This window comes from Bos grunniens, chromosome 11 (assembly GCF_055505025.1).
Source record: "Bos grunniens cultivar Pamir isolate PY7600 chromosome 11, Bosgru_T2T1.0, whole genome shotgun sequence".
Lineage (NCBI taxonomy): Eukaryota > Metazoa > Chordata > Mammalia > Artiodactyla > Bovidae > Bos > Bos grunniens.
Genome location: NC_141175.1, coordinates 61,040,094 through 61,183,588, shown reverse-complemented (window position 1 = coordinate 61,183,588; position 143,495 = coordinate 61,040,094). Strand labels below are relative to the sequence as shown.

Below are 143,495 nucleotides of genomic sequence, written 5' to 3'. Positions count from 1 at the left end.
CCTGCCGATGCAGGAGACAGGAGTTCGATCCCTGGGTCAGGAAGACTCCCTGGAGTAGGAAATGGCAACCCACTCCAGTATTCTTGCCTGGAAAATCCCATGGACAAAGGAGCCTGGTGGGCTGTGGTCTGTGGGGTTGCAAGAGAGTCGGAAATGACTTAAGCAACTGAGCACATATGTATATGTTTAACTGATTCACTTTGCTGTACTTGAAAGTAACACAACACTATAAATCAAATATACTCTAATAAAAATTAAAAAACAAAAAGAAGTAACCCTTCCAAGCTGCCCCAAATACCCGGCCTGACCAGAGATACACCGGCCTTGACTCAGCCCATGTGTTATATCCTTGTTGTGTTGACTCATCTCTGTTTAATACTATAAAGTCCCCTTTTCCTATGACAGGAGGAGCCTGGGGCTGGTTACTTTCAGTTTATGCAAATTGGGCAGGAGGGATGACAGGTTTGTGTGCCTATGGTCTGGGAGGGCAAACAGAGGCCAACACAGAGATGGGACTTGATCCAAGCTGTGCCTAAGGGAAAGGCCCAGACTTGCAGATGAGTGACTCTCCTGCTTGTCTGTTCCAGAAATGTGAGCCAGGGGACTTCCCAGGTGGTCCAGTGGTTAGGACTCTGCACTTCCACTGCAGGGAGCCTGGGTTCCATCCCTGGTTGGGGAAGATACTGCAAGTCAAGTGGCCAAAAAAAAAAAATGTGAGCTAGATCCTCAAGTTGTTGTTATTCAGTCACTAAGTCATGTCGAACTCTTGAAAACTACGTGGACTGCAGCCTCAAAACTGGGACTTATTTCCACAGCTGAGGGCAAAGCCCCTCATCTCTGGGAAGAGAAGGGCTCTCCTCCTGGTATCATAGCTTTCCCTTTGCTTCTGCCCGCCCCCATCCCTGCATGGGAGTGGTTGGGAAGGCTAGGAAGGGGAGTGGAGGTGTACTGCCCAGCCACGGGGTACGTGTATCCTATTAAGGGAGAGACAGGATGTGCATATGCCTACTTGAACACAGAGAATTGACAAACATAGGCAGCTTAACCCATGCCAGTGAGTTTTCCAAGTCAGAACTACCAGGAGGATGGAAGTAGGGACCCAAGCAGGGACCTAGTAGGGACCATGGATGTTGGGGCATCCATGGAGGGGCTGTACTGGCTAAAGGAAAATTTAAGGAAAACCACTGGTATTTGTCAAAGCTATGGTTTTTCCAGTAGTCATGTATGGATGTGAGAGCTGGACCATAAGGAAGGCTGAGTGCTATGGTGCTGGAGAAGACCCTTGAGAGTCCCTTGGACTGCAAGGAGATCAAACCAGTCAATCCTAAAGGAAATCAACCCTGAATATTCATTGAAAGGACAGATGCTTAAGTTCCAATACTTTGGCCACCTGATGCGAAGAGCCAACTCATTGGAAAAGACCCTGGTTCTGGGAAAGATTGAGGGGAGGAGAAGAAGGGGATGACAGAGGATGAGACAGTTGGAATGGCAACACTGACTCAGTGGGCATGAATTTGGCCAGACTCTGGCAGAAAGTGAAAGACAGGAAAGCCTGGTGTGCTGTAGTCCATGGGGTTGCAAAGAGTCAGACATGACTGACTGACTCACAACAAGGTCAGACAGGAAGGCTTGTTCATCAATAGGAAAGTGAAGGCTTGTCATTTGGTCTTTTAAAAATTTATTATTTATCTAGGCTGTGCTGGGTCTTTGCTGCTTTGCTTGGGCTTTTCTGTATTTGTGGCGAGCTGGGGCTACTCTTTGTTGGGGTGCACGTCTTCTCACTGCTGTGGATTCTCTCACTGCAGAGCATGGGTTCTAGTAGTTGTGGCACGTGGACTTGGTTGCCTAGTGGCAAGTGGAGTCATCCCAGACCAGGGATCAAACCCATGTCCTCTGCATTGGCAGGTGGATTTGCAACCACTGGACTGTCAGGGAAATCCTGGTCTTTTTTTTTTTTTTTTCCAATGCTGCTAAGATAGGAATTTCAACAGTGGAGACACAAGCAATAAATATTTTCTTGACTTGACTGATATGGATATTACTAGGGCTAGTTTTATAGCTAGTCTTGAGCCTTAGGAAACAGAAGAATTACTTGGTTATTTTCATTACAAAAAACAGATTTTCTGAAGTGGCAGAAAAAAAGGATGTTAGTATTGGATGGGGCCTTGGGGATCCAATCCCGGTAGATGAGGAAGGCATCTGAGATGGCATGGTCTGCCTGGAAATACTTATCTGGGGACAGAAGAAGCCTGGCTCCAAACTCACCACCACCACCAGCTGTATTACCTCAGTTTGCAGGATGCTTTCCTGCCTAAGTCTTTCATGTGACTTGTCTCATTTCTTGCTTCTAATGTGAACAGGGCTATAGTTATCATGAACACATCTTCTGTGTGACAAATGGGGGTGCCAGTGGCATGCATCCTGGGGACCCAAGAGCTGGAGGCTGTTGCTACAAAAACTGAAACAGAAAGAAACTCACATGAAAGTGGCTGCCTCATCACAGAACCAGTCCCCATCAGGGTCCGGTGATGTCTTTTTTCTGTGACCACATCCACCCACCTCTGCTGGGTCTTCAGTGGGTGAATCAGGATCACCTTGGAGACCTCCTTCGTGCCCACAGCCCACCCCACCCTTCAGATCATCAAATGTTACTTCCACATAACCTTCTCTCTCCTTCCCAGATGGGAAAACTGAGGCACCCCAGACAAATCACCATGCTTTCCCAAACTAGGTAGAAGTTCACTTCTGTAAGCACAACTTTGCACTAAAAAAAAAAAAAAAAAAAGAAACAGCAGTATTGCATTTCAAATTAATTCACAAGCATTGATTGCTTTTACAAAGTGAACTTTCAGTACAACTTAAGGAGTGAACTCAAAATGAGAATGAGGATGGTCAGGGAGTCTGGAAAAGCTGTATTAAAAAAAGAGTGGTTACCAGTCACTCCATATTTATTATTTCTCTTTATCCTCATACTATCCTTTATCCTCATACTATCATTAAGCGTCATTAAACACTTTGACCCTCCCTCCTTAGAAGGTATAAACGAGGCTTAGAGAAGTTAAGTAAATGGCCCAAGTTTCAGTAAATAGGAAATAGTAGAGACAGGACATGAACCAGAGTCTCACATCTTCAAAACTTCTGCACTTTCTCAAACTTTGACTTCTGGTTTTCTGAGCAGCCACTGAAACACAGAAACACAAAAGCATAAGTAAAAAACACCACCAGCAAAAAAGCACACAAAAAGGAAAAACCTCAAACAAAACCTTGGTCTCAGGAATCTTTTGACTTTCTATCGAGTACACTGACTCTGAAGCTCTGGAAAATAATCAGTAAAGGATCACATAAAAATAGACATAAAAATTCATTTTATTGAGCAGTGTCATCTGATAAAAATTTAATTGTAAGCTGCAAATGTGAGCCTCATAGGGAATTAAATTTTTTGTAGAACCTGCATTTAAAAGAAAGAGATAAGATTAATTTTTGTGTATTTTATTTAACCCAGTAGATCCAAAATATTGTCATTTGAACACATAATTAATATAATAACAATCAGTGAGATATTTTATGTCCTTTACTTAATAATAAAAGAATGTAAACTATGTCATCTGTGACATTCAGGGTGTGTTTTATACTTTAGATGCTCAAGAGCCATGTATGGTGAGTGTATAGTGCAGGTCTATAAGTAAAGAGAAGGAAAAAATTCCTGGAAGGATGGTCATTGGGTATCAAGGCCATGGTTATTTCTTAAGGGCTTGAAATTTACCCTGGCATGGGGTGTTGAAAATATCAGCAAGAAGTAAGATAAGAGAATGGTTGTTATGCCTAAATTATATATAACAACCACTCTCTCATCTTACTATTGAAATTATATACAAGCCTCTGTCCTCATCTTTTGAAGTAAAAGGCTGATTGAAGAGCTAATGATTGGGAAATGTGAAGATGCAGAAACTGTGAGGCTGGGAAACTGGTAACAATTTATACTATAAGTCTGCTATATAGCAGAATCACCGAACTCACGATTATCTGCAAGATACTGGTACAGGCCTGATACACTTTCCTGAACTGTTTCTTATAAGAGGCAGACCCTCCATTAGATGAAAACTACTGACCACAAGAACACTGACCCCAGACTGGTTGGAACCAGAAGGCTGTTGTTGCTGACTCCCAATTACCTCACCACCAGCCAATCAGAAGAATATCCACAAGCTGGCTACGCCCTGCTCCTTGAATCATAACACTCCTCATGACCCCTTCCAGGGTGGATCACAGCAGTTTTGAGGACAGCAGTCTGCTGGGGCCCCCTTTGCCTGGCAAAGCAATGAAGCTATTTCTATTTCACCCAAAACTTTGTCTCCAAGATTTAATTTGGCACTGGTGTATGGAAGCTGAATTTCAGCAATGTTATTATTATTTTTGATTTAAGAAAGTTAAACATTTCACACACGGAATAGGAATGAGATGAAGGGAGCAGATTCGAAGTGAAGAACCGCTGGGTTCACGTTCAAGCTTCGTTCCCCACCAGCAATTCTGGGAAGGTTGTTTAATCGCCTTGAACTCAGTTGCCTTGTTTGCAAAAGGGGATCCCACGACCTGCCTTGTGGAGATCTCAATTGAGAGAATGTGGCAATGATCACGGAGCCAATTTCTGCGGCTCACTTCCTTCTTTTTATAGTAACTTCCCTGCCTTCCGTGCAAAGTCCAGAAATAGAAGTCAGCCTGAATCCCATTACTAAGAACTCGGCTTTGGGCCATTTCCCAGGAAGTGAACACACGTCAATTGGTCATAGACTCAGGGGAGCACAAATAGAATTTTCCTCCTTGTTTTTTGGTAACTCCCCTGCATCTCTGAGGGCTTCGCTAGTGGCTCAGTTGGTAAGGAATCTGCCTGCAATGCAGGAGGCCTGGGTTCAATCCCTAGGTAGGGAAGATCCTCTAGAGAAGAGAATGGCTACCTACTCCAGCATTCTTGCCTTGAGAATTCCATGGACAGAGGAGCCTGTTGGGCTACAGTCCATGCGGTCACAAAGAATTGGGTACTACTTAGCGACTAACTGGAGAAGGCAATGGCAATCCACTCCAGTACTCTTGCCTGGAAAATCCCATGGATGGAGGAGCCTGGTAGGCTGCAGTCCATGGGGTCGCTAAGAGTCGGACCTGACTGAGCGACTTCACTTTCACTTTTCACTTTCATGCATTAGAGAAGGAAATGGCAACCCACTCCAGTGTTCTTGCCTGGAGAATCCCAGGGACAGGGGAGCCTGGTGGGCTGCTGTCTCTGGGGTCGCACAGAGTCGGACAGGACTGAAGTGACTTAGCAGCAGCAGCAGCAGCAGCAGCAGCAGGAAAGCAACTAACACTTTCAATGTATCTCTGATGAAATACCTAATTTTGTTGTTGTTGTTTCTTTCAGGCAAACTCAGGCAATTCAAATTTTCCGTAGTCATTTCAGCTTATTTGATTTTATTTTTTTAATTGAAGGACTTTAAGATATCCTCAGGTCTGCTTTTTAAAAAGTATTTATTTATTTCTGGTTGTGCTGGGTCTTCGTTGCTGCCTGCAGGTTTTCTCTAGTTGCAGCGAGCAGGGATTACTCTAGTTGTGGTAAATGGGCTTCTCATTGCGGTGGCTTCTTTTGTGGAGCATGGGCTCTATGGTAACTGGGCTTCAGTAGTTGTAGCACACGGGCTCAATGGTTGTGGCCCATGGGCTTAGATGTTCCTCGATATATGGAATCTCCCCTGATCAGGGATCAAACACACATCCCCTGCATTGGCAGGTGGATTCTTATCCACTGAGACACCAGAGAGGTCCTTCAAAGTCATTTTAGGTTTAAACTCAGCCAGCTCAGGATTTCACCCCACCCTCTCTTTCTCGCCTGGAGGCACCCAGGTTGTGAAGAGGTCTTCGCCCTGTGCAGCTTCCAGGGGGCTGTGGGGGACAGGTCTGTGTCTGGCCGCATCTGCTCTCTGTGTGTGCGTGCTGGCACTCAGTCGTGTTAGACTCTTGGGGACCTTGTGGACTGTAGCCCGCCAGGCTCCTCTGTCCTAGTGATTCTCCAGGCAAGAATACTGGAGTGGGTTTCCATGCCCTCTTCCAGGAGATCTTCCCGACCCAGGGGTCAAACCATGGCTCTTGCATTTCCTGCATTGGTAGGCAGGTACTTAACCAGTAGTGCCACCTGGGAAGCCCCATCTAGTCTCTAGTCATTGGTTTTGTCTCCCATGGTTCCTGCTGTAGGGTGCTTTGTGTGTTTCTTTTCCCAATCACCAGTTTCAGGCCCGCAGACCTCTCTCACTGCTGAGATACGGAGTAAAGGCAGCTTCTGGAAGATATTCTTCTGAACTTTCCTGGAAACTGCAAGGCTGTATAATGGTTTCTGTTTAGCGTTTTCTTGCTACCACTTTGGTCATTTCTAGCTTCTGTAAGGCTTGCAGCTTTCTTGGGCTCCATTGCTGCTGCTGCTAAGTTGCTTCAGTCGTGTCCGACTCTGTGCGACCCCATAGACGGCGGCCCATCAGGCTCCCCTGTCCCTGGGATTTTCCAGGCAAGAACACTGGAGTGGGTTGCCATTTCCTTCTCCTTAGATGTCTAGATAGGTCATGGGGTTGATCATCCACTCATCATCTGGCTCAGCCTGGAGAAGGGGGCTCTCTCTGGACTACCCCACCACCCCCAAGTCTGGCCCGGTGGGAAGGTTGTCTGACTCTTCGACATAGAGTGGGTGTAGGTTTGGGTCAGACAAATCTCATGTGGAATCAAGGTTACTATTGGAAATCTCATAGAAAGTTGTCTCATTGATACTGTCACCTGGCTCTCCTTAAGTCCATAAACCAGTTTTTTCTGGGGTAGTTTTGGAAGGCAGGTCAGGAATAATGTGGCTCAGACAGTAAAATGTGGCTCTGCCTGCATTTCAAAAGACCTGGGTTCAATCAGTGGAAAAGGGAATAACAACCCACTCAAGCATTCCTGCCTGGAGAATTCCATGGACAGAGGAGCCTGGTGAGCTATATAGTCCATGGGGTTGCAGAGTCAGACACAACTGATCCACTTTCATTTAACAAGTGGAGGGGGTTGTATAAAACAGATGAGAAAAGACAGAAGAAATTGTGAAGTGGGTGAAAGTATGTGACAATCCTTAGCTAAATTTTCAAATTCTACCTTGCCACCAAGGCACCCTCTTCCCAGATTTGGGCTCATTGCCATCCTACCATCTGTTTCTCTCCATAGAGAGAAAAGCCAGCAGGAAGCAATGAGAGAGAGAATTCCTCCACATTATACAGCAGTTGAACGGTGTGCTGCGTGTTGTCTGGGTTCCAGGCTGATTTAAGAAGAGGGCGTTTGCAGGCAAAGCCAAGCTGGGCTCAGCTGAGCCATAAACCACTGCTTTGCTGGAGAAGTGTCTGCCTTCAGCACCTTGTATCAGGAAACATTTTTTAAAACGAGTTTGCCACAGTTTTCTTCTTAAGTCTATATAATGTTTTGATCATTAGATAGGCATGTTATGGAGGTTTTAACAAACAGATTCTATGCTTCCAAGGAATGTGTGGGTCAGAAAGACCCAGTCACTTCTTTGTGAGGAGCAGCGCATCAGTCTACATCCACCCAAGCTGCACCACCCCCGCCCCCGCGCCGCAAGGAACTCGCTCTCTCTCCCCACCTAGTGGTCATGTACCCACAGTTCAGGGGAAGTGCCTCGGAGCTTGCCAGTCTAGGATCTGTTACAGATTTTTTTAGCAAAGCTAAACTCGGTAGAGAAATAGGGAGGAAAACAAAAACAAAAAAAACACCCCCTCACCACCAAAGTGTTTTAAGAGAAAATTGGCATTTGTTTTTCAGCTCTGTCTATTCATTGCTTCTTAAATAGGGCTATCTGTATCTGACACTGTTCTAAAATTAGATTTTTAGATGCGCTGAGTCTTAGGGCACTAAAAATGGCTGGGGCTCTGCTGGTGGCTCAGTTGGTAAAGAATCCGCCTGCGATGCAGGAGATGCAGGCTCCATTCCTGAAGATTCCCTGGAGAAGGAAACGGCTGCCCACTCCAGTATTCTTGCCTGGGAAATTTCATGGACAGAGGACCCTGGCAGGCCACAGTTCATGGGGTAGAGAAGAGTCCAGCATGACTGAGCACTCACACACACATACATGATGCTTGATATAAACTTTGTTATGATTCGTATTTTTGGAAGTAAAGTGCAGAATTTTTTGAGGTCTGGGCTGTAGCATTCTGGAATGTTCAGAGAACCATTCCTGGTGGTACCAGGAGGGGCTAAGCCATGGACCTGGCGGAGAGCACTGACAGGTGAATCTGTGAATCCTGTCTGTGCCAAGTGACCCCTGAGGATGTGGAAGCAGAGACACAGCTCTTTCTAGACCCAAGAAGACATTATTAGTAACAATGACATAAATATTTAACACTTGAAATCAGTATCTACAGCACTGTTTCCACTGAAACTGAGCAATATTTTCCATAATTAGGACTTTGCTAAGTGACATTTGTTTGGCTTTGTGTGGCGTCAAACTGAGCAACAGATGGTGGAGAATGTCTTCCTTCTGAGCCCCCTCTTGGGACCTGGGTCATTCCGACTGATGGAATCAGAAAGCTTGGACTTGAATCTCATCTGCCTCTGGTGTTTCCTGGACAAATCCCATAAGCTGCATCTTCTTCTAAGTTGTTTTTAGCACAGACTTTGTAGAAGAAAAAGTCGATGTCCTGGTTTATGCCTCCTCACTCCCAAATGCACTGATCTGAAGTACTTACTTTGGTTGACATCTTTGACATCTTTTGCATTTATACATACATACATACATACTTTTTTTTTTTTTTGCCTAAATGAGGTCACACTTGGTTATATTATTTTCTTTTAAAAATCAACCTTACTAAAATTATAATTTACATACAATAAAAGTTCATTTTTAAAAGATTTTTTTGATGTGGGCCATTTTTAGAGTCTTCCAGGTGGCGTTAGTGGTAAAGAACCTGCCTGCCATACAGGAGATGTAAGAGACATTGGTTCAATCCCTGGGTTGGGAAGGTTCCCTGGAGGAGGAAATGGCAACCTACTCCAGTATTGCCTGGAGAATCCCATAGACAGAAGAGCCTGGAGGTTGCAAAGAGCTGGACACCACAGAAGTGACTTAGCACACATTGAATTTGTTACAATATTGTTTCTGTTTTATGTTCTGGTTTTTCTGTTGCCAGGTATGTGGGATCTTAGCTCCCTGACCAGTGATTGAACCCTTACCCCCTGCACTGGAAGGCAAAGTCTTAACCAGGGAACCACCAGGGAAGCCCCTAAAAATCCATTTATAAATGTACACCTTGATGAGTTTTGACAAATAAAAAGACTTGTGAAATGAATACCTCAACCAAATCATAGAGTATGTGCCTCACCTCCTAAAGTTCCCTTAGGCCTGTTTGCAGCCAGCCTCCCACCCCCACCCCCCACTCCACCGGGGCAATGACTTATCTACTTTCTATCATTGTAACTTCAATTGGCCCCCTCTCTAATTTCATTCTTCCCTGGTGGCTCAGCTGGTAAAGAATCTGCCTGCAGTGTGGGAGGCCTGGGTTTGATCCCTGGGCTGGGAAGATCCCCTGGAGAAGGGAACAGCTACCCACTCCAGTATTCTGGCCTGGAGAATTCCATGGACTGTATAGTCCACAGGGTCACAAAGAGCTGGACATGATAGAGTGACTTTCACTCACTAATTTCATATGAATGGAATTCTACATGGTATTGTCCTTTGTGGCTGGCTTCTTTGCACAGCCTAATGTTTTCTGAGATTTTCCCAGGTTTTGGTGTTTGTCAACAGTTAGTTCCTTTCTACTGTTGAGTAGTTTCCATTGTAAGGATATACCATAATTTGCATATTCATTTGACTCCTGACGGATGTTTGATTTTTTACCATTTTTGACAATTGTACATAAAGCTATTATGAACATCCACTTACAGGTCTTTGTGGGGACTTACGTTTTCATTTCTCTTGTTTAAGTAGCTAGGACTGGAATGGCTGGGTCACATGGTAAGCATATGCTTAGCACTTTGTAAGAAGCTGCCAGAGTTATTTATAACGCTGATACCATTTTTTTTTCCCGCTCCGGGAATTTGTGAATGTTTCAGTTACTCACATCTTTGCCAAATCTGTTTTATTTAATATTTAGACTATATACAGAGGCATCTCATTGTGTTCTAAATTTTTTTTCCTGATGACTAACAGTGTTGAGTATTTGTTCTTATACATTTGGACCATTCACATATCTTATTTTGTAGATGGCTTTTGTTCAAATCTTTTGCCCATTAACAAAAAATTTGGTGGTTTGTCTTACTATGTTGGAAGAGTTGAGATAATGGGAAATATTTATACTGCACTCTGCCTCCAATTCCTAGTACAGAGCTCCTAAAACCTTTGTACATTCCTAAGTAATAAGATAAGATTTAAGATTTCAAAAAAATAAAGAGCATCTTTTTGTTCTATTGAGGCGACTCTGGAAGGGGCTTTCCAATGAGGACTGGCCACCAGAAAGACCAAACCATAATTAGAGGCTATGAATTTCAGTTCCACCCCCATCCTCCAGAGAGGGGAGAGAAGCTGGAAATGGAATTAGAAATTGATCGTGTCCATGTAAGGAAGCAGCCATAAAATACCAACAGTACAGCATTCAGGGAGCTTCCTGGTGTGTGAACACGCCTACCCCAGGAGGGTGATGCACTCCAACTCCATGGGAATGGAAGCTCCTGAACTCGGGACCCTCCCAGACCTCACCCTATGTATCTCTTTATCTGGCTGCTTATCTGTATCCTTTATCACATATTTAATTTTTTTTTAACTTTTACATTGGATTAGAGCTGATTAACCATGTGGTGATAGTTTCATATGAACAGTGAAGGGACTCAGCCATGCATATACATGTGTCCATTCTCCCCTAAAATCCCCTCCCATCCAGGTTGCCACATAACACTGAGCAGAGTTTCCTGTGTTATACAGTAAGACCTTGTTAATTATCCATTTAAAATATAGCAGTGTGTACATGTTCATCCCAAACTCCCTAACTATTCTTTCTCTCCATCCTTCTCCCTGGCAACCTTAAGTTTGTTCTCTAAGTCTGTTTCTGTTTTGTAATTAAGCTCATTAGTATCATTTCTTTTTAGATTCCACATATAAGGGATATCATATGTGTGTGACATATGACACACACTGTGTGACTTAACTTCACTCAGTTGACAATCTCCAGGTATGATATCCGGTAATAAGCTCGTAAATGTAAGTATGCTTTTGAATTGTGGTGCTGGAGAAGACTCTTGAGAGTCCCTTGGACTGTAAGGAGAACAAACTATTCAATCCTAAAGAAAATCAACCTGAATATTCACTGGAAGGACTGATATCATAGCTGAAACTCCACTACTTTGGCCACCTGATGTGAAGAGCCGACTCATTGGAAAAGACCCTGATGCTGCAAAGATTGAAGGCAAAAGGAGAAGTGGGCAGCAGAGGATGAGATGGGTAGATAGCATCACCAACTCAATGGACATGAGTTTGAGCAAACTCCGGGAGACAGTGAAGGACAGAGGAGCCTGGAGTGCTGCAGTCCATGGAGTTGCAAAGAGTTGGACATGACTTAGTGAATGAACAACAACAACAACAACAACAAATGTGTTTCCCTGAGTTCTGTGAGCCACTCTAACAAATTAATCAAACCAAATCCAAGGAGGTGGTCTTGGGAACCACTGATTTATAGCCAGGCTGAACAGAAGTGGTGGGTGAGGAGGGACCTACAACTTGTGATTGGTGTCTGAAGTGTAGTGGGAGCATCTTGTAGGACTGAGCTCTTAACCTGTGGAGTCTCATGCTATCTTGGGGAGATAGTGTTAGAATTGAATTGAATTGTGGTACACCTAGCATGTGTGGCAGAGAATTGCTTGGTGGATGTGTGTGTGTTAATAACCCTCTGCCATTGTAACTGGATCTTAGAATCTTTACAGAAAACTTCCATATTTAGCTTTACTTCTTTATCATTTTGTATACAATCCCTTTGTCAGATATAACAATATCCATCTTGCCTCCTCAGAGGTCAGATAAGATATTGAGCAGGAAGTGCTTTGCAAGTGGGGGTGGATAATTCTATGTCATTCATTAAAGGCATAAAGGTCCTTCCTGTTGTGGTCACAGAAGCTGCCTGTTCCTCCCTGCCTTTTACAACCAGCATAGTGGAACCATCTGGGCTATCTGTGTCGGCTGCCATGAGTCAATAAGAGGGCTTTTTGTTTGTCTTTTCTCACCACGTCATTGCAATTTGTGACACACAGCCAACCACAACATGTGTTTTCGGTTGTGACATTGGCCTGGGACGCCAAGAGGCATTGTGATGTGGGTTTCCATGATTTTGCAACAGTGGTGTCTCTCTGGTCTTATTACTACAGCTTCTGTTAACACACATTCATGGAAATGAAATGCCTGGCAAAATACCTTGAAGATATTCCCCCCTTCTTCATGACCCTGACTTCTCATAAGTATAATGGTTTTTTGGTTTCCTTATCTTAAAAGCATTTTAAGGCTCATTGAGAAAATATGGAAACAACACAGTGGGGAAAAAACATTTCCGTTACTTTCAAGTCCTCTTTGTTTTCTCACATAGGGTGTAATTTCTGGGCTTTTTAAAAGTTCTTTTCTGTCCTGATTTGCATGATTGTAAACTCTGGACCTGGAAGTATTTGGATTTGGCTTGTAAATCTTCAGAGAGAAGACTGCAGAGTTGGGGGGGCGGTCCCCAACACCTTCCGGATACGTTAATTCCTACAGAGTTGTCCTTGCAATCACAATGGAGAATCACTGAAGACATTTCACACAGTCAAACACAAGGAGTGGGGTTGCCCCAGGATGCTACTGACCAGGGCTCTTGGCCTCCTTAATCAATAGATATTGACTAGAAGCCAGACAAGAAATTCAGGCAAGTCTTTACTGAGGCCCCTGCTTCAACAGCGGGCAGTGAAAACAGGTTTCCTTGCTGAGTTGCTCCCTGAGAAGGGTGGGCTGGTTCCTTACCTGGGGTGAAGGTAGGGGTGTGTCCAGAGGTAAGACCAAAGGGTGACTTCAGTGCTTTGCCTGCCCCTGAGGAGGTGTTGTGTGCAGGGGGCATATGCAGGGCCCTGTTTTTCTCCTGGCTGTTCAAAAGTGGGGCAGCAGACACAGGTTTGATCCCTCTGTTGGCAAGATCCCCTGGAAGAGGGCATGGCAACTCACTCTAGTATTCTTGTCTGGAGAATCCCATGGACAGGGAAGCCTGGAGGGCTACAGTCCATGGGGGTTGCAAAATAGTTGGACACAACTTAGTGACTATACAACAACAGTAGTTGATTTACAATATTATGCTCATTTATACTGTATGGCAAAGTGATGAGTTATATGTATATGTATTCTTTTTCATATTTTTTCCATTATGATTTATACCAGGATATTGAATATAGTTCCCTGTGCTATAGGACTTTGTTTATCCCTCCTATGTCATCCTTGGCTTCTGCCTTCTGGCTTATCTCCCAGTTCAGCCCTTCTCTGCCCAAATGTGGCTTTCACACTGTGTGAAAGAGAGCATTATAAAAGGAAAATTTGAAGGAATTCCCTCTTGCTTAAGGACCCCAAACCCAAGGGCATTGTGTGGCATCTGTGCTCAGCTTGTTCTGTGCAAGTTATGTGACCTCATCTCCAGCCAACCTGATGCCAAGGTCCAGCCACACAGAAGGGCTGGCCATGCCCAGAGCAGAACAGCTTCTTCTGTGCCCCTGGACCTTGCCTTTGCCACTTTCTCTGCTGAAAATGCCCTTCTCTCCTGTTCCCCTTGCCTGGCACTTCCTGTACTGTGAGCATCCTGGGAGCAAAGGCAATCGTGGACCAATTCCTAGTGTACCTTCAGTACCCAGTTTAGCACCTGAAGGAAAAAAAGAAAGTGAAAGCGTTAGTCGCTCAGTCGTGTATGACCCTTTGCAACTCCATGGACTGTAGCCACCAGGCTCCTCTGTCCATGGGATTTTCCAGGCAGGAATACTGGAGTGGGTTGCCATGCCCTCCTCCAGGGGATCTTCCCGAACCAGGGATCAATCCCATGTCTCTTATGTCTCCCACATTGGCAGGCGGGTTCTACATCACTAGCGTCACTATATATGATGATGTTACCTTAAATTTTCATTTTCTCTCCACAAATGAAAAGCTAGGAGTTTCCCCCATGTTCTCAAAGTTTATTCTGATGACCTATATACTCAGCCACCCCTCACTGCACTATGTCAGTCTGTGTCATCTGTCCCCATACCCGTCACCCCCTCTCACAAGGTCTCTTCAGTGACAAGAAGGCAGTCAGAGTCTGAGACAGCTCTGAGCCTCTGGGACCCTGTCGGGGAGAGGGTGTGATCAGGGCTTCATGGGGTCAATAGGACTTCAGTGTGTGGTCTTGGGTAAGGGACCTCACGTTTCTGAAATGTGCTTGCAAAGAGTTGGACACGACTTAGTGGCTAAAAACAATGATGACAGTACTCCTGAACAGATCTACCAGGGAACAGGAGGAGGTAAATCTGCTAAAAGTTACTGCTTTTTACAGATTTTATGAAATCTAAGAGATGGATGAAGTAAACAAGGCAGGGTTCAATAGTAATGTGTGGGGAAATTATCTGACTTCAATTAACAAGTCTTTCACCCCTTTATACAATGGTATTGAAAACTATTAAAAATATAAACCTAATTAAAAAAATCAAACATCTGAACTGAGTACCTTTATTAGATATTTACTTCTAGATTGAAAAATATATATCGTAGGTAAATATTAACCTCTGAATCTATACTCATCATTAAGAGTAAACCAAAAATACTAAAATATGAAATGAAGACATAAATATATTGCTACAAGTTTATTATAGTCTCAAAAAGAAAAGAATATTCATAGACTATTGTGAAGGAAGGAAATGGATCAACATACAGTTTACTTCCAGTGTTAACTCAATAATAGATTTTTATAATAGGTTTGTATTTTAGAAAGTACCTATGTTTTCATAATTACTAAAAACACTCCAATAAAACACAGTTTTTTAAAAAAGGAAGTTCCTTGAGGATGCTTTGCATGTCATCACTGAAGAAAAGAGGACAGAGAAGAGGTGGAGGGAGGTGTCAGTGGCATCCGGGAGTGCATTGGAAGGACAGATGAAAGAAGAACATATTTCTCTGAAATGTGGGTGCCCCAGCAATCACTCCTGAATATTCATTGGAAGGACCGATGCAATACTTTGGCCACCTGATGCGAAGAGCCGACTCATTAGAAAAGACCCTGATGCTGGGAAAGATTGAAGGCGGGAGGAGAAGGGGATGACAGAGGATGAGATATGGGTGGCATTACTGACTCAATGGACATAAATTTGAGCAAGCTCTGGGAGATGGTGAAGGACAGGGAAGCCCGGTGTGCTACAGTCCATAGGGTCACAAAGAGTCAGACACAACTGAGCTACTGAACAACAACAACACCTGCCTGAACACCATGAGGATGGGGACTTTCCTGCACCTCCCAGCTTGTCTTCCCAACCTGTGTCTCGTCTTTCCTTCCATTTACAACTCTTTCCTGCATCACTGTTGTCAGACTAGGTGGGCACCCATACAGTTTATCTCAAGCACTGTGAAATGTGTTGAATGGATGTACCATGATCCTTGGCAATGTGATACTACCCACAGGAATTCCTTTACACCTTTGGTATGAAAGATGGCAGGCAATGAATGATGAACTAATAACCTCAGATGCCATCAATGACTAGCTGGAGAGATGCTGCATTTGCATATAGGCTTCCAAACTGATTACTCAAAGTGAGGATCACGCCTGGTCCCTCCAGAGTATAAGACAACAGTGCTCCAGGGGCCCAAAACAGAGCCACAGACTTCGGGGATCCCTGACCCAGGTAAGTGGTCCCTTTGTTGTTTATTCGCTCAGTCATGCTCAAGTCTTTGCGACCTCGTGGACTGTAGCCCGCTGGGCTCCTTTGTCCATGGGATTTCCCAGGCAAGAATACTGGAGTGGGTTGCCATTTCCTTCTCTAGGGGATCTTCCCAACCCAGGGACTGAACCTGTATCTCCTGCATTGGCAGGCGGATTCTTTACCACCAAGCCTCTAGGAAGCCCACGTGGTCCTTACCCCTGGCTTGAGGAACCACCTGATACAGATGGAGGAGCCCAGCAGCAACTGGTGTCTGCCTTGCTATTTCCCTAACAGAAGCCCGCCCCTCCATGGAGTTCCTGAATTTCTAAATATTCTGTCTGAGACCTGCCCAGACCACCTTGCTTTCAGCCCCCAAAGCAGCTGGGAGCCTTTTAGGAGGGCTACCAATAAGCAGACATTGCTCCAGGGCCCGGCAATCCCTGAGCTTAGGAAACCTGCAAACTCTGATAATGCCAGCCTCTTCTCTGAAGGCTGAGAAGACTCATTCCAGAGTCTGGAAAGTGCTGGTCTTCAGAAAGATATTTTGGAACCCAATATTTTGAGCGATCTGAGCTGGAGAGATGACTGTCAATGGCTGAATGCACTGCCTCTTTAGGAAGCTCTGTGGAAGCCACCTGCATTTATCTTGATATAGGTGGCAAATTCCATAAACAGCTCACAGGGACATCCCTAGGTCCTCCAGCCTGTGGGCATCCTTCGGGTCACTAGCAGCATCTTCATGTATTTGGATACCTACATTTTTATCTTTTGTTCTGATGTCCTCCTGTGAATGCCAATTTTTCTGCCTTCTCAAGTGCCACCAATCCTCTGTGTCCCTTGATTTGTCCCTCAAACTGCAAAGGCAGGTGTGCTTTGTGAATTCAGGGGATGCAAACAATGAACTACTGAGGATCAAATAGTAGATATCTGTGCCCTTAAAGAACCATCAGTTCTCCGCAACCCCCAGAACTGCCCGGTGGTCATCCTCTCCTTTGCTCACTGTCCTACTGACAAGCCCTGGAGCTCTTCCTAGTCATTTTTACTTATTATAAAACCATCTAGGTTCTCTTTGTCTTTTTCCTAAGCCTTTTTCCAAGGATTGGGTTTTCACACAAAACTTCCATCTCTGCAACCTTAAAAGTGGTGTCAGCCTTGACATGTCACCTACCTTCAGTTTTTTCGTCTGTAAATTGGGAATAAACAATTCTTGCCCCACTTCCCTCACTGTGTTGCCCTGAACTCATGTTGGGGAATGGGCTTTGTGAATCGGGTGAGAGGTGATATGTACCACTGGAAAGTATTTGAAAGCTTCTCTCCTCCAAGCTTGTCCTGTGAGGGGATTCTGAGTCAGCCCTGCCCCAAGACATCAGGAGTTGAGCTCCTTGGGATCTCTGGAGGCTCTGTTTTCCATGACAAGAGGCTGCAAAGAAATGGCCTTTCTTTGCTGACTAGACTCTACCAGGGAGTTGGCAAAGTTTTTCTCTGAAGATTGGGACAGTAAACAGTAGAGGCTTTCTTTGACTCTCTTTCAATGACTTATCTCTGCTGTTGCAGTCAGAGAACAGCCATAGACAACACGTAAACACAGACATGATTGTGTTCCAATAAAACTTTATTTAAAACCAGGTGGTAGGACAGATTTGGCCTGTGGGCTGTCTTTCTCCAGTCCCAGGATTAGAAAAATATACTCCCAACTTTTTATTTTGTATTGGGGTATAGCTTATTAACAAACAATGATGTCATAGTTTCAGGTGAACAGCGAAGGGACTGAGCCATACACACACATGCATCCATTATCCCCCAAACTCCCCTCCCATCCAAGTTGCCCCATGAGCAGAATTCTCTGTGCTGTATAGTAGGTCCTTATTGGTTATCCATTTGAAATATAACAGTGTGTACATGTCTATCCCAGACTCCCTAACTATCACTTCTTTCCATCCTTCCCTCTCCGCAACCGCAAGTTCATTCTCTAACTAAGTCTGTGAGTCTCTTTCTGCTTTGTAAATAGCTTCATTTGTATCATTTCTCTTTAGATTCCATATATAAGTGATGTCATATGATACTGCTCCTTGTCTGTCTGACTTAACTTCACTCAGTATGACAATCTCTAGATCCATCCATGTTGTTGTAAATGGCATTATTTCATTCTTTCTAGTGAGTGGACAATATTTCATTGTATATACACACCATATCTTCTTTATCCATTCCTCTGTTGATGGACATTTAGGTTGCTTCCATGTCCTCATTACCGTACACTTATTCAGTGAACGTTGGGGTGCATGTATCCTTTTGGATCATGTTTTTATCTGGATATACACCCAGTAGTGGGATTTGGGGTCATGTGGTAGCTCTATTTTTAGTTTTGAAAGGAACCTCCATACTGTAGAACAATATAGTTTGAATTTTCTGTTTCATTTTGCTAAAATGTTGTCAAGATCATAAAAATGATATATTTCAAAAACATCGCTTTGGAGGGCAAACATCAAAGAAGGATGGCCCAGGCCTGGGAGGACCTCCTGGATGCCACAAACGTTTCCAGGCAGAGAGCAAGGCCTGCAGCCTGATGGACACTTAAGGGCATTCAGCAAGGTCTTCTGGGGTCAGAAGATGCCATTACTAGTTTTCTTCCTGTCCACTCAGGTCCTGCCCTTCATCCCAGCCTCCTGTTGAGTCATTTCCTCACACTGAAAATGTCCGTTTTGGAGGAGAACCCAGGTATGAAAATGGACTGTGAAGACTGGGAAAGAGATGAACCTCAGTGCTCCTCAGAAGGTAAGATTCTTATTTAAAAAATCCACACCAGGGCCAAAGTGTAACTCCTAAAGAGGGACCTTATGAGGTGCTGGGCCCAGACCCAGCTTCTCCCTGTTGACCTTGCCTGGTATGTGAGTTTTGAGAACTTCCTTGGAAAACGAATTAGACAAGAGAAATCCTTGAAGGGGGAATGAGGCTTTGCCCCATATGTCCAGGTGCACCAGATGGTAGCTAAATCTTCACCCAAAGATTTGGGGTGCAAAGTCCTGATTCAACACTTGGATTTTTTTTTTTTTAATTATTTATTTTTGGCTGTACTGGGTCTTCATTACTGCATGGGCTTTTCTCTAGCTGCAGTGAGCAGGGGCTACTCTGTAGTTGTGGTGCATGGTCTTCTCATTGCAGTGGCTTCTCGTTGCACAGCACAGGCTCTAGGGCTCTTGGGCTTCAGTAGTTGCAGCACTTGGTCTCGGTAGTTGTGGTACATGGGCTTAGTTGCTCTGCAGCATGGGGGATCGTCCCAGCCTAGTGATTGAACCCATGTCTCCCATACTGGTGGGCAGGGCTGTCAGGGAAGCCCCACCACCTGAATGGTTTTGAATCCTCCAAAGACATCTTTTTCCTCCCCACCGGCCCAGGCAGAGGAGAAACCCATGTGATGGAAGGGGTTCTCTGAGTCTGGGCTGGAAAACGGACCCTAGCTCAGGGCTTCTGAGTACCTGCTGGAGGAAGGCACTTGGATAGCGGCTCCACAGGAACAAGAAGGGGAGGCTTTTGACCCAAATGACTGTCTAATGCACAGACCGTGGACGGAGAGGTCTGTAACACACCAGAAACCAAATCCTGGAGTTTTCAACCCACACACAGTATTCAGAGTTGCAAAACGAAGAATCAGGATGTTGGTCTGGTGGATGTGGACCTGCTAACAGTGACAACAGAGCAGTTTGGCACCAGCCCTGCTCCTGTGACACGGGTGATGTGGAGGCCACCCTGCCCATTCTGTCCCCAAGACAGTGAGGAGCAGACACTGGAAGGCACAGACACCAGATACCATAGTCTCCGAATGCCAGGGAGCTTCAGACTGTGACCTCGAGACCACATCCTGGCTCTGCCTCTGTCTGTTGCTGCACAAGAGGTGAAGGCATGCCTCCTGTTCCCCACACAGAACTGGAGAGGCTTCTGTCTGAGCCACTTCTCCCCACAGCCTTCCCCTCCCACTTCTCGGAAGCCTAGACTGTTAGAGCTGGAGGGACAGATAGGAGGATGATGGTCAAAGTGGAGGGAGGCAGAGCTGTCTCAGATGGCAGAGGAGCAGCAAAGCAAAGATGGGGTAACACCTTCACACCAGAGCACAGGGTTCGGTTTTTCGTCTTCTGGAGAAGGAAATGGCAGCCCACTCCAGTATTCTTGCCTACAGAATCCTGTGGATGGAGGAACCAGGTGGGCTGCTGTCTATAGGGTCGCCCAGAGTAGGACACGACTGAAGCGACTTAGCAGCAGCAGCAGCAGTTCTATGTGTTCTCAGTGTGCAAGAGTTGTATGGTTTATGACCAGACACTTTATTCAGGAATTTCTCAAATGATGTTTCATGAAAGAAAATCCTCCAGATGATTCTCAGAGTAATGTGGGCAAGTTATATTATCTCCACTGGAAGAATGCAGTGCATGTGTTTCTAATAAGTATGGACTCTAGGAAGTTCTGCACTCAGAAACTATCTCCTTTTTTAAAAAATTGTTTATTTTTGACTGGGCTGGGTCTTCGTTGCTGCGTGCAGGTTTTCTCCAGTTGCAGCAAGCAGGGGCTACTCTTCGTTGCAGTGTGTGGGGTTCTCACTGCGGTGCCTTCTCTTGTTGCAGAGCACGGGCCTTAGAGCATATGGGCTTCAGTAGTTGTGGTGCAAGTGCTTAGCTGCTCTGGACATGGAATCTTCCTGGACCAGGGATCGAATCCATGTCCCCTGCCGTGGCAGGCAGATTCTTATCCACAGCACCACACCAGAAGCCCCCCCACCGCTGAAACTAATCTTCACCTCTACCATTTTGGACCAAGGAAGCTATTTATAATGTCATCACTATTTCTCTGCTTCAGTGTTTCTCAAAACACATGCAAAAGAAGTAAGACAGTCAATGGCCCCTGATGGTCCTGAAAATTTCAATTGTCTGTGCTAACCTCCCTGTCTCTGATCCCAGACTCAGTCAGAGATGCCTTGGAGCCAGGCCCCAGCCTCACCTCCTTGAGTGCTGCCCATGCAGGTAAGGCCCCTGGGTGAACTGATGAGTGTGGTAAATGGTGAGGGTGTGGATGGAGGATGAGCTGCTGGGCTCTCAGGGGAGTGGGAGAATCAGAGACTGGGGGCACCTCAGGTGCTGGGATGGAGCTGAGGCTTTATTTTCGTAGAAGCAAGTCTCAGGAGGGCTGATAACATGTATGGTGTTGATGTATGGCAGAAACCAAGACAATATTGTAAAGCAATTATTTTCCATTAAAAATAAATAAATTTACAAAAAAAAGAAAGATGAGCCCAAGTTGGTTTCTGAGGTGCAGGTAATATGCAGCAGCTGAAGGGCACAAGAGAAGAAAGGTTTTGAGCCTGGTAGTCCCTCTGATCATGGCCAGGAGCCTGGAAACTCTGAAGTCCTTTCTCACTGTGTTTATGAAAATCAGAGACATGGCCAGCAGGGGGCACCCTGGAACCCACACCCCTGAAGGCCATGGTGCCTCGGCTAAGCTAAAACCCTTCTCACAAGCTACCCTGTGAACCTCCCATAACCCCATGAGGAAATGGTTAACATCACCAATTCCATGGGCAGAAACTGAGGAACAGTGGCAGGTTACCTGTGCCAGGTGACACAAACAGAAGTGACACGTGCTGGAATCTAAAGGTTCTACATGACCTTCCCAGGTGGCACTAGTGGTAAAGAATCTGAGTGCCAGTGCAGGAGACACAGATTCGATCCCTGGGTTGGGAAGATCCCCTGGAGGAGGGCATGGCAACTCCAGTATTCTTGCCTGGGAAATCCTATGGAGAGAGGAGCCTGGTGGGTGACAGTCCATGCAGTCGCAAAGAGTCTGACACTACTAAGTGACTTTCATTTCACTTTTCAGTTTTTTCATAATGTGAGAAACACAAGTTAAGAGGATTCTACCCAAGCTTTGGTGTGAGATGATGGGGGCCCAAGCGAGGGTATGATAGGAGGGAAACAGAAGGAAAAGAAGACTAAATTTAGGAAATACTAAAAAGGTTCGAAAAAATAAAGCCCAGTATTAATGCTAGGAATGCAACTTATATAGTATGTCTGGGTCTCACCCTGGACCAGTTGAATCAGAATCTCAGGGGGCTGGGGCTCGGACATCTATGGTCTTAAAAGATCACCCACCAGGTGATTTCTGCTGTATAGCCAAGACTGAGAACACTGCCTTAGACAGTGACACTCAAAGCCTGGTCCTCAGACCATTAGCATTAACAGCCCTGAAAGGCTGAGTCTGTAGGTTTGGTTAACATTTGACACATTGCAAGGCTGAGAGTTAATCTAGTTTAATGATTCTGAATCAACATGCACCCAAACCATGAACTCAGAATGTCCAGGGCCCAGAAATGCTGCCTAGGACATTCTAACCTGAGCAGAGCTGAGAAGCACAGATCTCATCTGCCCCTACACCACTACAGAGCCCCTTAGGGTCTTGCCTGGGCCAGTCATTTTTTTGATCAAATGTCCATGATTTGGGGGGCTCTAGGCCAGGGCTGAGGATGGTGGGTGAATCAGGCAGGGGAATTGCTCCCAGGGGGCTTACAATGATGCAGGGAAATGGGCAAGGACACCAATACCTATGCTTCAGGAATGGGTACAAAGAGCTGTGTGGTCCAGAGAGGAAGTGGGCCCCACAGAGGGGCTTAGGAGGGCTTCCTGGAGGAGGTGGCAGGAGAGCCAGCAGGAGCCCTCCCCACTCACGGGCAGAAGGAGACCAGAAGGACATTCCAAGCTGAGACCAGTCAGGGGCCTCGTGCTGACTGCAGAGGATGAGAACGAGACTTCAGATTTCATTTCTGGTTATAATTGCCTAGGGTGGATAATTATATTACACGGTCACCTGGTTTGGTGGCTACTGTGTTATCAACCTGGACATTTCACAGCCACCTGTCACTGATGGTTGCTGGCCCACGTGTGGGCTCCTGCCCTTAATCCTACAAGGGAAAGCTGGGCCACCTGCTCTGTCCAAGGCCCAGTAGGGAAGACTCCTTGTGTGGCTGCACCTCTAGGCAGGAATGGCCCAAATGTGTCTCTAAGGAGCCAGGCCCTGGGAAGTCCCCTGGTATTCTTGTGTCAGGTCCTGACTGTTCAGGGAGGTTCCTCCAAGGCCAGGCACAAACCCTTAGCTTCTTGTGGGAACCCGGCAATGCCAGCTCAATCTTGTATGAAGCTGTGCTCCTGGGCGCTTCCTACTTCCATATCTCACCTCCTGCTCTGCCACTGTCCGTGCATCGACTAGTAGGGGTTTGTCCCAGCCCAGGCAGTGCTGGTGGTGTGATGCCCACAGTGAGAGGATGCAGGAAAGAGGATTAAGAAGAGTAATGATTCACTAGTACTGAGTGATTTCTGAAGCTGATACCTGGCTAACTCTTATTCATCTCATTAAGCATTTTAATTCTCTCAAGACCCCAGGTAGGCACTGTTACTACCACTTCCCCTCATTTCACATATGAAGAAGTTGTGGTTTAGAGAGATTTAGTAACTTCTAAGTCCTAAAATATGTCTTCCCTGGTGGCTCAATGGTAAACAACCCACCTGCCAATGCAGGAGGTGTGAGTTCCTTCCCTGGGTCGGGAAGATCCCCCAATGAAGAAAATGGCAACCCACTCCAGTGTTCTTGCCTGGGAATTCCCTGGACAGAGGAGCCTGGAGGTCTACAGTCCATGGGATGGCAAAGAGTCAGACACTACTTAACGACCAAACAAGTCCTAAAATAGTAAGCGGCAGATCTTGGATTTGAACCCATGTCTCAGAATCAGAGCCCAGATGCTTACATACATGCTCAGTTGCTTGTTTGGAGCAAGGCAGACAGCCTGGGATGGGAGAAATCTTCAGGAGGCTGTGATGGCCAAGTTCACAGGCAGGGTGGGGGGCCAGGACCATCGACCATAGGCTAGGTGGCTCAGATGGTAAAGAGTCTGCCTGCAGTGCAGCAGACCTGGGTTTGATCCCAGGGTTGGAGGATCCCCTGGAGAAGGGAATGGCAATCTACTCCAGTATTTTTGCTTGGAGAATTCCATGGACAGAGGAGCCTGGTGGGCTACAGTCCATGGGGTCGCAAAGAGTTGGACACGACTGAGGGACACACACAGGGACAGAAGATCGAATTTTTTGTGCTTATTGTGAAATGTTACTATCTGGTTAATTTGATCTAGGTCCAAGAGTGAAGGCCAACGGCCCAGAGAAATTCACCATCCATGACGGTGATCAAAAAGTTTTGGTCCTGGACTCCAAGACCCTCAGAGCAGTTCCGGATAAGACTTACATACTCCCAGGTGACTCTCAGGGGTGTCGTGTTTTCCATCCCTGCAGTCAGGGGACGGCCTTCCTGTGAGGGGCTCAGCTCAGGCTGCATCACTCCTGCAGCTCCAGATGGTGGAGGGGAGCAGGGTGAAAGGGTCCAGGAACCACTAGGATTGCTAGGAATTAGATGGCAAGTCTGTAATGATGACTAGACTTGAGGGATGTCTTTCTGGGAGGTTTCTCCTTCTGAAAGAAAGACCCAGGCTGTGGAAGAAGGGGCAAATTGACCAGAGTGAATGAGGGGGTCTTTGACCAAGAATCAAGGGCTTCCCTGGCTTCCCTGGTGGCTCAGATGGTAGAGAATCTGCCTGCAACGCATGAGACCTGGGTTTGATCCTTGACTCAGAAAGATACCCTAGAGACAGGATTGGCATCCCACTGCAGTATTCTTGCCTGGAAAATCCCATGGACAGAGGAGCCTGGTGGGCTACAATCCATGGGGTCACAAGGAGTCGGACACAACTGAGCCACTAACAGACATGAAGGGAAAGGTTGTTCACATCTTGTCCAAAACCTCGGAAGACAAGAGGGCCTCTTCCTTATGCCAAAGACTAACCCATTCCTCTATCATTTTCCAGAAATCTTCTTTGTATTAGCCTCCTGTGTGAAGTCAGCTTATGAGAACAAAGGAAGCCCCATTTTTCTGGCCGTCTCAAAAGGCCAGCTGTGTCTCTGCTGTGACACAAACAAAGGACACAAGCCATCCCTGCAGCTGAAGGTGAGGGTTTCAACCAGTTTCCTTTGCCCTCGGCCACCCAAGTGGAAAGTCAAAGTCCTTAATGCCTCTCTGTGCTATGCTGTGCTCAGTTGCTTCAGTCATGCCTGACTCTTTGTGACTCCATGCACTGTAGCCTGCCAGGGTCCTCCGTCCACAGGATTCTCCAGGCAAGGATCTGGAGTGGGTTGCTATGCCCTTTTCCAGGGGATCTTTCCAACTCACAGATCAAACCTGTGTCTCTTGTGTCTCCTGCATGGCAGGCAGATTCTTTACCCAGATGCTCCACAAATTCTAATTTTGTCTAATATAACAGGAGCATCCATCTGCCCCACGCTGAGTTTTCTCCATCCCAAAGCCTGTACTGTCTAATTCATCTCTCTTACCTCCTAGAAGAAGAAACTTTCCAAACTGGCTGCCCAGAAGAAAGGGAAATATCTGCCCTTCATCTTTTATCGGAATAAAGTCGGCTCTCGGAATACCTTAGAGTCGGCTGCCCACCCTGGATGGTTTGTCTGCACCTTCCCCAATCCTGGGAAACCAGTCGGAATGACAAAAAGTCACGGAAGAAGGAAACACACTGAGTTTTCATTTCGGCGCATCTAAAAAGCTGAAATGAGCCCCTGTGAAGTCAGTGAATAAGAAACAGCCCCATCAGATGCCTTCCTGCCCTTTCTTCCCTAACTGTGTACCAATGGCAGAAGAACATGGGAGCTACTCATTAACCTCTTTTCGTTTCTTAATAGTGTTATAGCCATGCGTTCCGGGAAACAAACTCACTCAGAAGGACAATGCAGATAGTGCAGGCAGTTTATTACACCAGGGGGCCCAAGGCAGAGTCTCCTTTTAGCTAAGGACCCCGACCAGTTTTGGGGAAAACCTTATATACCCTAAGTGTACGTGCACAAACCCACCTCCCCAAATTCCCTGACAATCAAAGCTAACCCAGTGATTCATATGCCTTAAGCCTAGATAGTTAACAGTGGACAATTATCAATAGGCCTGTGGTCATACCCCAATAAGCATAATAGAATGCATGATTCTATTTGGTTACACAGATAATTAGGGTATTCTTTTAGTGACGGAGAGCCCCGGGGGCCTGGTTTTCCAGTTGGTATGTCATTTCCATAGTTACTGGGCATATAGCTCAAAGTCCACAGTCCGGCCCAAGATGGAGTCCTGCTTTCAAGATAGAACCTGTTCTGTTTCCTCCTTCATTCCCTCCTCTTGATGCTCTTAACTCATAGTATGAGCATCATTCATAGGGATATATTGCACCCTGGCTCTCCAACCACCAATTTGGGAGAACGACACCAATCTTTGGGTTACAAAGTTCATAATACGTTGTAAAATGCAGGGTCCACAAAGCAGAACCATCAAGGCAACTATAACGATGTTCCACAAATCACCCTTCACCCAAGATAGTGCCGAGAGGCAGCATTAACCTGTGAGTAGGCAGTGCAGCTCTAAGATTCTGTTCTGCATAGGGAAGAGAGGTGGGGAACCAAGAAATATTTTCAAATTAGCTCTTCCAGTTTATCATGGCTTAGGTGGTATGCTTGGTGTGTTTGGCTTACCAGAGTGGGTGCCAGCTCCTCGGGTACCAATAATTTTCCACTTGGCAATTCCCACCACCCCTTTTCAGTCTTCATGCCCCTTCCACTTTGGCTAGTTGATTTTGGGCTTCAGTGTATTTTGGAGACTCCAGTGTTAGCTCAGGCATCTCTGCCAATACAAGAACTTTAGTAGGGGCTTCACTTGTCACCCCCAAGCCCTCGTCTGCTTGTTTAGCGGTTTTATCTGCCAGTCCGTTTCCCCGAGCCTGGGGGGGTATCCTTTTTTGACGTCCTTAGCAGTGTATGACTGCAACCCTTTTTGGGTCCCAGACAGCATATAATAGGGTCAGAATTTCTTTTTTATTTTTAATGTCCTTTCTGCTGGCTGTCAGAAGACCTCTCTATATAAAGCCCCATGTACATGTAAAGTAGCAAAAACATACCTGGAGTCTGTGTAAATGTTTGTCTTCTTACCTTTTGACAGCTGGAGGGCCCACTGAGCAGACCAGTGTGATGGCAGAGAGCTAGCCTCACCGATGGTTTCTTCCATGACTACTGCATATCCCGACAGTTGTTGTCCTTGTTTCATCAGGCTGGTGCCATTGGTGTACAGGACCCAGTGTGGGTCCGGGATTGGCTGGTCTTTCAAGTCAGGTCTGCTGGCATATTCCTTTGCAATCATGTGAGGGCCCACCTTCTCCCACAGGAAGGAGAGTGGCTGGATTCAGGGCCTGACAAGGCTCAATAGTAACATGGGGGTTCTCACATAACAGTCCCTGGTATTGAGTAATCCGGGATGTCGACAGCCACTTATGGGGGTCCCTTCACAGGAGAGTGTTGACCTCATGCAGGACTTTTACAATCAAATCTTGGCCCAAAGTCAGCTTGGTTGTCTCCTGGACCAGTAAGGCAACCACAGCAACTACCCGTAAGCATCCCGGGCACCCAGTGGCAACATTGTCCAGCTGATTTGAGAGATAAGCCACGGGTCTGTCCCATGTCCCCATAGTCTGGAACAACACTCCCATAGCCACTTTGTCCTTTTCGGTCACATAAAGAGTAAATGGCTTAGCAAGGTCTGGCAGGCCCAAGGCTGGTGCTGACCTAATTGTACTGGGTTTGAGTTCTATTACCTCTGGGACTTGTTTTGCAAGCCTGGGAGGGTTGTCTTCCGCCCCAACCTCAGGGAATTATTGAGTTAACTCTCTCTCTCTCACTCCCTCCATCGACTGTTTAGCCCATCTGGTTTCCCTTCTGGGAGATCGTGCCACCTCCATTCATCTTGAGGGGTTACCGAGAGGAAGAGTAAATAAATGGTTGAGCCCACTCAAAAAAGTGGGTCTTTCGTGGTGGGGAATGGTCACTTATGCCCCCAATTTAGACAACAAGTCTCTTCCCAACATAGGTACTGGGCATTCAGAGATGTACAAAAATTCATGAGTCACTTGGTGTCCCCCCATCTGACATTTTCGGGGTATTCATGAGTCATATGGTGTCCCCCCATCTGACATTTTCAGGGTAGGCCTTTGAAACACAAAGCCTGCATTTATCACCGTCTGAGACCCAGCAGCCTCTGGATCTATTGGCATATAAAGTATACAGGCCTCGCACAGTCTTTCATAGAACTTAGAGGGTGATTCGCTTTCCCTTTGAATCACTTCGGAGGATTTTGCCCTACTTATGGGTTTTGGGGCCCCCCCTCTTGAGACCTTGTAAAATAGCAGTCCAATATCTCTCCAGGTGGCCCCTCCCTTCCTCTGTGTTACAGTCCCAATAGGGCCTCTCATGGGGGTGGCTAGTTCTGTCCACCGCTGCAGGTTTGCAGCACCCTCAGGTGCCATTTCTCGTAACCATTTTCTGGCCTCAGTTAGAATCCTGTGTCAGTCCTCAGTGCTGAAGAGGGAGACTAGAAGTTGGATTATGTCATCCCATGTAGGGCAGTGGGTTCGAAAAATAGTCTCCATTAGCTTAATCTGGTAATAATAGGCTATGGGGGGCTGATGGTAGTGGCCGTCTGCCCCCTGAACCGGAGGCTGCTGTAACTCTCTGAGGGGCATGTGTAGCAGGGCCCTTTCCTCTGGCTCCTTAGCAGAATGCAGCCTCTGATTCTGATGTCTCCTTTCCCTTTCCTGTCAGTACTCACCAGGAGAGGTGGGTACAGCTTGGGCAGTTTAGCTGGAGCCAGATCCTGGAAGTGTTGGCCAAAGGCTTATGCCACCAGGATCAGAGCCTGCCGAGGTGGTGGCTCTATGACCTCCAGGAGAGCTGGCAGAGGAGCAGCAGCTGCTGCAGGAACTTCACCTGGTCTTGGATCGGGCATTAAGGCAGCCTCTGGTCCTGGTGGAGCACTGGGCAGCGGGCACGTCATTATCCCGTATGGGATTGAGGGCTGGGTCATCCTCGTCCAAATCCTGTCAGATCCCAGAGGGAGAAGGGGGATCAGAATCTCTTCATCTGCCAGTCAGCATGGCCGAACCAGAACACCATGTGATCCAAGACTGCTGCTGCTGCTAAGTCGCTTCAGTCGTGTCCGACTCTGTGTGACCCCATAGACGGCAGCCCACCCGGCTCCGCCATCCCTGGGATTCTCCAGGCAAGAACACTGGAGTGGGTTGCCATTTCCTTCTCCAATGCATGAAAGTGAAAAGTGAAAGTGAAGTCGCTCAGTCGTGTCCGACTCTTAGCGACCCCATGGGCTACAGCCTACCAGGCTCCTCCATCCATGGGCTTTTCCAGGCAAGAGTACTGGAGTGGGGTGCCATTGCCTTCTCCGGATCCAAGACTATGTCTCCCTTAAAGTCCATTCTGCCTTGGAGGACTTGATCAGGTGCGGTTGAAAACACAGATGGGTTAAATATCCCATGGCCTGCCCACGTCCCAGGCCATCTCCAGAAAAGCAAATTCATATTCACTTACATATCCCCCTCCTTCTAGCCTGATAATTCCGAGGGGGTCAAGAATTTCATAGTAGACAGGACACCTCCTGGGGGAGGGTAGAATACGAGCACACAAGGACCAAGTTTCTTCTAAAAATCCCCTGGCCATTGCTTGGTAGTAATTTTCCCCAAGACGGCGTGGACACACCTCCTAAATGACCTTCACAAATTTCCTTCTTAAGCCCTAACACACTCATCAACGTGTGTACCAAGCAATCGCTGCCACCTGCCTATTCCAGGCTCCTGTGGGTCCATGCCCCTTCTAGTCCCTCCCGGGCGGGGCGGGGGGGGGGGAAATCGGGCGGGGAGGGGGGGGGAATCAGGCCCCCTCTTCCACCCTACCGGGTGGGTTCCTCCTCACCTGAGCACTCAGTTCCCCTGCTGCCGTCCACTACCTGCTAACATGAAAGGTCTGGGCATTGAGAAGCAGAATCCTTCCAGAAAGGCGAGGTGACCTCCCCCCTCTTGAAGACTCAAGCCATAAGGCCTCGGAGTATCCCAAATGGGACTTGCCTCCTCAAAGTGAGGAGTTTCCTGGCCAATGCACCAAATGTTGTAGCCACGCGTTCCGGGAAACAAACTCACTCAGAAGGACAATGCGGATAGTGGAGTGCAGTTTATTATACCGGCGGGCCCAAGGCAGAGTCTCCTCTTAGCCAAGGACCCCGACCAGTTTTTGGGAAAACTTTATATACCCTAAGTGCACGTGCACAAACCCACCTCCCCAAATTCCCTGACAATCAAAGTTAACCCAGTGATTCATATGCCGCAAGCCTAGGTAGTTAACAGTGGACAATTATCAATAGGCCTGTGGTCATACCCCAATAAGCATAATAGAATGTATGATTCTGTTCGGTTACACAGATAATTAGGGTATTTTTTTAGGCGATGGAGAGCCCTGGGGCTCTTCCTTCCGGGGGCCTGGTTTTCCAGTTAGTATGTCGTTTCCATAGATACTAGGCATATAGCTCAAAGTCCACTGTCCGGCCCAAGATGGAGTCCAGCTTTCAAGATAGAACCTGTTCTGTTTCCTCCTTCAATAGCACTATGGGAATTCGTATCTTTAGGTAGAAGGATACAGATATAGAAGGAAGGATTGCTTCATTGTAGAGTTCTCAGGTGAAATAAAGTTCTCTCTGTGCTCTGCTTACCCTGAACCCTCAGACATTTATCAGTGGTGTCATATCACATCGTCTAGCCAGGCAGAGTCTGGACTTGCCCTAGGAAGGAGCAGCTGGCCTAATCCTATGCTCCAGAATCAGCCATTCCTACTGGGAGCTGACGGGTTTCCCAGGTGGCCAATGCGGGTTTGATCCCTGGGTTGTAAAAATCCCCTGGAGTAGGAAATAACAACCTACTCCAATATTCTTGCCTGGGAAGTCCCTGGGAAATCCCAGAGGAGCCTGGCAGGCCACAGTTCAAGGGGTCGCAAGAGTCAGACATGATTTCATGGCTAAACAACAGCAACAATGACAAGTGGGATCTGATAGGCAATGGGGGTGGTGGTGTTGAAGTCCACGGAAGTTGTTTAGTCTGTATCTAGGGCACAGTATGATGGGGAGAAAAGCAACAGCAAGTCACCATCCAGCCAAGTGATAAGTGGAAAAGGGTGGGGTGGGTCTCAGACAAGGAGTAGAGTGACCTAAAATGTGGAAGAGACAGACACAAGGAATCTGGGTCAAGTGACAGCCAGGAGACCAGTTGAGCAACCAGTTGGTGTCTGGGAGTGAGGTACAAATTTCCAGGTAGGAAGGCCAGGGATCTCCAAACGGAGGAAATAGGCTGCAAGTGTCAGACATTTTTTCTCTCTCTCTTTAGCGGCAGGAGGAAACAAACTAGTGTTACATTCCCCCCCGCCCCCTACTCTATACAAATTTAAAAAGAGGTTTCTCTTAAAATTCTGTGTTGCCCTAATGACAGCTGGCTCCACCTGAACTTAACTTTTCTCAAACCTTGAGCTAACCAATGCATTTTTCTTACGGAAATGATCGTCTTAAGCTATGTTAATGTACTGTGTATTTACCCAAAACTCTGTCTTCAACTTGGTTCACCTAAAGGCTCAGAACTGACTTGACAAATGTTATACATTGTTCTCCTAATCTACGTTAATGGAACTATATATTTGCATGGAAATCTGCCTTTCTTCAAGATTCAAGTCAATCTATGGCCTGGGATGACTCACCTGGTGCCAAGATTATCTCAAAATGCATCTTGTAGGTGAGGGGCCTGGTGCCATTCTCTGAATTTTTAGACATTTCCTTTCTTTAATTAGCAGACTGCTAGAAACTATATAACATCCAGCTAAAGACTAGCAGGGGGGTACTCTTTCTGCCCGCTTCTGATGTCTATGTCAGAAGCTTTCTCTATACTTTTATATTTTAATAAAACATTATTACACAAAAGCTCTGAGTGGTCAAGCTTCGTCTCTGGCCCCAGATTGAATTCTTCTCCTCCAGAGGCCAAGAATCCTGGCATCTTTCTTGGTTCAGCAACAACCTTTCAGGAGGCCTGACAACAAAGGCAAGGTCCCATCACTAAGCTGGGCTCACATTCCAGTAAAGAGAAGGCTGGTCGACCAGAAAGTCTTGACCTGGAAACCGAGTCGGGGTGGCACAAGGGGTGGGAGATTTGGAAATTAGTTGTCTCCTAGGTATGGCTCTTCAGTTACAAGCAACAATAATTGAAGCAGGCTTGCTTAAGCAGAAAGTAAGCTCTAGTAAGCTAGGAGCTTACTAGAAGGATTTGGAGCACACTAGTTTCTCATTGCTGCTTTAACAGATTCCCACAAACACAGTGGTTTAGAACAATATTTCATTGTATATATGTACCACATCTTCTTTATCCATTCATTTGTCGATGGACATTTAGTCTGCTTCCACATCCTGGCTATTGTAAATAGTGCCGTAATGAACATTGGGATACATGTGTCTTTTTGTCATGCAGGAGACCCTGGTTCAATCTCTGGGTTGAGAAGATTCCCTGGAGAAGGGAATGGCAACCCACTTCAGTATTCTTGCCTGGAAAATTCCATGGACAGAGGAGCCTGGTGGGCTACAGTCTAAGGGGTGCAAAGAGTCGGACATGACTGAGAGACTAACACTTTCACTTTTCATGCCCAGTAGTGGGACTGCTGAGTCATATTGAAGGAGGAAACAGAACAGGCTCTATCTTGAAAACAGGACTCCATCTTGGGCTGGACTGTGGATTTTGAGCTATATGCCCAATATCAATGGAAACGACATACCAACTGGAAAACCAGGCCCCTGGAAAGAAGAGCCCCAGGGCTCTCCATCGCCTAAAAAAATACCCTAATTATCTGTGTAACCGAATAGAATCATACATTCTATTATGCTTATTGGGATATGACCACAGGCCTATTGATAATTGTCCACTGTTAACTACCTAGGCTTAAACCATATGATCACAGGTTAACTTTGATTGTGTCTTTCTTTTTCCTTTGTTCAGACTAGTTTCAGGAAACCTTATACACTTAGGGTATATAAGGTTTTCCCAGAAACTGGTTGGGGTCTTTGGCTAAGAGGAAATTCTGCCTTGGGCCTGCCGGTGTAATAGACTGCACTCCACTATCTACATTATTCTTCTGAGTGAGTTTGTTTCCCCGAACGCGTGGCTACAACAATATCGTAGTTTCATTCCTAGTTTTTCAAGGAATCTCCATACGCTCTCCATAGTGACTGTATCAATTTACATTCCCACCAAGGTAGTACATCTTAATCAAACTCTCTACAAGATACCTCCTTACATTTCAAAGAGTCAGTGAAGGTCCTTCAAGTCAAATGGAGGAGCTGATCTCAGGTTGAGTGTGTGGATGCTGGGCAGGAAGACAAAGCGATGCCTTCCTGAATCCCCTCATATGTAACTAGGACTATGACATCACCCCAGTCTGTGAGGGTCAAGGGGGATGAGACCCCAAGAAAGAGCTTTGGCAAGATCAGCTGCTTCTCCTTCTGATCTGAGGATGCTGGTGACCAATACCAGGCCAGCAGGGAAAAAAAAGTATTTGATATTTTCAGCATTTGAAAATGTGTCCATGTGACAGTGATGTTTGGGGACAGGGGAGGGTGTATCTTCTTAACATCATGGAAACTCTTTGCAGCCAAGACTCAGCTATTCAAATTAATCTTCAAGCCAAGCAGGGCTGTCTCCTAACAGTGGGAATTCTGGCTCCCTTATGGGAGAAAGACAAGCTCAGTGACTGCGGTCTTGAGGAGGTCACATCGTGGACCAAATGGAGACAGGCATAACCCCTACTCCATCCTCCTCCCCTGTCGTTTCTACCTGGTGTCAGGTAGCAAATTGCTGTAGTGCATGTAGTAGGTTGCGTGGGCTTCCAGTGAGGCTGCACGGAGATTACAAACATACCTGCCCCCTGCAGAAGCAGATTCCTGTGTGCTCTGACTTTATTATTGGAAACTCAGGTGATCACACAGGTGTGGTACCCCACTTAGTGCTGTGAGCTGCTCCCCAGGCCATGGCCATCAACCCTCCTTTAGCTAGACTTATGTTTTTTGTCCTTCTAACATATTACACATTAAAAAAAAAAAATAAAGTCTCTCGTTCTTAGCTTTTCTTTCTTATTTTCCCTTCCTTTGTTCTCCCTTCCTTTCCTTCCTTCTCTTTCCTTTCTTTCTCGGTTTCTTTCCTTCACTGCACCAGGCCTTAGTTGCTGCATGTGGGATCTTTATTTGCTCAAACTCCTAGCTGCAGAATGTGGGATCTAGTTACCTGACCAGGGATTGAACCCAGGCCCCCTGCACTTGAAGGTGCAGAGTCTTAGCCAATGGACCACCAGAGAAGTCTGAACATACTATATAATTTGCTTATTTATTATGTTTATTGTGTGGATCTTCCACCAAGATGTAAGTTCCATGAGATCTCTACTCTGTGATGTATACCAGAAACCTGCTTGGCCCTTGTAGACATCTGATGCATTTTTTAATGAATGAAGCAAGGAGGAAGAAAGACCAGAGGATGAAGGAAGAAAGGGAGAGAGGGAAGAGTAGTCATTGAAGTTTGGTCTTATTACTGCAGCTATTATGACTTCTCCTGCAAAGCAGATGCATTTTTTTTTTGAAAACTTTCATAAAATCAGCTAGGGTGATTTGGATTTTATTTTTCTAATTGTCATTGTAATCATGGATCTGGGTATTCATATGAAAGTTTGGGCCCATACACCTGAGAATCCCAATGTCTTCCTTTCCTAGGACTGTTATAACAAAGTAAAACCACTAGGTGGCTTAAAGCAACAGAACTCTATTCTCTGAGTTCTGAAAGCTGAAGTGTGAAAGCAAGATGTTGGCCGAGTGGATAAAAGAGAATGAAATTAATGCCATTTGCAGCAGCATGGATGGACCTAGACATTATCGCACTAAATGAGTAAGCCAGAGAAAGACAAATGTCATATGGTATCGCTTATATGTGGAATCAAAAAAAAAAAAAAGAGATACAAATGGCCTTATACACAAAACAGAAATAGAGGCACAGACATAGAAAACAAACTATGGTTATCTAAGGATAACGGAGGGTGGGAAGGGTAAATTAAGGGGTTGTGATTAACATATACACACTACTATACATAAAGTAGATAACCAACGAGGACCTATTGTATAGTTCCTACAGGGAACTATACTCAATATTTTGTGATAGCCTATAAAGGAAAAGAATCTGAAAAGTAATATATAAATAAAATTGAATGTATATATATAAAACTGAATATATACATGAAACTGAATCACTTTGATGTCTACCTGAAATTAACACAGCATTGTAAATCAACTATACTTCAATTCAAAGAAAAATGTTTTAAGAAAAAGATGTTGGCAGGGTGGGTTCCTTCTTTGGCTGTGAATCTTTTCCAATGCCTCTTCTAGTTTCTGGTTTGGTTGGCAAGCCCCCGTGTTTCTTGGTTTGTAGATGTATCATTCAGCTTCTGTAGGCACATAGACTTCTCCCTGTGTCTTGTGTCTTCCTATCCTCTCTGTGTGTCAGTCTCCAAATTTCCCTTTTCTCATAAGGACAGCAGTCACATTGGATTAAGACATCCTAAAAACTTTATCTTGATGAGATCTGCAAAGAATCTCTTTCCAAATAATATCACATTCACAGGGCCCAGGGGTCAGGACTTTAACATACATTTTGGAGTATGTTAAATTCATATCCACAATTCAATCCATAACACCCAGCATTTCAGCTGCTCACTTCAAGGCATTCTCTATGCTTGTAAAAGGGTGATCCTATGGCACTGACTCTGCAGCAAGAACAACTGCAGAAGGACCCTGTCCAGGGAGTCCTTCCCAGCTGGTCATTCCTACCACCCTCATCCAAGATCCTGGGCAGGGCAGGGTGAGGGAAAGAGAAAGGTTGTACTGGGGAGAAAAGAGAAGACCCTTATCCATTCTGCAGTCTTCTTGGGAGTTAGTAACCCAGCACAGAGCATAACACATAGCCTTAGGAGTGGTGCACCCCAAGCACTTTGGATCCCAGTTGTCCCAATCCATTAAACAAAATTGAGGACCCATCTTGAAATGTGGGCAATAGAACTTTATGAAACTTACATAAAATTAGGAAATTTACAAGGACTAGATAAAATAGGAACTGACATTTTGTAGTTTCTTCTCACATTCCAATAGACTGTCTGGCTCACCCAGCCTCTGCTCCTCACCCCAGTCTCTGCAGATACACCCATAGTGATGGACTGGCATGTGTTTAACAACAAGTTCTCTGCAGGGTGGAGGGGTGGGGGTGGGAATAGGCGGAAGCTCTGAAACACAGCTCATGTCAGTTTCCAGGATGTAAGGACTCCCAGCACAGCCAATGTATTTATTTACTTATTTATTTCTTGGAGTATAATTGCTTTACAATGTTGTATTAGTTTTTGCTGTACAACAAAGTAAATCAGCTATATGTGTGTGTGTATATGTGTGTATATATATATATAATATCAGCTATATGTGTACATGTGTATCAGATTTTTTTTTATACATATATCCCCTTCCTCTTGAGCCTTTCTGCCATCCCCCACCCTCCATCCCACTCCTCTAGGTCCTCACAGAGCACTGAGCTGAGCTCCCTGTGACTACTTTAAACTGCCCACATGAAGTCACTGGACATGCCATTAGGAAGGGGTGCTAACAGTGGGCTCTTACAGGCTGAGATGAATTGGCTCCAGCACAAAAGGGCTGCCCGCTTAAGATGTTCATCTGAGAGTCAGGAGTGGTTGGCAAACCATAGCCTGTAGGCAAAAATCCAGCTCTCTGCCTATTTCAAATAGTTGGCTAATACAGTCAGGGTCACTGGTTCCCTATGGCTACCTTCCCTTTACAATAGAGCATGTGGCTGTTCAGTCCGCAAAGCCTAGACTATTTACTTTCTCTCTAGCCCTTTACAGAAAGTTTGTGGACTTCTTCTCTAGAAGGCAAGAGGCCACAGACTGCAGCCTCCAGATATTGACCGCCCCCCCCTACGAGTCATTTTAGAACTTTCTATTTTCCATCAGAGAGCTGCAATGCATAATGGTCTCCATCTCACTCACCAAAGCCTTCATTGCTTTTTACTGCAAAAGTAACATTACTTTTGTTTGCTTGTTTGACTTAGCTCTGCTTCTCTTGGCAGTTTTCAGGAGGAAAATACATTCTAAATTCCACCTAATCAAGGGACCCAAACACTGCCTACCACTTCCCCATGACCCTGTTGCAGAAGATGCTTTGTCAGACAAAGCAGCTCTGTGCAGGGGCTCAGGGCAGGATCAGAGGCCAGTTGACCAACGGTAGGAACAGACTCTTTGCAGAATGTGCAGAGGGGACTGCTTGGCTGACTCTCAGGGTCATGCTGATTTCTGGGCTGTGAGGTAGATTTCATAATGCACTGGGTGACTATTGCATTTGCCTAACACTGGGACGAGGACTGAATGGGAATTATGCTCATTTCACAGAGGAGGAAACATACTCAGAGATAAGTAGCTTGACCAGTCACCCAGATTGTAAACGGCAGATTTTCAGGTTTTCTGACTTCTAGTACAGAGCTGTTTGTGCTTGTGTGCTCAGTCACTCAGTCATGTCCCACTCTTTGGGACCCCATGTATTGCAGTCCACCAGACTCCTCTGTCCATGGGACTCTCCAGGCAAGAATACTGGAGTGGGTTGCCATTTTTCACTCCAGGGGAGTCTTCCTGACCAGAGATTGAACCCTCTTCTCGTGCCTCTCCTGCATTGGCAGGAAGATTCTTTACCACTGAGCCGTCTGGGAAGCTCAAATACCTTTGCGTTGTCCTTGGGGCTTAAAATGCTCCAATGCTTAAGAATCTCCTCGAAACCTTCTGATGAACCTTGAAGGCATTATGCTAAGTGAAACTACATCAGAGAGACAAAGAAAAGTGATACAATTTATATGCTGATTTTAAAAAAGCCAAACTCTGAGAACCGAAGAGAGTGGTGGTTACCAGGGGCTGGTGGGGTGGGGAAAATGAGGAGATGCTGGTCAAACAGTATGAACTTCCATTTATAAGATTAACACATTCTGGGGATCTAATGTATGTCATGGTGGTTGTAGTTAATAGTATTGTATTATATACTTGACTTGAATTAAAGGGATTCCTTGGTGGCTCAGATGATAAAGAATCTGCTTGCAATGCAGGAAACCTGAGCTCAATCCCTGGATCAGGAAGATCCCCTAGAGAAGGCCATGGCTACCCATTCCAGTATTCTTGCCTGGAGAATTCCATGGACAGAGCAGCCTGGCGGGCTGTAGTCCATGGGGTCACAAAGAGTTGGATGTGACTGAGAGACTGACACTTTCTATATACTTGACAGTTGCTACAGTTCATTTCAGTTCAGTTCAGTCACTCAGTCGTGTCCGACTCGTGAATCACAGCTCGGCAGGCCTCCCTGGCCATCACCAACTCCCGGAGTTCACTCAAACTCACGTCCATTGAGTCGGTGATGCCATCCAGCCATCTCATCCTCTGTTGTCCCCTTCTCCTCCTGCCTTCAATCTTTTCCAGCATCAGGGTCTTTTCCAATGAGTCAACTCTTTGCATCAGGTGGCCAAAGTATTGGAGTTTCAGCTTTAGCATCAGTCCTTCCAATGAACCCCAGGACTGATCTCCTTTAGGATGGACTGGTTGGATCTCCTTGCAGGGAGACTTCCAAGGGATTCTCAAGAGTCTTCTCCAGCACCACAGTTCAAAAGCATCAATTCTTTGGCGCTCAGCTTTCTTCACAGTCCAACTCTCACATCCATACATGACTACTGGAAAAACCATAGCCTTGACTAAATGGACCTTTTTGGCAAAGTAATATCTCTGCTTTTCAATATGCTATCTAGGTTGGTCATAACTTTCCTTCAAAGGAGTAAGCATCTTTTAATTTCATGGCTGCAGTCACCATCTGCAGTGATTTTGGAGCCCCCTAAAAATAAAGTCTGACACTGTTTCCACTGTTTCCCCATCTATTTCCCATGAAGTGATGGGACCAGATGCCATGATCTTCGTTTTCTGAATGTTGAGCTTTAAGCCAACTTTTTCACTTTCCACTTTCACTTTCATCAAGAGGCTTTTTAGTTCTTCACTTTCTGCCATAAGGGTGGTGTCATCTGCATATCTGAGGTTATTGATATTTCTCCTGGCAATCTTGATTCCAGCTTGTGCTTCTTCCAGCCCAGTGTTTCTCATGAGGTACTCTGCATAGAAGTTAAATAAACAGGGTGACAATATACAGCCTTGACTGGTTCCCAATTTGGAACCAGTCTGTTGTTCCATGTCCAGTTCTAACTGTTGATTCCTGACCTGCATATAGCTTTCTCAAGAGGCAGGTCAGGTGGTCTGGTATTCCCATCTCTTTCAGAATTTTCCACAGTTTATTGTGATCCACATATTCAAAGGCTTTGGCATAGTCAATAAAGCAGAAATAGATGTTTTTCTGGAACTCTCTTGCTTTTTTGATGATCCAGTGGATGTTGGCAATTCAATCTCTGGTTCCTCTGCCTTTTCTAAAACCAGCTTGAACATCTGGAAGTTCACGGTTCATGTACTGCTGAAGCCTGGCTTGGAGAATTTTGAGCATTACTTTACTAGCGTGTGAGATGAGTGCAATTGTGCGGTAGTTTGAGCATTCTTTGGCATTGCCTTTCTTTGGGATTGGAATGAAACCTGACCTTTTCCAGTCCTGTGGCCACTGCTGAGTTTTCCAAATTTGCTGGCATATTGAGTGCAGCACTTTCACAGCATCATCTTTCAGGATTTGGAATAGCTCCACTGGAATTCCATCACCTTCACTAGCTTTGTTCGTAGTGAAGCTTTCTAAGGCCCACTTGACTTCACATTCCAGGATGTCTGGCTCGAGGTGAGTGATCACACCATCGTGATTATCTCGATCATAAAGCTCTTTTTTGTACAGTTCTTCTGTGTATTCTTGCCACCTCTTCTTAATATCTTCTGCTTCTGTTAGGTCCATACCATTTCTGTCTTTTATCGAGCCCATCTTTGCATGAAATGTTCCCTTGGCATCTCTAATTTTCTTGAAGAGATCTCTAGTCTTTCCCATTCTGTTGTTTTCCTCTATTTCTTTGCATTGATCGCTGAGGAAGGCTTTCTTATCTCTCCTTGCTATTCTTTGGAACTCCGCATTCAGATACTTATATCTTTCCTTTTCTTCTTTGCTTTTCACAGCTATTTGTAAGGCCTCCCCAGACAGCCATTTTACTTTTTGCATTTCTTTTCTGGGGGATGGTCTTGATCCCTGTCTCCTGTACAATGTCACAAACTTCTGTCCATAGTTCATCAGGCACTCTGTCTATCAGATCTAGTCCCTTACATCTATTTTTCACTTCCACTGTATAATCATAAGGGATTTGATTTAGGTCATACCTGCATGGTCTAGTGGTTTCCCCCACTTTCTTCAATTTCAGTCTGAATTTGGCAATAAGGACTTCATGATCTGAGCCATAGTCAGCTCCCAGTCTTGTTTTTGCTGACTGTATAAAGCTTCTCCATCTTTGGCTGCAAAGAATATAATCAATCTGATTTCGGTGTTGACCATCTGGTGATGTCCATGTGTAGAGTCTTCTCTGTGTTGTTGGAAGAGGGTGTTTGCTATGACCAGTGGATTCTCTTGGCAAAACTCTATTAGCCTTTGCCAGTTGCTACAAGTAGATCTTAAATCTCACCACACAAAAAAAGAAATGATAATTATGTGATGAGGTAGAAGAGTTACCTAAGGCAATGGTGGCCATCATATTGCAACAAATATAAATGTATCAAATCAAACTTTATGCACCTTAAACTTACACAATGTTATATTTCAATTAGTTCCATAAAGCTGGAAAGAATATACAGATTCTCAGTGTTGCTCATCCTCAGATTCTTCTGATCTAGGTGTTCTGGGATGTAGCGCTGAGACATTATTGCCTTGTTGTTTTAATTTTCAAATTTTATACAATTTTTAAAGGATGCTTTCCACTTATAGTTATTACAAAATGTTGACTCTATCCCCACGTTGTGCAGTACAATCTCGAGCCTGTCTTGTACTCAGTAGTCTGTACCTCCTGCACCCCATCCCTAAATCGCCCCTCCCCCTCCCCCTGGTAACCAGCAGTTTGTTTCCTGTATATGTGAGTCTGCCTTTTTAAATCCAACTGCACTTTCTTTCATTTGGCTATGTTGGGTCTTAGTTGCGGCACACAGGATCTTCATTGCAGCATGGGGTCTTTTGTTGTGGTGTGAAAACTCTCTGATTCTGCAGCTCGGGTTCAGTAGTTGCAGCTCGAAGGCTTAGTTGCTCTGTAACATGTGGGATCTTAGTTCCTTAACCAGGAATCGAACCCACTTCCCCTGCCTTGGAAGGCAGATTCTTAACCACTAGACCACCAGGTAAGTCCCATTATCCAACTGCCTTTAAAAAAAAAGCCCCAGGGTTTTTGATTTAGGCATTTCTTTCTGGTCTACACTTTGAAAAACACTGCCTCCTCCCCATACATTTCATTAGAAAATGACAATTGACTTTCTGGCTGAGAGCTATTTCTGACTGACTGGGTACCAGCCACCAACAGGACAGGGCTTAAACCTGCACCGCTAGGAAGGTCCTGCTCCAGGTTACATGAGCCTGAGCCACCGAGAATGGATTCTCTGATCATTGCCTGGTCCGTCTGGTGACGGTTCCTTGTCCCCAGCCAGGAGGCACCCAGCAGAACATAGCTCTGAGAGGGGCTTCTTCACCCAGAGCTTGGACTCGGTAGGCTGGTCTAGTGAGCCCTCTGCCAGCTGATTCATTCATTACAACAATGTTTGTGCTGGGCTCAGAGTGAGGTGCTGAGGATGGAATGTTAAGCAGACTCACAGGCAGATCCTGCCCTCAAGGTGCTTGTGATCTGATGGGGAGACAGACCATCAAATAAGGCCAAAAACACAATTGAAAGTGGAGAAGTAGTGCCCAGTGTAGGATAAGGGTGTGTAGCACAGTCAGGAAAGCAGAAGGGCTTCCCTGGGCAAGAGACCCCTGAGTGAGATCAGAAGGAAGAGTGGGTGTTAGCCAGGCTGGAGGTGGGAGAGTTTCTTGCCATCTTTGAGGGGTCCTGATGTGCTCAGTTGCTCAGCTGTGTCCAACTCTTTGTGGCCCCATAGACTATAGCCCACCAGGCTCCTCTGTCCATGGAATTTTCCCAGGCAAGAATACTGGAGTGGATTGCCATTTCCTTCTCCAGGGAAGAGTTTCCTTTACTGGTATTGAAAAAGGCAAAGATGGGGAAAAGGGAGAGATGTGAATGACATAGAGCCAGCTGCATCTCCACAGCTGGCAAGGATGATTTATGGAACATACCCCATCTACATGACTACAGGGGGCAAAGGGAAGGACAGTTCTTAGGGGGCAGAGGGGGGCCTCTGTCACCCATCCCTCTTCCATCCTATCTCCTGACCTGTGCAAAATTCACTTTCTAACTTGGCAGGTGAACCAAGTGTGGCTGGAAGGAAAATGAATAAATACAGGCCACGGATACATCCGTGGAGTGAGACAACCAGTGCTTTTCTCAGAAGTTTGGGAAGAGAACTACTTTCTGCTTTGTTACATAGCCCCAAAGCAGAACCTGGTCTCTGATCCATAATACGTATAATGTCATATATGGAACAAGTCGCCAGTCCAGGTTCGATGCACGATACTGGATGCTTGGGGCTGGTGCACTGGGACGACCCAGAGGGATGGTATGGGGAGGGAGGAGGGAGGAGGGTTCAGGATGGGGAACACATGTATACCTGTGGTGGATTCATTTCGATATTTAGCAAAACCAATACAATATTGTAAAGTTAAAAAAAAAAAATAAAGTGGTGGCCACAGCCCATGTATTACCCAAGGCTGCATAAGAGCCAAAAGGGCAGGCACATTTCAAAATGTTGGTGTGTGCTAGCCTTGGTCAGCAGACTCCTTCATGGGAAAGATAGACTCAGACCAGCGCCCACCAGATGGCAAACAAAGACGGAAGAAAACTGCCCAGCTAAGGGAAAGGACCAAGGGAAGCTAGCTTCTGTCTGCTACCTGCTCTGGATTCACTGTCACTGGCTCCTCCCACCGGTTCACACCCACTGCTTTGCTCTCCTGCACTGAGGACTCACAAACAATGCCTTACTATACCCCTCGGCACTGAACCCCACTAAACCTCTTCTGTTGGCAACTGGATCAGTTTTCCGAGATTTCATTCACCCTCTACACACATCAGTGATTTTAGAGCTTGCAAAATCCAGGCTGCCCTCTTGGAGGAGATAATCATTACGGCCTGGCCACCTCTTGAGAAACAGAAGGACCTGGGCGAACACTGAGATCATCAATCTCTAGAAATTTATTTAAGCCTTTGTAATTAACCATACCCTATTTTCATAGCCCAAACTCCATACACGCGAAAGGGACAAATGACAGTAGAAGCCAAGCCCATGATGAAGTCGAGATATTGCAAGGAGATATCTTTTCTTATTTGCTTCTCCTCTTTTTGGTTGTTGTTTTTATTTTCACTACTCTAGGAGGTGAGTCATAAAAGATCTTGCTGTGATTTATGTCCTAGATCATTCTGCCTATGTTTTCCTCAAAGAGTTTTATTGTGTCTGACCTTATGTATAGATCTTAATTCCATTTTGAGTTTATTTTGGTGTATGGTGTTAGGAAGTGTTCTAATTTCATTGTTTTCATGTGTAGCTGTCCAGTTTTCCTAGCACCGCTTTTTGAAGAGTCTCTTCAGTATTCTGTATTCTTGTCTCCTTTGACTATTCAAGAGGAAATGGCACCTATTTATTCAGAGTTGGCTGTATCAAAGGAAGTCAGCCACTGTCAATAGCTTTTGGCAGAGATTCAGGGCAGGCAGAAAGGGAGGGCTCCAGGTATGCTTTAATTGGACTTCTTGCCATGGGGAAGCTGGGGGAGAGGCAACTATGTGATTGGTTTGGGCAACATAGCTGCCTTTTCCTAATTGGTCCTGAGTTGGAAGTGGATGCCCATCTAGAGAAGCTGGCAGTCATTGACTCTTCCTTGACTATTCCCCGATAGCTCAGTGGGTAAAGAATCCACCTGTAATGCAGGAGATGTAGGAGACATGGGCTTGATCTCTGGGTCAGGAAGATCCCCTGCAGGAGGAAATGGCAGCCCTTTCCAGTATTCTTGTCTGAAAAATCCCATGGACAGAGGAGCCTGGCATGCTACCGTTCATGAGGTCGCAAAACCAGATATGACTGAGCACAATGGGCTTGGCTTGGCTTTCTGGGCCAATTGCTACTAGAAGTTGAGGGTTGTGCACTGTTGTCAAACTGGCCACTGTCAGTTGGTATAGTCAATCTTGCACTGTGTTGAGTTCCATTTTAGCCTCTTGAAATTGAAAATGAATGTTTTTTTCTTGCCCTAGTTCTTTGGTCATTCCTATAGGTTGTCCAGGTTTGTTGGAAGTGTAGATAAAATATCCTGGGTTTGCAGCTGACTCCAGAGTGAAATAGGAACCCACCTGTTCCTTGAGGAAAGTGAAAGGCAGACAATCCTTAGCCTTCAGTGAATTCAGTTCTTTGATGTGCTTTTTCTGAAACACAGAGCAGAGTTTGTTAGGTGGCCAGGCTACCTTGGGAAGAAAGAAAGGAGAGATCAAGGCAGTTGTTGTCAAAGTTCAGGCTTTCGGTCTTATCATTTAGGCTTTGCACGTTCCTGGGTGGCAGGACAGGGGACATTTTGTTCCTAGGTCTCCTACCTTTAGTTGCAAAGAAGGATGCTTTGGCCTTTTGACTTTGTCACAGTAAAGACAGAGCTCCCCTTTCGAGACAGCCAAAAAAATATGATTCTTTCCCTCGTTCATAGGTTTCACAACTCTTCTGTGTGAAACTGATATATAAAAAGTCTCTGAAATTATGGACAAGGGTGGGGAAGAGGAAGGAGAGGATGAGATGAATGGAGAGAGTACCATGGAAGCATATACATTAACACATGTAAAACAGATAGCCAGTGGGAATTTGCTGTGACTCGGAACTCAAACTGGGACTCTAATAACTTTAGAGGGTTGGGAATGGGCAGGGGAGGTGGGAGAGAGGTTTAAGACAGAGGAGACATACGTACATCTATGGTTGATTCATGCTGATTTATGACAGAAATCAAACCAATATTGTAAAGCAATCATCAATCAATTAAAAATAAATAAATATAGTAATAATAATAAAGTCTTTGGAAAAAGTCAGAAACTGGATCAGCCCAAGAGGAAAAAAATGATCTTTTTTTTTTCCTGTTGACATTTTGGGTTTAACCGCCATGTTTTCCTGTGCAGTGTCATCAAATTCTCAGGCCTGGATTGTCCCAGGACCCAAGAATGTCCCTCTTTTTAGAATTTCCCACTCCCTGTTCCTCTGGCTCCTCTTCCTCCCAGCCCTCCCAGGGAGACTTCTTTGAAGTCAGGGGGTCTCTGGGCCCACATTCCCATCCTTGCTGCTAACTGCCATCAGCTGCCCTGTGCTCTTTCCAGGAGGCAGACCTTTGCCGGTCCCAGGGGAGGGAGGTGCTGAGCTGCCCCGTGGGGGAGGACCTCCCTATTATAGGCAAGGGCAGTGAGAGAATGAGAACCACTTCTGCTGAGTAAAGCAAGGCTGAGAGTCACCTCGGGCTGTGATGTCCTTGTCTGGGACTGCCTTGAGGACCCCGCCTTCCAAAACCAGAACTTGCTGGTTCCTGTCTCGAATATTACACTTCTTAAAGGTTACAGATTTGACTCTTGGGCCTGAAAAACAGTACCAGAGATTAGAAACCATTAACAAGGCCTCAGCGCCCCACCTTTCTCAGCGGACTTAGGAAAGATGTATGCCTCTCATTAGTTTTCTATCCTAACTCATCCATCCATTCATCGACGAACTTCAGTGATTAACCCCTGCACCCTGAAGTCAGACTGAGTCGGGGTCCCATCCTTGTTCAATCATTTACAAGCTGATGTGTGCGTGTGTGCTCAGTCATGTCCGAGTCTTTGTGACCCCATGGACTATAGCCTACCAATCTCCTCTGTCCATGGGATTTCCCAGGCAAGAATTCTGGAGTGGGTTGCCACTTCCTTCTCCACATTTACAAGCTGAACAAATTACTAAATCTCATTTGGCCCAACAGTAAAATGAGGCTACTAAAGGCTACCTTACACAGGGTTGGTGTGGGGAATAGGAGGGATTCAAGGAAAGTTCATTATTATTAGTGGTGGTATGGGTAACATTCATTGAAAAGTCATCATTGTTATAGGTAATAGTTGTATTGATACATCCAAATGAAAGGAAAGTAATACATCATAAAAAAGCAATATATCCATGACAGTACTAAAGATACATCATCATCATTATTAGTGATAGTATTGATAACCCTCTTTTCTGCATTGTCTCCCTGGTGGACCCATGCTATCAGTAAGGCTGGGGTGGCACAGATATCTGCCATGTTGGGCACCAGTGGGGCCAATGGTGAGGAGGGTAAAAGGCTGAAAATAATGAGGTGAAGCAAGAAGGCCCCAAGAACAGCAGCTTTGGATTGAGAGGAACTGGAGACGCAAGAGTTTGGAGCAAAGTGTGGAGGGACTGTGTCTGCCCTTGTGGAGCCTGAGTGGGCAGGGCCAGCTGCAACATTGGCCAGGGATTTCCTTGAACCTGTTGGTGGGGAGAAATTGGAGCATTCAGTCAATGCAGCCCTGCTTAGAAGAGGGGGGCAATCCTAGACTGGAAACTTGTCCCTGTGCCACTTGTGATAGGGCCAGTGACCATCCATCAGATGGTCAGGTGTTGGGGCTTCCCTGGTGGTCCAGTGCTTAAGAGCCTGCCTTGCAATGCAGGAGATGTGGATTCGATCCTGGTCTAGGAAGATCTCATATGCCATGGAGCAACTAAACCCATGAGCCTGTGCTTTAGAGCCCCTGAGTCACAACTACTGAAGCCCGAGTGCTCTAGGGCCCATACTCTGCAACAAGAGAAGCCACTGCAGTGAGAAGCCAGCCCACCACAACTAGAGATTTGCCCCTGCTCCCAACAAGTAGAGAAAGCCTGTGTGCAACAATGAAGACCCAGAGCACCAAAAATAAATGAATAAAATTATAAAGAAAGATGGTCAGGTGTTGCAGCCCGTACATAGAATTGATGATAGAGTCTATCTAGAACAACAGACATAAAATATGGTAATTGATAGATGACCTTGTAGATTAGAAATTGTACCATATAATTATATACAGACATAACATAGTCTGGATTCCTATTCACTACAAACATAATGCTTTCAGCCTGGAGCCATAGTATGCACCCTCTTCCTGTTGCCTGTGATCCACCTCCTCCCTGTCCTGTCATCTTAACTCACATGCCACCTCCTCCTCCTGAAGCCTTCTGTCAATCCCTTAGTGGGAGAGACATTTTCTACTTGGATCTGCCCCAGCCATCAGTCTGTGTTTGGGGAAGGACAGCAGGATGGCAAGATCTCATACTACGGGTATTGCATGCTTGTGTGGGGTTAATTTCTGACTCATTCTATATTTTTCACAGGCCCAGGGTGGGGCTTTCAGGAATCAGCCCTGGGTCAGTGTTCACTGAGGTGGCCTCTCTGGGTCTGGAGGAAGTTATCAGTGTGCTTCAGAGGGCTCTTCTTCTTAAAAACTTTTTTAAAAAATTATCATTAATTTTTTTATTAAAAAAATATTTGGCTGTCTCAGGTCTTGGTTGTGGCACATGAGTTCTTTGTTGGGTCACGCGGGATCTTTCATTGCAGCGGTCAGACTCTTTGGTTGTGATGCGTGGGCTTAGTTGCTCCCCAGGATGTGAGATCTTAGTTCCCTGACCAGGGATTGAATTTGTGTTCCCTGCATTGCAAGGCAGATTCTTAACCACTGAACCACCAGGGAAGTCCCCCAAGGGCTCTCTGACCTCAGCCACATGTGACTTTTGTTGGAGAATAAAACAATGAAGGTCGAAACTAACTGAAGATGCATCTACTTGTATCCCCAAGTTCAAATTGTCTTTTTTGGGGGGAAAAATAGATTGACACAAAAAAATGGCATAAAAAGTACTGGAATATTGTTAAAAATCAGTGGCTCCACACTTTCTGGTACCTATGAGGTCTAAGAGAAGTACACGACTGACCTTTTACAAAACTGGCATCAGGGATGCACTACATGATCGGCATGCAGTGAAAGGAAATCATCTGGAGTTTGACACCACTAAGATAGGACAGCCCAGCTGAGGAAAGCTTCTGCACCATAAGGGCATGGTCATTCAGGGAGGTGGACAAAGTCTTCATCACTTGGCTTTTTCAGCCTGCATTCCTGCCATCCCTCCACTCTGGCTTCACGACTCAGTCCCAAGCTACTTCTCTTCCATATGCTCCTCTATGCCTTTGTTTACGCTGTTCCTTCTGCCTGGAATTGCTTTCTACCTTTATTCACAGTGTAATTCCAACTTCTCCTTTGATATTCAGTGCAGGCATCACCTCCTCTGAGATATATAACACAATTCAACTCCCCAACATAAACTGGTTTTCTGTGTTCCTGAAACAACCTGTGCTGCCTTCTAATGCCGTTTCTTCTATTCTTTGTATATCAAAATTGTTGTTAGAAGTCTGTTGCCCCACTTGCTCCCCCACTGGCCTGCAATTGCTGAAGGTTGAATGAAAGTCATCCTGTGCTCATTTGCATAAGTACTAAGGGAGCATTCACAGGACCTTCCTTGCCTGGCCCCACTGCAGTCTTGGAACAGCAACTTCTACACCCAAAGTCAATGGCCAGAGGTCTTACACAAGGGCCTGGGTTCCAGGGGCAGGTTGGGAGAACTTGAAACAAGGGCATCTAGGCAGAGAATGGCAATCAGTGGGCTTCTGGTGGGAGGAGCTTCCAATGTATCACTTTCCCTAGTCTCTGAGGGACATCAGGGCCAGAGGAATTGGGGCCAGTCCAGGAAAGGAGTCTAACTTTTAATGCCAACCAAACCATCATTGCCACCAGCAAAACTGGGAGTGGCAATCACTGGCTGGGCTAGCAGTGAATGTTCATCTTTTCTTTCTGTCATTGGGTTTTCATAGCACTTTATAGACACGGAAGTGTGGGACCCATGCACACATTCTGGGACTCAAACTGAGGTCTTCCCGTTGTGTGTGATGGAAGGAACCATAGACTTAGAGGCAGGCAGACCTGCTGATCATCCTGTCTCTGCTTACTTGTCACTACATGTCTTATATGAGTTACTCACATTTCTGATGATCTGTCTGTCGGGACCAGCCCAACAACGAACCGACTGGAGGGAGCAATGCCGCAGAAGAATAAAGAAGAAGACTCAGAAATACAGTGGGGATCAGGGGGCTGATGCCATTCCAGGCAAAAGCCCAGATCCTAATCCTTGCATGCTTTTTATTGTTAACTTCTACTTCTTTATTTCTGCTCTAGAGATACCTGTTCTTTACAATCTCAGATCAGGGATAAAGATATACAATGCACAGTCCTCAGTGTCAAACCTTCAGGGCTTTCATGACTTTGTTTAGCCTTTTGACTAGTGACGTCCTTTCTCAGCAACTCCCTCAAGGCTCTGGTTACGGGAACAGTCACTAATGGTTCTCCATCAGTCACATCAGTACTTAAACATCTTGTTTTCAAGATGTCTTTCCACAATGTACTTTTTACTGCTCCCAGCCCTTCACCTGGGGGTGATGAGAAAGTCATTCTTATTTTTCAAATAAGCCCCATTAATTATAGTACAGGCCTGTGCATAGCATATTCCCTACACTGTCTTTATCAAAAAGGTGGAAATATAACACTTTCCCAGTAAAGTTGGGCTTCCCAGGTGTCACAGTTGGTGAAGAATCCACCTGTCAATGCAGGAGACTGAAGAGATGTGAGTTCTATCCCTGGGTCAGAAAGATCCCCTGGAGTAGGAAAAGACAACTCACTCTAGTATTTTTGATTGGAAAATTTCATGGACAGAGGAGCCTGGCAGGCCACAGTCCATGCGGTGGCAAAGAGTCAGACATGACTGAGCACACACACAGTAAAGTTGTCATGGGAAACGAACATTCCCTTGTGGAAAGAGTTCAGCATGGAGTTTGGTATATATTTATCAAGAAATGTGAATTTCCTGCCCTTCACCAGTTCCAAGTCCTGTATCAACTTCCTGGGTTTATTCTTCCCCCAAAGGCTAATTTTTTCAAAGCAGAAATTGCAAAGGCTGGGTGCCAATTCCAACCACCCACCCCCAGTTTTAGATGCCCCCAGTTTTAGATGTTCCCTGCTTCTTAAAGGAGGCTTAGGTACACACCACCCTCCCCTCCCATCCCACAACCCCTTGGAAGGTCACCAGAGTGGGTGGGAGCCACAGAAGAAAGGCTGGGGTCTGATGCCAGGGCGCCTTGTGCTGATGACAAGAGACAAAGACAAAAAGTTAGCAACTGCAATGCATTAGCCTAAGGTGTAAGTTCATTTGCTTAGAGGTGATTTAATTCTTAACTTTGGCAATTGTTAAACGGCAATCTGTAAAACTCTCACACAGAAACATATTAATGCTCTTAAGAGGGTTCTGTGTCCAATAATTTGGGGAGATTCTGAATTAAGTACTGTTAAGCCTGATTCCTTAAAGTGGGACTTCTCAGAGCCATTCCCCACCTCCCCCCAAATATTTGGTGAGGAATTACAAGAGTTTTGCCAATGGTGATCTAGCTAGACCTCCTCCAGTCCAAAAAAGGGGTCCCTTTTCTGATTTTTGGTTTGGAGGGCTAAGTAAGACTTTCAACAAGACGGATCTCACTCCTGGTTATTCCTTCGAAATTTTTAAATTTTATTTTATTTATTTATTTGGCTGTGCCAGGTCTTATAGTTGCAGCATGTGGGATCCAGTTCCCTGAGCAGGGATCCAACCTAGGCCTCTCTCATTGGGAGTGCAGAGTCTTAGCTACTGGACCACCAGGAAGTCCTGTGGTTTTGCCTTTTGTGGTCTAGGGAGTTTAGTATCTGCAAACCAGTTGATTGAGAATCAGTGCTTTGAAGTTTTGTTCTGTTTTTTAAATCAGAGTGTGTGTATGAAAATTGTGTCTACTCAGGATAGGCCTGAGGTCCTGAATCCTAATATGTCCCTTTCCAACACTTTTCATAACTGTCCGTGTCTACCTAATGTGCTTGGGCTTCCCAGGTGGCTCAGTGGTAGAGAATCCACCTGCAATGCAGGAGATCCAGGTTCAATATCCCCTGGAGAAGGAAATGGTAACCCACTCCAGTATTCTTGCCTGGAGAATCCCATGAACAGAGAAACCTGGCAGGCTACAGTCCATAGGGTTGCAAAGAGTTGGACATAACTTAGAGACTAAAAAACAACAATTTAATGTGCTAGGGAAATTCCTGGAACTCAGTTCTTTGGCAAACTGGACAGAGGAAGAACCATTTCTATAGACAGCATTGAACACATTTCCTGTTTGGGAATCACTTTTTGATGCTCATGATGAATTTGTAGAGGTTGCTTACCTTCCAGGTCTGGCAAGGATTCAGACTCATCTTCATGGAACTCACAGCCAGTTTTCATGTCTGAGCTGCCCTCTGAAGAAGACATCACCCAAGGGGGAGAATTAACATGATGGGAGAGGTGAAGGGAACTCTGGACCTGCAGAGATCAGGGGATACTGGTTATGAAATCTCCCTAGTCTAGAAAACCTCAGCTAGTGCCCTAATGCCTACCTACAGGACCTTGCCTCGTCTCTACTTGGGGATGTTGCTTTAATGTCAAAGTACGAAATCATTTCAGTTCATAATGAAATTCTGTTTAGAGTGTAGTCCACTGAGGTAATCCAGTGGTTTACCTATCAAATGACTATTTTTGGCTACTTGCTGTATTTTATTTCCCATGTAGAAGAATTCCCAGGAATCACCTGGAAGGAGTCTTGCTAAAATGCAGATTCTGAAACAGCAGGTCTGGCAAGTTCATAGGAGTTGCTGCTGGTTCACAGACTGAGTGTGTGTGTGTGTGTTAATCGCTTAGTCGTGTCCAACTCTTTGCAACCCTATGGACTGTCTATGGGATTCTCCAGGCAAGAATACTGGAGTGGGTTGCCATTGCCTTTTCCAGGGGATCTTCCTAACCCAGGGATTGAACTCAAGTCTCTTGCATTACAGGCAGACACTTTACTGTCTGAGCCACCAGGGAAGCCACTGTCAGGCATATATTGGATTGCCCCAGAAGTATTTTTGGGTTTTTAGTAACAGTTTATGGAAAACCTGAATGAAAGTTTGAGTCAACCAAATACACACACACACACACACACACACACACACGTACATGCATGCACGAGTGCGCGCGCACACACACACACACACATATATATATATACTTGTCTTAGAGATTCTTACAGAAATCCCCTAGACATGAAGAAATCTAGTGTTTGAGTTGAGAAGTCTGGGGACCACTGGTTTAGAAGGTATAGGTCATGTTGATCAGGCAGAGCACTCCCTTGGGATTAGTCAGTCCCTGTAACAGTGCATAGGAGAAGAAAATGGCAACCCATTCCACTGTTCCTGCCTGGAGAATCCCAAGGACCGAGGAGCCTGATGGGCTGCCATCTATGGGGTTGCACAGAGTCGGACACGCCTGAAGTGACTTAGCAGCAGCAGCAGCATGACAGTGCATTTAGGTGTGGAAACAAAACTGTTAGAATGGGGTTGTGTTGTGCTGGGAGACAGAGAAGACTGGATTGATCCACCCAATAAAGAAAAAAAAAGTCTGATACTTCCACAAGCACTAGAGAAGGGCAAGGGAAGGGCCCTGGAAATTGAGGGAGGCCAAGGAGTATGAAAGGAGAAAGAGAGGACTGGGAGCTGGAGCTGGAGGAGATGCTGTGTGAGAAGTTTCTGATGAAGGTACCACTGATGTGTGTCCTACCAGGAAGGGTACAGGTGGCTTGCTATATGCTGTCATCTCCTATGTGTGTGATGACACCTTGCTACTCTGGGTGTGGTCTGGGGATCAGTAGTATCAGTAACACTTGAGAGCTTATAGACAGAAATAGAGAACATGGGGCCCCACCTCAACCCCAGAAACAAGTCTTCCTACTAACAAGATATCCAGATCATTCCCATACACACTGGCATTTTAGAAGCACTGTGCTAGCTGAGTTTCTCAGTACTGCTGACACGGAAATACTCAGAGGAGCTAATAAAAATATAGAGGACTGGGTCCCACCCTCAGAAATTCCTATTTGAGGGACTTCCACGGTGGTCCACTAGTTAAGAATTTGCTAGCTAATGCAGGGGACACAGGTTCCATCCCTGGTTCAGAAACAACCCACATGCTGTTGGACAATTAAGTCTGTGTGCCACAAATAGTGAGCCCGCCTGCATTCTGATCCTGTACTCTGCAGCAACAGAAGCCACTCCTAGAGTACTGCTAAAGAATAGCCTCTGACTACAACTAGAGAAAGCCCATGCACGGCAACGAAGACCTAGTGCAGCCAAAAATAAATACATAAAAAAGAAATTCCTATTTGATTGATCTAGGAAGTTGACTCAGCATCAGGATATTTAAAAGTCTTGCAGGTGTTTCTAAAGCCAAGCGAGAACTACAGGGCTGGTACTGCTCAGTACCACTTTTTTGTTTGTTTGTTTTTGGAGGAAATCAAAGTTCTGGGTCAGTTTGGGACCAACACAAGAACCAACTGAAGTATGTAAGCCAAGAGAGAGATCAGAGGGCATAAGAAATCACTGATGACAAAGAGGTACACTGAGGTCTTAGGAACTAGGGTAAGAGAAATTGGGTTTCCACCATATGTTGGATAGGCCATTAAGTCAATTCCTACTTAAACATTGCAAAAAAGATGATTCCTATATCCTGGAGAACTTGGAAATGTCTAGGTAACTGACATCCAGTTATGGACAAAATAGGCTCACAAGGCTAATGAAATTCACAACAGACTCTTAGATGATATTTACTTGGGTGGTATCTACAGATCCATCTAAAAAAGTCACATTCAGCCATCTGGCATCTGTCTCCATCAAGCAGAGTGCTCAAAACAGTGAGTCCAAAAGCACTCTTCTAAGACAAATTCTCTATTTGCCTTCAAAATTAGTCACTCCAGCCCCTGGAATAGAGAAGTTTGTGACATCAGTGGTACTCTACCACGACACACCAAGATAGGTATGATCCCAAGCTTCATACTCGCCCTTTCCCATTGTTGTTGTATCACTAACAACCCATTGATATCTACGGCCTCCTGGGAGAAAATGCCTGTTCTTGTTCTTAGGAGCAAGTTGCTCAAGGTGGTCTTAGGGATAAAATTCCGAAGAGCTAGAAAAGCATAAGCATAGTTAAAAAAAAAAATTTCAGCCAAGCCAATGAGTGCTATTCCACATTTTCATCTATGCAGGTCCATAGCTAAGGAAAACAATTTAGATGTAACTTGATCCAGAAGACTGTGAAGGGCCAAAATCACTGGGACCCACAGCTCAGAGGGTGATTTTTAGAAACCAGGGATGAGGACCACATACCTGGGCCAGGGAGGTCCCGTGTCTGAGGCTCTGAGTGGATATCAGCATGCTGGTGTGTCTTATACACTATCAGGACTGCTGCTCATCTGGATAATGGATGGGAGTGGGTAGATGTGAAATTATGATAACAAAAATTAGTTAACAACTCACGGGTGGGGCAGATTAAAGATGACTGTGGAGTCTTTAATATTCCTCTCCTTGAGATGAGTGATCCATATATCCTGTCTTTGACTCTGGGTGGGTTCTGTGATTGCTCAGGCAATAGAAGGTGGTGGAATTGTGTCTGTTTCCAGTCTCTTCCAGGTCTTAGGGACTGGTGGCGTTTACTTCCTGTCTCTTGGGATATTTGTTCTTGCAACCCAGTCATTATTCTGTGAGAAATCCCAAGTAGCCCCACTTAGGAGGTCCACGTGGAAAGAAATTAAGGCTCCATTGAGACACCTGCTGAGCTCTTAGCTGACATGCAGCACCAATATGAGAGTGAAAGGAGGGGCCTCCTGGGAAAGCATCCTCCAGGCCCAGTTGAGTCACATGAAACAGAGTCACTTTCTCAGCTGAGCCCTGTCCATAATGCAGAATTGTAAGCAAAATAAGCCAAAAAATGAGACTTTCCTGGAGGTCCAGTAGCTAAGACTCTGCACTTCCACTGCAGGGGCACATGCTTGATCCCTGAGGGGACTGAGATTCCACATGCCATGCTGCATGGCCAAAAAAAGAGAAAAAGCCACAAAGTTTTGGGGTGGTTGGTTATGGCAGGAATAGATAATCAGAAGAAATTTTGGTATCAGAAGTGAGGTGCTCCAGTAACTAAAGTTTAAAACACATGACTCCAGCTTTGTGTTTGAGAGGCTGGTAGAAGCTGGAAGGCTTTGAGGAGACTGCTCGAAAGGCTTGAAGGGCAGTGGGGAAGATGCAACTGAAAACTGGAGAAAAGAATGGTGTGTGTTATGTCACAGAGGGGGAAAGTTCAGCAAAACTGATGCCTGAAGCAACGTGGGAAATTGAATCTCAGAAGGATTGAAGGGTGTGCCTGGGAGGTTCGTTAAAAAACTTGAAGGTCTTGTCCCACAGAAACCTCACAGGTGACACAAGGTACGTGGGCTGTCTGCAAAGGAAATGTAGGTGTGTCTTTTTGTCTAGTGGAATTGATTATCAATTGAGAATGCAAGACTTTTTTAAAATTTACAGTTATTGAATTTATTTACCCATTAGTGAAAATTTTAATTAATTTATAATCTATAGTTTGATTCCAAGTTAGTTAAAAGGAAGATCATCAGAATTGTATCATGATGATCTTGTTGTTGTTTAGTTGCTAAGTTGTTTCAGACTGTTTGCAACCACATGGACTGTAGCCCGCCAGGCTCTTCTGTCCGTGGGATTTCCCAGCCAAAAATACTGGAGTGGGTTGCCATTTCCTTCTCCAGGGGATCTTCCTGACTTAGGGATAGAACCCATATCTCCTGTTTGGCAGACAGATTCTTTACCACTGAGACACCTGGGAAGCCCTATAAGTGTATGTGCATAGTGGCGGCTGCACAGCGCTGGAGCGGCAAGTGGCCAAGAGGAGATACCCCACTGCCAAGGTCAGGAGTGGTGATTGCACTTAGCTGGAATGGCCATGTAGAGATACTCCAAGTCCAAGGTCAGAAAAACCCCAGTAAGATGGTAGACACTGGAGAGGCTGTGAGGAGATACCCCAAGTCCAAGGGCAAAAGGAGAAGCCCCACCAAGAAAGACTGTTCAGTTCAGTTCAGTCACTCAGTCGTGTCTGACTCTTTGCGACCCCAAGAATCGCAGCATGCCAGGCCTCCCTGTCCATCACCAACTCCCGGAGTCTACTCAAACTCATGTCCAGCGAGTTGGTGATGCCATCCAGCCGTCTCATCTTCTGTTGTCCCCTTCTCCTCCTGCCCCCAATCCCTCCCATATCAAGATCTTTTCCAGTGAGTCAGCTCTTTGCATGAGGTGGCCAAAGTATTGGAGTTTCAGCTTCAGCATCAGTCCTTCCAATGAATACCCAGGACTGATTTCCTTTAGGATGGACTGGCTGGATCTCCTTGCAGTCCAAGGGACTCTCAAGAGTCTTCTCCAACACCACAGTTCAAAAGCATCAACTCTTCTGCACTCAGCTTTCTTCACAGTCCAACTCTCACTTCCATACATGACTACTGGAAAAATCATAGCCTTGACTAAATGGACCTTTGTTGGGAAAGTAATGTATCTGCTTTTGAATATACTGTCTAGGTTGGTCATAACTTTCCCTCCAAGGAGTAAGGGTCTTTTAATTTCATGGCTGCAATCACCATCTGCAGTGATTTTGGAGCCCCCCAAAATAAAGTCTGACACTGTTTCCCCATCTATTTCCCAGGAAGTGATGGGACCAGATGCCATGATCTTAGTTTTCTGAATGTTGAGCTTTAAGCCAATTTTTTCACTTTCCACTTTCACTTTCATCAAGAGGCTTTTTAGTTCCTCTTCACTTTCTGCCATAAGGGTGGTGTCATCTGCATATCTGAGGTGATTGATTTTTCTCCTGGCAATCTTGATCCCAGCTTGTGTTTCTTCCAGCCCAGTGTTTCTCATGATGTACTCTGCATATAAGTTAAATAAGCACAATGAAAATATACAGCCTTGACATACCCCTCTTCCTATTTGGAATCAGTCTGTTGTTCTAACTGTTGCTTCCTGACCTGCATATAGGTTTGCCAAGAGGCAGGTCAGGTGGTCTGGTATTCCCATCTCTTGAAGAATTTTCCACAGTTTATTGTGGTCCACACAGTCAAAGGCTTTGGCATAGTCAATAAAGCAGAAATAGATGTTTTTCTGGAACTCTCTTGCTTTTTCAATGATCCATTGGATGTTGGCAATTTGATCTAGGGTTCCTCTGCCTTTTCTAAAACTAGCTCAAACATCTGGAAGTTTGCAGTTTACGTATTGCTGAAGCCTGGCTTGGAGAATTTTGAGCATTACTTTACTAGTGTGTGAGATGAGTGCAATTGTGTGGTAGTTTGAACATTCTTTGGCATTGCCTTTCTTTGGGATTGGAATGAAAACTGACCTTTTCCAGTCCTGTGGCCACTGCTGAGTTTTCCAAATTTGCTGGCATATTGAGTGCAGCACTTTCACAGCATCATCTTTCAGGATTTGAAAGAGCTCCACTGGAATTCCATCACCTCCACTAGCTTTGTTCATAGTGATGCTTTCTAAGGCCCACTTGACTTCACATTCCAGGATGTCTGGCTTTAGGTGAGTGATCACACCATCGTGATTATCTCGATCATGAAGCTCTTTTTTGTACAGTTCTTCTGTGTATTTTTGCCACCTCTTCTTAATATTTTCTGCTTCTGTTAGGTCCGTACCATTTCTGTACTTTACTGAGCAGCTTTGCATGAAATGTTCCCTTTGCCACTCTAACTTTCTTGAAGAGATCTCTAGTCTTTCCCATTCTGTTGTTTTCCTCTATTTCTTTGCCTTGATCGCTGAGGAAGGCTTTCTTATCTCTCCTTGCTATTCTTTGAACTCCTCATTCAAATGGGAATATCTTTTCTTTTCTCCTTTGCTTTTGGCTGCTCTTCTTTTCACAGCTATTTGTAAGGCCTCCTTAGACAGCCATTTTGCATTTTTGCATTTCTTTTCCATGGGGATGGTCTTGATCCCTGTCTCCTGTACAATGTCACGAACCTCCGTCCATAGTTCATCAGGCACTCTGTCTATCAGGTCTAGTCCCTTACATCTGTTTCTCACTTCCACTGTATAATCATAAGGGATTTGATTTAGGTCATACCTGAATGGTCTAGTGGTTTTCCCTACTTTCTTCAATTTCAGTCTGAATTTGGCAATAAGGAGTTCATCATCTGAGCCACAGTCAGCTCCCGGTCTTGTTTTTGCTGACTGTATAGAGCTTCTCCATCTTTGGCTGCAAAGAATATAATCAATCTTGACCATCTGGTGATGTCCATGTGTAGAGCCTTCTCTTGTGTTGTTGGAAGAGGGTATTGCTATGACCAGTGCGTTCTCTTGGCAGAACTCTATTAGCCTTTGCCCTGCTTCATTCTGTACTCCAAAGCCAAATTTTCCTGTTACTCCAGGTGTTTCTTGACTTCCTACTTTTGCATTTCAGTCCCCTATAATGAAAAGGACATCTTTTTTGCGTGTTAGCTCTAAAAGGTCTTGTAGACCTTTAGAATCATAGAACCATAGAATCATTCAACTTCAGCTTCTTCAGCATTACTGGTTGGGGCATAGGCTTGGATTACCATGATATTGAATGGTTTGCCTTGGAAACAAACAGAGATCATTCTGTCGTTTTTGAGATTGCATCCAAGTACTGCATTTCAGACTCTTTTGTTGACCATGATGGCTACTCCATTTCTTCTAAGGGATTCCTGGCCACAGTAGTATATATAATGGTCATCTGAGTTAAATTCACCTATTCCTGTCCATTTTAGTTCGCTGATTCCTAGAATGTTGACGTTCACTCTTGCCATCTCCTATTTGACCACTTCCAATTTGCCTTGACTCATGGACCTAACATTCCAGGTTCCTATGAAATATTGCTCTTTACAGCATCAGACCTTGCTTCTATCACCAGTCACATTCACAACTGGGTATTGTTTTTGCTTTGGCTCCATTCCTTCATTCTTTCTGGAGTTATTTCTCCACTGATCTCCAGTAGCATATTGGGCACCTACCAATCTGGGGAGTTCCTTTTTCAGAATCCTAACAGTTTGCCTTTTCATACTGTTCTGGGGTTCTCAAGGGAGGAATACTGAAGTGGTTTGCCATTCCCTTCTCTAGTGGACCACATTCTGTCAGACCTCTCCACCATGAGGAGCAGACTATAGCAGGGGCGAATTCGCATTTAGAATCAAACGCTGTTCCTGCCAGAGATGCTCAGAGGGCTCAAACAAACCTTGTGCACACTAGGACCCAGAGACCCCACAGAGACTGAGACAGAATGGTGTTTGAGTGTCTCCTGCAGAGGTATGGCTCAGCAGTGGACTGCTACAGGGGCAGGAACTCTGGGTGCAGTAGACCTGGGTATGGCATAAGCCTTATTAGAGGAGGTCACCATTAACACCACCACAGAGCCACCAGAACTGACACAGGACTGGGGAAACAGACTCTTGGAGGGCACAAACAAAACCTTGTGCACACCAGGACCCAGGGACCCCACAGAGACTGAGACAGAACTGTGTTTGAGCATGTCCTGTGGAGGTACAGGTCGGAAGTGGTCTGCCACAGGGTCAGGGGCTCTGGGTGTGTGTATGGCATAAGTCCTCTTGGAGGAGGTCGCCATTAATGCCACTAAAGAGCTACCAGAACTTACATAGGACTGGGAAATAGACTCTTGGAGGGCATAACAGAACCTTGTGCACCAGGACCCAGGAGACAGGAACAGTGACTGCACAGGAGACTTGCCTGTGGGTGTCCAGAAGTCTCCTGTCAAGGCGTGGTGGGTTGGTGGTGGCCTGCTGCAGGGTTGGGGGCACGGACTGTGGCAGTACATGCCTGGAATCTTTTGAGGGAGGTTACCATTATCTTCAGTCAGTTCAGTTGAGTCACTCAGGCGTGTCCAACTCTTTGTGGCCCCATGAATCGCAGCACGCCAGGCCTCCCTGTCCATCACCAACACCTGTAGTTCATCAAACTCAGGTCCATCGAGTCAGTGATGCCATCCAGCCATCTCATCCTCTGTCGTCCCCTTTTCTTCCTGCCCCCAATCCCTCCCAGCATCAGAGTCTTTTCCAATGAGTCAACTCATTGCATGAGGTGGCCAAAGTACTGGAGTTTCAGCTTTAGCATCAGTCCTTCCAAAGAACACCCAGGGCTGATCTCCTTTAGAATGGACTGGTTGGATGTCCTTGCAGTCCAAGGGACTCTCAAGAGTCTTCTCCAACACCACAGTTCAAAAGCATCAATGCTTCGGCGCTCAGCTTTCTTCACCATCCAACTCTCACATCCATACATGACCACTGGAAAAACCATAGCCTTGACTAGACGAACCTTTGTTGGCAAAGTAAGGTCTCTGCTTTTGAATATGCTATCTAGGTTGGTCATAACTTTCCTTCCAAAGAATAAGCGTCTTTTAATTTCATGGCTGCAATCACCATCTGCAGTGATTTTGGAGCCCCCCAAAATAAAGTCTGACACTGTTTCCACTATTTCCCCATCTATTTCCCATGAAGTGATGGGACCAGATGCCATGATCTTCATTTTCTGAATGTTGAGCTTTAAGCCAACTTTTTCACTCTCCTCTTTCACTTTCTTCATTCATTGAAGTGAAGTCGCTCAGTCGTGTCCAACTCTTTGCGACCCCATGGACTGTAGCCTACCAGTCTCCTCCATCCATGGGATTTTCTAGGCAAGAGAACTGGAGTGGGTTGCCATTTCCTTCTCCAGGCGATCTTCCCGACCCAGGGATCGAACCCGGGCCTCCAGCATTGTAGGCAGACACTTTACCCTCTGAGCCACCAGGGAAGACCTTCATTATCTTCATTACCTCAACCATAATTTGGCCCCAGGTAAATAGCAGGGAGGGAACACAGCTCCACCCATCAACAGAAAATTGGATTAAAGAGTTACTGAGCAGGGCCCTGCCAATCAGAACAAGACCCATTATCCCTCTCAGTCAGTCTATCCCATCAGGAAGTTTTCATAAACCTCTTATCCTTCTCCATCAGAGGGCAGACAGACTGAAAACCACAATCACAGAAAACTAACCAATCTAATCACATGGACCACAGCCTGGTCTAACTCAATGAAACTATGAGCCATGCTGTGTAGGGCTGCTCAAGACGGATGGGTCATGGTGGAGAGTTCTGCAAAATGTGGTCCACTGTAGAACAAATGGCAAACCACTTCAGTATTCCTGCCTTGAGAACCTCATGAACAGTAAGAAAAGGCAAGGAGGTAGGACACTGAAAGATGAACTCCCCAGGTTGGTAGGTGCCCAATATGCTACTGGAGGTCAGTGGAGAAATAACTCCAGAAAGAATGAAGGAATGGAGCCAAAGCAAAAACAATATCCAGTTGTGGATATGACTGGTGACGGAAGCAAGGTCTGATGCTGTAAAGAGCAATATTGCATAGAAACCTGGAATGTTAGGTCCATGAATCAAGGCAAATTGGAAGTGGTCAAACAGGAGATGGCAAGAGTGAATGCCAACATTTTAGGAATTAGCAAACTAAAATGGACAGGAATGGGTGAATTTAACTCAGATGACATTTATATCTACTACTGTGGGCAGGAATCCCTTAGAAGAAATGGAGTAGCCATCATAGTCAACAATAGAGTCTGAAATGCAGTACTTGGATGCAGTCTCAAAAATGACAGAATGATCTCTGTTCGTTTCCAAGGCAAACCATTCAATATCATGGTAATCCAAGCCTATGCCCCAACCAGTAATGCTGAAGAAGCTAAAGTTGAACAGTTTTATGAAGACCTACAAGACCTTTTGGAACTAACACGCAAAAAAGATGTCCTTTTCATTATAGGGGACTGGAATGCAAAAGTAGGAAGTCAAGAAACACCTGGAGTAACAGGAAAGTTTGGCTTTGGAGTACAGAATGAAGCAGGGCAAAGGCTAATAGAGTTCTGCCAAGAGAACGCACTGGTCATAGCAAACACCCTCTTCCAACAACAGAAGAGAAGACTCTACACATGGACATCACCAGATGGTCAACACCGAAATCAGATTGATTATATTCTTTGCAGCCAAAGATGGAGAAGCTCTATACAGTCAGCAAAAACAAGACCGGGAGCTGACTGTGGCTCAGATGATGAACTCCTTATTGCCAAATTCAGACTGAAATTGAAGAAAGTAGGGAAAACCACTAGACCATTCAGGTATGACCTAAATCAAATCCCTTATGATTATACAGTGGAAGTGAGAAACAGATGTAAGGGACTAGATCTGATAGACAGAGTGCCTGATGAACTATGGACGGAGGTTCGTGACATTGTACAGGAGACAGGGATCAAGACCATCCCCATGGAAAAGAGATGCAAAAAAGCAAAATGGCTGTCTGAGGAGGCCTTACAAATAGCTGTGAAAAGAGAAGCCAAAAGCAAGGGAGAAAAGAAAGATATATGCATTTGAATGCAGAGTTCCAAAGAGTAGCAAGGAGAGATAAAACAGCCTTCCTCAGTGATTGATGCAAAGAAATAGAAGAAGATAATAGAGTGGGAAAAACTAGAGACCTCTTAAAGAAAGTTAGAGATACAAAGGGAACATTTCATGCAAAGATGGGCAAAGGACAGAAGTGGTATGGACCTAACAGAAGCAGAAGATATTAAGAAGAGGTGGCAAGAATACACAGAAGAACTGTACAAAAAAGAGCTTCACGACCAAGATAATCACGATGGTGTGATCACTCACTTAGAGTCAGACATCCTAGAATGTGAAGTCAAGTGGGCCTTAGAAAGCATCACTATGAACAAAGCTAGTGGAGGTGATGGAATTCCAGTTGAGCTCTTTCAAATCCTGGAAGATGATGCTGTGAAAGTGCTGCACTCAATATGCCAGCAAATTTGGAAAACTCAGCAGTGGCCACAGGACTGGAAAAGGTCAGTTTTCATTCCAATCCCAAAGAAAGGCAATGCCAAAGAATGTTCAAACTACCGCACAATTGCACTATCTCACATGCTAATAAAGTAATGCTCAAGATTCTCCAAGCCAGGCTTCAGCAATACGTGAACTGCAAACTTCCAGATGTTTGAGCTAGTTTTAGAAAAGGCAGAGGAACCAGAGATCAAATTGCCAACATATGCTGGATCATCGAAAAAGCAAGAGAGTTCCAGAAAAACATCTATTTCTGCTTTATTGACTATGCCAAAGCCTTTGACTGTGTGGATCACAATAAACTGTGGAAAATTCTGAAAGAGATGGAAATACCAGACCACCTTACCTGTTTCTTGAGAAACCTGTATTCAGGTCAGGAAGCAACAGTCAGAACTGGACATGGAACAACAGACTGGTTCCAAATTGGGAAAGGAGTATGTCAAGGCTGTATATTGTCACCGTGCTTATTTAACTTATATGCAGAGTACATCATAAGAAACGCTGGGCTAGAAGAAGCACAAGCTGGAATCAAGATTGCCGGGAGAAATATCAATCACTTCAGATATGCAGATGACACTACCCTTATGGAAGAAAGCGAAGAGGAACTAAAGAGCCGCTTGATGAAAGTGGAAGAGGAGAGTGAAAAAGTTGGTTTAAAGCTCAACATTCAGAAAAGTAAGATCGTGGCATCTGGTCCCATCACTTCATGGCAAATAGATGGAGAAACAGTGGAAACATTGGCAGACTTAATTTTCTTGGGCTCCAAAATCACTGCAGATCGTGACTGGAGCCATGAAATTAAAAGACGCTTACTCCTTGGAAGAAAGTTATGACCAACCTACAGCATGTTAAAAAGTAGAGACATTACTTTGTCAACAAAGGTCCATCTAGTCAAGGCTATGATTTTTCCAGTAGTCATGTATGCATGTGAGAGTTGGACTATAAAGAAAGCTGAGGTTGAAGATTTCATGCTTTTGAACTGTGGTGTTGGAGAAGACTGTTTTTTTTTTAAAACATAAATTTATTTATTTTAATTGGAGGCTAATTACTTTACAAAATTGTATTGGTTTTGCCATACATCAACATGAATCCACCACAGGCGTACACGTGTTCCCCATCCTGAACCCCCCTCTCACCTCCCTCCCCATACCATCCCTCTGGGTCATCCCAGTGCACCAGCCCTGAACACCCTGTATCATGCATCAAACCTGGACTGGCGATCCATTTCACATATGATAATATACATGTTTCAATGCCATTTTCCCAAACCATTCCACCCTCGCCCTCTCCCACAGAATCCAAAAGACTGTTTTATACATCTGTGTCTCTTTTGCTGTCTTGCATACAGGGTTATCATTACCATCTTTCTAAATTCCATTTATATGTGTTAGTATACTGTATTGGTGTTTTTCTTTCTGGCCTACTTCACTCTGTATAATAGGCTCCAGTTTCATCCACCTCATTAGAACTGATTCAAATGTATTCTTTTTAATGGCTGAGTAATATTCCATTGTGTATATGTACCACAGCTTTCTTATCCATTCATCTGCTGATGGACATCTAGGTTGCTTCTATGTCCTAGCTATTATAAACAGTGCTGTGATGAACATTGGGGTACGCATGTGTCTTTCAATTCTGGTTTCCTCTGTGTTTATGCCCAGCGGTGGGATTGCTGGGTCGTATGGCAGTTCTATTTCCAGTTTTTTAAGGAATCTCCACACTGTTCTCCATAGTGGTTGTACTAGTTTGCATTCCCACCAACAGTGTAAGAGGGTTCCCTTTTCTCCACACCCTCTCCAGCATTTATTGCTTGTAGACTTTTGGATTGCAGCCATTCTGAATGGCGTGAAATGGTACCTCACTGTGGTTTTGATTTGCACTGCCCTGATAAGAGTGATGTTGAACATCTTTTCATGTGTTTGTTAGCCATCTGTATGTCTTCTTTGGAGAAATGTCTGTTTAGTTCTTTGGCCCGTTTTTTGATTGGGTAGTTTATTTTTCTGGAATTGAGCTGCAGGAGTTACTTGTATATTTTTAGATTAATTCTTTGTCAGTTGCTTCATTTGCTATTATTTTCTCCAATTATGAAGGCTGTCTTTTCACCTTGTTTATAGTTCCTTTGTTGTGCAGAAGCTTTTAATTTTAATTAGGTCCCATTTGTTTATTTTCACTTTTATTTCCAATATTCTGGGAGGTGGGTCATAGAGGATCCTGTTATGATTTATGTCAGAGAGCGTTTTGCCTATGTTCTCCTCTAGGAGTTTTATAGTTTCTGGTCTTACGTGACTCTTGAGAGTCCCTTGGACTGCAAGGACATTCAACCAGTCCATCCTAAAGGAAATCAGTCCTGAATGTTCACTAGAAGGACTGATGTTCAAGCTGAAACTCCAATACTTTGGCCACCTGATGTGAAGAAGTGACTCACTGGAAAAGACCCTGATGCTGGGAAAGATTAAGGGCAGGAGGAGAAGGGTACGACAGAAGATGAGATGGTTGGATGACATCACCAACTCAATGGACATGAGTTTGGGTAAACTCTGTGAGTTGGTGATGGACAGGGAGGCCTGGTGTGCTGCAGTCCATGGGGTTACAAAGAGTCAGACACAACTGAGCGACTGATCTGAACTGATATATATGTATGTATATATATATATATATATATATATATATATATATATATAAACAAGTGTGAAGTCCCATACCAAGGTCACAGGTGGGAGGCCTTGTACCAATACCACAGACGCAGAGCCCAGAGCCACCTTGCCAGTCTCGGATATGAATCCTCCCTCCAGCTACACTCCCTGACATTGCTTGGCACAGCAGTGAACTGACTCTGCTGACTTCTGTCCAATTGTCAGAGTTTTGAACAAAACAAATGGTTGTTAATATTTTAAGCTACTAAGTTTCAGGTGGTTGGTAATGCAGTAATAGATGATGGAGATATTTGACTTCCCACGCTAGTAAAGTAATGCTCAAAATTCTCCAAGCCAGGCTTCAGCAATACATGAACCATGAAATTCCAGATGTTCAAGCTGGTTTTAGAAAAGGCAGAGGAACCAGAGATCAAATTGCCAACATCCGCTGGATCATTGAAAAAGCAAGAGAGTTCCAGAAAAACATCTATTCCTGCTTTATTGACTATGCCAAAGCCTTTGACTGTGTGGATCACAATAAACTGTGGAAAATTCTGAAAGAGATGGGAATACCAGACCACCTGACCTGCCTCTTGAGAAATTTGTATGCAGGTCAGGAAGCAACAGTTAGAACAGACTGGTTCCAAATAGGAAAAGGAGTACGTCAAGGCTGTATATTGTCACCCTGTTTATTTAACTTATATGCAGAGTACATCATGAGAAACGCTGGGCTGGAAGAAGCACAGGCTGGAATCAAGATTGCCGGGAGAAATATCAATAACCTCAGATATGCAGATGACACCACCCTTATGGCAGAAAGTGAAGAGGAACTAAAAAGCCTCTTGATGAAAGTGAAAGTGGAGAGTGAAAAAGTTGGCTTAAAGCTCAACATTCAGAAAACGAAGATCATGGCATCTGGTCCCATCACTTCATAGGAAATAGATGGGCAAACAGTGGAAATAGTGTCAGAATTTATTTTATTGGGCTCCAAAATCACTGCAGATGGTGACTGCAGCCATGAAATTAAAAGACCCTTACTCCTTGGAAGAAAAGTTATGACCAACCTAGATAGCATATTCAAAAGCAGAGACATTACTTTGCCAACAAAGGTCTGTCTAGCCAAGGCTATGGTTTTTCCAGTGGTCATGTATGGATGTGAGAGTTGGATGGTGAAGAAAGCTGAGCACCGAAGAATTGATGCTTTTGAACTGTGGTGTTGGAGAAGACTCTTGAGAGTCCCTTGGACTGCAAGGACATCCAACCAGTCCATTCTGAAGGAGATCAGCCCTGGGATTTCTTTGGAAGGAATGATGCTAAAGCTGAAACTCCAGTACTTTGGCCACCTCATGCGAAGAGTTGACTCATTGGAAAAGACTCTGATGCTGGGAGGGATTGGGGGCAGGAGGAGAAGGGGACGACAGAGGATGAGATGGCTGGATGGCATCACTGACTCGATGGATGTGAGTCTGAGTGAACTCCGGGAGTTGGTGATGGACAGGGAGGCCTGGCGTGCTGCGATTCATGGGGTCGCAAAGAGTCGGACACGACTGAGCGACTGAATTGAACTGAACTGAACTGAATATTTATTGTAGCCATCTTCAAGGCCAGAAACCATCTAAGCCATGACGAAAGAGGAAGCAGAAGATGAGGGGACTGCACAGCCACTTTGGCAACAAGGTGTCTGTGGAAAGCAGCATGATGGGTTCAAACAGGGACACTGGGTTTAAGCAAAGACACTGGGTTCAAGCAAGGCTTCTGCTCTCATTTAAATTTTCTTAACAACCCAGGGAGTCCAGGCAGCAGTGGCCTCTATTGTAACCAAAAGAGGGGTGTGGCTGCTCCTTGCTCAAAAGCCATGAAAAAGGCGAGGTTGGTGGAAAGAAAAGTTTACTTTATTTTGGGGAGCAGGGAGGGCAGATGCCTCTCCAAAGGTTTACTACCTCCCCCACCACTGACAATTGGGAGGAAATAGCTTTTATAGGCTGGGAGGGGGTGCTACTTGCAGAAGAGCACAGTCAACTCTGACAGTCATCTTGAAATTGGTCATGGGTGTTCTGACCAGCGTTGTCCCACAATCTTCTTGGTTGTTTCAGGGGTACAGTTTATCTTCAACTTCAGGGTCGGTTTGTTCCCATTTCCTTGAGGCCAACTCTTGGAATTGTGGCAGCTTATGTCATGGCTACAGTCTGGTCATCATGTAGTTAACGTCTCCCACCAGGTGGGGGTTTCAGAATCTATAAGGCTGCTTATAGGATATGGCTCAGGATATTATCTATAGCCCTTGAGAAGAAACTAAAGGCCCTTGACTACACTTAATGAGTGCATGTGTCTGCTCAGTTGCTCAGTCGTGTCCAACTCTTGGTGAATCCTTGGACTATAGCCTGCCAGGCTCCTCTGTCCATGGGATTTCCTAGGCAAGAATACTGGAGTGGGTTACCATTGCCTTCTCCAGGGGATCACCCATACCCAGGGACTGAACCCGAGTCTCTTGTGCCTTCTGCATTGGCAGGCAGATTCTTTACCACTGAGCCACTTGGTCTTCTTTGACTGTTTTCCTTTGTTTTTGCATTTTCTCTCTTCTCTGATTAAACTTATTCTTTGGCTAATGTTTTTCCACAGACAAAAGGCAGACAGAGGACATGGAAAAGTGGGGGCAAGGGCCATAGGAACCTGCTCCGTTTCACTGTCTCTCCTTCCAGGTGTTCACTTAGATCCAGCTACCACCCCCTTCCGCTGCCCCCTTGACCCCTTAATCTTTAAAATGTGAAGCACCTCCAGGAGACCACCCATGACCAAGCCCCCCAAGGACCTGCTTCCCCCTACAGCCTGTTGGCTATTCCATATTTATTTCACTTTCCTTATTTTTCCTTGTCAACATTCTCTAATGCTTATTTGATGATTAATTTTTAGCATATGTTTTATGATGTCACAAATAGGTGGTTAATTCAGAAATAAAAGTCCATAAACCAGTTTGGAACCTACCACAACGAAGAGCATAATGAATATTTATTGAGCACTTAATATGTGTTACACACTTTCTGTATTATTGCACTTAAATCTTACAGGAGCCTTAGCATTCAGATAAAGGATCAGGAGCTCAGAAGCTGAGAAAATTGCTCTAAGGCCATATGTGTATGTCAGAGAAGGGATGTAGTTCAGGTTTTTGTGACTCCAGAACCATGTTCCCAGCTATTCTCCTACACTACTTTAAAATTTTTTTTTTTTTTTTTTTTTGCCAAATCCCAAGGTAAGTAGGACCTTTGTTCCCCAACTAGGATGGAACTCATGCCCCCTGCATTGGAAGGTGGAGTCTTAACCACTGGACCACTGGGGAAGTCCTCGCTTATACCGCTTCTTAATCATTATGAAAGTTTACTATTTATCCTTCTAGGCTTTTATTTTTCATATATAGATAGTTTTTAATTATAAATATAGAATCAAGAACAAAAAATTGGTTTATTTTTTGTCCCTGTGTGTCTTATAGTCCTTTCCATGTCATAAGATAGGCTTCTGTAAGATCATTTTTCACTGTTAGATAATGTGTAAGGATATATAAAAACTCTCTTCCTTTTTCAGCCATTAATGGAGTTTTTAGTAAGGGGAGACCCATCTTTGTTGGAGAGTTCCTTGTTAGCCTTTCCATAGGGGTTCAGACACCTTAAATGATATCAATATGACGATATGTCATTAAACTGTGTCCTAAGTAAAGTCTATCCTGGGTACTATACTGGTCTTTGTTTTGGTGAACCCTAAAATGGATAGAGGAAGAAAATTTGGTTGGAGAGGGGGGTGGAGAGTTGAGAAAATGGTTTTCAATGATAAAGAATCAGATTGGACTCAGTGAAATTTTGACTGGTGGCAAGGAGTGCAGGATGGAGGCAGAGAGAAGATAGGGGGAGGAGGAGACCAAGGGAGAGGGGAGGGAAGAACCAGGAAGGGAAAGCCATCTAGTGTGTGCAAAGAAGGGATATTGGATGATGGGGTGATTAACAGGGGGTTACACTGTAAACTTTCTCCATGCTTCCTACAAATCTGTAGTCCCTTCTACATTGCTAACACATAGTTGGGTCCAAGTGGGTGCTTTTTTGGGATCAAAATTGAGGGGAGAGACATGAACATCCCACAGTTCTTTGAAATGATTTTGTTTTGCTGGACACTTACAACAAATATGTCCTATAAATTCAGCAGTGAGTGATTATTTCCTTGTGTCTTTAGAAGAGGACCTTCTAAGTTAAGGAGTAGGCACAAGGTAAAGCTTTTAATGTATTTGACAACTAATATATATATATATATATATATTTGGTAACATGCAGAAGTTGACTTTTTAATTTTATTGTCTTAATATTCCACTTTTCCAGGCTGTTACGACATCAGGTTGATAGCAAACTTTAAGATTGATTGTAAGCTCTTCCAGGTGTGCGGGCTGTCACGTCACTCCCTTTCCAGATCAAAATGTGCTTGTGGTTACTTAGAGAAGATGGCCAGATCTGTAGTTAATGTAGGTGACACTAACAAGTGGAGAAAGGATGGAACAACACTGGTCCAGGTACTGCTTCCTGCAAGGAAAAGGCTGATATAGGTGCTTCTGTACACACCTGTTCATGGATAAATCAGGGTGAGCTGGTCTCCAACGCCCGCTTGCCAAGGCATTGGCTTATCCTGATAGAATGGCACTATCCTGTGATATGATGCATTCTGTGGGCATTTTATGGTGTGGTAACTTTGGGTTAAGTTCAGTCAGTTCAGTCACTCAGTCGTGTCCAAGTCTTTGCGACCCCATGAACTGCAGCATGCCAGACCTCTCTGTCCATCACCAACTCCTGGAGTTTACTCAAACTCATGTCCACTGAGTTGCTGATGCCATCCAACCATCTCATCCTCTGTCATCCCCTTCTTCTCCTGCCTTCAATCTTTCCCAGCATCAGGGTCTTTTCCACTGAGTCACTTCTTCACATCAGGTGGCCAAAGTATTGGAGTTTCAGCTTCAACATCAGTCCTTCTAGTGAACATTCAGGACTGATTTCCTTTAGGATGGACTGGTTGGATTTCCTTGCAGTTCAAGGGACTCTCAAGAGTCTTCTCCAACACCACAGTTCAAAAGCATCAATTCTTCACTGCTCAGCTTTCTTTATAGTCCAACTCTCACATCCATATGTGACTAATGGAAAAATCATAGCTTTGACTAGATGGACCTTTGTTGGCAAAGTAATGTCTCTGCTTTTTAATATGCTGTCTAGGTTGGTCATAACTTTTCTTCCAAGGAGCAAGTGTCTTTTAAGTTTTAATTAACTCTGGGTACCAAACCACAAACTGGTGTAAACCATGCCAGGTACTAAGCAGGCTAAACAACAGCGTTTGTGGTTCTGATAGTTGACTCAGAAACAAACCTGGGGGGAGTCTGCTCCTAACTCTGGAACTGTGTGTGCATTTGATTGTGCATATGAGTGGCCACAGCTTGGGGACCTGCAGGGCCATGAGACACAGAAGTGGGGCCAGGAACAGGGCAGGGATACAGCAGGTCTTTGCTGAGTGATTCTGATGATGTGTTGTGCTTAGTCGCTCAGTCGTGTCCAACTCTTTGTGACCCCAGGGACTGTAGCCTGCCAGGCTCCTCTATCTATGGGGACTCTCCAGACAAGAATATTGGAGTGGGTTGTCATGCCCTCCTCCATGGGATCTTCCCGACCCAGGGATTGAACCCAGGTCTCCCTCATTGCAGTCGTATTCTTTACCATCTGAGCCACCGGGGAAGCCCAAGACTACTGGTGTGGGTAACCTATTCCTTCTCCAGGGGATCTGATGATACACTTGTATAAAGCAGTGCATTTCCCCTGAAGTCTTTTTATAAATTCATCAGACCCTTACAGCCACAACAGAAGTAAAATGGACAGGAGTTACCTCCCCCTCCCCATTTAACAAATAAAGCACAGTTGGGGTCCAAGCTTGGTTAGGGGCAGAACGGGGCAAAGGACTCTCTTCTCCTAATTCCAAGCTTGGTTCTCTCCACGGGGCCAGCTCTGGTGGAGGTGAGAGGGGCCGTGTGCTCACCAGAGCCAGTTGCTAAGGACCTATATGTTCTCTCAGCTCCCATTCTAACACGTGCCTTATCAGCTGTGGGCTGAGACCCATAACAAGTCATAGAAATCAATTGCAAAACAAAAAGGAACAGAACCTAAACTAGTAGAATCCATTCAACACAATAAACGTATATCTCCTGCATTGGCAGTTGTATTCTTTATTACTAGCGCCACCCGGGAAGCCCCGAGTATTGTATCACGAAATGTCAGTTCTGCATTTAACTCACACATTCTTGGTAAAGGTTTTCTTTTACTTACTTTTCAGCAGGGGTTTCTGCTCCTACATCTTAACAAGGAACTTAACAAGAAAAGCAAATTAGAAGCAGCATTTTCTTTCTTTTTTTTCTGTGTAAGTTTTCTTTAAAATTGAAGTATAGTTGACTTACAGTCCTGTGTTGATTTCTGCTAAGCGAACTGATTCAGTTATACATACATACATACATACACACAGATAGATATATATATACACATTTAAAAAAAATATTCTTTTCCGTTATGGTTTATCATAGGACACTGAACATAGTTCTCTGTGCTATATAGTTAGACCTTGTTGTTTATCCTTTCCATATTTAATAGAGTGTATCTGCTAACCCCAACCTCCTATTCTATCCTTCCCCCAACCCCTTCCCCTTTGGAAACCATAAGTCTGTTCTCTATGTCCCTGAGTCTGTTTCTGTTTTGTAGGTAGGTTCGTTTGTGTCATATTTTGATTTCATATATAAGTGAAATCACATGGTATTTGTCTTTCTCTCTGACTTACTTCACTTAGTATGATAACCGCTAGGTCATCCATGTTGCTGCAAATGGCATTATTCCATTCTTTTTTATGGCTGAATAATATTCCATTGACTTCCCTAGTGGCTCAGATGATGAAGAACCTGCTTGCAATGCAGGGGACCAAGTTTCGATCCCTGGGTTGGGAAGATGTCCTGGAGAAGGAAATGGCAACCCACTCCAGTATTCTTGCCTGGGAAATCCCATAGTCGGAGTAGCCTGGCAGGATATACTCCATGGGGATCTGCAGAGTCAGACACAACTGAGCAACTAACAGTATTTCTTTATGTATATGTACCACATCTTCCTTACCCATTCATCTGTTTCTGGGCATTTAGGTTGCTTCCATGTAAGACACATCAATGTTTTAACATCATGTGGTGTGGAACTCAGCTGTCTACACACGATTATGCTAAGCTCTGTGTTACCAAACTGAGATTTAACTTAATCACAGCTCCCAGCTCTCCTAGAAATGGAATCTTAACCCAGTCCATTAGAGATCACCTGAACAGCACTAGTGAGGTCATCTGCCTGGTAGACCTCTGTCAACCCTAAAATGAATGTAACTTTGTAACAACAAACCTAAACTTTTACCTAGTATAACTTCCTTGTCATTGAGCCCTACTGCCTTTGAAAGTCTTTTATTTTGTACAGCTCCTTAGAGCTCGTTTCTATGCACTAGATTGGATTTTGCCCAATTCTAATGGATTTTTCCTCAAATAAACTCTTAAAATTGTTAATAAAGCCTCAGTTCATCTTTTAACATGCTGAAGAGTTGATGGCAAAGTAATTTTCTTCACAACTGAGTATGATTTGTGAATCTAATAACGTTCTAGTTTTTTTTTTTTTTTTTTTAATGTTCTGCTGCTGCTAAGTCGCTTCAGCCGTGTCCGACTCTGTGCAATCCCATAGACAGCAGCCCATCAGGCTCCCCCGTCCCTGGGATTCTCCAGGCAAGAACACTGGAGTGGGTTGCCATTTCCTTCTCCAATGCATGAAAGTGAAAAGGGAAAGTGAAGTTGCTCAGTCGTGTCTGACTCTTAGCGACCCATGGACTGCAGCCTAGTTTTGATTAAAATGTTATGCATGCTGCTGGCCAGAAAATAAATAACACGTGAAAAGTAAATGTTTCATTTTAAGGAGAATGTAGGCCTTTATAACTTTACATGGTCAAGTTTTCATTTTTTGTTATCTATATTTAAAAAATGTTTCAAAATAAGTTGCTTTGAAAAAATTTTTAAAAATTAAGCAGGCAACAAGAAAACTAGAGGTAGTAGTACAGAAAATTTAATGTATTCTGTACCTCAAAATGTGAATATTTCACAAAAGAAATGCTTTAGGGACTTCCCTGGACTCTGTGCTTCCAATGTAAGGGGCATGGATTCTATCTCTGTTGGGGGAACTAAGATCCCACAAGTCCGGTGGCCAAAAAAAAAAAGCTTTAGGCACATAAAAATGTTAAAAACTTTAATTTACAAGTACAAAGTCCAAAACTCCACTTTAATTAACTAAATTTAATTGTGTTAAACTATTTCTTTTTGAATTTATCACTGTGAAACACCATCAGCAGATTTCGGCAGATTAATATTAAAAGTCAAAAATGAGGGTGGGATGATGTGGGAGAATGGCATTGAAACTTGTATAATATCATATATGAAACAAATCGCCAGTCCAGGTTCGATGCATGATACTGGATGCTTGGGGCTGCTGCACTGAGAAGACCCAGAGGGATGGTACGGGGAGGGAGGAGGGAGGGGGCTTCAGGATGGGGAACACGTGTATACCTGTGGCGGATTCATGTTGATGTATGGGAAAACCAATACAATATTGTAAAGTAATTAACCTCCAATTAAAATAAATTTATATTTAAAAAAGGCAAAAATAAATATACGTGTATATTAGTATGCGTGTACTAAGTTGCCAAGTAAAATGTACTTCAAAACCGTGGTTTGCATTTAAAAAAAAAAAAGGCTGAAAATCCCTTTTTTAAGGCTGGCATTCCTGCGGGAGCTCAGAGCTCTCCTGGTCCCACACCCGCGGTGTGGCCTCCAAAGGTGCCTTCGACGTCCTTCGGTGTCACAGCGCCCTCTGCTGGTTTAGGAAGGCACAGCTCTGATAGAAGCTCAGCCAGGGTCACTGGATGCCCTGAAGGTGTATCACAAGGAACATCTTTGGATTCGTTGGCAGCTAGGTCCTCTCTATAGTAGTACCCACGAGGGGGCAGTGGCTGAGGATGCTCTTTAAGGGGTTTGTGCTGAACCAAACCGTTGCATTCGCGAAGCTAAAGTGAGCCAGGTGGTGTGCAGAGGCGGTACATAGAGGGTCTGGACTCTCACTGTGAAGTCTGGATTTGCTGGGTAGACAGCAAGGAGGATTTTACATTTGAGAAGAATTTCTTGGCCAGAGTGAGTGGGCAGCCGACAGCAGGAGGCGCCTTGAAGTCTGCAGACAGTTATGGGCTGGGTCAGGAATCCTGGTGTAAGTGGTAACCCTAAGACTCAGATGGGCGTACCTTGTATCTATCTGCTCCATGCCTGTGAAACTGGCTTTGCCGGCTGCCTCAGTGATCTCTTGTTCTCTGTCTTCTGGTTGGGTTCAGACACTGGGAGATCAGAGGGAGGGGGAAGAGTTTGGTTAGTGTTCTTCCCCCTTGGCCCCAATCCCGGACCAGTTGGCAGTGGTTACATTCATATAAGTAAGATGACACATCCGGCTCTCTCTCTGTCAGGTCATGCCAGGTCCCCTTGCCCCTTTTCCTCTGGAAGGCATGGTGGATTCCAGCTGTCGGCAGCTTTACCATCTTTTGTTGCTTCCTTGGGACCTGCCTGCGCTTTTGTAAATACTCCTTTGAATGCTTTCTCCCTGGTTGCATCGTTAGAGCATAAGCTTTATCCCTCATTAGAATCTGACCTGTGCTAGGGTTTGAACTTATTGCCCAGGTAATAGGTAGTCATTGAAGGTTTTAGAGAGGACTGTGGAAAGAGCAGATGTGTATTCTGAAAAAAAAATCTGACCAAAGTGAGAGGATAGCTTGACTCAGCGAGGGTTTGGGGCAGCAGACCATTTACAGACAGCAGTGGGGACCCAGGTGATAAACGGAAACCCTGAGGCCTGCGGCGTTGGGTCAGGGAATGTGAGTGTGTAGCCAGTCATTATATGAACATGTCAGCTGCATGTATTACTAGGCATTTCACTCTAAAAAACTGGAAATGTGTTGATTTTCAGGGTTGCAAAATGAGTGTGTCAAAAGTGTCACACCAGGGACATTCCTGGTGGCCCAGTAGTTAAGAATCTGCCTGCCAATGCAGGCGACAGGGTTTGATCCCTGGTCCAGGCACTAAGATTCCACATGTCCCCGGCAACTAAGCTGGTGCACCACAATTACTGAAGCCCGAGCGCCCTGGAGCCCATGCTCCATAACAGACGTCACTGCACTGAGAAACCTGGGCACCGCAACTAGATAGAAGCCTTGGTTCACTAAAACTAGGGAAATCCCACACACAGCAACAAAGACCCAGAACAGCAAAAGACAAGTGTCACGCCAAAACTTTCTGCTTTGCTCTGTCTCCCAGTCCTGGCCCTTCCACTCAGGCTAGGTAAGTAGCTGCCCTTTCATAATGTTGTCCCTTGCCTTTCTGACAACACAGTTGCATCCTTAGACTATCATACAAAGTGAAGTAAATCAGACAGAGAAAGACAAATATAATGTCACCTGTATGTGGAATCTAAGTTTTAAAAGATGATATAAATGAACTTGTGGCTCAAATGGTAAAGAGTCTGCCTGCAACGCAGGAGACCTGGGTTTGATCCCTGGGTTGGGATGATGCCCTGGAGAACGAAACGGCAACCCACTTCAGTAGTCTTGCCTGGAAAATTCCATGGATGGAGGATCCTGGCAGGTACAGTCCATGGGGTTGCCAAGAGTCAGACAAGGCTGAGTGACTTCACTTTCACTTTCTTTCACTTATAAATGAACTAATTTACAAAACAGAAACAGACTCACAGATTTGGAAAACAAATTTATGGTTACCAAAGGGGAAACATAATGGGGAGGGATAAATTAAGAGTTTGGGATTAATATACGGGTACTACTATATATAAAATAGATAAGGAACAAGAACCTACTGTATAGCTCAGGAAACTTTATTCAATATTCCGTGATAACTTATAGGGGAAACGAATCTGAGAAAGAATGAATATCAACATTGTTAATTGGCCAAACCCCAATGTAAAATAAAAGTTTAAAAAATAATCAAAAAAGAATGAAAATATGCAATTGTATACCTGAATCACTTTGCTACATACCTGAAACTAACACAACATTGTAAATCAACTATACTCCAGTTTTAAAAAGTACAGTGTAAACCCTACATCTGAATCATGTATGGAATTTTGAGTGTTCTAGTGGCCATATTAACAAAAGTGAAAAGACATAGGTGAAACTCAAAATATATAAAGGTCTGTGATAGTTCAATACTATGCAAACAAACAACTCAGTTAAAAATGGGCAAAACATCTGAACAGACAACTCCCTAAAGAAGATATACAGATGGCATATAGATGCATATACATCTATATGCAGACGTATATCTGCAGATATACAGATATAGAATACGAAAAGATGTCTATTTAGATGTGTGAAAAGATAAGTTATTACATATATCACTGTGGTGTGTGCATGCTCAGTGGTGTCCGACTCTTTGTGACCCCATGTACTGTAGCCCATCAGGCTCCTCTGTCTCTGGGATTTTCCAGGCAAGAATACTGGAGTGGGTTGCCATTTCCTTCCAGGTGATCTTCTCAACCCAGGGATCCAACCTTCGTCTCCTACATCTCCTGCACTGGCAGATAGATTCTTTACCACTGTACCAACAAAGGAGCCCTCATATGTTATTAGGACTTCCCTGGTGGCTCAGACGGTAAAGCGTCTGTCTATAATGCGGGACACCTGGGTTCGATCCCTGGGTTGGGAAGATCCCCTGGAGAAGGAAATGGCAATCCACTCCAGTACTATTGCCTGGAAAATCCCATGGACAGAGCAACCTTGTAGGCTACAGTCCATGGGGTTGCAAAGAGTTGGACACGACTGAGAGACTTCACTTCTTAGGGAATTGCAAATTGAAGCAAGGAGATGCTATTACACACCTATTGTGAGTGAGTGAGTGAGCGAAGTCACTCAGTCATGTCTGACTCTTTGCGACCCCATGGACGGTAGTCTACCAGGCTCCTCAGTCCATGGAATTCTCCAGGCATGAATACTGAAGTGGGTTGCCATTTCATTCTCCAGGGGATCTTCCTGACCCAGGGATCGAACCCGGGTCTCCCGCATTGTAGGCAGACGCTTTACCATCTGAGCTACCAGGGAAGCCCACACACCTACTAGAGTGGCTAAAATTGGAAACCCTGACAACATCAAATGCTGGTGAGGATGTGGAGCAACAGGAACTTTTAGTCATTGCTGGTGGGAATGCAAAATAGGACAGCCACTTTGGAAGACATTCTGGCATTTTGTTTTTGTCTTTTTGTTTTTACAAAGCTAAACATAGTATCACCATATCACCCAGCAATTGCACTCCATGCAAAACTTGCGCACAAGTGTTTATAGTACCTTTATTCATCATTGCTAAAACCTGGAAGCAAGATGTCTTTCAATAGGCTAATGGACACAAAAACTGTCGTATGTGTGTGTGCTGCTTCAGTCATGTCCAGCTCTTTGTGAACTGTAGTCCACCAGGCTCCTCCGTCCTTGGGATTCTCCAGGCAAGAATACCAGAGTGGGTTGCATGCTCTCCTACAGGGGATCTTCCTGACCCAGGGATTGAACCCGCAGTGTTTCCTGTGGCTTCTGTATTGGAGGCAGACTCTTTACTGATGAGCCACTGGAGAAGCCACCAAAACTGTGGCACATCCTCAGAAAGGTATATTTTTCAGCCATAAAAAGAAATGAGCTATCAAACTGTAAAAAGAGGAACCTTGAATGCATACTGCAAAATAAAGGAAGCTAGTCTGAAATGCTATGTATACTGTATGATTCCAAGTGTATGACATTCTGGAATATGGCAAAACTATAGAGACAGTAAAAAGATCAAGGGTACTAGGGGTTAGGAGAGGAAGAAAGAATGAGTCGGTGGAGCACAGAGGATTTTTGTTTTTGGTAGGAAAAACTATTGTTTATGATACTGTAATGGCAGATATTTGACATTATGTGTGTGTCTCATTTATGCAGGTGGATTTTTTACCAGTTGAGCCACGAGGGAAGCCCTTGTGATACTGTAATGGCAGATATACGACATTATGTGTTTATCAAAACTCAGAATTGTGTAGCACAGAGTAAAGCCTAATGTAAACTATGTACTTTAGCTAATAATATTGTCTCAATACCATACATGGTTATATATGTAATATTGATTCATCAATTATAACAAATGCAGCTCTAATCAAGATCTTAATAATAGGGAAACTCTAGGCTGTGTGTGTGTGGGGGCTGCTTGGGGTAGAGTGGTATATGAGAACTCCTTGTACTTCCTGTTCTGTTTTCCTATAAACTAGAAACTGCTCTAAATAAAAGTGTATTAATTACATAAAATAGAGGGATGTGAAATTAATTTAAAAAGATATACTCTTTAGTTCAGTAGGCATATTATTTCACTATAATAGCTGATTGGGTAGAAACCTTTTATCTTCTGACTTTTTTTTAAGCAAACATTCTTTTTTTTTTTTTTTTAGATTGAAATATAGTTGATTTACAATGTTATTTTTATTTATACAGTGAAGTGATTCAGTTATACATACATATATATATTCTGATTCTTTTCCTTAGAGGTTATTAAAAGGTATTGAATATAGTTCCCCGTGCTATACAATAGGTCCTTGTTGTTTTGCTGTTTTATGTGTAGTAGTGTTTATCTGTTAATCCCAAATCCTAACTTGTCCCTCCCTCTTTCCCCTTTTGGTAACCATAAGTTTGTTTTCTATGTCTGTGAGTCTATTTCTGTTTTGTAAGTAGGTTCATTTATATCATTTTTTTTAGATTCGACATATAAGTGATACCATATGACATTTGTCCTTCTCTGTCTGACTTCAGTTAGTATGATCACCTCTGGGTTCATCCATGTTGTTGCAAACTAGCCTGCATTTTCCTTGATGATGGTCATAACTCCTATTAGGTGACGTTGTCCACAAATCTTTCTCTCTCTGTCTGGGTTCTGGTAATCGTTTCCTCCCTTCATCCCTTGAGGCCTGAGTGTTAAGGGGGATATCCTTCTGTTAGCAGCCCTGGGGTTCTGCACTATGCCCTGGGCTTTCCGTAGTCTGCCCACATCTTTGTAAATAACTACATTACATCTATCTCAAATTGCCAAATTTGAGTGTGTTTTATGTTGATATTAGGACTTCACATTAGGACACAGCATGGCTCCCAAATTGACCCAAACAGTCTTGAAAAATTTTAATGTGGAAGTGACATTCTTTTTCTTGCAGGATGTAAATGACTGAGTATGCAATTCTGATCATCACAGGCAATTATTTTACAGCCTTGAAGGAACATGTCCTCAAGTTATGAATGTCAGTTCAAAGGAAATTTAAAAATGCCGATCCTTGTTGACATCAGAGAACCATCAGATCAGCAACCTCAACCTTACAGCTTGGCTTTCATTTATGTGATCTAGTAGTTACTTTAAGTTGTTTTTTTCTAGCTTTTGAAGCTGAAAGTAATTTAACCAATAGACTATCATAAGTAGAATTCAGGGGTCAAAGGGTACCCATGTATTAGATTTCTGAGAAATTGTTTTCCAAAAAGGCCTGGCTGATTCACACATCCATTAATCCACTGAGTGAATCTGTTTCCTCACACCATTGTCTATTATTTGTTTAATTTATGTTTTCCTGAAGGGTGGAAACTGAATCTCATTATTGCTTTGATTTGCATCTTGCTAATTATGGGTGGTTGCTTAGAGGATGGTCAACTATAATTACGTCTATTTATTGGATATTTACATTTTCTTCTCAGTGAGATGCTTTTTACATCTATTGCTCATTTTTTTCTGTACAATTATTTTTCATTTTTCTTACTGATTTGTAGTAAATTTTAAAACATTGGATATTAATTATTAGCTAGTAAGATGTGTGGAAAATATTTTCTCCCAAGTACCTTCTTTTAACTTTCTTCTGTGGTGCGTTTTTTCCAAGTTTTCCCCAGATTCTAAAAAATTAAAAAAAATTTTTTATTTTGTATTGGCATGTATCCAGTTAGCAATGTTGTGATAGTTTCAGATGAACGATGGGACTCAGCCATACATACACAAGAATCCATTCTCCCCCAAACTCCCCTCCCATCCAGGCCGCCACATAACATTGAGCAGAGGTCCATGTACTGTACAGTAGGTCCTTGTTGGTTATCCATTTAAAATATAGCAGTGTGTACATGTCCATCCCAAACTCCCTAACTATCCCTTCCCCCCATCCTTCTCCCCAGCAAGTTTGTTCTCTAAGTCTGTGAGTCTCTTTCTGTTCTGTAAGTCAGTTCATTTGTATCATTTCTTTTTAGATTCCACATATAAAGGATGTCATACAATATTTTTCCTTCTCTGTCTGACTTACTTCACTCAGTATGACACTCTCTAGGTCCATCCATCTTGGTGCAGATGACATTATTTTGTTCTTTTAAGTGGCTGAGAAATATTCCACTGTATAAATGTACCATATCTTCTTTATTCACTCCCCTGTTGATGAACATTTAGGTCGCTTCTATGTCTTGGCTATTGTAAACAATGCTACAAAGAACATTGGGAAGTGTATCCTGTCAGATCATGTTTTTCTCCGGATATATGCCCAGGAGTGGGTTTGCATGTTCATCTAGTAACCCTATCTTTAGTTTTTAAAGGACCCTCCATACTGTTCTCCGTAGTGGCTGTACCAATTTACATTTGCACCAGCAGTGTTCGGCAGGTTCCTTTCTCTCCACACCCTCTCCAGCATTTCCAAATTCTAAAATTTTGATAATGGTCAGCTTATCATCTTTTGTATTTTGTGTGATGTGGGCCATTGGGCAAAAGCTAAAAGTTCTGTCATTTGGCTGTTTCTTTGGGAATTTCAGATTTCAGGCGTTTAACTTACCACCTTTCCTTAAATGTTGCACCACAAGCTGTCCAATTAAGGCTTTAGCTGTTTGTTTTTTGTTTTTTGGTTGCACATGTTATACAACTTGTCACTAGCTGTTTTATATTTAGAGACATATCCCTTTATGCTGTCCCTGTATAGTTGGCTCTTTTGTCTTAATGCTTTTTAATGCTTCTGTTTATTTCTGCCATTTTTGTGAGTAGTGTGGAGGTTATTTTTATTTGTCCTTTATTTTCACAAGAGAGAAAAAAAGCTGTTAAGTAGCATCTTGTCCCAACTCCTAAAGCCTGGGGTTTCATGGAGAAACTAGCTTCAGGGAAATGTGATGGGTGAGGCCACAAGGATGCAATTCTTAGACAGCCGGCTTGGGCTACTTGGAGGAGCAGTGCTCACTGCTCAGTTGCTCAGTTGTGTCCGACTCTTTGTGACCCCATGGACTGAAGCCCACTAGGTTTCTCTGTCCATAGAATTCCCAGGCAAGAATACTGGAATGAGTTGCCATTTTCTCCTCCAGGGATTGAACCCAAGTCTCCTGTGTCTCTTGCATTGGCAGGAGGATTCTTTACCACTGCGCCATCTGGGAAGCCCTCGGAAGAGTTCAACTACATCATCCCACCCATGTTGAGTAAAGCATGTACTGCAGAGGCTGTCTGGCACTTTCCGAGGCGTTTTCCCAAAATGACTAGAGTACCAATGGCTCCATGCTATTCTTTTTGTGGTTCATGTTACACATCATGTTGTCTCATTAAGTGAACTTAGGTGAAAGCCAGTTTTTTTCCAGTAGCAATACACAACCCAGACTGTCAGCCCTGCTTGAAGGTAGCCTGTGATAGCAATAGCACCTAAGCTACAGTGGGTTTGGTCCTCTTAGGAGCCCCGAGGGCACTGGTGAGCACCATAGCAGAGAGCCCTGGATTAAACCTTTTGTTGTTGTTGCTTAGTCATTAAGTTGTGCTTGAGCCTGTCCTCCAGGTCGTTTGTCCGTGGGAGTTCCCCAGACAAGAATACTGGAGTGGGTTGCCATTTCCTTCTCCAGGGGATCTTCCCAACCCAGGGATCAAACCCAGGTCTCCTGCATTGCAGGCAGACTCTTTACCACTGAGCCACGCAGGAAGCCCAGATTAAGCCTAGTTCTATTATTAATTGGATTCTGTGTATTGTCAACTGTTGATTTCCAGGAAATCAACCCTGAATATTCATTGGAAAGACTGATGCTGAAGCTGAAGCTCCTATACTTTGGCCACTTGATGTGAAGAACTGACTCATTGGGAAAGACACTGATGCTGGGAAAGATTGCAGACAGGAAGAGAAGGGGACGACAGAGGACGAGATGGTTGGATGGCATCACTGACTCGATGGACATGAGTCTGAGCAAACTCCAGGAGATAGAGAAGGACAGGGAACCCGGGTAAGCTGCAGTTCATGGGATCACGAAGAGTCGGACAGGACTGAGTGACTGAACAACAACAACAATTTGTCAACTGTAGGGGCCAGATAACCTTTACTGCTTCATGGTCCCTTCTGCGTTATTCATTGTGATTTTCAACTTGGTTACATGAATAAGTCATTGTGGGGATTGTGCATCTGTGAACAGACCTAGAGATTCTAGTGGTGAATGGTCAAACTTTCTTACTTTAGTTGGTTTACACTGGTGTTCCCTCAGCTTGTTAAGATCATGGACACTTAATTAAATGAGCAGACTGGCAGGACTTGTTATCAAACTAGTGTGAGTAATAATATCTTAAAGCTTGGAAATTAGAATCTAGACTCAGTGATCTCTTCAAATTATTTGCATGTCTTGGATCATTGGCTTTATGAATGCTTACTTGAGTTCAGTGCAAGCCACACTTAACAGTGTGCAAAATTTTCATTGTTCTAGGTGACAATAAAATATTAATAGAAAGAATCTGGCATACTGGGTTTTGTTCATAGAACCTCAATCTTTACTTTCTATAAGCAGCACTAAAATTGATGGCCTTCTCAAATATAGCTAAGGGATCATGGAATAATCCATTTTTCTCTAAGACAAAAGTTCTGGTCCATTTCTTCAGCAGATGGTCTCTCTGCTCTTCAATTATCCACCCCAATGGCTCAGTTCTTCCTTCTGATCATCATCATTCCTATTCTTCTCATTTCTCTGATAGTCATTCACACCCGAGTTTAAGCTGGGGACCTCAGAGTGGATGCTGATGGTGATAGTTCTGGGAATGCTGGCTTCTCTGAATGTTGGGAAGCCAGGAAAAGGTCATGATCAAGTGGAATAAAAGGTTGAGGCTAAAGAAGACATGCCATCATCATACATAGTCTTTTGCAGTCTTTATCTGGGCACGAAAAACCCAAGCTTTTAAAAAATTAATCAATTTATTTATTTATGGCCGCATGGCCTGTGGGATCTTAGTTCTCAGTCCAGGGGTTGAACCCATGCCTTTGGCAGTGAAAGCATGGTGTCCTAACCACTGGACAACCAGGAAATTCCACCTCTGCCTCTTTTTCCAAAAGTTTTTTAAAAACATAGGTTGTATTATTTTATTTTACACACTCACAATATATTGTCAAAACCCCGGAATGACATTGATATAGTTCTATGAGCTGAAATAAAAGCCTTATTCAGAATTCGCCAGTTTTGCATGTACTATCTCATTAAATAATTAGCAACTCAGGTGAAAAGTAGCAAAACTCTAAATAGTTGATCTTAGTGTCAACTTTTTCCCCGCTCAGGCCCATGCCCTGTGAAAATGGCCAAAATCTGAGAGTCAAAACTGAGAGAAAAAGATCAGTCCTGCCATTTATTAGGCTGGGATGATCAGACAGACAAAGTTTGTCTTTTTATTTGATTTAAATTTATCAGACAGACAAATTTAAATTTATCAGACAGACAAATAAAACCAGTCAAAGAAGTGAACAGAAAACACTGCGTCTCTTAAGTTCACACAGCGTGGTGAGGTCTGTTACATGTGAGAGCACCAAAGCAGTCCCAAAGACTTTTTTAAAAAAAATGTATGTACTTTTGTTGCATTGGTTGCTGCATGCAGGTTTTCTCTAGTTGCAGTGCACTGGCTTCTCATTGCGGTTGCTTCTCTTGCTGAGGACTGTGGGCTGTAGGGCATGTGGGCTCAGTAGTTGTTGTGCTTGGGCTTAATTATCCAGAAGATACGAGACCTTCCAGGACCAGGGATCAAACCTGTGTCCTCTGCATTGGCAGAAGGATTCTTAACCGCTGGACCGCCAGGGACGTCCTCCCAGTCTTTCAATCAATGGAAATACTGCTCTCTATGTTGTGTCCTCTGGGCCCTCTGAGCATCTCCAGGGCTGACCCTTCATCTCCATCTTTGTGTTTCATGCACCCAGGAGACCACACTCTCTTTTCAGAGGTCTGAGCACCAGTTTGATAGAGGAACCCCTCCTGAGGTCTAAGCATCAGTCCTACAAGCTTCCTCCTTTGACTCCTGGATTCTTTTGTTTCCTCCTGATTCCTTCCTGCAGTTGGGTACTGTCTGAGATAGCAACCTCTGGGAGCTGGTGATGGACAGGGAAGCCTGGCTTGCTGCAGTCCATGGGGTCACAAAGAGTTGGACACGACTGAGTGACTGAACTGAACTGAGGTACCTCTGGCAACTCCTTTTTACTCTTCAGCCTTCTAACATATGTGTAACCGGTTCCTGGTGTTCAGTTCCCTCTGTTTGCAGTTCCTTGTGTGGGTTCTGCTTTACAGCCTAGATCCTGACTGAAACAGGGACCCATGAATTTGGGGGCCAGACGGTGGGGCCTTTTTGATGTCATTTTGGGGCAAGCATCCCAAGAAAAGGGGTATGTTGACTGAAGCATGATGGAGGGATTTTTCAGCTGGGCAGAGAGGACTCAAGAGGTAACACCGGCCAAGCCTGGATTTGTACAGAGGTGTATCTAAACTCATAACCACACTTTCTCTCCAAGGGAAACAGATAAACTGCAAACCAGAAGTGATGGGACTGAGGCCTCAACAAGGAAGGATCATGTTCCTCTAAGGCCAGAAAGGAGATGGGGGGGACTTCACCAATGGTTAAGAATCTGCTTCCACTACAGGAAGCAGGAGTTTGATCCCTGGTTGGGAAACTAAGATTCCACATGCTGGGTGGTGTGGCCTGGTCAGAAATTTCAAAAAAAGAAAGAGAGTAAGAAAGAAAGAAAGAAAGGATATGGGGGTGAAATGTATGAGAGGTTAAGTAAGGAGACTCTTCTCAGGGCTGGGACGAGGGGTTCATGGAGGTGCTAATCCAGAAAGTTTTATTCTTTGCCCTTTTTCCCCCAGGTGAATAAGAAGCTATAGGTGCTTCTAAGTCTGCCTTCTGAAATTCACTTCAGTCAAATTAACTTATGTCTCAGAAATGTTTTATGTGTGACCTCAGCAGATGGTGTGTACATGTAACAAATTTACAGAACAATAACTTACCATTTGTTGACACCTACAAATGTTCTACATTACTAGAGCAGAGTGGAAGGGGTAAGCTGGGATCTGGGGTTCAGTTTTTCGAAAAGTCACTACCTACCTCGTTAGTCCTTAGGCAGGTCTAGAGTCCACTATATTTAGGGGCACCAGAAACTAGGACTTCTTCTTTTTTTTTTTTCGGCTATACCAAATGGCATGTGGGATCTTAGTTCCCCGACTAGGGATTGAACCTGCGTCCCCTGATTGGAAGCACGGAGACTTAACCCCTGAACCACCAGGGAAGTCCCCAGGTTTACCACAGTTAAGGGTGTGCAGCTCAATGCCTGTGGCTCCCAAGAGGATGGAGGTGCATCTCCAAGGGACTAAAGGAGCAGAGGGAGGTGCTTTTAGCTTAACCCTCCATGTATGGGTAGCCCAAGTTGAAATGATTCAGTGACCAGAAATGCCATATGCCTCCTGTCTCTGCCTGTGTGTGCTAAGTTGCTTCAGTTGTGCTTGACCCTATGGACTGTAGCCCACCAGACTCCTCTCTCCATGGAGTTCTCCAGAAGAGAACACTGGAGTGGGTTGCCATGCCCTCCTCCAGGGGATCTTCCTGACCCAGGGATCGAACCCTTGTCTCTTATGGGCTCCTGCATTGGCAGGCTGGATCATTACCTCTAGTGCCACCTGGGCCCACAGCAAATTTTGCCATCATAGGGCTCCCTTAGTAGGACTGCAGAGGGCAAGCTTCCTGGCCCCAGGTGATGGATTCCCTTCACTTAGAGCCGACAAGTCCAGTCCAGAGTGACAGCAGCAGGAGAATTGGGTTCTGGGGAAGTCTCTCAATCTCCCCTTCCTGAGAAACCCAGGATCTGTCATTAACCCTGCTAGAGGAGCTTGGCTTGGTATTTTCTTCTCAGGGAGCCCAGACAGGTCATATCATGCTGATGCTGTAATTTCTTCATCTAAGCCTCACGCGATCTTCTGAAAGGAGGATCCTGCTTTCATTCATGTCATAAGATTGTCACACCCCATTGAGGTAGCTGGCACTCCCTAACATGCCAGATAAATGTCCCCTGCTTTGTCATAGCCCGTCATTGCTCTCAGGACCTGCTGGAGCTACTATACAGTCCCCTGTGCTTTCTTTAAAGGTTCTTGCCAACTGAGAGCTGGAAGGTTCCTTGACTCTAGAGCTTTCTCTCTTTTCGTGTTTTAAGATTCAGTGAAGGGGTGGAGCCATGCCGGGCTAGGTGCCTCTTTCTGGGGAGCTGCTAGGATCCTGACAGATCTACTTGACTCGGGTCCCTCCTCTGTTCCCAGGCAGATGCATTTGCCAGTGGGATTGGGGAGGGCTGCTGGGAGTAGGTGATTCAGACTTCAGGGAGCTGTGGGCTATTTGAGGTCAAAAGTCATGCCTGACCTTGGAACCTCTAGGGGGAATACGGTCCCTGGCTGGATCCCTTGGAGGAGGAAAATTCTGCTTTACATGCCCTCCTTAAGGTTGCCTTGAGGTTTTGTCCCAGAAGGTGCCTCAGATCTTGGTATCAGTCCAGGCTTCCTGGCTCCCTGCCCAGAATCAGGACATTAGGAACTAGTTTCCTGGGAGGGTCTTGAAATGTCTTCTAATGCTCAGATCTCCTATCACTGTCCCCCACAGGCACTGAGACTACCCCACTATGGCATGTTTTCTGGGACACGATGGAGGAATCCATACATCAGGTGATGTTGGCATGGAGTCTGGAGGCCAGGAACATTCATGCCTGTCTCTTCTGAATACCCTAGCCTTCTCTGCCCCTTCCTGTGTACAGTCCTTACCACCCAAGGCTATCCATCTCCCATTGGAACATGAGGGTGTTGACCATTTCTTATTCACTGCTCTGGGTCCAGACACTGGCTTGGGCCAAACCCAAAGCATCAAGGAGAGTAGCTGGGCCTTGACACATGTGTACTTATGGGGATGAGAGTTTACCTTCTTAGACCAGTTATGGCCCTTCTCTTCCTCAACAGAGCCCACAGTTTCAGTGGAAAGAAAGGCTGGGTTCATGGGTCATGTGAGAGCTGCCAGTTTTAATGTGCAAACCCTGAACCATCCTTCCTGAAAGACCTGGATTAGATCATTCTCCTGGTGGTGGTTTAGTCGCTAAGTCATCTCTGACTCTTTGCAATCCCAGGGACTGTATCCCACCAGGGTCCTCTGTCCGTGGGATTCTCCAGGCAAGAATATTGGAGGGGGTTGCCATTTCCTTCTCCAGGCGATCTTCCCAGGTCTCCTACATTGCAGGTGGTTTCCTGGATTTCAGGCAGATTCTTTTTTTTTTTTTTTTTAGTGTTCAGGCACATTCTTTATCGACTGAGCCTTCCTTCCTGAAAGACCTGGATTAGATGATCTTTCTCCTAACATCTGGTAAAGCAGCCTTCATCATGTTGGGGTTTTTAAAAAATTATTCTTTTCCATTTAAACAGCAATGGATAGTCCCAGATATGTAGTAGTCTCCGACTTGAGTCAGCAGGTGTGGTTCCTTCAGGGTCAGATCCTCGTGGTAGTTCCTCGGAGCAACAATGTGGGGCCAGGTAAGTGACAGGTCATCGTGTGGCTGCTCCTTGGAGCAGCCTCACATCAGTGCGGCTGGGATGCTTGTACCATCCTTTTATTAAAGTGTGGCTTTGTAGCAGAGACATCATTTGGCTGACAAAGGTCCATATAGTCAAAGCTATGGTTTTTCCAGGAGTCATACACGGATATGAGAGTTGGACCAGAAAGAAGACTGAGCACCAAAGAAATGATACTTTTCAACTGCAGTGCTGGAGAAGACTCTTGAGAGTCCCTTGAACTACAAAAAATCAAACCAGTCAACCATAAAGGAAATCAACACTGAGTATTCATTGAAAGACTGTTGTTGCAACTGAAAGTCCAATACTTTGATGTGAAGAGCCAAGTCACTGGAAAAGACCTTGTTGCTGGGAAAGACTAAGGCAAAAGGAGAAGGGGGAAGCAGAGAATGAGATGGTTGGATGGCTTCACCAATTCGATGGATATGATATTGAGCAAACTCTGTGAGAGTGTGGAAGACAGAGGAGCCTGGTGTGCTGCAGTCCATGGGACTGCGAAGAGTCAGACACAACCTAGCAACTGAACAACAACACCTGGAGGGGGAAGAATTTCACATCTGCCCGGGAAGAGGTGTCTTGGACCATGGCAAAGAGAGCAGAGGGAGTGGAGTAGCTTTCTGGGGAGCAGGAGAGCTGCTTTCAGTGATCTGAAGGCCTGTCCTAAGGAAAAAGAGTGGCTTGTTTGCCCAACTTCCTATGTCCTAAGAGGACTAATGGGGTGGGTTGCACAGAAGGCAGATTTCAACATCAGTTAGGCAAAACTCGGTAATGAACAGAGCTTTCCAAAGATCAGAGGGGTTGCTTGGGATTGGTGCTCCTCGCCTCCAGGTGTTCAAGCAGAGGTTGTGAAAATCCCAACGGTGGGGTCTGCCTCCTCTGCCTGCACTCCATTTCCTAGAGCAGTGACTGGTGCTTGGTATGACTGAGTGAATGAATGAACGAATGAATATGAGGCTGACCACTCTGTGGGTCTGGTAGTGGGATTATACTCTTAAGGGCTCTTCCAGCCTTGCCTGTAAGATCTTGGTCTTTTGTAATTGCAAAAGGTCACTGACGCCGTAACCCCTCTTCTCTGACAGTCACTGTCACCATTATACCATGCAAGAATCCGGAGTGTCTTGAGAAAGACAAAGGGATTCCTATTTATTTGGGAATAAAGCAGCCAGAAATGTGTCTATGTTGTGAGGACGTTGGTGGAAAGCCCGAATTGCAGTTGAAGGTAAGTGACAAAGAAAAATAATGTTAGAAAAAACCCAGCTTCTTTTCTCAGAAGTTGATTTGTCAGGAAATCTAATTTTATAATTAAAAAATAAATAGTTTCCTGTTCTTAAGCATATTTATACCTGGCTCCTTTAGAGTCATGTGCATGCAATAAGCTTTTATTTTTTTAAAGCCAAACTAATTTTTATTTGTTTAGTTTTGGCTGTGCTGGGTCTTGTTTATTGCTGTGTGGGCTTTCTCTAGTTGCAGTGAGTGGAGGCTACTCTCTTGTGGTGGTGGATGGGCTTCTCACTGCAGTGGCTTCTCTTGTTGCAGAGCACGGGCTCTCTAGGTGTGTGGGCTTCAGGAGTTGTGGTGCGTGGGCTCATTAGTTGTAGCTTCTGGGTTCTAGGGCACAGGCTTGGTAGTTGTGGCATGGCTTAGTTGTTCCTCGGCATGTGGGATCTTCCCAGAACTAGTGATTGAGACTGTGTTTCCTGCATTGGCAGGAGGATTCTTTACCATGAGCCACCAAGGAAGCCCATGTTTTTCTTATTTTTAACTGCCTGATATAAAACAACTTGTTTCTGAAACTTCAGTTTACAGCAATTCAATTTAATTCAACACCATCCAATCCAAGCCAGCAAATGTGTTCATTCTAACTGGCCTCCAGCACTGTTGTAGGCATTTGAACATCATCAGTGCACAGAATGGCAAAGAGCCTTGCCTTTCTAGGGTTTACATTCTAGTGGAAGACAAGAAATGGTCCACAAGAAGCGTAATCATGGGTAAGCCTGTGACATGTTAAAGGGGGTTATGCTGTCTGGGAAAGAATGATTAGAACTAGTAAAGAGATTGGTGGCGCCAGAAACAGCTAGAGCCTGGCTTCATGGTAAATAGTACAGCAGGTATTATTGTAAAGGTAAGATTTTATTGGACAGGAAAGGAAGAAAAATGTGAGCCCAACAGAGTGTCCAGTGAGGGCAAGTTCAAGGACCGGGAGTGAGCTGGGGAAGAGGCAGAGTTCAGAGAAAGGCAGATAGTAAAAGAGCTTTCCCACTTTTGTAAAGTCTTTAACCTGTCAATCAGTTAATTCATTCAACATATGTGCTAGACTCTAGGTTCATCCACATCACTGCAAAGACCCAATTTCCTTCCCTTTTATGGCTGTGTAATATTCTGTTATATTTATCTACTACTATGTGTAAAACAGATAGCTGGTACAGCACAGGGAGCCCAGTTTGATGCTCTATGAGTACCTAGAGGGGTGGAATTGGGGGTGGGGCTGGGAGAGAGGTCCAAGAGGAAGGAGATATATGTATACATAGGGCTGATTCACTTTGTTGTACAGCAGAGACTAACAACACTGTAAAGCAACTATGCTCCAATTAAAAATATATAAAATTTTTTTAAATTAATTCAACCCAAATTATTAGAATGTTTTGAATAGAAGAGTGACATGAAAGGACATAGATTTTAAAAGGATTATTTTGGCTGCTACTTGAGAGCAGGGTGTGACGGACAAGGACAAAATTTCCCTTGGAGGCTTCAGGGTGACCCAGGTGTAATCTGAGGGTCTACTGGAGGAAGAGGGATGATGGTCAGAGTCTTGAAATACTTTAAATTAAGGCAATAGAATTTGCTGACAGAGTGGATATGGTGTGTGATGAAGTAGATGAGGACGAAACAGTACGCTTTCAGCTCTGTAGGCAAGAGCTAGATGGTTTAGACCCTGCAGGTTTTGTTAAAGGCCTTAAATTATATGATAATTATGAGAACATCATTCAAGACATTTAAGCTGGATGGTAACATGATCTTGTTTATTCAGTTATTTCAGTTTACAGTTCATTCAACTGCTCTGTGGAGAACGGGTGGTGGGGATGGAACAGGTGTGCGGGAGGATGTGAGAAGCGGCTCAATTCAACAAATATTTTGGAACTAGGCTTTACAGGTCTTGTTACTGGGTTAGATGCTGAGAGGTCAAAGAAAGCAGTTTCAAGGTTGGCTTCTTGGTTTTTGGCTGTCCACAGAGTGGGATAGATTAACTGGCAGTTATTAACTGAATAAAGGAATCTTTTGGAAGAAGTCCCCCTATTCAGGGTAGAATGTGGCCGAATTATGGGCCATTCCATTATCTCTTTGGAGATCTTGGATATAATGTACTTTACTTAGAAATACTTATCTTACCTAAATATAACAATATGTAAATATATAAATATATACACCTACAAATATCTTTCTGTATACAATATGGAAGATTTTTTCTGATTATTCTATATTCCTTTGTTCCTTTGAGTGCAAGTCCTTTGAGTTTTTAGACCCTCTTGTGCCTTTTTCATGGCTTTGACCTTTCTCATATGTTTGACAATCAAAAACCTATACACCCCCACCTGGTAGTCCTTTGCCAGAACAGTGGTTCTTACAGGAGGGGGTCTCTCATGCATGCAGCTTGGGTGAGAGAGGACCTTGGCTTCCTGCTGCAAATTTGCATCTCCTTCCTTTTCCTCGGGGAAGAGGGGGTCTTCTCAGCCTCTAATGTGAGGAGAGTTCCAATTTGTAATTCAAGCGTGGCCACTTATCCGTGAACCTGTGCCTTGTGTCAACTTCCATGCCCCCTCTGGATTTGAGGGTGAAGGCTGGGAAGGTGAGATTTTGGGTGTGCCCACTCTGCTGTTCCTTTGCAATGTTTTTCCTAGGCTTGCTCTAATATATGGATAGGGTTGCTCAAACATTGGAACATTTATAGGTTGTGTGCAAGGAACCTTGAACTGCAGGGCTTTCAAGGTGGCTCAGTGGTAAAGAATCTGCCTCTCAATACAAGAGACGAGGGTTCAAGCCCTGGGTTGGGAAGATCCCCTGGAGAAGGAAATGGCAACCCCCTCCAGTAATCTTGCCTGGAGAATCCCATGGACAGAGGAGCCTGGCAGTCTACAGTCTGTGGGATCTTCAAAGAGTCGGACATGACTTAGCAACTAAACAACAACAACCTTGAACTACTCAAACAGCCTCTGTTTCTCCTTCTGGCATTTTCTGTCCCGTTTCAGAACCAGAAGATAATGGATCTGTACAACCAAGCCAAGCCTGTGAAGCCATTCCTTTTCTACCACAAAAAGACAGGCAATACCTCCACATTTGAGTCTGTGGCCTTTCCCGGATGGTTCATTGCCTCTTCTGAGACAAACCAGCCCATCTTTCTCACTTCTGAGCTGGGGAACATATACAATACTGCCTTCCAATTAGATTTCAAGGTTTGAACTCAACCTAGAGGTGGCAACTTGGTCTTATCATTTCTAGCACTCAGTGTCTTTGTTTGTATTATCTCTGTGTCATTTTCATCAGTGCTTAGAGGTGGGCTTGAGCCCGTTCTCATCTTATTTTATAAATGGAGAAGAAGCAATGACTCTATGGAAACCAAGGAATAGAATGTGGGCTCAGAAGCAAAGGAGGTGGGTGGTGTGTGGCTCTCCTTTTCAGCTGCAATGGTCCATCCTTCAAGCCATCTGTACAAACATATCGGGACCCTAAAACAGTAGGACTCTCTCCTGGGTGTGGTTATGAAGAAGCCTCAGAGCTCATGAGTCTTACCCAAGATATTGGGACTAGCTTGGAGCTGATCTTTCTATTTTGCTTTGTTTCCTGATGGTATTACATTTCCCATAATCTCTATATCTTTCCAGTACTTTGCAAGGGTTAATGCATCATTTTAAGGGTTAGAGTCTTGTAAAAGAAAATAATTCTTAACGAAAGTGAATTATTTTTGTCTAATTCTAATGTGTTACCATAAAGCCAGGGCTTCCCTGGTGGCTCAGAGTAGAATCCACCTGCAGTGCAGGAGCCTCAGGAGACATGGGTTTGATCCCTGGGTTGGGAAGATCCCCTGGAGGAGGGCATAGCAACCCACTCCAGTATTCTTGCTTGGAGAATCCCATGGACAGAGGAACCTGGCAGGCTACAGTTAAAGAGTCAGACATGACTGAAGCGACTTAGCACACATGCACTCACCAGAAAGCCAAATATAAACTCTAGGTTTTTTATACAATAAGAAAGCTAAAACAGATATAAAATGAAATAGGAAACAAGGAGCAAGCTGAAATTAGCAAGAGTAATTAAATGAAGACACCACAGTGGGTCAGCCTGGGGCTTAGCTGAAGGGAGCAGGGTCCTTATCAATGGTGATAGGTTGGGTGGTGGGGGTTTTCATGTAAAAAGGCACTACCATTTACTATTTTCTGTGGAATCTCATGCCTTGCTTTCTTTTCTTTTTAGGAATTCTCACCATCTAACAACTCCCTCTAGAAACTGCAGTAAAAGGTGCCTTTTGGGGGAATGGAGAGCCTAAATTCTTCACCAGCCGTGCTTCAGATGTTACATTGTGATGAAATGAAACAACTGATTTAGGGTATAATTGTAAAAAGATGTAGCTCAGATCTGGTTCTGCATATCGTAGATTTCTTATTCTGACTCTGATACTACAAATGCAGAAAACGATGTTTGCTTAAATGCAGTCCACACGATAACAACAGTAATGAATTTTTTAAAATGAAACTTTCATTAAAGTAGTGGACAATCACACCACTTACTCTACTAGGCAGGCTAGTAAGCAGTCAATAAGCACTGACATAACACAGTGTCTCTTGATTCTTAAAAGTTTTCTTCTTCAGTGAAATACTTTTTCAGCATGCAGTTTTATAAAAGCCGCCATTAATGTGGACACAAAGATGATTAGTTCTGGAATATCAAATAGAAGAATTACTCATTGGATATTTAGTACTACACTTACTGCTAATAAATGGTGACATGTTGTTACATCTGCCAATTTGCATCATTACATTGTCAATTGATACATGTGACAGTTGGGGTCTGATGACACATTCCCTTGCAACATGATTATGATTCTGAGTGCCATGGCATAGCCATGGCATAGCCAGTCCTACCAGGGGCTGTGTGATGATTCAGTTTCCTCATCTCCTTTCTCTACCGTGTTCATGCGGGCACTATGATACCTTTGTCAACTGGCATGTACAAGAGCTCATGCAAAACTCTAATAAGGTGATGCTTTGTGGCTGGGCTCAGGTGTAAGGGGGTCATTCTGGTCACCCATAAGAGATTCTGATAACATATTTAGAACATACTCAGAATGAAAAAATGGGGCTTCTCTGGTGGCTCAAATGGTAAAGAATCTGCCTGCAATGCAGGAGACATGGGTTTGATCCCTGGGTCCAGAAGATCCCCTGGAGAAGGGAATGGCTACCCACTCCAGGATTCTTGCCTGGGAAATCCCATGGACAGAGGAGCCTGGATGACTACAGTCCATGCGGTTGCAGAGTCAGACACGACTGAACAACTAACACTTTCACTCTCAAAATGCAAACATAGGGAATTTCTCCAAGATCCAGTGGTTAAGACTTGGTGCTTTCATTGCCTTGGGCTCGTGTTCAATCCCTGGACAGAGAACTAAGGTCCCACAAGCCAAGCAGCATGGCCAAAAACAAACAAACAAACAAAGCAAAACCAAAAAAAAACAAACAAAAATGAAAAACACAATAATCTCATCTTGTGGAACCCAGAGAACAGCCTTCCATGGACCCCCAGCTTACCCATCAATTTTGAGAAATACCACACATGATCTGGCACAGTGGAAGAAATCAGAGAAGGTTCTTGTGAGCAGCAGCACTCTCATTTTCAGCTCATTACCTGGTGCACATCTGACTTTCACGTGTTTGCTGTGTCTAGTGCTCTTGCACTTGAATACCATATGCTCCAGGCCAAGATTCATTGAAGCATTTGGTTCCTTTGGATCTTTAGCAACTAGATACTACAGAAAACCTTGATGCCCTGGGAGACGGGTTTCTGGCTTCCAGTGGGGGGAGGGGATCAAGAACTTTGCCACCAAAATCACAAGTCCAGAGAAAACAGTTGAGTGGAATGTTTTCCTGTCAAGCTGCTTTGGGGCTTACATCATCTGGCTCCAGAATCGCTGAAGGGCAAAGATGGTTTCCTGAAGACACTGTCCCCAGCATTAACAATTGGCCATGAGGACTAAAGATGCCTCCCCAAGACCCTGAGACCAGGGGTTTTAATGAATAATTCTTCATGTCAATAAAACATCAGTTTGCGTTTCTCACACTTGAGGAGATGGTTGGATGGCATCACCAACTTGATGGATGTGAGTTTGAGCAAGCTTCGGGAGTTGGTGATGGACAGGGAAGCCTGGCGTGCTGCAGTCCATGGGGTCACAAAGAACTGGACACGACTGAGTGAACTGAACTGATGATGTGATATCACTTACATGTCAAATCTAAAGAAATGATACAAATGAACTTATTTACAAAACAGAAAAAGACTCATAGAGAAAACAAGCTTATGGTTACCAAAGGGAAAATAGAGAACGGTAAGTTGGAAATTTGAGTTAATAAATACACCCTTCTATATATAAAATAGATAATAAGAACCTACTGTATACACAGGAAACTGTATTCAATATTTGGTAATAATTTTAATGGAAAAAATTCTGGAAAACAATATATATATATGTATGTACGTGAATCACTTTCCTATATACGTGAAACATAGTAAATCAACTCTACTTCAATTAAAAATAATAGGCACACAATAGTTTTTTGCTCCCCCTCCCCAGGAATTGTATAGTTTTTCTTAGTGACATCATCTCCTTTAGCTTTTTCATTTTATGAATGAGGAAAGGGAGGTGCACAGTGTGGCAGTGACTTACTGAGGTGGCATTGACATTGATTATTTGAACTGGAAGTCATGATAGCCTTGATTTGGGGTCTTTCAATTTCTGTTTCCTGGAGTTGGGATATTATGAATCACGGTGTGAGAAATCGGCAACAATTATCAACAGCAATCTTGTTGTTGGGACTTTCTTCCCACGGTGTGAGAAATCAACAACAATCAGCGCCTTGGGAGCCTCCTCACTTCCATCGCCGGGCTGTTCTCATCTAGCATGGTGTCAGTGGATGACCCACCCCAGGCGGAGCATTCCTGGCACCTAGGCATCATTATGAAACGACTTAAGTGCTGACCTGTATTGTGCAGTCGTATCTCACTTGTATCTCAGTTGTATCTCACTGAGTATCTCACTCAGTTGTAAGCAACGTCAGAATCACCTGGGGTGTAAACTAAAAGCTCGGGTGTTTGAGCAAAATGTAGACCTAGTAAGTCAAACCCGGGCTTCCTTGGTGGCTCAGCGATAAAGAATTCGTGTGCAATGCAGGAGACTCGGATTCCATCCCCGGGTCAGGAAGATCGCTTGGAGGAGGAAATGGCAACCTACTCCAGCCTGGAAAATCCCATGGACAGAGGAGCCTGGTGGGCTAGAGTCCATGCAGTCACAAAAGAGTCAGACATGACTTAGCAACTAAACAAGAACGACAAAGTTAAACCCACTCCTATCAAAATTCTAACTGTCCAGGTTTAGAGCAGGGCCTTAGATGAAAGAGATGTATGTGGCAAGGTATGGAGACAGAGCATGGACCTTCCAGGTTCCCTGAGCATGCCACTAACTCCAGATCTTTGACATGTTCACCAGTCTAGAATTTCTCCAAACCCCATCTTTTTGGGGTTTTATGCAGGCTTCACTACATAGATATGTTTGATTAAATCATTGGCCATTAGCAATTGTTTCAACCTCCAGCCCGTCCCCTGTCCCTGGAGGTCAGAAGTTGGTGGCAATGAAAGTTCCAACCCTCTAATCCAATGGTTGGTTTCCCAGCAACCTGCAAAAGTCACCTCATAACATAACAAAAGACAACTTTATTGCTATCAACACCTAGGACATTTCAAGGGTTTTAGGAGCTCTGTGCCAGAAATGGGGACAGAGATTAAACATGTATTTCTTTTTTAAATATTTATTTTATTTTGGCTGTGCTGGGTCTTCGTTGCTGCGCTTGGACTTTCTTTAGTTGCGGCAAGCTAGGGCTACTCTCTAGTTGTGGCTCTCCGGTTCCTCACTGTGAAGGCTTTTCTTGTTGCAGAGCACAGGCGCTAGGACCATGAGCTTCAGTAGCTGCAGCGCACGGGCTCAGTAGTTGTGACTCGCAGGCCAAGTTGCCTGAGGCATGCACAGTCTTCCCAGACTAGGGATTGAACCTGTGTCCCCTGCATTAACAGGCCCATTCTTAACCACAGGACAGCCAGAGAAGTCTGAATACGTATTTCTTAATTCAGATCACAATACATGTGCCATACTGGCTGATCTGTGTCTTGAAGATGTAAAATAATATTTAGCTGAATACATTAGATTAGAGGCAAGTTTCCATGTATGGGCTTTTCCCTTATCACTCGGAAACCTCCCTCGGTCATAAGGGTTGGTAACAAAATCTCATTCCCAGCGTACAGGGAAGAGGCACATGCCATCTGCAGGGGTTGGGAGTGGAGTGGGAGGGGAGTGGGGAGAACAGAAAAGCCAGCTCTCGGCATTGCAGTGGTGAACCACTCCCTCCTGATACCTCATGTGAGCCAGCTCATGAGCTGGTCATCACTATTGGTGTGACCACTTCCTAGGAGCTGGTGGGGCCTGGAAAAACCCTGGCCACATGAGGAGAAAATTTTGTTTTGGGAATTAGAAAGATCAGAGCTAAGAGGATTGGTGACAAATTTTATTTTTTTTATGTGAAAACTCAGGCTGTGTTCATGGTCTTTTAAAAACAATGTTTTCCAACAATATGATTTAATAATGAAAAAGAGTCATCATTTTTAAAAATTAGATTTTAATTTTAAAAGATATTATTCAAATTTAATAAAATATTTCACTACTGAACAAAAACTTTGCATTTAACAAATAAAAATATTGCATCTTGCCAAAAAAAAAAGATGTTTCCAAAAACAGAATCACAACATAGAGAACAGACATCTCAAGGGAAACAGGGAATTGGGGAAGGATGGAGGAGGTTGGGATTAGCAGATGCAAGCTATTATATATAGGATGGGTAAACAGCAAGGTCCTATTGTATAGCACAGAGAACTATATTCAGTATTCTGTGATAAATCATAATGAAAAGGAATATTAAAAAGAATACACACATGCACACAAAGTTCCCTACATACAAATGAGTTCCATTCCCAGAGTGTGCTCCTGAGTCCAATTTGTAACTCCAACAAAGTTGGCCTAAGTACCCAACTAATACAAAGAGTTAAATATTGTAATACTGTAATACATTTATAATACTCTTCACACAAATAATACATAAAAAACAAACACAAAAAATGATGAAAACATATTTAATCCTATAGTATGGTACCTTGAAGAGTACAGTAGTACAGTATACCAGCTGGCACACAGGGGCTGGCATCCAGCGAACAGGCAAGAAGTGTTACTGACTGGAGGAGGGAGCTGGTAGAGCTGAAGGATCATCAGCAAGAAGAGGTGGAGGGCCAGGTGCAGTTTCACTCATGCCTGATGTTGATGGCACAGGTTCTGGTTCCTTGCTGGATTCAGTTCTATCTGCACTCTTGAAAAAATGATCCAGTGATATCTGGATAGTAGCACATTTGCATCTCTGAAAGTTTGCAACTTGAAGGTTCATATGTAGGGGACTTACTGTGTTTGTGTGTATTTGTTGTTGTTTAGTCGCTAAGTTGCATCCAACTCTTTTGCGACCCCATGGACTGTAGCCCACCAGGCTCCTCTGTCCATGGGATTTTCCAGTCAAGAATACTAGAGCAGGTTGTCATGGCTGCCATTTCCTTCTCCAAGGGATCTTCCCAGCCAGGGGTTGAACTCGCAGTTCCTGCATTAGCAGGCAGATTCTTTACTGCTGAGCCATCAGGGAAGCCCCATGAGTGTATATGTATATATGTAGATCTCTCTCTCTCTGAAACCTTTGCTGTACAGCAGAAATGAATGCATCATTGTCAGTCAACTATATGTGGATAAATACATTTTTTAAAAATGTTTCAAATATATCATTGGTTGTCTAACTCTTAACATTTGAATTTAAAATAATTTTCCTTTGTCACCGGTGCTGTTTCTGTTTCAAGCAAATCATGATTGTTCATTTTGCCAGTGGGCTGGAGGCCATAGGATGGGGAGGTGGCCCTTCTTGTTCCCCACTGGGCAGATGTACCATTGGTCTGCCTGTACACCCTCACCTTGAGGTTGTCCAGATTAACACCCAAGTCTATAGAGAGGGACTAAATGCTTTCATTCGCCACTGATTCATACTTTGGAATTGTAATATCTAAATATCTATACTTAAAATTTTCATAAATGATTTTATTTTTTCTCTTTGTAAAAGTTTGATGAAAACATTATTGGCTTTCCTATATGACTGAATTTATTTTTTATCTTTTTTTTTTTTACTGATATCTGATTTATTTCTACCTTTTAATTAATATTTTAGCTTTTTTCTTTTGTTTCACACATGAGTTTAAAAATGCTACGTATAGCTGTTAAGAAATTGTTATGAGAGTTTAAAGAAGGAGTGAAATTATGGTTAACAATAAATGATAACTATCATTGTATAATTATTTCCAGAAAATTAAGGAAATCTCTTTCTATTTTAACATAAATATTGAGTTATATTGAGGGAATATTTACAACAAATATATTCAAGAAATAAATAAAAGGGACCAACATGAACTCAGCCCTCAGCTGAAGAAACAGAAGACATTAAGAATACCCATGTGTTCATTCACCATCCCATCGCCTTCTCATCCTTCCATTGGATGTAACTGTTGTCCTGAATGTGATGGCTATTATTCACTTGCATTTTGTTATAGATTTACCACATATGTATATGCCCTAAACAGATGTTGGGTTTCCCTGGTGGCTCAGCGATAAAGAACCCACCTGCCAATGTAGGAGACACGAGTTCAATCCCTGGTTTGGAAAGATCCCTTGGAGAAGGAAACGGCAACCCACGCCAGTGTTCTTGCCTGGAAAATCCCATGGACAGAGGAGCCTGGTGGGCTACAGTCCAGGGCATCACAAAGAGTCAGACATGACTTAGCAACTAAATGGCAACAAAAATAGATGTTATTTAGTTTTGCATGCTTCTAGACTTCATATAAGTGAAATCATATTGCTTATACCCTTGTACAGCTTGCCTCATGTTCCTGAGATTCATTTGTGGTTCTGTCATGTTAGTTTGGGGGCTCTGAAGAGAAGACCCTGAGGTGAAATAGATGTCAATAAATTTATTGGGAGAAACGCACATGAAAGATATGGGGGGAGGGATTGGGGCAGTCAGGCAGAGCATTCAAATCATTTGTTTTTTTAAAATTATATATATATTTATTTTTTGGTTGTGCCATGAGGGATTTGGGATCTTAGCTACCCAACCAGGGATTGAACCCATGACTCCTGAGTTGAAAGATCAGAGTCCTAACCACTGAACTACCGGGGAAGTCCCTGAGCCTTCAAATCATCATGCAAAACTGACACCAGTGATTGAAAAGAGGGAAGAAAGAGTGAGAGGAAGAGCATGCAGTACAGGTGTGAGAACTCAGAGAAAGTCATGATCAGACTTATGAGGAGATGCACAGCAAAAGTTACCTGTAACAGCTTCTGTGTCCTGATGGAGTCCTGGCTCTGGTCCCCCTGCTGTTCTGTCATTGGCTGGGAGTGTCTCAGGGAGAGTAGCCTTGGCAGGAATATCACAGTGGATCCAGAGGTGTGGCACCTAAGGCCATCTGCTTATTATTCTCCTTGTGACAGGGTTTCTTAAAAGGAGATCTGAGAGACACATCTCTGTGGCCACAGCACTTCACCATTGTGCTGCATGAATCTCCTCCTCTCCACATGTTTGGGAGCAGATCCACTCCGATTCCCTTTTTCCTAAGGGGAACTTGGAAGCAGTATTATAAATGGATGGACTACTGCACCTGTTTTTGCAACTGGTTCCAGTGACTGGTTTCTACTGTCTTTCTTCTCCACTATCTATTCTGGATTCCCCTTATCCTCAGTGATTGCCTTGGCAGGTTTTAGTGGCTTTCCTGGTGATCTAACCAAAGATCTCATCCATGAGAAGTCTGACCATTTAGTTATCATGTTCTTGTGATTGTTTAGTCACTAAGTGTGCCTTTTTGACTGCATGGACTGTCAGGCTTCCATGTCCTTCACTATCTCCCAGAGTCTGCTCAAACTCTTGTCCATTGAGTTGGTGATGCCATCCAACCATTCTCATCCTCTGTTGCCCTCTTATCCTCCTTCCCTCAATCTTTCCCAGCATCAGGGTCTTTTCCAATGAGTCAGCTCTTCACCTCAGTTGGCCAAAGTATTGGAGATTCAGCTTCAGCATAAGTCCTTCCAGTGAATATTCAGGGTTGATGTCCTTTAGGATTAACTGATTTTATCTCCCTGCTGTCCAAGGGACTCTCAAGAGTCTTCTCCAGCACCACAATTCAAAAGCATTAACTCTTGGGCACAGCCTTCTTTATGGTCCAACTTAGGTGTTCTTACATGTACTTATTCACAGTTACAATTAGGCAAAGGGATACCAAGAGGTAACCAAGCAGATCACCTGAGTTCCTTTTGTATTGTTATAGTTTAGTCACTAGGTCACGTCCAAATCTTGCGACCCCATGGACTGTAGCCCACCAGACTCCTCTGTCCAGGTAATTTTCCAGGCAAGAATACTGGAAAGGGTTTCCATTTCCAGTATCCTCCAGGGGATCTCCCCAATACAAGAATCAAACCTACATCTTTTGCATTGCAGGAGGATTCTTTACCGCTGAATCCCCAGGGAAGCCCTCCTTGGATATTACACAAGGAATATTACAGTGTATTTCTCCCTGTCTTCATGTGTAAAGGAAACTCTACCTCCTCCTTCATAGGCTGAATCCTGAAGGATGACTTCCATCCTCCAAGAGTACTGCCACTGAGAGGTACTTCAGTTGTATCTCCAATATGCCACCCAAAGCTCCATTAAGTTGACTACTTCTGGATGGACCAGTGGATCCAGGGAAGTAGTAGAGTTGGCTCATACTGGCTAGAAAAGGGCAAATGTTACATCTTCAGATTTTGAAAACCAGTTGGTAACTTTAAATTGCCCAAGTTGGGAATATCTACATCATAGATACTGATAACCACTACCAGTTTTGTCTTATGTTCTGTTTGTTTATGTTCTAGGAAGAAAAGAGTTAAAAATTTACCAGCATACTATTGAGTGGATTCAATGGTCATGGGCCTCTTTTAGCCCCTCATTCAATATAAAATGAACTCTATGCTTGGATGCTATCTTGTGTGGGATTCCATGCCTGTAGATCAGTCATCCCATAATAGTGGTGATTGAGGCTCTGAAGGCAGAAATGGTATATACATCAATCCCTCTGAGGGCACACTGTTGCCCTTCCAAGAGGGAAAAGATCTGACATGTCAGGAACTTGCCACCATGAGATTAGTTAGACTCCTTGAAGAATACTGCCACATCAGGGGCTCAGTATTAGTCTCTGTTGCTAGTAAGTTGCACAGTCATCCTTGGTAAGTGGAAATGCCTTCTATTGGGCCCTAGAGTGTTCTTTTCTCCTGTTGTCCGTCTTTGGTTTTGGTGTCATTATGATGCTAGTCTCATAAAGTGAGTTTAGGCCATCTTCAATTTTTTGGAAGAGTCTGAGAAGCTAATTATTTAAATGTTTAGTAGAATTCACCATCTGATCCTGGGCTTTTCTTTTTTGGAAAGTTTTTGATTACTGATTCTCCTTACTCATTTTTGGTCTGCCCAGATTTTCTTTCTTCATGATACTGTCTTGGTAAGTTGCATATTTCTAGGTATTTCTTCTAGGTTGTTATATTTGTTGGTATATAGTGGTCTCTTATGATCTTTTGTACTTAATGTAAGTTGTAATGTCTTTTCTTTCATATCTGACTTGATTTGAGTCTTCTCTCTTTTTTCCTTAACTAGTCTAGCTGAAGATTTGCCTATTATGCTTATCTTTTCAAAAAACAAAGTCTTAGTTTCATTGATCTTTTCTTTGTGTGTTTGATTTCTATTTCATTTACTTCTTCTCTGATCTTTGTAATTTCCTTTCTTCTGTGAACACTGAACTTAGTTTACTCTTCTTTTCTGTTCTTGAGATATAAAGTTAGGCTGTTTATTTAAAACCTTTCTCTTTCCTTAATGTGTTTATTATTATAAACTTTCCCCTTAGCACTGCTTTTATTGCATCCCATAAGTTTTGTTTTACTGCATTTTCATTTTTGTTTGGTTCAAGTTATTTTAAAATTTCTCCTTTGGGCTTTTTCTTTGACATATTAGTTATTCAAGTACATGTTGTTTAATTTTCACATATTTGTTTATTTTTCAGTTTTCCTCCTGTTATTGATTACTAGTTTCTTTATTTTTATTTATTTCTTGGCTGCACCATTTGCCCATGGGATCTTATTTCCCTAACCAGGGATCAAACCCACAATCCCTGCAGTGGAAGCTTGGAGTCTTAACCATTGGACCACCAGGGAGGTCCCTCTTCATATATTTTCTTGTTGCTAGTTACTGCTTTTTCTTTTCTTAAAGAAGTTTCTTAACATTTCTTTAGACTCTTTTGTGACCCCATGGACTGTAGCCCACCAGGTTCCTCTGTCCATGGATTTCCCAGACAAGAATACTGGAGTGAATAGCCATTTCCTTCTCCAGGGGATCTTCCCAACCCAGGGATCAAACCCACATCTCCTGCATTGGCAGGCAGATTCTTTACAACTAAGCCATTAGTGGTGATGAACTCTTTTATCTTTTGCTTTTCTGGTAGTCTCTTAATCTTTTAATCTTAAGAAGATTAATCTCTTAATCTTCAATTCTGAATCATAACTTTGCCAGGTAGAGTACTCTTGGTTGGAAGTTTTATTCCTTTCAGTACTTTGAATATATCACACCACTCCTTTCTGGCCTGCAAAGTTTCTGCTGAGAAGTCAGTTGATAGTTTTATGAGAATTCCCTTGTATGTAACAAGTTGTTTTTCTCTTGCTGTTTTTAAGATGACCTGTTTAACTTTTGACATTTTAATTATTACATGTCTTGGTGTGGGTCTCCTTGGGTTAAACTTGTTTAGAAGTCTCTGCGCTACTGGCAACCCACTCCAGTGTTCTTGCCTGGAGAATCCCAGGGACGGGGGAGCCTGGTGGGCTGCCGTCTCTGGGGTCGCACAGAGTCGGACACGACTGAAGCGACTTAGCAGCAGCAGCAGCAGCAGCAGCCGTACATATACGTGTATCCACTCTCCCCCAAACCCTGCTCCCATCCAGGCTGGTACATAACATTGAGCAGAATTCCCTGTACTATACAATATGTCTTTGTTGGTTATCCATTTTAAACATAGCAGTGTGTACATGTCCATCCCTAACTCCCTAATTATCCATTCTCCTGGCAAACATAAGTTCATTTTCTAAGTCAAAAGCTTTTTTTTTTTTTTTTTATTGTTTTTTGACACCAAAGGGAATGGACTGCAATCACTTCATGCTCTGTGTAGCCTCACACCTCCACATCATTCAAAACAGGAGGTGGGTGCTTCCTGAGCACTTGGAGTACATTACTTATCATGAAGCCGAATGAAAGAAACAATATCCCAAGTCGTATTAGGAAGAAAGCTTCCTTTTACAAACTTCAAGGAATCCCAACTCTGGTTGGCTACAAGTCTAGTTAAAACAGAGCGGTCCATATGCCTCCCTGTTCCTGCCTTCCTCTTTTTTTTTGCTATGATAGAGATGTCATGTCTAAGGATAGCTCAGAAAATAATGTAATTCCTTGTTCAAAGTCAGAGCATTCTAGTTTAACTTCACTGAAAACTTTCTGGTCCTAATGCTCTAGTTACATCAGAATAAAAACAGAATCTGCTTAGAGTGATACAAGTGTGGGGGAGTAATTTTTCTTCTTTAAATTTAACACTGGAAGCACAGTACACTCTGTTAGATATTTTTCTAGTCACTCTCCTGAGTGACTTGACTCATAATTCCATCCCTGCCTGTGTCTTTGAAATGCAACTGATACCCTGACAGACAGTATTCTGAAAGTCCAGGCGATTTTGCTGGGGTGGGGGGTGGGTTATCTTGTTCCCTGTGTATCCCTGTCATCTGAATTGAAAGAATATTTTTTTAAAGTTCCAAATTTAAAAAAAATTAAAGTTTCAAGGTTTATCCATGCAACCGCCATAGGTTCTAACCAATTCACATGCCAAATTTTGAAGGGCGATCCCATTTTATATATAAGGATTCCATCCTTATAGTCAAAGAGATGTCTTTGCTTAAACTGCTTCTCTCACCCAAACCAAGAAAACGCCAAGAAAACATTTAGTAAGTTGTAACTCAACTCTTCAGAGAAGGCAATGGTACCCCACTCCAGTACTCTTGCCTGGAAAAGCCCATGGACGGAGGAACCTGGTAGGCTGCAGTCCATGGGGTCGCAAAGAGTCAGAGACGACTGAGCGACTTCACTTTCACTTTCACTTGCGCTACCTCATCGTGGATGGCCGTTTCCTTCCCCAGGTTAGAGGTTTTCAGACATTATTTCTTCAAATAGGTTTTCTGCCCCTTTTACTCTTTCTTCTTCTGTGTGTGCTTCGTCATGTCCAACTCTTTGTGACCCCATGGATTGTAGCCCACCAGGTTCCTCTGTCCATGGGATGTTCCAGGCAAGAATACTGAAGTGGATTGCCATTTTCTACTCCAAGGGATCTTCCTGACCCAAGGATTGAACCTGAGTCTCTTGTGTCTTCTGCATTGGCAGGCAGGTTCTTTACCAGCTGAGCCACCTGGAGAGCCCTTTCTTCTTCTGGTACCACTACAATATGGATGGTGTTCTGTTTGTTGTTGTTCAATAAGTCCCTTAAGCTATATTCACTTTTAAAAATTCTTTTAGCTGCTCTGTTTGGGTGATTTCTACTACCTCTCTTTGAGGTCACTGATTCATTCATCTACTTCATATAGTTTGCTGTTCAACCCTGCTAGTGTTTTTTTTTTTTTTTTTTCAGTTCAGCTATTATATTTTTCAGGTCTGTGACCTCTATTTCATACTGTCTTATATTTTTGGTCTCTGTCTTACAGTTCTCACTGTGTTCATCCATTCTTCTCTTTTTTTGTAAGCATCTTTATGACCATTACTTTGAACTCTTTATCAGGTAGATTACTTATCTCTATTTCACTAGGGTCTTTCTCTGAGGTTTTATCTTGTTTTTTCCTTTGGAATATATTCCTCTGTCTCCCCATTCTGCTTGATGCTCTGTGTTTGTTTCTACGTCTTAAGTAAAACAGCGATCTCTCCAAGTCTTAAAGGAGTGGCCTTGTGCAAAAATGACTCATGGGGCCCAGTTGGACTATTTCCCTGGCCACCAGAGCTAGGCAGTCAAGGGACATCTCTATGTGGGCTGAGTGTAATTTCTAGCATTAGTAGGGCCACAGCCGTGGCATGGTGGGATCAGGTGTGCCTACTGGCTTAACAGGGAAAGAGGGAGTGCCAAAATAGTGCCCACCAGTGCTGATACTAGCAAGGCCAAAAGAGAACTCAAATATGATGCCTGTCAGTGCTTCCATCCCCAGAGAGTCTCAGCAAGTTTCTGCATCTCCAGAAGTCCCCCCAAGTCTAGCAAGTCAATCTCCTCTACACGTGGTCCAGGCACCCTTCAAACTGCCACTCCTGTGTGAGTTCCCAGGGCAAGTGAGTCAGTGCATGAGCCCTTTAAGAGCAGTCTCTCCATTCTCTACAGCTCTATGGACATAAACCACGTTTGTTTTCATAGACAGAGACTTTGTGGGCTTGTCTCTTTGGCATAGGTCCCCAGGGTTTTGAATGCTTTATGTGGAGCATAAACATCTTGCTCTTCAGGTCAAAGTTCCATATTCTTTTCAGATATCTCCCTCACTTATGGGTTGCCATGTCTCGGATGTGGTATTTGGTGAGACCAAGTCTCTGCTTCTTCTACCCATCTCAATGTGGCCTTTTAAATTTGTTGTAGATGCAAGTTCAGCTAGTTTTGTAGATTTAGTGTGTCCTTGTGATGTGAGTTCAGGATCTTTGTTCATCGCCATTTTGAAGTGGAAGCTTTCTTTTCTATTTTTAAGTTTTATTTATTCTATTTTTGGCTGTGTTGGGTCTTTGTTGCAGCACGGGTTTTTCTCTAGTTGTGGATAGTGGGAGCTGGTCTCTGTTGCAGTGTGCGGGCTTCTCATCCTGGTAGCTTCCCTTGTGGAGCATGAACCCAATAATTGTGGTGCCCAGGCTTAGTTGCTACATGACATATGGGATGCTCCCGGATCAGGGATCAAATCTGTCCATGTCTCCTGCCTTGGCAGGGAGATTTTTACCACTGAGCTACCAGGGAATCCCTCTCTTTTCTATTCTTAATTATTTTTTTTTTCCTGTTTTTCTCCTCTAACTGAATAATTTCAAATGACCTGTCTTCTGTTGCTCTAATTCTTTTTGTGTTAAATCCAGTCTGTTGTTGAAGCTGTCTGTGGAATTCATCAGCTTGGTCATTGCAGAGTTGAAGAGTCCTTCAACTCCAGGATTTCTGTTTGTTTTTATTTAATGATTTCTGTTTCTTTGTTGGGCTCATTTTTTTAAGTTTTCAATTTTTAATTTAATTTAATATCCAGTATGACTTGTGAGATATTAGTTCCCTGATCAGGGATCAAACACAGGCTCTTGGCAGTGAAAGCAGGGAGTCCTAACCACTGGACTGCTAAGGAATGCCCTAAACTAATTTTTTTTTTTTTGCATTATGCTTCTAATTTTATTTTGTTTTCTCTGTGTTCTTCTGTGTTCTTTTGTTCTTCTCTGTGTTCTGTAGTTCACTGAATTTCTTAAGAGTTCTATTCAGAATTATTTGTCAGTCCATTTATCTCCTTTTCTTTAGGGTCAATTATTGAAGCTTCTGTGGTGGCTCAGAGGATGAAGAATCTGTCTGCAGCACAGGAGATCTGGGTTCGGTCCCTGCGTCAGGAAGATATCCTGGAGAAGGGAATGGCAACCCACTTCAGTGTTCTTGCCTGGAGAAGCCCATGGGCAGTTAGCTTGGTAGGCTACAGTCCATGGGGTTGCAGAGTTGGACACAACTGAGCAACTACTACTAAACTACTATGGAGCTTTATTAGTTTCCTTTGGTGGTGTCATGTTTCCTTGAATCTTGTGATCTTTGTGGCCTTCGTTGTCTGTGCATTTAAGAAAGTAGTTGCCTCTTCCAGTCTTTACAGTCTGGCTTCAGAGGGGAAAGCCCTTCACCAGTCAGCCTGTCCAGAGATTCTGAGTAAGGCATCTGGTGGTGTCCATGGGTGTTTGCTGCTGGAGTTCTCAGACAGGCAGGTGGTACTTGGGTCAGCAGGTGACCATACCGGGTGCTTGGATCCACAGGGTAAATCCTTGCAATGAACTACCCTTGCGTCTGAGTTCACTGGGGTTGACCAGGTGCCTGAGTCTGTGATGGTAAGCCTGGGACCTGAGTCTGTGTGGGTGGGTCTGGATCCTGGGTCTGTGCCAGCCAGTCAGGTCCTGGGGACGATTGGGATGGGTCTGGCATCTGGGTCCACAGGAGCTGTCCTGGTAGTGGGGCAGGCCTGGAGTCTGGGTTCACAGGAGCCTGGAAGCTGGGTTTACCTAGCATTTGGGTGAACCTGACAACTAGGGCTGTAGGAGTCAGCCTATAGTCTATAGTTCAGGGCTCATGGGGCCAACCTGGAGGTTGAATCCAAGGGACAAGTCTGGAGGTTGGGACCATGGGATTCAATCTGAAAGCTGGGACCATGGAAGCAGCCAAATGCTGGGCTGGGCTGGACTGGGATGGGAGTCTGTATCCACAGAAGCTTGCCAAGAGTCCAGGCCAGGGAAGCCAGCCTAAAGTCTGAGGCCATGGGGCTGCCTGGTGCTGCCATGAGTCGGGAGCCTGCCTGGAGCCTGGGGCCAATGGTACCAGCCTTGCATTGGGGCAGGCCAAAAGCCTAGTTCCATGAAGGCTCATCTGGAGTATAGGTCTGTAGAAGCCATCTTGGCACTGGAGCCATGGAGTCAACCTGGTCCTAAGGCAGGAGCCTACCAGAAGCCTGGGTTCATAGGAACCTGCCTGGTGCTGGATGGACTGGTAACCTGGTTTTGTGCAAGCCCACCAGGAGCCTGGGGTCATGGGAACTGATCTGATGTTGTGGTGGGCTGATGGTAGAATCCACTGTGAAGTCAAGTCCTTACTTCACTTCCTTCTGCCATAGGTTAGATGTCTCTCTCCACAGGGGAGGGGTGATGGGAGTAAGGTGAAACTGTCTTTCCTATGTTTTTCAATGCATCTTTTCTTACTTCCATGTTCCACCCAAGTGCTGTAATCCCTCACCTGTGAAGCTCTTGTGAAGGTATTTCAGAGCATGGAGAGTTGTTCAAATGGATGTTTCTGGGAGGGGACAAGCCCTAGAAATTCCTAAACCACCACCTTGTTGATGTCATTCTCTAATTCTTCTGTTGTGTGCTGTCTATTGCCAAATACAAATATTGGCTTATTTTGTTTGATGTATTTTACGGTGCAAGAGATGCTGTTTGCTTCTTCCAAATTTGCCACTTTTCATAGTTTGCTGTTCTAGAAAGATATTCTTATTCATCATTTGTTTCTTAAACATGGTTAGGACAGTTGTTTTAAGCTCTGTGTATAATAGTTACAAAATGTGATCTCTGTGTGGATATGTTTCTATTTTCCCTTTCTTTCATTTTCTCCCTCACTCCTTCTCTCCCTCCCTCCCTTCCTTCCTTTCTCTTTCCTTTCTTTCTTTTTGCTCTTATTCTTGTTTGTGTATATGCCTGGTAATCTTCAACTGCTTATGGCTTGTTGTCTTTGGAATGACTTTGCTCGCCTCTAGAGAGACTTTCTCTTTCCTTCTGGTAGAAAGTATTTGGCCTAAATGAAACTAAATATAGTTTGAGAGTACCTGGTTCAATCAAACTGTAAGTACTCCAAGTGAAAATCCTTGTGAGGGTCTGTCCATCATCACAGACTTCCAGGAATGACTTCTTTTCTTTACTACTGCCATCTCTCCGCCCCCCACCAGTGCCAAGACAGCCTATCTCATGGGTTCCAAAGGCTGAGGAAAGTTGAGGGTGGGTCTAGGGCTGGTTTGCTTGTTCCTTCCCCAGGCCCAGGCCTACCCTGAATCCCAACTTCTTTCTTCTATGCTTATGTGACTAGACTATTGACAGTGGTGTGTTCTATATCAGCATAGAACATATTGTAGTTTTAATGCTGTTTAAAAACATTTCAGGTCCTGATCTTGTAAGTCTGGGGTAGAACCTGAGATTCTGCATTTCTGGTAAACTGCTGGTTGTTGCCAGTGCCGCTGCTCCATGGACCACACTTTGAACATGAAGAATGTGCAGAACAAGGACAGTTCCATGTGATTTTCCAACAGGTGAACCATAGAAAAATTGAGTTGTGGGGATTATACTATCAGAACTGGAATGGATTTGTGGGGCTGAGATGACTGTATTAGACCTTAAACTGAATAATGAAGGATAGATATGGATGGGCAAAAGAATTAAATTTCAAGGCAAATTCAGTTCTGGCTAGCTAAGAGAGTAGGGAAGCTGTATCTCTAAACTGTATCCCTATGGAGTTATTTTCTTGCAGAGAGAGAAATTTCCTTCATCATATTTGATTCAATTTCCCTTCTCAGGAGTACCTACTCCCTTAGCTATCAAGGATGTCACTTCCATATTAGGGAGAGATACAGAGAGGTCTTGGGTTATCTGGTATCACCTAAGCCCCCATCACCTCTGATAATGGTACTATGGGCTAAGTTTCCAGGTCATATAGAGCTCCATGCTTTATAGGATGCAATAAAGCATCTGGGAGGACCACATATCCTATTGACTGTGGTCATGAATAAGTTTGCATTAGTATATGCTGCATCTACACTTGTGGGTCCTGGATGTTTGCTTCTTTGTACCTGATGGCAGGATATTGAGCCCCTTTTCTTAAGCTATCCAAGTGCATTCAGTCCTGTGTAAGGAGCATGGGGGTGATGTCACAAGCTCTGGACTTTCTTCTGCCATTTCCTTCTCAAGGGGACCTTCCCCATCCAGGGATCCAACTAGTGTCTCCTACAACTCCTGCCTTGGCAGGTGGATTCTTTTAACACTGAGCCACCTGGGAAGCCCAAAAAGAGCATGGGAATCAACTCATGCTAAGGGATGCTCTACGCAGGACCTCTTTATGGACTCAACTTGATTCTGAATTCCAGTTTTGACTCAAAGAAACTTGCTGTACATTTAAATGTCAGTGCTTCATGACTCCACACTCCTAAAAGGACAGCTCACCAGCTTACCATGGGCTACCCAGGACAAGATCAAGAAGCAAGAATCTTTGGGGAGGGTAAAGGCGTGAACATGAGAGTGTCTTTATGAGGTGAGGTAGGCTGGTGAGGTAGTTAGGAACCCTATAAGAAATGTTAGCACAATCCCATCAGAGGCTGAAGAACCTGAGACATTTATTCACCAATCCTCTCCTCAATTGGTTAAGGCTGCCCCTGAGATGCAAGCCCTTGATGTGGAGCAGACAGGAGCTGGGAACCACTACAGATAGTGAACTCAGATGGGCTGAAAGGTCGGAACAGAGTCTCACCAGCACTGCCTATTTCCCTTTGCGGAAGAGCTAATGCATGTCTTCTAGCTCAGGGAATAGAGCATCTAGGAGCCACTACTCTAGAGTCCATGAGGGGTAGGGTGTGCAGGAACTGACCTTGTCCAGGCAAGGCTTTCCTTGAGTGGAGAGGCAGCATTCACACTCACTCTGAAAAGCTGGAGGAGCATACACTGGAGTGTTTGTATTTTTTCATCCGAGATTGGCAGGGGATAAGATGACTGGACCAGGAGTGGTTGGAAACTACACAGGCCTTAGGGGACCCCTCCCTTTCTAAGTCTACCTTGAACCCACTATGGGTTTCTACTCTTTGGAATAAGATTAGTGTAACATTTTGCAGCATCATTGCTTAGTCATCGGCCATGGGACAGTCCCCTAACACTTCTTTCCTCAAACTCAGTGTTGATGACGATGTTTCCTGGTGACTACTCTGAAAGACTTAGCATGCCTCCTTTTTCACGGTGTGTGAACAGGTTGCAACCCTGCCCCAGTTGATATTTCTTTATATAAAGCCTCACTAAATTACCCTGGTATCAGGAGCTGACAAATACTCAGGGTGCTGGGAAGTCCTAGCCCCAGTGAGGCAGAACTTCCTCTTTTCTTGGTGTGGGTCAAAGGCTCGGGCCCTATTGGACTCTGTCAGAGCACCTGAGCACAGAAGAAGCCATAGTCCATAGCCACAGGGACATGGCGTCCTTCGTAGCTGCAAAGCCTGCTGACCTTTGATCTTTTCTGCTTCCAGACCTCTGGCTTTGGCCCTCCTGTCGTTTTAAGGCTCTGGGTTTAGGTCTGAATGCAGGTACCACTGCTTCTGCTGGAAGGTAGGCTACGTCCAAGAAGGTGAGCAGGAGAGGGAGCGAGGTGAGTTCTGGGACCGTAGATTCTCCCTGACGTTGCTGTTGGCTCATTAGCTCTTCTTCTGACTCAAGGTCAAACCGTGGCTTGGGACTGACTCAGATCCTCCTGTGGGATCCATCTGCACATAAATGTCTTCCCACCTTGGCCGTTCTGAAACACCATCATCCAAAGGGGATGGAAAAGTAAAAGGTCCAGGTGAAGATGTACATGGAAGGGCAAAAAAATTGGAAAGGGGGGATATTCAGTACCCTGCTGCTCACATTTGCCTTTTGATTTTCTCTACAGTATTATCCAGGATACACCCGATTCTGGTGAATATTCAGGATATCAACCATCTGGTATGGGTCCTTCAAGGCCAGACCCTCACAGCTGTCCCAAGGAAGGACCAAATGGATCCAGGTGAGTGGCAAGGCCTGTCCACGGCAGTCCCTTTGGCCAGTACTGCTGTGTGGTGTGTGCTCAGTTTTTTCATTTCACTGTGAACAGACTTGTTAACTGGACTTATCTCGCAGGTTGTAACGAATGAGAGAGTGACCTGTGATTATGTTGTGTTCCCAGTCACTGTTACCTTAGTCTCATGCAAGTACACAGAGACTCTTGAGAAGGGCAGGGGGAATCCTGTCTACTTGGGACTGAAGGAGCCGGAGCTTTGTCTCTTCTGCACGAAGGTCAAGGGGCAGCCCACGCTGCAGCTTCAGGTGAGTATGGAAAATAAGGGTCTTGTCTATGCCTGACTAGGAGTGAAAGTGAAAGTGTTGGTTGCTCAGTTGTGTCCGGCTTTGCCACCACACAGACTGTAGCCCTGCCAGGTTCCTCTGTCCATGGGGTTCTCCAGGCAAGAATACTGGAGTGGGTTGCCATTTCCTACTCCAGGGGATCTTCCCCACCCAGGGATCGAACCCAAGTCTCCAGCATTGTGGGCAGATTTTTGACCATCTGAGCCATAGTGTTTACCCCCAACTAGGAGGAAGGTGCGCATTAATTTCACTAAATGCTCATTTGATGGAAAATTTAGCTTTTTAGAATCTTTGTTAAATTTTTATTTTTTAATTTATTTCTAGCTGTGCTGGCTCTTCATTGCTGTGCATGGGCATTCTCTAGTTGCTGAGAACAGGGGCTATTCTCTAATTGAGGTGCACAGGCTTCTCATTGTGCACTGAGAAGTGGTGGCTTCTCTTGTTGCAGAACACGGGCTCTAGAGCATGAGGGCTTCAACAGTGGTGGCACACAGGCTTAGTTTCCCCGCTGCATGTGGGATCCTCCCAGACCAGGGATCGAACCTGTGTTCCCTGCATTGACAGGCCCATTCTTAACCACTGGACCACTGGAGAAGTACTCTAGAATCTTTTAAAGGACAAACTATTTATTATCCTTATGCATATTTATTTTTGGTTCTTTAGGCTGTGTGTATTATGAAATAAGAAAAAATTGCAGGAGTGTTTTGAAACTAATCTGCTAAAATCGTTTGTTTTGCTTAAAAAGTAATTCAGCAAAGAGGAAGGATTTTAGATTTATTCTTGACTATATATATGAATCTCTCTCTCTCTCTCTCTCTCTCTCTCTCTTTCTCACACACACACACACACACACACAGAGTCATCCTTTGGCATCTTTGGGGGATTTGGTGCAGGACTCCTCTATCCCTCATGGATACCAAAGTGGATGCTCAAGTGCCTATATAACCTATATAATTATGTAACCTATTCTTAAAATCATCTCTAGATTACTTAATAATACCTAATACAGTGAGAACACTATATAAATAGTTGCCAGCATACAGAAAATTCAAGTTTTGCTTTTTTGGAACTTTCTGGATTTTTTTGTGTTTTTTTTTCCCAAATATTTTTGGTCCTCAGTTGGTTTACTCCAAGTATGCAGAATCTGCTGATAGGAAGGGTCAACTGCACATGTGTGGGTGGAATCAGCTTTGACAGTTTCAGCAGTTGATTATCAAGTGAACAAGCAATTCTCTGTAACAAACATTTTAACAATGCGGTTCTCCATTATTTAAAAATATTTTAAGTTATAGGAGGATCACAAACCAGGCCTCTGTGTGCTTTAGGGAAATCTCTTGATCTCTTGATCTATATATTCTATAGGTTTCCCAGGTGGCCCTAGTAGTAAAGAACCTGCCTGCTAATGCAGGAGACATAAGAGACACGGGTTTGATCCCTGGGTCGGGAAGATCCCCTGAAGGCAGGCATGGCAACCCACTCCAATATTCTTGCCTGGAGAATCCCATGGACAGAGGAGCCTGGCAGGCTACAGTCCATAGTGTTGCAAAGAGTCGGACACAACTGAAGCGACTTAGCATGCATGCATGTATGTTCTATATCTATATTTATTCTACTGGAAAGAAGAGTGAAAGTCACTCAGTCATGTCCGACTCTTTGGAACCCCATGGACTAAACAGTCCATGCAATTCTCCAGGCCAGAATAATGGAGTCAATGGCTATTCCCTTCTCCAGGGGATCTTCCCAACCCGGGGGCCAAACCTAGGTCTCCCCCATTGCGGGCAGATTCTTTACCAGCTGAGCCACCAGGGAAGACCATCTACTGGAGTCAGTAATAAATGTAAAAGCCTTCAGCAAACAAGCATAGGCAGACACTCAATTTGATGACAAGATAGAAAATAGTGGTTTAATGATGGGCAATTTTGCCCCTGACAAATTTTTCAATGTCTGGTGATATTTTTAGTTGCCGCACCTAGGGACTAGGGGATTCTGCTAATCTCTAGTGGGTAGAAGCCAGGGGCGCTATTAAACCTCCCAGCATACACAAGACAGAGCCTGACAACAAAAGATTATTCTGCCCAAAACATCCATAGTTCTGAGGTTGGAGACACTTGATATGAAACAACTCTGTTTAGATTCATGATAACTGTTATGTAACTATTCCTTGAGTTTATAAGGAACAGGTAATGGCTAAATCTGTGCTTTGTATTCTCAGAAACATTGATGTCAACACTGTTCTTCTTCAAAGGCTCACATTAAGAACCATTGAAATTAGTGGTCTAAGTTTTCACTCCTAAACTTAATATCTCTAAAGTATTTGGGGCTGATAATTTTTAATGGTTTAATATGAAATAGAGGTGCCCAGGCCTGTTTCAACAGCGAAAACAATCTCGAATAGGAACTGTTAGTGTGCAGAGTGTGGAACAACTCAAACAGTGCTGTTTCTCCCTGGGACCTCCTTCTCGCCCTTTAGGAACGGAACATAATGGATCTGTACCACCAAACTGAGCCTGTGAAGCCTTTTCTCTTCTACCATGACCAGAATGGCAGGGCCTCCAGCTTTGAGTCTGTGGCCTTCCCTGGCTGGTTCATCGGCTCCTGCTCCTGTGGAGGCTGTCCTGTGATTATCACCCAGGAACTGGGGGAAATCTACACTACTGACTTTGGGTTCACAGTACTCCAGCCTTAAGGCTGGTCTAGGGATGAGGGTTGTTCTCTGCGCAGAGAATCTTGTCTTTGGTTTCCTCCATTCAAGCTCCTGAAATGCTTCTGAATCACAACACTGCAAATCAGCAATACTTTAATTAATTAAGAAAAAAAGAGAGAAAAGTACTTTGGAGATGAACATTGTCATACCAATCATTCAACAAGGAAAGGCAGAATTGCCAGAATTATGTCCATTTCATTTTTGGGGGGCTTGCAGATTCCCCAACTGTGAATTGAACCATCTTAGTCTTAAAAGAAGGAAGAATCTTGGTTAAGCTTTTCACCCAAGAGTATCTTACTGACCTTAACATGTCCATGCAGTGACAACATACGCACAACACTGGGCCAACTTGTGTGCCCTCCGCCACATGGACAACAGTGCAGGGAAATTGAGGATCTTTGCTATGGCCATGTAGCTAAATTATGACACCTTGACAAAAATACTAAAGAAAACTCTACTTAACATACCCGCTAATGATGCTTCAAATAACAAATGAAGGTGATGATTCTTTCATTTGGAGTCCAGATCTCTGGATTTTCAGATATGTTGCTCTGTGGCAATGTATCAAGATCTTTTGGATCCTGGTGGGGAAAAGCAGACAGACAAGTTCCATAAAAGAAAAGACTAAGAAGAAAGCTGGAACCCCTTGTGGGAGTGGCTTGTGTCTCAGTGAAGTTATGTGCTCTGCTGGTTTGAATGAAGAACTAGTGTTGTTTATGAAGCTTTCACCTAAAGCGTTATCACTGGATCTCATGGAAAGTTAAATTTGTGAAATAAAAAATTTGCTCCTCTCAGTTGCTGTTATGAATTTAATGACTTTAATGGGATAGCATGATCATAATACTGACTCCCTGCATTCATAAGGAGTTTTATCATTTTTTCCCATGAAATGATAAAAGCAGGTTCCCATGAAATCTCCCACTTCTAAGAAGAACCCAGTAGGATAGTTGTGGAAGGTGGTATCTTCCTAAACTCAGGTTTTCCCTGGCTTCACTACTGGGGTGGTGGTACAAATAAAGCATCATTAGTAGATATCATACTCCATATTTTATGCATAATGCTACTGCACAGCTAACACAACGCTCCCCTATCCTATCCCAGAAAGAGCTTCTGAGAGTCTCCTGTGGGTTTTTTCCATCAACTCACAGGCCATGATCTGACATGGCATCCACTCATCTAGAGCATGGTGGCAACAAAGACTTATCTTTTCTTCCACCCTTTATGAAATAACATTTCTTCCCACATCATGTCAGTAAACAGCATTCTCTGTAAATACAGGGATATTTCTTTCTTAAAATATGTATTTATTTATTTAATCTTGGCTGCACTGGGTCTTTGTAGCTGTGTGGGCTTTTCTCTAGTTGCAGTGCATGGACTTCTCATTGCAGTGGCTTCTCTTGTTGCAAAGCACAGGCTCTAGGGCATACAAGCTTCAGTAGTTGCAGCTTCCAAGCCCTAAAGCACAAGCTCAATAGTTTTGGTGCATGGGCTTAGTTGCTCCATGGCTTGTGGGATCTTCCCATACCAGGGACTGAACCCATGTCCCCTGCACTGGCAGGTGGATTCTTATCCACTGAGCCACCAAGGAAGCCCAATATAGTGATTTCTAACCCATATCATCTTGTGACTTTTTTTTAAAACTTTCTGTTATGATTTTACTTGTCCTGAAATTTGGAGAAAGATTATGGAGACAATATTTTTCCAAGCACATTGATGAATTTCTGGGCCCCACATGCATTGCCTTGACCTCCTCACCTCATCCTAATATCTTCTGCCTTTCAGCATTAGAGTGGCCATGTTGATGTCAGAGATTCGATTTCTTCCTGGTGATAGACAACACAGAAATCCCTGAGCTTTCATTTCTCATGGTTTCTACAGAAAGGTAGACCTATTTCTCCTCTGCCTTTCCCTATGTAGGTAATTTCCCTAGAGCTGTGAGGTGGCCAGAACTCTTAAGAGAGTGAAAGGAGCTCTATTAAGAATTACACAGGAGGAATCCCCTGGTTGTCCAGTGATTAGCGCTTTCACTGCCAGAGCCTGGGTTTGACTCCTGGTCTAGGGGAACTAAGATCCCACAAGCCATGCAGCAGAGTCAAAACAAAACAAACAAAAAACAATCCCGACCCAGAACAAAACAAAAATATCCCCCTGCAAAAAAACACCCCCAAACCCAAAATAATAAAACCCAAACGAGTATCACCCTGGGAAAATGGGCATAAACTGGATGCTCTTGGACCAACTGGGGTGTACAGTGTCTTGGGTTCAAGGCTGGAACCCATACAAGGCTTCCCAAGAACTCCCTCCCTACACTGTCTTGGCTGAGGAGCCAGGGTGAGCCCGAGGATCTCCAGGTATATCAGTCATCCAGCTGAAGGTGAAGCTCCTAGTCTCCTCTACTGTTTGAGAGATCCTCTTGGGGTAGTCTATTTCTGCTATGGGATAGCAACCCCTGACTCTTCTCCATGAGGGGGTAGGAACTTGCCTCTCATCTCAACAGATGCCCCTCCAAGGCAGCTCTCTCCCTTTCTCTCTTCCCAGTCTTCCTCTTATTCATAGAATATTCCATTCATTCCTTTGTTTATTTAATAAATTTTACTATTTCCCAAAATAAGTGAGACACTATTTCAGACATTAAGGATCTAGTTAACAAGACAGACAAGTTCCTTGGCCCCGTGAAGCTGGCATTTTGGTGCTGAGGACAATACACACATACATACGTGTCTATGTACATACGTATATACATATGTACATACACAGATAAATATCCATGGTGATGGCAACATACATATTATAAAGAAAATAATAGAGAAGAATTAGAAATCAGAGCATGAGTGAGCAGGCTCTTGGAGACAGTCAGGGAAGACATCATTTAGAGGCGCTTGTTTTTTTTTTTTTTGCAAATGCATGGAAGTAAGGGGGTGGACCCTATAAGGTCTGGGAAAGCCCAGTTCCTGCAGAGAAACAGGAGAGGCTCCCTGAGAAGATGAGCTCTTTGTTGGGGGCAGAGCGTAGAATCAGCAAGACACCAGAGCAGGGAGGGTAGGAAGGGCAGGGATAGAAGACGTGCAGAGAGACAAGCAAGGGCAAGTTTATAAGCAATGGCAAGTTTATGTGTGCTGTGAAGCCATGGGAGAGTTATGAGCAGGGCAGTGATAGGATCACACTGACATCTTTGATCCTGCTCACTGCTGCTGGGCGGGAGTTTAACTTGAGGGAGGTAAGAACGGAAGCAGGGAGGCCAGTTAGGGACTACTGCAGTACTCAATGGGAGAGAGTCAGTGGTGGGTTTCAGAGAACAGAGCCCTGATTAGTGGTTGTGAGTAATGTGGAAGTAAATCTTGGCATGGAATGAATACTTCTTTACTTTTAGGCTTGCGTGTTTGCATGCTAAGTTGTGTCAACTCTTTGTGACCCTGTGGACTGTAGACCGCCACGCTCCTCTGTCCCTGGGATTCTCCAGGCAAGAATACTGGAGTGGGTTGCCATGCCCTCCTCCAGGGGATCTTCCAGCTGGAGGGATTGAACCAGGGTCTCCCACATCTCCTGCAATGGCACACAAGTTCTTTACCACTAGCGCCACCTAGGACTGACCAACAATATGGGTTTCAAGGGTAATGGTTCTCTTTCACCACCTATGTTGAGGCTGTCTGATTCCTGAAGCAGAGACAGGAAGCCAGGAGACCTCCAAATTTCCTCCTATTAAGTGAGTCTCCTTAGATACAGTGCAGTTTTTAATATCCACCACCAAGCACAAGGCTCCCTATGTATCTCAGTTAACACAGGGTGCAGGAAATCATGAGCCAAAGGCAACACACTACATAGTGGTTAAGAACAGAGAGGTTTGACTTTTAAAAAATAATTTTTTTGTTTATTTATTTTTGGCTGTGCTGGGTCTTTGTGCTGGGCAGGCTTTTCTCTAGTTGCGGTGAGTGGGGGCTACTCTTCATTGCGGTACAAAGGCTTCTTGTTTCAGTGGCCTCTTTTGTTGTGGAGCACAGGCTCTAGAGTACATGGACTTCAGTAGTTGTGACATGTGGGCTCAGTAGTTGTGATTCCTGGACTCTAGAGCATAAGCTCAATAGTTGTGGCTCACGGCTTAGTTACCCCACGGCATATGGAATCTTACTGGATCAGGGATCAAACCCGTGTCTCCTGCATTGGTAGGTGGATTTTTCACCACTGAGATACCAGGGAAGCCCAGAAAGACTTGATTTTTAACTTAGCTACATTTCTTAGCAGCTATATGACTTTGGGTAAGTTTTGCCATTTCTCAGGGACTGTTTTCTTCCATAAGAAATAAAGATGAATGGCTCCTAGAGGATGAAAGATTCATCAGATACATGTCTATCAGATACAGAATGAGCTCTCAATGTTGGTTATGCAAAACTCTGAAAGGAGGACTATGGATTGCCCCAAATAGGATATGAATGAGGCCATGGCTCACACCATCAGTGAATCAAGTGAGCCACACCTCTGCCTCCAAAGCAGTCCAGAAGGAAGTTCTCCTTCTTAACTCAGCATCTGGCCTTTTCTGTATTTCCTCATCGGTGTTTCCTGACGTTTACTCTCCCCTGGTTTCTCTAGGACCCCAGCCTGGCCACACCTGTGTTGCCTCTCAGTCACTCGCTGAATCCTCATGAGACCTCTGTCTTGGACCAGTTTTATTGCCAAAGTGGGCACACCCAGAGCCAGGAAATAACCCTCCTTCCTCACTCATTTAAAGGCCTGGAAGTCCTGGACAGTTCTACAGGGCACTTGGGGCAGGTGGAGCCTTAAGATTGGGCTCTAGGACAAGAGCATCTCTTTGGACAAAGGTAGAAACTGTGTATGGGAAACCTTCCTTCACTGCTCTGTGTCCAGCCTTGAGGAACCTCTGGGAGCCTTGGTCCAAGACACGCAGTGTCAGAGGAACTGAGACTGCTTCCAGAGTGCTGCTGGTAGTGGGTTTATTCTTTCTCTAGGGATGACTATAGATTCAGGCACTGCATATCCTGAGGCAGAGGAGGATGTGAACAATTGGTTCTCATTGTGGGGAGTTTGTGGTCTTCTTGGGGAATTGTCATGGTTCCCTAACCAGAAGCTCAGAGATAGATGTCCCCTAACAGTCAAAATACCTCATGTGGTCCGTGGACATCCTTGTGCAGTGATGCCTCTTTGGATGAAGGGTTGGGGAAGATGTGAGTCAGAAAAACAGGGTAGCTACTGGTTATTTAGGATGCTCAAGCTTGGAGTCAGGATAGCTGGTGGCTAAATGGAGACAGGCAAGTACTCTTTCTTCCTCTAAATCCAGAGACTTAGTACCTGAGCTGATGCACTGAAATCTCCTAACAATCCTAGCTGTGATGGATAGAGGGCATCCCAGGGTCACTGCAGCCTGGAGAGCCAGGACCACTCAGCCCTGACAGTGATGGGAGTTTCCATCTTGGGTTTTACAGCCCTGGAACATGCTTTTCCCATCCTTACTCTCAAATGTGCATCTAAGATAGGGTCTCAGGACAGTTTTTTTTTATACAGAATTCCAGGGGAAGGGAGAGAAATGGATAACATATTTTCTTTTCCTCTTTCCCTACAAGACTAACTGCTGGACCACAGCCTCTCCACCATCTGGTCTACCTCGTCCTCTTCACAGAAAGCCCTGAAGCCAACATGGCATGCCCTATGTGTAAGTGGTGTATCACAAACCAGCTTGGAAATACTTCCATCTGGTCTCCCCAAAGAAATGGAGTACAAGGGTTTCTGTTTTGTAATTTAGAGTACAAGAAACCCTTGTAGTCCAGATTATTCATTCAAAATAAATAAGGAGTTCTAGAACTACTTATTTATTTTGATAAAGAGGGTAAATAAGAAATAATGTATTGATGACTGATGTATATATACTTTGTTTTGTTACTACCCAGAGACTATCAATCAGCAAAAAGACAAGTCACTGATAATCCTAGAAAAAAGGGTGAATCTTGAAAGACTCTTGGGACTATGAGTGCATGTAGCTTCTTTCAGATGCGTTGGTTCACAAACCAGCTCCTGCCCTATTTCCCTTCCCTTTTTCCAACAGCCACTCTTTGTCAGAGCAGTAAATCTACTCCTAGGAATCCTAGGAATCAAAGGCCTTTATAACCAGTTGCAATTGGAGTCCTAAAATTTACAATAACCTCATGTATATTTTGTGATTATCTGTCTTCTGGCAGTGCAAGAATATCCCAGTTACCTTCACATTCGTGATTCTCGGCAGATGGTGTGGGTCGTAAAAGGAAATTCATTAATAGCAGTTCCTTCTAGTAACAACATTAAACCTGGTGAGTGACAATCAAAGCCATTGTGCTGCCCTTAAAGGGACATCAGCTCCACTGGGGATGGGGCCAAGCTTGTGTGAGCTTGGGAAGCATATTCTTGGGGATAGCTTCAGTGTCCTCAAGAAAGGCAGGAAAGGGCAAGATGGTTCCCTCACACTATCTGGAAAGGGTATGAGGAAAGAAGACCTGTACCCAGAAATGAGGGTGTGATGGATCTGGAGCTCTCCTTACCAAAAGAAAATGTCCTTGATTAAGAAGAGATTATTCATTCAATTAACAGCTGACCTTCTCCTTGGAATTTCTCTCTTCTAAATTTCAACCATTGCTACCTCTGTCCTTAAATTTAAACTGTTTCATCTTTCCATTACCATACCTGTATTTTTCAAATTTGGAGTCCTCTCTTCTAATAATAGGGGAATATTCCTTCTTCCCATCAATCCACTGCATGCCTATTATACCTCAATAAAGCTGGAAAAAAAGTCAATCCAAGTCAGCTTCTTTTCCTTTCTTGTTTGTTCCTTTGATGTTTGATTTCATTCCCCTTTCCCCTGCTTATTCTGTCTTTGTCTTCTTTCTAACTCTGATTAGACATGCACTAATGGAACATTTCCAGGCTTAATACTAAAAACCTCCTCTGGATTTGCACATTTCATTTCTACAAGTGTTCTATTTTCTTATGTGGTAATCTACATACTGTTCTCTGTACAGTCATAGTCAAGTACACAGCTTGTCTCCATTTCCCCACATGTCCATGCTTACATCAAACAATAAAACTTCTGAATTGTTCTTTGCCCACTCATCTCTAGCTTCTCTTTCCAGTCACCAGACTCATTTGTCTGTCCTCACTTTTTGTTCCTCAGTGGCTGCTGCTGCTAAGTCACTTCAGTCGTGTCTGACTCTGTGCGATCCCATAGACGGCAGCCCACCAAGCTCCCCTGTCCCTGGGATTCTCCAGGCAAGAACACTGGAGTGGGTTGCCATTTCCTTCTCCTCGGGGGCAGTCAGCATAATTGATTACTCTTTCTCGAACACTCTCTGTTCCGTCCTTTGGTAAGAATGTTCTATGTGGTTCACTGGCTCTTCTTTTGCACTCTACCTTCTGACTCCACTTTCTCTGTAAAATAGCCAAATGCTGGCAATTTTCAGAGCTCAATCTGTAACCATCACCCCACCACTCTGAAGGGACTCAGAGCTGGTTTCTTGGATTGACGTGTTGCCTCTTTATTCTGGCATTTATGCTTCCAACCCAGCTGTCTCCCCTGAAAATTTTACCCATGTCCTTTTTCGCTTCCATCTGACAGAAGATGATAGAGAGCAGAAGAGTGTGTATAGAGGGGCTTTGTGATCAAGTGTGAAAATGGCCTGGAATATTCCCATTCATAACCATTGGCTAAAATGGAGTCACATGACTTGTAGCTAACTGCAAGGGATGCTGGGAAGTGTAGTCTAACTCTGTGTCCAGAGCCAAAACAAAAACAGATTTTGGCTAGTAGCTAGTGGCCTTTAAATTCCAACTATCATAGGGTGGATGTTCAGTGAATGTTTCCTGAACTGTTTGCTGAGCTGATGTACAGGTCTCTGTAACCCATTTCCTTTTGATGTCCTCTCAGACATCTCAGTGACAATAGTGGTAAAGAACCCGCCTGTCATTGAAGGAGATGTAGGAGATGAGGGTTCGATCCCTAGGTTGGAAAGATCCCCTGGAGGAGGGCGTGGCAACCCACACCAGTATTCTTGTCTGAAGAATCCCTGGGACAGAAGACGCTGGTGGGCTACAGTGCATGGGGGTCACAGAGAGTCGGACACGACTGAAGTGACTTAGCATGCAGACGTCGCTAACATCTATTCCAAAAGTGGAACTGTGGATCTGACTTCTCAAAACGGTTTGCAGACCCAGTCTTCCCCATCTTCTTCTTCACGCTGTTCACTGGAGCCAGAAATACAGGAGGCATCCTTATTTCTTCTTTTCTTTGATCTCCATTTAATCCACCAGCAGAGACTGATGAGTCTGTGTGCAAAATAAGCCTTATTTTTAAGTTAATATCATCTTTCACTTGGAACACTGTATTACTTCCTCACTGCCCTCTCTCCCACTTCACTTGTGTAGCTTTGCATCCTATCTTCACGAACCATCAACAGTGACCTTCTTACCACATTAATTGAAGAATATTGTTTCCAAGTATTTGTGTTTTGGGGGTGGAAGTTTGGGGAAAGTGAGCAGTGAGGAGATCTGAGGCACACCAATCTAATTTTTGGAGCCTGGAACTTACCGAGCTTCTTTCCATGTAAGGGTCTTAACATTTCCTTTCCCTGTCAACACTCTTCATCCAAACCCCTCCACCACCACATTCCTGTTTCTTCATTTACTGGCTTCCTCTTAGTGTTAAGTTCTTGGCTTGAACTTCACTCTGCTTTTTCGCTTCCTCTTTCTTGGTCTCTCTCCTACTGTCTCAGACCTTTGTCAGTTTCCCCAAAACAGGTGTTGCCACTTGTGGTTCTGGTCATTTCTCTGTTTCCATGGTTTAGTTCCATTTTCCATGGTGGCAATAACAATGTCTCTAGTTCTCAGCTAAGTCTCCAGAGCCTTGAGTGGGCACTCAACAAAGAATGTTGAATGGATAAATTCCCTTCTCCCTACCCAGAAGGATAGATGCAGAACATGCAGGCTCCTGGGAATCATCTGCTAAATTAGTTGAGAATTAAATTATACTGATAGTGACAGAAAATCCACTCAACTAGGAATTTATTAGGGGCTTCCCCAGTGGCTCAGTAGTAAGGAATCTGCTTCCCAATGCAGGAGATGTGGGTTTGATCCCAGGGTCAGGAAGAACCCCTGGAGGTGGGCATGGCAACCCACTCCCAGTATTCTTGCATGGGAAATCTCATGGACAGAGGAGCCTGGCAGGCTTCAGTCCATGAGATTGCAAGAGAGTCAGACATAACTTGGTGACTAAACCATCCAGCAGGAATTAAATAAGATAGAAATTCCTTTCTTTCTCAGGGAAAAGAAGCCTGAGAAGGCAGACTAAGGCCCATAGGTGCCTCTGTAATGCCACCAGATTCCAAGGATTCTAGGGTTCTGCTTTACCATCTTCAAGATTACCATCACCACAATCTAGGTATAAAGACAGGGAATAAGAAGAAAGCTCCTTCCAACTGAGTGAACTCCTTTTAAAGAAGAACATTCTTAGAAATCCTACACAACATTCCACTCTTATCTCATGAGCTAAAACTAAGCATATGGTCAAAGTTAGCTGTAAGTGTGATGGGAAATTTATTTTTATTTTGGGGAAGTAATATATCCTGGTGACAGCTGGGGCTCTGATATTAAGGAAGAAATAGGAAATGGATTTCAGCCAACTGATGAAGGGTTTCTGACACATGGCTAGTGGGAGAAGACTTTGTGAGGGGGGCGTGTCCTGGCTGCTCATTATCCCCTAGATGTGAGTGCCAGACCAGAAGGAATGGCCTTTTCACTGCTTGGAGCCTGACACCTGTTTCCATTTTCCCTGTGTTTCCAGTCATTCTTTCCTTGATAGCATGTAGAGACATGGAATTCAATAAGGAAGGAAATGGTACTCCACATTACCTGGGAATCAAGGACAAAAATCTCTGTCTCTACTGTACAGAAATCCAGGGCTATCCCACTTTGCAGCTTAAGGTGAGTGGTTGTGCAGCTAATTAGAAGAGTACATTAATGAAAGGAACTTTCAATTTCATTTAATCTGTTACTGAATATAAGTAATAGGTTTGTATAATTCTACAGTAATAGAAGAACAGACTCTGTATGATTTCAATATCTTTAGACCATGACATTTTTGCACCTTGTTTTATGTCCCTGGATGATCCAGGGTCTCCTGGTTTATAGTCTATGGGAACTTGAATAGAATTTGTATCCTGCCACTGTGTGAAAATTGTATAATCTTAATTATGTTGAATTGGTCCATAGTGCTTTTTGGGTATACTATATGCTTCTATTTTTCTGTCTATTCATTCTAATAACTTTTGAGAGTTTGATATTGAAATTCCAACTAAAAATCTTAATTTAATATTAAGAAGCTAGACATTACTTTGTCAACAAAGGTCCATCTAGTCAAGGCTAATGGTTTTTCCAGTAGTCATGTATGGATGTGAGAGTTGGACTATAAAGAAAGCTGAGCACTCAAGAATTGATGCTTTTGAACTGTGGTGTTGGAGAAGACTCTTGAGAGTCCCTTGACTGCAAGGAGATCCAACCAGTCCATCCTAAAGGAGATCAGTCCTGGGTGTTCATTGGAAGGACTGATGTTGAAGCTGAAACTCCAATACTTTGGCCACCTGATGCAAAGAGCTGACTCATTTGAAAAGACCCTGATGCTGGGAAAGATTGAGGGCAGGAAGAGAAGGGGACAAGAGAGAATGAGATGGTTGGATGGCATCACCGACTCAATGGACATGAGTTTGGGTAAAGTCCAGGAGTTGGTGATGGACAGGGAGGCCTGGCATGCTGTGGTTCATGAGGTCGCAAAGAGTTGGACACAACTGAGCCACTGAACTGAACTGAACTGAAAAATAATTGTAACATATGGTGGAATAATATGTAACTTTGTTCTGTATTTTCCAAGTCTCCTGTAAATATGTTATCATCCTTTCATGCTGCTGCTGCTGCTGCTAAGTCACTTCAGTCATGTCCGACTCTGTGTGACCCCATAGACAGCAGCCCACCAGGCTCCTCTGTCCATGGGATTTTCCAGGCAAGAGTACTGGAGTGGGGTGCCATTGCCTTCTCCGCATCCTTTCATAATTTAGAAAATAAAAAAGAAAGAAGAAAACAAACAAACCAAAGAGAAACAGGTTTGCAATCCTGCATATTCACTATAAAGAAGAAAAGCTGACTTGATTCCCAAGTCAACACAAGGGACCTTTGGAAGGTGTAAGACTCATTTTACTGAAAGAGCTTACTCTGCAAGCCAGAGAATACATCCTTGAAAATGTTTCAGAATGGCCATTCTCAGTCCTCTTTAATCATCTCCCAGAGATCCTCTGAGGCTCTGGGATGCTTCCTCTGTAAAGCTACTGAATGGCAGTGGAGACCAGAGGGGAGATTGTTAATTGGATTTGGTGGATGACACGCTTATGGTCCCCATTCTGAAAGTCAGATAGGTAGTTATGAATCCTCTGCTTCTGATGGAAGCTGTAATGTATAAACCCACTTGGAGGTGGGGAACCTCGTGAGACTGGCCTGAACCATCTGATGAGTGCATCCATGAAAGAGTTTACAACTCCTTCTGTTTTCAGGAAGGCAGTTCTGGTTCAAGGAATCAGAAGCACCTCTTGTGATGGGATTCTGGGGTGGGGCCAAGAACTGGAAACCAGTGGATTGCCTGTGGCGTCCCCCTCTCATCTGCCTGTGTCCCTTACCGCTGTCCCTCTCTTTGTGGAAAGGGGACAGTGCCAGGGCTGAATTAGTTTATCTCCCTCCTCCCAAAAATCCTCTCTAACCAGCCTTTTTCATACCTTCAGGAAGAAAATATCATGAATCTCTACAATAAGCCCAAAGGAGAGAAGTGCTTCCTCTTTTACTGCAATGATGAAGGCTCCACCGTTGTCTTTCAGTCTGTCTCCTACCCTGGCTGGTTCATTGCAACCTCCTCTGAGGCAGGGCACCCCGTTACCCTCACCAAGGAGAGGGGCACAGTCCAAAGCACGAATTACTACTTAGAGGGTGGACTCTGAATCCAGTCTGGGCTCTGGGTGGCTGAATCCAGTTCAGAGGATCAAGCAGTCAGAGGTTCTTCTGTTTGAAAACACAACAGATCATCTTAAGAGACCACCGTACATGGATGCCCATCAACAGCCTACCTCATTCTCACCACCTCAAAACCACCTCCTCTTCTAGATACCCTCTAGATGTGTTGCTGTTGTTTAGTCACTAAGTTGTGTCCGACTCTTTTGTGACCCCATGGACTATAGCCTGCCAGGCTCCTCTGTCCATGGGATTTCCCAGGCAAAATATTGGAGTGGGTTGGCATTTCCTCCTCCAGGGGATCGAACTTGCATATCCCACATTGGCCAGCAAATTCGCTGAACCACCAGGGAAGCCCACCCTCTAGATAATCTCTAGATAATTTCTAGATACACTGTGTCCCCCACTTGCACGTCATTTCTTCTTTCTTGATCTTGTCCCATCATCCTAGTTGCCAAGTCCAGTTAAATCCACTCCCAAATCCTTACAACCTCTCTTGCTATTCCTTCTGCCAACCCATAGCCTGGAAATGTGACTTCCAAACATATAATCCTATCAATAAAAGATATTAATAATTCTATGCATGCTTATTATAAATATTGTAACATGAACTCCAAAAGATGAATCTAAAGGGTAAGGCAGATGTAAAATAAAAATATCACAAGTCTTGATAGTCATGATGAACTCACAGTATCATTAGTTAATAATTTGATACACAGTATACAATTCAGTTAAGATTAATTGTTAACCACAGTGGATGTAAATCAATCTGTATTTCAAAGAATCACTAATAGCAGTTTATACTTTTTTCAAGCATCAACTATGACATTTTCTTGTTATTATTCCTGTTTCCTAGACTTTTAGGGGGACATTCAAACACAAGTTTCTTTATTCTGATGCTTTTAAACCAGTTGTCCATTTTGTGAGGATTACTTTAGTTAACGCTTGTAGTAAAATTTATGAATTCACTCAACCAGAGACACGTAAATTGCAGGTTTTATAATGCCCTGAATATGAATGTGAGCATATCAGGTTTTCTTCCTTCAGGAAACCTTGCCCTTCTTGGTATATGATGAACAGGCATATTGGGCTTTTCAATGACTGGGAACCCTTCACCAATGGGGGAGAGCGGGTAGGGGAATTTCAGCTCTGTAGTCCAAATGATTCTTCAGAGGGTCCAAGCAGGATTGAGTCATAGTCACCCATGGGAGTGTTGAGCTCAGGAACACCTCCTTGCATTGGTTTCCTTCATTTCCCTGCTTCAGTTTCTCTAGCTCCCATTCTTATTCCTTCAGATCATTTCTCATCATTTCAAAATAGACAGATGGAGAAAGAGAGGAGGGACAAGATGGCAGAGTGGAAGGACCTTGAGCTCACATCCTATCATGACAGATGGAGAGAGCTCTGTCAGTTTTATTTCCCTTGTTTCAGTCTCTGAAACACTGGTTTCTATGACTTTTTCCTCCAGCCTTTGAGATACTCTAATATTCAAATTTTTGATGCTGTTGTTGTACTTTTATTCTTTTTTTTTAAATTTTTTCTTCTATTTACTTGGACATAGGCATTAAAAATAATCTTATTTATTTTTGTTTGCAATGGGTCTTCATTATGCAACGGCTTTTTCTCTAGTAGTGGGGAGGGGTTTTACTCTTTGTCGCTGTGTAGGGGCTTCTCATCATGGTGGCTCCTCTTGGTGTGGAGCACAGGCTGTAGGGCACTTGGGCTTCAGTAGTTGCAGCTCTCAGGCTCTAGAGCACAGGCTCAATAATTGTGGTGCACTGGCTTAGTTGCTCCGTGGCACGTGGGATCTTCCCCTACCAAGGATCAAAACTGTGTCTCCTGCATTGACAGGCAGATTCTTATCCACTGAGCCACCAGGGAAGGCCATGACTAGATGATCTTACTTGTTATGAACTTAAATTCCAAATGGATAGCGATGATTTGATCTGGCCCAGAGCTCTTGTTGGAACTCCAGATTTGCACTTACAACTACCAGCTTGGATATTCTCCGAACCTGCAAATTGAGCATGTCCTAAGGAGCACCCTTGATCCTTGCCCGATATGCCTATTCCCACAGCCAGTCTTTTCCATCTCAGTTACTCAAGATAGAAACCTGGGAGTCATCCTGGATTTTCCTCTCCCTAAAGACCTACATCCAACCCATCAAGTCTATTCACCAAGAAGCCTACCTTCAAAGTATATCTCAAATCCACCCGTCCCTCTCCAACTTCTCTGCCATCCACCACTGGATATCTGGAAACCACCGTAACTCACCAGTCCTGTGCATCTGCCTCCTGACTGGTGACCTCCATCTACCACTCCATCTATCTGTTAAATCAGTTCTCTGTGAGCCAGCAAGGATTATCTCCATAAATGGAAATTCAATTATGCCATTCCAGTGTTTAGAATTCTTTGATGTTTCCACTTGCAGTCAGAATGAAATGCAAATTCATTTATAAAAATTTGCTTATTGTTAAATGTTTTAATTGGTGGAAAGTTGCTTTACAATGTTGTGTTGGTTTCTGCCATGGAACAATTCAAATCAGTCATATTTAGGCTGATAGATAGGCTTCCCTGATGGCTCAGTGGTAAAGAATCTGTCTGCAATGAAGGAGACCCCAGTTCCATCCCTGGGTTGGAAAGATCCTCTGGAGCAGGGCATGGCAACCCACTCTAGTACTCTTGCCTAGAGCATCCCATAGACAGAGGAGCCTGGCAGGCTGAAGTCCATAGGGTCACACAGAATCAGACATGATTGAAGCAACTAAGCAGCATACACACACACACACACACACACACACACACACACACACTCCCCTTTGAGCCTCCCTCCCTGCCCTCCATCCCACTCCTCTAGGTCATTTCAGAGCATCAGGCTGGGCTCCCTGAGTTATGCAGAGACTTTTGACTATCTATTTTACACATGACCTACATCCAACCCATATATATGCTTTATCATGTGTATATATGTCAATGCTACTTTCTCAGTTTGCCCCCTCCCCCATCTTCCCTCACTGTGTCCACAAGTCCATTCTCTGCTAGGTTCATCAGTATCATCTTTCTGGATTCCATATATATGTGTTAATATACAATGCTTGTTTTTCTCTTTCTGACTTACTTCTCTCTGTGTAAGAGGCTCTAGGTTCATCCACCTCACTACAACTGACTCAAATTTGTTCCTTTGTATGACTGAATAATGTTCCATTTATATATTTATCCATTAATCTGTTGATGGACAACTAGATTGCTTCCATGTCCTAGCTATTGTAAATATTGCTGCAATGAACATTGGTGTACAAGTGTCTTGTAGAATTGTGGTTTTCTCAGGGCCTATGCCCCGTAGTGGGATTGCTGGGTCATGTGTGTGAAAGTGCTATGTCAATTCAGTCATGTCTGACTCTTTGAGACCCTATGTGCTGCAGCCCATCAGGCTCCTGTGTCCATGGGATTTCCCAGGCAAGAATACTGGAGTGGCTTACCTTGCCCTCCTCCAGGGACGTTCCCGACCCAGGGATCGAACCCATGTCTCTTATGTCTATGTGCATTGGCAGCCAGATTCTTTACCACTACCCCAACCTGGGAAGCCCTTGCTGGTCATATGGTAGATTTATAGTTTTTAGAGGTATCTCCATACAGTTCCCCATAGTGACTGTATCAGTTCCTTTTTCTCCACATTCTCTCCAGTATTTATCATTTGTAGATTTTTTTGATGATGGCCATTCTGACTGGTGTGAGGTGATACCTCATTGTAGTTTGAATTTTCACGAAATGCAAATTCTTTACCATAGTTTACAGGTTTGACTGGATGGTCTGGCCCCTGATGGCCCAACACTACTTTCAGATCAGTCTCTCCATTGCCATCTTCAGTCATGCTAATCTTTCAGTTCTTTGAATATGCTGAGTCCTTTACAGCCCCTGGACCTTTGCATATGCTATGCTCATGTACATTCCTGTTACCTGTATTGGCTTATTCTCTCTCTTTGCCTTTCTGGCTCCTTCAGGTTATTTCCTTATATGTCACCTCCTCAAGAGGCCTTCCCTAACCACCATGTCTGAAGAAAACTGCTTCTTCTACCTCCTGAAATTTCCTTTCTCCTGTTTCTTTTTCTTCACATGATTCATAATGACTTTATTTGCTTTTGTCTTTCTCTCCTTCCCTCTTTGCAGTATAAAATCCTTGATTGGTGGGAAGTAATGTTTGTCTAGTTCACCATTACAGCCCCAGCTCCTAGCACCATGTCTGTGTCAAATAAATAAATATATTGAACAAATTAATTATTAATTAATTGCTAAATGAATGAATAAATGGGGAGCCGACTTTCTCCCCAGGCAGTTCACCCTCCCCAGGCAGTTCACCTTCCCCAGAAAAACTAGTCTCATCCAGAATAAAACACACCTTCCTGTCCCCAATTCTTGATGTCACAGAGAAGACAGGTCTCATGTCTATACAAGTGCTTCCTCTTTATGAAGGTGGCTCCATGGCCCTCTGTGATCTCCATTTGTTAACAAGGCTGTTGCCCCAGAATCATATCTCTGCCTCTCCCTCAAATGGAAATCAACTGCATGTAAGTGATATACAGTATTTATTTTTGTCTGACTTATTTCACTTAGCCTAATACACTCCAAGTTCACTGATGTTGCTACAAATGGCAAAATTGCATTTTTTATTGTTGAGTAGTATTTCATTTTATACACACACACACACACATACACACATAAATATATGTTCCACAACTTTATCCATTCATCTTTTGATGGACTCTTATGGTGTTTCTATGTTTTGGCTACTGTAAATAATGATGCTATGAATAATGGGATGCGCATACCCTTTCCAATTAGTGTTTTTGTCTTTTTAATGGCTATGTATTCAGGAGCAGAATTGCTGGAATTGGCAGTCCTATTTTTAGTTTTCTGAGGAACTTCCATACTGTTTTCCGCAGTGGCTTAAGAAGTCACATTTCTAATAGTTTATGGTTTAAAAAGTGAAAAAGCAGGAGTCGCTCGAGAAGGGGGATGTCGTGTGTTTCCGTTGCTGTGTATTTTGTGTTAAGGCTTTGTCTGTGTCCTGTTATCCCAGGCTCATGAGTGATTGGGCTATTTAACTCTCTTAAATGGATCAGTGGTAAAGAACCTGCCTGCAATGCAGGAGATGTGGGTTCAATCCCTGGGTCAGGAAGACCCCCTGGAGAAGGAAATGGCAACCCACTCCAATATTCTTGCCTGGGAAATCCCACAGACAGAGGAGCCTGGTGGGCTCCAGTCCATGGGGCCGCAGAGTCAGACAACGCCTGAAGCAACTGAACAACAACAAGTCTCTCTGTGTCTTCTTGCTGGAGGTCCTCTTTTTATTCCTGAAGGGAAGGATGGAATGTAGGACAACCTATGAGGCCTAGGAGAGCACTGACTCATGGAAAGTCGACTCGTCAGCAGTGTGTGGGGGTTGGGGTCTCAGAGCCTGTGAGGCCAGGGAAGGACCCCGAGCCCTTCCCAATCCACCATTTGCTCTGAACCTTGGCTGCAAGGGCTGGAGAGACTGTTCTGAGGTGGGCCAGGAGGTGAGCATCACAGAAGGCGAGCAAGTCCACCTGCTTAGAATTTCCTAGTTTCTGGCTCTGGGTCAGCATTTTCTCCCTGTCCCACACTGGGACAGCAGGGAACAAGTAGGGGGAATTGTCTAGTCCTCTCTTAGAGATCAGTGTCTCCAAACCTGTCTGCTCCCTGAGGGTCCAAGGCAAGTTCAGGGTCAAGGTCCTTCAGTGTTCTCTTTATCTGTCTCCAGTCCTGCCTCTTCCCAGCCTTGCTGTGGGGAGCATGGTCCCACCAAGACGTGTATGACCGAGTCCCTCTGCCGTCCACCTGAATCCACCACAACAATGTTGTCTACCACAACATTGTTAATTGGCTATGCTCCAATGTAAAGTAAGAATTAAAAAAAAATAATTAAAAGGAAAGAAAAAGAAAATGCTGGCATCTTCCACCTTCATTAATCTCTAGAAAACCTTACATTTTGCAGGCCTTGGGAATTGGGAAAGGGGCTTTGGAAAAAGACATGAGCCAGAACTTCAATCTTGGAAGACATGTATCTCTCTTCTGCATCTTGATGGAGGGATGTTGAGTCCATTCTCATGGACCAGGATGCCCACAGGTGGCCTGCCCTGGGCTCTGAGGAGCTGGGGACCTGTCAGGTGGGGATGCTTTTCCCCTGAACCCCTTCATCCTCCTTGCAGAGAGCTCCCAATTTCAAATGGGACAAGATCTGGGCCCCTGACTCAGGGCAGTCCCACAAAATACTTCTGTCATTTAAAGTCTTTATTTTCACCATTCAGGGGATTTCTCTTTTTTTTTTTTCCCTTGAGCAACTAATTGGAAAAGGTATATGCATCCTGAATTCATAGCATCATTATTCACAGTAGCCAAAACATGGAAACGAAAACAACACAAGTGTCTGTCAAAAGATGAATGGATAAAGAAGTTGTGGAATATATATATATATGTGTGTGTGTGTGTGTGTGTCTATATAGATATACAGTGGAATACTGCTCAACAATAAGACTGCCCAACGAGAAGCAGTTGTCCCTTTGATTCCTGCACAGGCTTAGTCCCTCATCAGCACCCACCACATATCAAAAACACAACAGTGATCATGGGATCTGGTGGCAGCAGCTTCACAGCACAACTGGGCTGGGGGGCCCAGACACCAGTGTGAATCAGCGTCTCTGTGGTCTCCTGGGCATGGCAGCCTGTCTTACGGATTCTGTTCTCTGAGCGAATCAGGACTGGCTTCTGGGCTTTTAGCTAGGGAAGCATGTGGAGGCTTCTCTTCTTAGAAAGCTGCTTGCTGGTGAGGCTCTGGGTAGGGAGATGACAGCCACGGCATAGCTCAGACTGCTCAGAGCTGCTCAAGGGAAAAAAAGCAGGAGAAATCCCCTGAATGGTGAAAATAAAGACATTAAATGACAGAAATATTTTGTGGGACTGCCCTGAGTCAGGGGCCCAGATCTTGTCCCATTTGAAATTGGGAGCTCTCTGCAAGGAGGATGAAGGGGTTCAGGGGGAAAGCATCCCCACCTGACAGGTCCCCAGCTCCTCAGAGCCCAGGGCAGGCCACCTGTGGGCATCCTGGTCCATGAGAATGGACTCAACATCCCTCCATCAAGATGCAGAAGAGAGATACATGTCTTCCAAGATTGAAGTTCTGGCTCATGTCTTTTTCCAAAGCCCCTTTCCCAATTCCCAAGGCCTGCAAAATGTAAGGTTTTCTAGAGATTAATGAAGGTGGAAGATGCCAGCATTTTTTTTTTCTTTCCTTTTAATTCCTTTAAAAATTTTATTTTACTTTGGAACATAGCCGATTAACAATGTTGTGATAGTTTCAGGTGGACAGCAGAGGGACTCTGCCATACACATACTTGTATCCATTCTCCCCCAAACTCCTCTCCCATCCAGGCTGCCACATAGCATTGAGCAGAGTTGCCTGTGCTATACAATCAGTCTTTGTTGCTTATTCATTTTAACTATAACAGTAAGACTCTAGCATTTTCTGTGCCAGCAGAACTTGAAGAGACTCTGGGGAAACACATTGGTGTTGATGAAAAATTAATCAGTAGTCAATCTAAGAAAGAAATGAGGGCTTCCCTGGTGGTCCAGTGGAAAAGAATCCTCCTGCCAGTGCAGGGGACAAGAGTTCAATCTCTACTGCAGGAGGATCCCATATGCGGAAGGGCAACTAACTCGGTGCATTACAACTACTGAGCCCACGTGCTGCAAGTACTGAAGCCCATGTGCCTAGAGCCCATGCTCCACAGCAAGAGAAGACACTGCAATGAGAAGCCTGGACACCACAACAAAGACTATCCCCTGCTCACTGCAACTGGAGAAAGCCTGCACACAGCAGCAAAGACCCAGCAACCCCCCAAATAAATAAATAAACAATTCTTTTTTTTTTTTTAAGTAAGAAATGGAAAATTGTATTTGCACCAATCTGGGGATTGTAACCAAGGAGACAGTCTCTCAGACAATTCTTGAGGACTTTTCTATAGAGGTGAAGGGAGAGCCCAGTATATATGTGATTTTGGCAAAGGGGTACATACAACCAAGAAATCACCTTGGTTGAGGGTTACTGTTATTTTTCAAAGGACAGGGATCTTGGTGTTTTTAATGCTTTTCTCAGTATGGGTAGGTGCAAGAAACTGGGTTCATAAAATCTTCTCTGGAATATATCTGTCTCGGGGCCAGTCTGTGAGTTTTTCCAGTGTACTTAGTGCCTCAATCTGATCTTCCCCTTGAATTGATTTCAGGGTGTACTATAGGTTAGTGACTGCAGTAGCTAATGGCTTGATTCTTATAAAACTGGATGGTGGGCAACATTCTTTGTTTTACAATCCCTTCCATTTTGGTCTTAATTTTGATCAAGAATCGGAAAGCATTTTGTGACTAGTTTGTTCCACAGAGCCCTAGGAATGCCCAGGTCAGACGAGCATTTCATTGAAGGTCACTCAATATGCTTTTTTTGTCTTATTCCATTACATTTTTTTCAGTATTTTTGAGGTATAATTGACATATAGCATTATCACAAGTCTAGCTATCACATGTTACCACACAAAGCTAATTCATTATTATGGCTTATATTCCATATGATGTACTTTATATCCCCATGACTCAATTTTTAACTGCAAGTCTGTACTTCTTGGCCCCTTGACCCATTTTGAGTCCCCAGCTCCCTCTCTTTTGGCAACCGCCAATCTGTTCTGTGAGTCTGGATTTTGTTTTATTTGCTTTGTTTTTCAAATTCCATATATAGGTGAAACCATATGAAAATTGATTTTCTCTAACTTCACTTAGCATAATACACTCAGAGTATATCAGTGTTGTCACAAATGTCAAGATTTTATCATTTTTTTAAAATTGCTGAATAGTATTCACATTATCACATACCTCTTCTTTTTTAAATCTATTCATCTAACCTGGGATGCCTGGGTTGGTTATACACTCTGGCTGTTGTAAATAATCCTGCAGTAAACATGTGCTATGTCACGCCAACTCAATGTGCTTTTACTGGATATGTTAATGATAGCCAAAAGGCTCTGTACTGCCTGTCTTTCTGGACTGTTATAATCCGGAAAATGGTTCTCTCTTGTTGCTTCTTCCCATATCTAGAGTTACACTATTAAGATCATTGATCTTACAGAACTATATATTTGATCAATCATCTCAAGTCACCTATTATTCATTTTATCTGAGGCTCAAGCATGCATTTGGTAATGTAAGAAACAAGATATATTGTAAAAGGCAAGATACAAGTAATAGAGCTAGTAAAATTAACAAGGTCATGACTAAGTATTTGAACCGAGAACTTCCATTAGGTGTGGCTTTCTTTAAGTCATCTGACCAGTCTGTGCTGCCTCAGTTTTTCTCTGTAAGGGAAAGGCTGTATTGGCATTGCACATAAAGCTCATCAAAGATGTCTGCATGTACAAGGCGAGTGGTGGGTCGGTGTGATCCCCTTACAGGACTGAGAAAGGAATGTTATCTTCTAAGGAGTTACATGGCTGGTGCCAGAAGAAGGAAACTATATTTCTACAACAGAACAAGTTTTTCTGCCAGTGGGGAGGTCTGGTTAATGCATAATACAGACACATAGTACGCACTGGAGGGGAAGGGGAGGTCAAAGGGCAGAAAGTTTTTATGTCTAAATTTTTCTTGTCTTCCCTTAAAATAGGTTTTTTCCCCCCATCATTAGGAAACAGTTGGTAGAAACTCCCATGACAACTCAGAAGTGTGAGATGCTCGTTGGGGCGGGTGGTGGGTGGGTGGGGATAAAATAATCCCAGAGGCCCTCTTGACTCCATGTGAAGAAACCCGAGGTTGGCAGAAGGACTGGAACCATGGGGTTTTCCCCCAGGAGATCAATGGGTTGAGCGATGACATGTCCACCCTTGAAGACAGTTTGGTCTGAGACCTATGCAGGTCTCTCCGAGGATGCTAAATGGTAGGGAGAGGCAGGGTGATGCTGATGGTCCTACTCTCCCTGACAACTACACACATATTGCTATAGAGAAGCAAAATTTGCCACTCCCAAATATGTCTCTTTTGCATGTGAATTATTTTAGGCTGATTATTTTTTAGCAATAGAAGACTCAAAAAGTCTTTCTCTTTACCTCCTCTTTAGCTGCCTTGGGGCTTCCGAGATGGCTCAGTGGTAAAGAATCCATCTGCCAGTGCAGGAGACACAGGTTTTATCCCTAAGTCAGAAAGATCCCCTGGAAGAGGAAATGACAACTCACTCTAGTATTCTTGCCTGGGAAATTCCACAGACAGAGAAGCCTGGTGGGCTACAGTCCATGGGGTCACAAAGAGCTATGTTTGTGAGCATGCATGCACAAACATAGCTGCCCAAAGACTGGATAAAGGGCCTGTTCTGGGAATAAAGCTCCCTCCAGAGATATTTGCAAGAATATGGGCAGGGTGTGGTTGGGGAAAACGTGGCATGTCCCATTGTCTCTGCCGGGCCCAGAAAATACCAAATATTTGCTTTTCCATCTCCTCATTAATCTCCTTTCTCCTCTTTGAAGTCCCAAAGCACTACCCAAACATCTTTTCTGAATCTCAAAAGCAATATGTGTGTATCACTATGGTAAAAATTAAAATTAACTGAAATAGTATGATTCTGTGTCCTTGTTTTACTCACCTGAAAATGTCTTTCTCTTTTTCAATAGGGTGAGGGCTGAGTCCCCTTTAAGAAGATCAATATAAGAAACCCAGGAGGATTTATCTGATCACAAACAATGACATCAGTCTTCTTTTCTCTTTGAGAGGAAAACCAAACATCTGAAGAATGTACTTGAAGGCATCAAGCTCATTTTTCATGCTCATGTTGGAAATTCTGCCTCAGTTCTTGTCCTTCCTGCTGACAAAGTTGATGACAAACTGGAACTTCCATTTCCTGCTTCCAGAAGAATGCATTTCTGTGATGTCCAAGTAGCTCAGTTCTTTCAGAGGCCCTTGAGTCAAAAGAATGACTAAGTCCTTAATTCTGCATGGAGTGCCTCATCCTGATTTCTCAAAGCTGAAAACCCAGATGTCCTTTTCCTGGTTCAGAGTGAGATGGATGATGTTGGAGGCCCAGCCTTGGTGATTCACACAATCAGAGGAGGCCACATCTGGGCCAGACAAAAATCTAGGGCTGCACTATCCCATGTAGACTACCCGCCCTGCCTGCATTCCACTTGTAGGAAATTTTCCTTCCCTAAGTTTCTCCAGCCTGGTGAATGTAGCAGAATCACTAGCAGTTCAGTTTAGTTCAGTCTCTCAGTCATGTCCGACTCTTTGAGACCCCATGGACTGCAGCACGCCAGACTTCCCTACCCATCACCAACTCCTAGAGCCTACTCAAACTCATGTCCATCGCATCAGTGATGCCATCCAACCATCTCATCCTCTTTTGTCCCCTTCTCCTCCCGGCTTCAAACTTTCTCAGCATCAGGGTCTTTTCTAATGACTCACTTCTTCACATCAGGCGGCCAAAGTATTGGAGTTTCAGCTTCAACATTAGTCCTTCCAATGAATATTCAGGACTGATTTCCTTTAGGATGGACTGGTTGGATCTCCTTGCAGTCCAAGGGATGCTCAAGAGTTTTCTTCAATACCACAGTTCAAAAGCATCAATTCTTCAATGCTCAGCTTTCATTTTTTTAATTTAAATTTATTTATTTTAATTGGAGGCTAATTACTTTACAATATTGTACTGGTTTTGCCATACATCAACATGAATCCACCACGGGTGTACATGTGTTCCCCATCCTAATCCCCCTCCCACCTCCTCCCTGTACCATCCCTCTGGGTCATCCCAGTGCACCAGCATCCTGTATCCTGCATCGAACCTGGACTGGCAAATCGTTTCTTATATGATATTATACATGTTTCAATGCCATTTTCCCAAATCATCCCATCCTCTCCCTCTCCCACAGAGTCCAAAAGACTGTTTTATACATCTGTGTCTCTTTTGCTGTCTTGCATACTCTCACATCCATGCATGACTACTGGAAAAACCATGTCTCTGACTAGATGGACCTTTTTGGCAAAGTAATGTCTCTACTTTTTAATATGCTGTCTAGGTTGGTAATAGCTTTTCTTCTAAGGAGCAAGTGTCTTTTAATTTCATGGCTGTAGTCACCATCTGCGGTGATTTTGGAGCCCCCCAAAATAAATTCTGTCACTATTTCCATTGCTTCCCCATCTATTTGCCATGAAGTGATGGGACCAGATGCCATGATCTTAGTTTTCTGAATGTTGAGCTTTAAGTCAATTTTTTTTCAATCTCCTCTTTCACTTTCATTAAGAGGCTCTTTAGTTCTTCTTCACTTTCTGCCATAAGGGTGGTATCTGTATATCTGAGGTTATTGCTATTTCTCCCGGCAATCTTGATTCCAGCTTGTGCTTCATCCAATCCAGCATTTTGCATGATGTATTCTGCATGTAAGTTTAATAAGCAGGGTGACAATATACAGTCTTGATGTACTCCTTTCCTGATTTGGAACCAGTCTGTTGTTCCATGTCCAGTTCTAACTGTTGCATCTTGACCTGCATACAGATTCCTCAGGAGGCAGGTCAGGTGGTCTAGTATTCCCATCTCTTGAAGAATTTTCCACAGTTTGTTGTGATTCACACAGTCAAAGGCTTTGGCATAGTCAATAAAGCAGATGTTTTACTGGAATTCTCTTGCTTTTTTGATGATCCAGCAAATGTTGACAATTTGATCTCTGGTTCCTCTGCCTTTTCTAAAACCAGCTTGAACATCTGAAAGTTCACGGTTCACATACTGTTGAAACCTGGCTTGGAGAATTTTGAGCATTACTTTACTAGCATGTGAGATGAGTGCAATTGTGTGGTAGTTTGAACATTCTTTGGCATTGCTTTTCTTTGGGATTGGAATGAAAACTGACCTTTTCCAGTCTTGTGGCTACTGCTGCATTTTCCAGATTTGCTGGCGTATTGAGTGCAGCACTTTCATAGCATCATCTTTCAGGATTTGAAATAGCTCAACTGGAATTCCATCACCTCCACTAGCTTTGTTCATAGTGATGCTTTCTAAGGCCCACTTGACTTCATATTCCAGGATGTCTGGCTCTAGGCGAGTGATCACACCATTGTGATTATATGGTTTGTCTAGTTCTTCTGTGTATTCTTGCCACCTCTTCTTAATATCTTCTGCTTCTGTTAGGTTCATACCATTCTGTCCTTTATTGTGCTCATCTTTGCATGAAATGTTCCCTTGGTACCTCTAATTTTCTTGAAGAGATCTCTAGTCTTTCCCATTCTATTGTTTTCCTCTATTTCTTTGCATTGATCACTGAGGAAGGCTTTCTTATCTCTCCTTGCTATTCTTTGGAACTCTGCATTCAAATGGGTGTATCTTTCCTTTTCTTCTTTGCCTTTAGTTTCTCTTCTTTTCTCAGCTATTTGTAAGGCCTCGTCAGACAACCATTTTGCCTTTTTGCAAAATGGAGGAGGAATAGGACAGGAGACCACTTTCTCCTGCCACAAATTCATCAAAAGATCATTTGAATGCTGAACAACTTCCACAAAACAACTTCTGAACACTGGCAGAGGACATCTGGCACTCAGAAAGACAACCCATTCTCTTCAAAAGAAGGTAGGACAAAATATAAAAGACAAATATACTTATATATGTGTGTGTGTGTGTATACACTATTGATACTATGTATAAAATATGTCATTAATGAGAGCCCAATGTATAGCACAGGGAATGCTACTCAATGCTCTGTGGTGCTCTACATGGGAAAGAAATTTAAAAAAAAGAGTGGATATATGTACATGCTATGCTGTGCTTAGTTGCTCAGTCATGTTCAACTCTTTGTGACCCCATGGACTGTAGCCCTCCAGGCTCCTCTGTTCATGGGATTCTGTAGGCAAGAATACTGGAGTGGGTTGCCATGCTCTCCTCCAGGGGATCTTGCCAACCCAGGGATTGAATCCAAGTCTCCTGCATTGCAGGCAGATTCTTTACCAGCTGAGCCCCAGATATATGTATGCATATAGCTGATTAATTTTGCTGTACAGTAGAAACTAACACAACATTGTAAAAAAAAAAAAAACAAACCTATAGTCCAACAGAAATTTAAAAACAAAAACCTATCTGCTCATGCAGGATGCGGACTTAGCATAAGTCTTTTTGTTTATGATTATATGGACATGATAGTTGGACCATCAAGAAAGCTGAGGGCTGAAAAATTGATGTTTTTGGACTGTGGTATTGGAGAAGACTCTTGAGAGTCCCTGGGACTGCAAGGAGATCAAACGAGTCTATCCTAAAGGAAATCAGTCCTAAATATTCATTGGAAGGACTGACGCTGAAGCTGAAGTTCCAGTACTTTGGCCACCTGATGTGAAGAACTGACTCACTGGAAAAGACCCTGATGCTGGAAAAGATCGAGGGCAGGAAGAGAAGGGGACGACAAAGGAAGAGACAGTTGGATGGCATCACAGACTCGATGGACATGAGTTTGAGGAAACTCTGGGAGTTGGTGATGGACAGGGAAGCCTGGTGTGCTGCAGTCCATTGGGTCACAGAGTCAGACACGACTGAGAGACTAAACTGAACTGAACTGATATTCCCTATGCCTACAACACTATGTGCTTAATGTTTTTCTCACCATTTGAATAATGATGAGGATAAGATGATAAAGGGCTTCCCTTGTTGCTCAGCTGGTAAAGAATCTGCAGGAGACCTGGATTTGATCCCCGGGTTGGGAAGATCCCCTGAAGAAGGGAAAAGCTACTCACTCCAGTGTTCTGGCC

At 44.0% G+C, this 143,495-nt stretch overlaps 3 protein-coding genes, 1 long non-coding RNA gene and 2 pseudogenes across 11 annotated transcripts; 4 read left to right on the top strand and 2 right to left on the bottom strand.

The window, feature by feature from the left end:
• Positions 1 to 18,632: 18,632 nt before the first annotated feature.
• Positions 18,633 to 25,647, top strand: LOC147363192 (interleukin-37-like; annotated as a pseudogene).
• A 17,641-nt stretch (positions 25,648 to 43,288) lies between these two features.
• On the bottom strand, positions 43,289 to 45,818 carry LOC147363191 (interleukin-37-like; annotated as a pseudogene). Its single transcript, XR_015137468.1, has 4 exons — positions 45,803 to 45,818; positions 45,575 to 45,694; positions 44,681 to 44,829; positions 43,289 to 44,515 (listed from the first exon to the last, which is right to left on the bottom strand). The product of XR_015137468.1 is annotated as an interleukin-37-like (transcript).
• Positions 45,819 to 46,001: 183 nt separating this feature from the next.
• LOC147363190 (uncharacterized) lies at positions 46,002 to 51,552 on the bottom strand. The gene is made up of 3 exons (XR_015135695.1): positions 51,422 to 51,552; positions 50,265 to 50,321; positions 46,002 to 46,592 (listed from the first exon to the last, which is right to left on the bottom strand). It is a non-coding gene; the product is annotated as an uncharacterized LOC147363190 (long non-coding RNA).
• Positions 51,553 to 87,076: 35,524 nt separating this feature from the next.
• Positions 87,077 to 94,619, top strand: LOC147363189 (interleukin-36 gamma-like). 5 transcript variants are annotated; one of them, XM_086323727.1, is made up of 6 exons: positions 87,077 to 87,154; positions 87,661 to 87,722; positions 88,467 to 88,574; positions 89,693 to 89,832; positions 92,858 to 93,061; positions 94,080 to 94,619. In XM_086323727.1, exons 2-6 carry the CDS (start codon positions 87,680 to 87,682, stop codon positions 94,107 to 94,109), a joined length of 525 nt encoding a protein of 174 aa, XP_086179853.1. In that variant the 5' UTR covers positions 87,077 to 87,154; positions 87,661 to 87,679; the 3' UTR covers positions 94,110 to 94,619. The 5 variants fall into 5 exon arrangements, with proteins under 5 accessions (XP_086179853.1, XP_086179856.1, XP_086179852.1 ...); XM_086323726.1 differs by having other exon boundaries at positions 87,087 to 87,179; XM_086323729.1 differs by lacking the exons at positions 87,077 to 87,154; positions 88,467 to 88,574 and adding exons at positions 87,159 to 87,179; positions 88,331 to 88,407.
• An 18,280-nt stretch (positions 94,620 to 112,899) lies between these two features.
• LOC147363188 (interleukin-36 alpha-like) lies at positions 112,900 to 117,457 on the top strand. 2 transcript variants are annotated; one of them, XM_086323725.1, is made up of 5 exons: positions 112,900 to 113,204; positions 113,294 to 113,411; positions 113,508 to 113,621; positions 113,781 to 113,920; positions 116,430 to 117,457. In XM_086323725.1, the coding sequence occupies exons 2-5, from the start codon at positions 113,351 to 113,353 to the stop codon at positions 116,643 to 116,645; spliced, it is 531 nt and encodes a 176-aa protein (XP_086179851.1). In that variant the 5' UTR covers positions 112,900 to 113,204; positions 113,294 to 113,350; the 3' UTR covers positions 116,646 to 117,457. The 2 variants fall into 2 exon arrangements, with proteins under 2 accessions (XP_086179851.1, XP_086179850.1); XM_086323724.1 differs by having other exon boundaries at positions 113,294 to 113,417.
• A 3,887-nt stretch (positions 117,458 to 121,344) lies between these two features.
• On the top strand, positions 121,345 to 129,258 carry LOC147363187 (interleukin-36 beta-like). 2 transcript variants are annotated; one of them, XM_086323721.1, is made up of 5 exons: positions 121,345 to 121,477; positions 122,237 to 122,325; positions 122,849 to 122,956; positions 126,475 to 126,614; positions 128,456 to 129,258. In XM_086323721.1, exons 2-5 carry the CDS (start codon positions 122,310 to 122,312, stop codon positions 128,666 to 128,668), a joined length of 477 nt encoding a protein of 158 aa, XP_086179847.1. In that variant the 5' UTR covers positions 121,345 to 121,477; positions 122,237 to 122,309; the 3' UTR covers positions 128,669 to 129,258. The 2 variants fall into 2 exon arrangements, with proteins under 2 accessions (XP_086179847.1, XP_086179848.1); XM_086323722.1 differs by having other exon boundaries at positions 121,461 to 121,600.
• The last annotated feature ends 14,237 nt before the right edge of the window (positions 129,259 to 143,495 follow it).

Excerpts from the sequence above, each read along its gene's own strand:
- LOC147363189 (XM_086323727.1), top strand. The coding sequence starts at position 87,680 with ATGGCATGTTTTCTGGGACACGATGGAGGAATCCATACATCAG. Across the intron at positions 87,723-88,466 it reads TGGAGGAATCCATACATCAG|CAATGGATAGTCCCAGATAT; the intron begins GTGATGTTGGCA and ends CCATTTAAACAG. Across the intron at positions 88,575-89,692 it reads GAGCAACAATGTGGGGCCAG|TCACTGTCACCATTATACCA; the intron begins GTAAGTGACAGG and ends CTTCTCTGACAG.
- LOC147363188 (XM_086323724.1), top strand. The coding sequence starts at position 113,351 with ATGTCTTCCCACCTTGGCCGTTCTGAAACACCATCATCCAAAGGGGAT. Across the intron at positions 113,418-113,507 it reads TGGAAAAGTAAAAGGTCCAG|TATTATCCAGGATACACCCG; the intron begins GTGAAGATGTAC and ends TTTTCTCTACAG. Across the intron at positions 113,622-113,780 it reads GAAGGACCAAATGGATCCAG|TCACTGTTACCTTAGTCTCA; the intron begins GTGAGTGGCAAG and ends TTGTGTTCCCAG.
- LOC147363187 (XM_086323721.1), top strand. Across the intron at positions 122,957-126,474 it reads TAGTAACAACATTAAACCTG|TCATTCTTTCCTTGATAGCA; the intron begins GTGAGTGACAAT and ends CTGTGTTTCCAG. Across the intron at positions 126,615-128,455 it reads ATCCCACTTTGCAGCTTAAG|GAAGAAAATATCATGAATCT; the intron begins GTGAGTGGTTGT and ends TCATACCTTCAG.